Below are 144,179 nucleotides of genomic sequence, written 5' to 3'. Positions count from 1 at the left end.
TCGGAACCACCCCCCCCGGAAGTGGCCTCTGCAATACCTCACACCACCTCCGGGGGTTATTTCACTTATTGAGGTCCTCCCTGTTTTCCACCATTTAAGAATTATACTCTTTTTCCTTGAGTGACACTACGCCAATAGGTACTGGTCTCACATTACCTCGCTGGGGACTGCGAGTCACGTTTCCCCGTTCTAATCCCTGGGCACTGCCATTACCGGTTTTGTAGTTCTAACATTCTATGATTCTTACGGTTAACTACAATTCCCATCCACACACTCGAGTGGCCCCTGATTGGCTACCCAGGCAATCACGTCATGGTAGTCACGCCCCCACTGCACCCACACGCCCTGTTCATAATGGCGGCCGTGCTCCAGGACTCCACCGGCTGTTCCGCGTGCAGTGACACGCCGTATGTGTGGGGGTAGGTTGTACCGGCGCTGTCTCCACGCCGCTAAGGTAAGCCCTCTTTACCGAGCTACCGCTCGCCGCCGGTCCCAGGTACGGCCTGCTTGCAGGGGCCCACGTGGGGCGCCCTGCACCGCCGGGCTGTCATTTGTGTGGACTCCGCTTGCTCGGAGCTGGCACTTGATCCACCGCTCCGGTGACCCCTAACACCGATGATCCTACCCTCGATCACCTGTGTACTCCCGGTGCTCACATGCGGGCTCGGTTATTCTATCGGGTGCTTTTTACAGACTTGCGGGACAGCCTGGCGGGGTGGAGCCACACGTGGTCCACTGACTTACATCGCTAACGTCCTGGTTCCAACCCCGTGTGTTGACCTTGTCTTATTGTGCTTTCTTCCCTTGTTAATTCCCCTCACAGGGTTAGGTCCCTAGCGCAGTCCCCACAGGAATTAGCCGCGAAGACTGACAGTGGGCTCGCAATGGTAAGTCCCATGAATCTAATAGCAACCATCCCTCAGAGTCCCTTACGTCTACCTTGGGGCTTAGTGGCTGTCCGAATTAAACGATTAACTTTTTATTCTAGTGGTTTTATTGTTAGTAAACAACATACCTCCATTTAAAGAGTAGTACTCACACATGTCCCAATTGCCCTCTGGGTCATGTCATGATGCATGTAATAATGGTCTCTCTCCCTTCACTATGTCACACACCAATATGCTCTCGGCACCTAGCAGATCATGTATGACTGGGTGCGTTATTGACTTTTGGGATAAATACGACGCACAATATGTAAGCGTTTGGACTAATAACGATAATGCTGATATTGTTATGTGTACTTGATCCCTAGGTCTGACGGTGATGCAGTACTCCTCGCCCGCTATAGACCTAGACCCATCAGGTTGTATTACTAATACCCTGTAGCTCACTTTTGGGCACCCAACGAGTATATGAGCACTTTCTGGTCCTGAAGAATTGCCCCTTTGGGCATGAAACATGTTGACCATGTTTGAGGGTTGAAATGAGGCCATACTAATGGTTACTTTGGTCCTCAATACCCCTCTCTGCACTTTTTAACAAAGTGGCTAGCCACATGAATAAAGGTTACCTCGTGGACTATCCAACTTTTTTTAAACTCACTTTCTGCTCACTACCTCACTTTCTCTAGCCTCACACATTTCAGCATATCACGGCAAGGAACAAAAGATCTCCGTAAAAGAGTGACACTTGTTGTTACCCGTCAGGCATTGCAGCGCCGGCCTGACGTAGGAGCAGGAAGCCGATGATTTAAACAACATCCCAAGTAGGCTGAATGAGACATGTCATCCAGCTCATCAGTTGTGTGAGGCTTCCTAAGTTCCGTCAAGGAACTTGCTGACTTTGTAGCAAATATCACCCTCTTGTTTTCTCCTAGCAGCCTGGGAGAGAGACCTTATTACTTGTCCACCCTTAGGGGAACTGTGTACAACTTTGTTTCCTGAAGACAAAAGTGCCAGAAATTTTTGGCGATCTCCGCCAGAATCTGGGACCTCGTCCCCCCCAGTTTGTTCACATACTGCACCGCCGACATGTTGTCCATGCAAAGCAGGATGCAACAGTCTGTCTTCCGAGGAGAAAGACAGCGGATCGCAAAAGAGCCTGCAAGAAGCTCCATACAATTGATATGCAATAAAAGTTCCTCCTGCGACCAGCTGCCTTCAGTTCAAATCTGACCGCAACGGGCTCCCCAACCCCACCGGCTGGCACCGGATTCTTTCATCTCTTCTGGATTGGATCCAAAGATGGCACTCCCGTTCCAAGCCTCCATGTGGTCTAAACACCATTGCATCTCTAACCTCACCTCTTCTGAGAGAGGAATCTGTTCCGCATACCCGAGGCCTTTCCGGAGATGCTGAATCTTTAGTCGTTGAAGTGCTCGGTAGTGGAGGGGGCCTGGAAAGATCGCCTGATTTGAGGAGGCAAGCAGCCCGACGATCCGGGCTAGAGATTTCAATTACACAATTTGCCTGTTCAAAATCAACATCAACTCTCTCTTGATTGACCTGACTATCTGAGAAGGAAGGAGGATCTGGCAACTCCGGGAGTCGATCTGAAAACCCCAAAACTTGATCGATTGGGCTGAAAGTAGGGTCGATTTTTGTGGATTCACAAGAAAACCCAGACTCTGCAGTAGGTTGATCGTCCATTCGAGATGGTTCACCACTGATTGAGGGCAACAAGCCATGATGATGATGTTATCTAAGTATATGATTAGATAAACATTCTGTGCTCTCAAAGATTCCACCACTGACAAAAGGAGTTTCGTGAAGCACCATGGTGCTGACGAAAGGCCGAACGGGAGGACTCTGTATTCGTAACAAACTGCAGAAAACGGCGATGTGGAGCGTAGATGGGAACGGACAGATATGCATCTTTCAGGTCCAGACTGACCAACCAGTCCTCCTCTTGAAGGAGGCTGCGCAGAATATGGATGCCCTCCATCTTGAAGTGACCATATACTACCCATCCACTGAAATCGTTTAGATTTAAAACTAGCCTGGATCCTCCCCTTTTCTCCTCTACTAGGAAAATGCTGCTGATAAAGCAGCGGGGATGAGGGTCTGTAACCACTATAGCCCCTTTCTTTAGGAGAGAATCTACCTCCTTGGAGATAAGCAGGCACATGCATCAAAGCATTTTGCGATCGCAAACGGTGCGAATCGCAAAAATCGGCCATTTGCGATCACAAAAATTGCTTTTGGAATGCATGAAACAAGTAGCCCCTCGCAATTTAATAAATCGCAAAATTTGCGATTTCTTAAATTGTGATTGCATTTAAGGAATCGCAATTTACGATTCCTTAAATGCAATGCAGGAAAGTAAAAAGATTTGCGATTTCGCAATTAAGAATCGCAATTTACCATCACATGTAAGGTGATGGTAAATTGCGATTTTTTTAAAAAAAGCATCAAAGTCCATTTTTTAAAGTCCCATGTTAAGCACTCACATGCCTCTGGGACATGTGTGTGCGTAACATGGGTGCACATATCAATTTCAGGGGTGCAACAGGGTGTCCTTTGGACACCCCTGCACCCTTGAATTCGCATTCTCCGTTTGCGAATCGCTAATTGCGATTCGCAGATTGGAAATGTCTTCCCATTCATTCCTATGGCCCTTTAGGCCCATAGGAATGAATGTGGAGGGATTACTTAATTGCGACTCGCAATTTGCGAGTCGCAATTAAGGAATGTTTAGAAATCGCACATTTTTCTGAGATTTCTACATGCATAGGCATTTGCGAATTCTTAATTGCGATTCCTTAAAAATCGCAATTAAGGAATCGCAAATGACTACAATGATGCAAAGTCCTTATCTTGTTGGGAAAAATACATTTGCGGTGAGGGGGACCCTGACTTGTGGAGCTGTAAAGATCTATCTTGAACCCCTGCACTGTCTCTAGGATCCATGCATCTTGCGAGATTGTTCGCCAAGTGGGCAAAAAAACTGTATCCTGCCACCCAACATTACCACCATACAAGGAATTAGTCTCATCTGAATTTCCAGACTCCTGTTGTCCCCCCTGATTACCTCCGTATCTGCCCTTCGTGAATCTGTTTTTGGCATGCCGTGTTGGGTAGAAAGGGTAGTTATTGTAATTGGGGTCCTGGTAGCGCCTTTATTATACCCTTGGCCGAACGACCTCCCTCTGTATCGTCCTTCCCTGCCGAAAACCGACCAGAAAGTTCATTTGATATCCCTGAGCCTTATCAAACCCACTAAAGGTGGCAACAAACTTTGTAAGTTATTTGAGGAAGGGCTGGCCGAAGAGCAGGCCCTGGGCTAGGGGAGGAGTTCTGCTAATTTGGGGTCCAGCTTTAGTAATATTGAGTAACGTTTCTCACTGGACCTTGCACAGTTCGCATTACCTAGTTGACAGACAGCCCTTTGCGCCCAGCCAATCAATTCCTCCCAATCAATAGCCATTGCAGACTCTTTGGCTCGAAAGCCTAACTCTAGTATCTTTGTCAGGGGTCCTGTCATGTCCAAAAGCTTGTCCTGGCATGATTTCCATGCCCGGTCTATGCCCTTTTTAGGGTCTTTGGAGTACTTCGTAAGGTACGTGAGCATAGAAGGATCTACCTCCGGCATCTCTGCCACTTTACCTGCCAGGTCAGTCCTTGGGCACTCTGATCATAGCTGTGCCCTGATGTCTTTGTCAAAAGCCTGCTGTATTTGAGATTGGACGTAGTTGGCCACTTCTTGAGGTGGAAGCCAGGCGGTGGAATTGGGATGCACTATCTCAGCCGGCTCAAAAGTAAGGTACTTAGGTTGGGAAGGTGTGTCTTCGTGATGCTCCTTCTTCGATTTCTTGGAGGGTCTAGGGGCCTCCTCCTGGTCAGACGCATGTTCAGAGGAGGTATCATCGTCATCCACCTCAGGTATCTCAGTGATAGTTGCCTCCTTATTGGGGGTGCCATAATCATGGCCATTAACCATTGCCTTGGCCAGCCTCGCGAAGTCCGCCGTGTGAGGGTTCCTTGTGCCTTTCCCACTGGCTCTGGCGTGACTGCCTGAGCTGGGGAGCCATCCTTGCTGCTGGACATAGCTGCATAAATGACACTTCAGTGGCTCTATGGCCCTCACTAGGGCCTTATTCACAGAGAGCTGCACTCCTGCGTCCAGTGCTTCAATGAGGTGCTGCTCCATGGACCCAGAGGATTCCTCCTCAAAGTATTCCTCCTCTTAATAGTTCTCTGACATAATGGCACACAGTATTGTGGTAATGTACCCACAGGAAGATTGCCTGTCTCCCACACAAGGGGTTAATCACACTGACAAGACCTAAATCAGTGTAAGGTTATCAAAGTTCAGGGGGAGTGGAGCAACCCCAGGCAAGCAAAGTAAAGTATTACTTAGTAATGATCAACTTTGAAAGTGGAGGGAGGGCTTGCCAGAACCCTCTCTATGCACAGCCTATGCGTTGTTGTACAGCCCCACACACACCATTAATGTGAGGCGTCACCAAGAGCCAGGATCGAGCCAAATGAGATTAAGAGCAGTAAAGCCTGCTCGCGTTCGTCGAAGCCCGTAGGATTAGTTCAAATCGGGCAAAATGGCCACCACGCATGTGCGATGCAGGCCACTTGTCTCCACTGAAAGAGGACTGCGCATCAGTCTGACATGCGTCCCGCTCCCTTTCCTCCCACTCTACTGAAATTCAATGCAGGCGCTAGGCGCCCAGTCGGGGATGCAGAGCGTTCCCAACACGCGCGCTCAGTAAGGCTCAACGTTTGGACAATACACTCACGCTAGCAAATATCAAGCAAAGTTAGCCCAAGGCTACAGTATTGAAAGGAAAAGCAGTTCCCAATCGCAATGCTAGAGAGAAATCACATGATCGCAGGATACAGTGACAATATCAGTAGCTACAATCTCTTAATCGAGGACCCTACTCAGGTGCCTTGGTCTGATCACTTTCTGACCTTTTTTTCCTGGGCTATATCAGAGGCTAACTCCTTGCCGCATCCCAAGCATGTCCCTATCTTTGCTAGAATTGATCCATTGGCTTTTAGCCAGGCCTTGGATGCATCGAGACCTAAACCTTTTGAGAATCTCGAGGGAGGGTTAACTCAAATTACTAACTGGAGTGCTAGTTTCGTGGGTCATATCTCCCCTGCCTCTTCCAACAGGTACTCCCGAGAGTTCCCCTCTAAACCATGGTTTACACACGCTTTGAGGGAACTCAAACAGGAGTGCAAAAAATTTGAACGGGTGTGGAGGAAGGACTACTGCCCAGAGGCTAAACTTAGGCTGAGATATGAACAAAAAATGTATTACACTGCAACAACTCATGCCAAAGGGGCCTACTATGCCACCCGCATTCATGCCGCCAGGAATAACTCTAAGGAGAATTTCTCCATAGCTCAGAGTTTTCTGACTCCTGAGGCACAAGCAAGTATTCTTCCCTCTTCCAATTCCTGGTGTGGACAACTGTCCAGCTTCTTTCTGGTGAAAATTCGCTCTATTCAGGCGTCTTTTCCCTCCTGCGGTGTGGATTCAGGTTTCTAGCAGAAAGGGTTTGTCTTCCTCCCACTCAAGCCCTAGTCATGTTTGTCCCTATTGATCTATCTAGTTCCCATAGAATTGTTAAAAGCCTGAAGCCTGGCTCACCATTAAATCCATCTGCTGCTAGACTTTTGGCCGCCGTCGCGGAAACGGTTAACCCTGAAGTCTGCAGGCTTATTAACATGCCCCTTCAGGAGGAGTGTGTCCCGCTAACCTGGAAGCAAGCTAAGATCCTGCCTCTTTTGAAAAATCCCTCTATTGATCCTATGTGCCCTGGGAGCTATCGCCCTATTTCCCTCTTGCTTAGTATGGCCAAAGTGTGTGAAAAAGTAGTGACCAGTAGTTGACGGAGCTTATAGAGGGTGCAGGCCTGATCCATCCGGCCCAGTCAGGATTTAGGGCAAACCATAGTACAGAACTCGCCTTGGTGGAAGTTTCGAGGCTATCCATGAATGCTTGGATGCTGGTGGGAGGGTAGCCTTGATTTTGCTTGACCTCTCAGCAGCATTCAATACAGTTCCCCATTAACTGTTGTTGACCCGATTGGCTGAGACAGGCATCACTGGCGCAGCTTGGGGCGGACTTAAATCTTTTCTGGAGGACCGCATGCATCAGGCCTGGCTTCTTCCAGCCTCGTCCTTGCCCCAGAAAGTGGCCACGGTGGTCCCACAGGGATCCTCCCTGAGCCCTCTCCTCTTTAATATTTATGTCACTCCCTTAGTTCAATTGGCAGAGGACCTGGGTGAAAAAATCATCACTTGCGCTGATGACACACAGCTTCTGTTCACTTGGAGAAAAAATGAGGACTCTGTTGATGCTGCCCAAAAATGCGTGACTTCAATCTTTCACTGGTTGTTTTCTCTGGTTGTGTTCGGTAGGTTTCCCTCCAATTTTATAGAAACACTCTGGCCGCCTGGCTCAGCCTCACCAGTGTCGACTGGCCACCCCGTAAAAAATCTAGGGATTTGGTTTGAGGAGAACCTCACCTTCTCAACGCACATTAAGAAGCTGGACGGTACATGTTTTGGGCTTTTAAAAACTCTCAGAAAATGTCTTCCCCTCCTGCCTAGGGCGGCAAGGTAAACGGTCACCCGGGCCCTTGTTCTATCTCGAATATATTACACTAACACGCTCTATTCTGGCATTCCAGGCTATCTGTTAAACAGGCTGCAGGTAGTCCAGAATGCGGCTGCCAGTCTCGTTTTCGACATTCCTGCCAGAAATAGTGTGAGACAACATTTGAGAGCACTACACTGGTTGCCTGTTGCTGAGTGGGTGAAATTCAAATCCCTTGTTATAGCCCACCATGCTCTCCACGCCTTAGGTCCAAGCTATCTCCAAAACCGCTTTTCCTTTTATGTTCTTTCAAGACTACTCTGTTCTACGTACCTACTTTTGTCCACGGTTCTCCGGTTTCAGCTACAGAGGATGGGGCAGGTCACTTAGCCTGAAACCCACTCTGGCCTGGAATGCGCTTCCGCTTGTCCTTCGTAGCATCCAGGACCTCGCCCCTTTAGAAACCTTTTTTAAAAACCCTCCTTTTTAACTAAGTTGAATATGTACCTCCTCTCAAGGTTCGCGCCGGGACACTCTTGTCGTATCCGAGGGCGGTATAAGTGGAAATAACATAACATAACATAACATAACATAATGAGGTAATAACCCATAAACCTAAGTCAGTGATAATCACACAAAATAGCAGAAGTAATGGCAAGCACTTAACTGGCTGCGGAGCAGCAAAGAAACAGGACACTGTCACCTTGGGCAGAGCTTCTATAGGGGTATACTCTATAGTTGGTCATGTGATATTAAGGTGTTCATGGGTATTGTAGTGATTTGTTACTTTTTCTCTATTGGCTGCTGTGAATAAAGTAAAGAAAAAAGAAGCATAATCGGAGCCTCAAGTCTTGACATAGAATCAAAACCAGCATTCCTACTAGCTGTGCTTGTGAGGCACTACCCCCAGCGCTCAGAAACCCCTGCTCCCTTTATCAATTTCCGGCAATCAGTAGAGAAGTGCTCCTGGAACTTCTGATTAAAGTCACATCTGGATCCCCTACTGACAGTTGTCCACCCTATATTTTAAAAGAAGTTTTCACACCTAGCCCTGAGCCTGCCCTTTCTCTACTCTTCTAAATGAATCATTAACACCGGCTGTGTCCCGACAGCCTTTAAAAGAGCAATCATAGTCCCTCTCCTAAAAAAAACGGGGGCAGACCCCATGATCCTAATTATCTACGGTCCTATATCCTTGCTTCCCTTCCTGGCCAAGGTATTGGAATCTCATGTGACAAATTGCCTCTGCTCATTTATCTAACCATCTCATTACCTTGACCCTCACCAAGCAGGGTTTCGACCCTCACACTCAACGGAGGCAGTAATATTGACTGTGTTGGACAAATTACGGTAATCTGCCGACAAGGGTATCCATCAGGCTCTGGTGCCATTGGACCTGTCAGCGGCATTCGACACGGTCGACCATGGTATCTTGGTTTACCGTGTCAGGGACATAGGGCTTCAGGGCTCAGCTCTGAGCTGGATTACGTCCTTCCTGGAAGATCGTTCCCAGGCTGTACATCTCTCCCAGTTTACTGCACCTCACATGAACCCAATGTGCAGAGTGCCACAGGGATCTTCACTGTCCCCACATTTGTTCAACTTATCTCTACGCCCTTTGATCCTGCCCTTAAGAGAAAGAAATGTGTGCACATTCAACTAGGCAGACGATCAGCAACTAATATTTCCCATCAACAACACATCTGACTCTAGGTCTGAATTCCAAGCTACTATGCTGCACATCCGCAACAGGATGAATTGCAATCATTTAAAGTTAAACGCAGTCAAAATCAAGCTGGTCCTAATAGGAGGTGCTCGAAAAACTGGGAGCTCTGTGTTTTGGCCTGCTGAGCTGGGCTCTCCCCCCCCCTCCCCACCCCATCTTCTTCAGCTAAGAGCGTCGGAGTCACAATCAACTGCGACTTATCCATGAAGTCCCAGATCAGTACGGTAGTCTTTACATGTTTCTTTGTTACGTAAGATAAGGAAAATCAGTAGACTTCTTACTAGGGAAGCACTGGTGCAGGCAGTTATTGCCCTAGTTATCTCTCACATAGTCTACGCCAACTCACTGTATTTCGGTCTGCTGCTATATTTAGTCAAAAGACTGCAACTTGTGCAGAACTACGCTGCAAGACTGATTTTTCATCAGCCCAGATGGCAACATGCTGGTCTCCGCTCAACGCTAAACATCCAAATAGGTTTTGGTTTCCGCATTAAACTTGTATGTGGCCAACGTTGTGTAATGAATTTCAGTTGAGATTTATTTGCATGCTTGCTGATAATTAAGTAGGCTGGATAGCTCAGCGAGTTACACATTCCTAGGGGTGCTATAGAGTTTCTCCTAGATGGGCCATCTGTTTTGCTGTTGCTGCTTGCAAGTAGGTCAGTAGTGAATTTGTACCACGTTGCTATCTGATTTAAGTTTAGCCTTTTTCACCATTCTATAATGGCCTTAGCACTGTTGGCAATCTTCGCTATGGATGTTTCTGACCATTTTAGATTCTTGCAATTTATGGTAAAATGGATACCAAAAGTGGAGGGCCTGCTCTCAACAACCTTCCTTCTCAGGTCTAGGACAAATATTTGTGGGAGGTGGTCACTCTTGTAGGGTTCCGCAATTCGAAAGAAGCAGAAGACAGAGAAAAGAGAGAGTGGTACAAAGGTATAGCCAATAATGGACTGTGAGCTGAGGTAGCTGAGATTTGCCAGGCATTCGTCAGATAATCTACCATTAAGTGCTCTCATCCCGGGATTTTCGATGTCTAGCACAAAGTTTTCCCAGCGTTTGTCCTTTTGTTTCCTTAAGTTTGTTACTGTCATGTCTTTTAGGATAGTCCCATCATGTACAAACCAAATTACATACGTTTTGTTCCATCCACACGACATAACGGGTCTACACAGGTGACCTTTTACCCAGTAGCTTACTTCTGTCTTCTTGACAACAGGCTCTTGGTACCCTCTCTTAATCCCTGTACCTGATGTACATAAACATGTCCTCAGGCACAGCAAATTTATTCTGTAAAAGGGTCACCATTCTTTTTTTCATCCATGGCCAACAGACAGCTATGCAGGAGTGTTTTTGTGTAGAAAAGGATTAGCAAGGGATTAGTGAATGTTTTCAAAACATATTGATTCTAGAAGAAACCCTGGAGTGACCGCTTTAGTATAAAAGACACTCACTCCCCTTACAGATAGAGAGGAGAATTTATTCCAGGCTGGACTGAAGCTCTGCAGGCTGATCCTTCGACAGGCAGAGATCTGACATCCCTTGCGGGGTGCCATCCTCGACGCAGAGACGAGGTTCTTCGTTTAGAACCATCAGGTGAGGGGTTAGCACTTCCCCGGGGGTTCTTGGCTCCATTAGGATCTATCCTGACATTTACATACACATTCCTCACCTAGATATCTGGGCTAGGTACATTTAGGTAGGCTACGCATCGTAGGTGTAAGCCAATGCTATTGTTTTATACAATCTGTTTATAGTTATCTCATTAGCACTATGGTAGAAATGTATCTACTTTTTACGATATTGGTGCTAGCGATCACATTTGTCTGGTCCCGTCTGTTGATTGTCCCAGCTAATATGTTTCACACTAAACTGACCATTGACCAATAAATAAATATTGCAACCGTGCTTCTCCCCTTATGAGGAAGTTACATTGGCTCCCCACATCATACCGCTGTGCCTTCAAAATCGGGTGCCTCATTTTCCAATCTTTGCACAGCACCTACCCTAAATTTGTCTCTAATCTAATACAGAAACACATTCCTATACGTAATTTGCGATCAGCTCACATGAAACTTCTGTTCACTCCACTTTATAAATCAAAGTGGTTAGGTGGCAGCAGATTTGCAGTGCAGGCCCCCCGCTTCTGGAACGCTCTACCCCACGATATTAGATCGTGTTCAGACCCCTTGATATTTCGAAAACTCCTTAAGACATAGCTGTTCTCTCAGGCTTATGAATAGCTCATCAGGAATCAGGCTACTAATAAATAGCGCAAAGAAACCAACCGGTGTACGTGTGCTGTACAAATAATTTTAACATAACATAACAGCGTTCAATGACTGGTCAGTGGCACAGCTGGTCATTTTTGAGAACACTATTTTTGCCATAAACCTATGGCAACGTTGAATCTGCCTTGTGAAATTTCCTAATGTTGAGATTTTCTCAACAGATCTCTTGAGGAGTGATGTGAAGACACTGGTCTCCGCTCAACACTAAACGCTAAAAATCCAAATAGGTTTTGGTTTCCGCATTAAACTTTATGTGGCCAACGTTATGTAATGAATTTCAGTTGAGATTTATTAGAATGCTTGCTGATAATTAAGTAGGCTGGATAGCTCAGTGAGTTACACATCCGCCTTGAAATAAGTCACAACTAGCAGTCTGCAAGTTTGAATCCTGGCAAGACCAAATCCGCCTTTCAAGGTCAGGACGTTGATACCACGTGCCATTTACAACAAGCTCAATATATTAACAAGGTGTAGATTTCTGAAAACCATACCGGATACAACTTTTCATGGGCTGAGTTGTAACTAGAATTAACAAGTTTTTCCTTTCCACAGCTATGAAAATTCTTAAATGTCAAGCAAAAAAATCTAGACTAGGAAGAAGTGAAGGACAATGAATAATGTATTTCAAAAAGCTCAGACGCGCAGCGAGCTATCAAAAGTAGGGGGAAACGTGTCAGACACCAGCCTGTACCTCAATCTATGGCTATCGAATTTTAATTTATTGTATTGCTTTTATGTGAAGAGAGAGTCCCTCGAATCGAATTGTTAAAAATCCTCGCAAAATAATCTCCATTCCTGTTATGGGATTCCCCATTTGTGATGGCAATGTAAACCTGTCAAGTGCAGGGAAAAGAACGGCCATGAAGAGATTAAAGAGACATGGAGCCAGCACACACCCCTGTTTTAAGCCTTGGTATGTGTTGATTTTTATTGACAAAAGTGAGCCATTTTTACCTGTACCCATGTACGGCTATGGAGTGACTCAATGATTTTGAGGTGGTGTGAAGAAATGTTCCAAACCCTGCGCTACCTCCAGAGCTTCACTCGGTTTATGCAATCAAAAGCAGAATTATAATCGACAAAGCAAAGGTAGGTCGTGCAATGCTGCTTTTCCATTTAGTCAAGTAGAATGGACAAGGCCAGGATATTTGTGATTCTGGCAGAAACTTTCCTAAAGCCAGTTTTGTTTATTGTGATTATTCGGTTTGATTCCGCACAAGCAACCAAATCGTATAAAACGAGGGGAGCAAAATATTTTGCTTCATTGTTTAGGAGAGTGATAAGACAATTGTTCTCTTGTAGGGTTTTGTTTCCCCCTTTGTGAATTGGGGAATGATTGAACCTCGCCGTGAGTTAGATATGTCTCCTGTAGAGATTGTGTTGGAACTGAGAGGGGCCAACTTTCCTGCCCAGTACTGTGGGCAGGGCCGAACTGGGAATACAAACGAGCCATGGCAATTCAGTTGGACCTGCCTGGAGAGGGGGGTGCTTTTGAGAAGCACTGCTGCTGCTTTTGTTATAGAGGGCCTATATTGCACTGGCCCCCAGTAAACAAAACGGCCCCACCACCCAAAAACCAGCCCCCACCCTTCCGGCCCACCGGGAAAACACCCGTTACCCTCTACGGACAGTTCGGCACTGACTGTGGGTCTAGTTTGTAAAAAGCCTGAGGTAAGCCTTTTGCAATGGCCTTTCCAATTTCTTGTTCAGGCAGTTTTACTTCTGGTTTAGAGGTGGTATAAAAACTGTGTCTGAAGAGGATTGATCCTGTGGTCAGTGAACTCCATTATGGAGCTGGGCAAGCTGTGTGCCCGTGCTGACTAACAGTACGTCAGCAGAAGTATCTGCTTGGGGATGTCTAAGCTAGTGCAGTCCCTTTACTGGGAGGGTTTACAATCCATTTTAGGATTTCTACATTTCGGCAGAACATACATTCAAGACTATGCAGAAAGAGTCAAACCTTTCTGCGACCTAATCAGACCAGATTTCACATCAAACAAGTGGACTTAAAAACATACAGACACTCTACGTTCAGTTCAAACTGACATGATAGCTTCAAAACACTTGCACACACCAGTAAACGTCCATAACATGGCAATACGGGTCGTCCCCGGGTTATCAGGGTACATTTACATCACGTTCAATGAAGGTGAGACAGTTCCAATCATTTACAAATCTAATTTGTACACGAATGCTGAAAATCGATTTGCAGCAACAGAAAAATACTGACGGCAGTACAGACTGCTGTAGGGAGAGAAAGAGCACTAGCACAGGGGAAAACATCATTGTTGTAATCCCAATACCCACTTTAGAAGCAGTAACAAAAGACAGCTTCCTGAATGCGAAGGCACTGCATCCACGTTGGATACAATGGGCTAATTCTCTCACTGCAACAGGTGTAAAATACAGATATGAGAACAATGAGAACTCAAGCATTCCTGCAGTACGAACAAAAATATAATCTGCCGGATGAAACCTTTCCTCTTGATCAGTATGAATATATAATTTACACTGATGGTTCTGTCTAACTGGCTATTGTAAGTAAACAGCAATATAGCGCCGCATGTGCTATAGTGAAAGGTCATATGCAGGATGGCAAGTTCCATCCCAGCAATACGACTGTACAATCTTTAGGAGATTGTACAGCACAGCTGGCAGAACTGAAGGCCCTGATACTAGCACTTCTGTATACAAATCCAGAATTCCCCACACTGATTGTCTGCAATTCATTTTACTGTGAGTAATCTTACAATGAATATCTTCACTACTGGGGCCAGCATGGGGGGTAAAGACACCAAGGGTGGCACGATAAAACATAAATTGTTATGGGAACAAGTGGCAAAGCTGAAAGCATGCCTGCCACGGGCTCAAGTTATTCACACCTTCAGTCATCAGCGTGTTGGCATACACATTGTAGGGAACTCACTGGCTGATAAAACTGCCATGGCGACAGAGCGAACTGCTGCCGTTGCCTCAATCACTCGTTCACACACGAGAATAGACGGAGATATACTAGTAGCTATCAATGCCACGAAGAACGGCTCTGCCGTCCTACCAAAAGGCTTTCCACTCAAATACTCCTACAAGTTAGATGTACACAACACACTGTATGCTCAAATTCCAGGAGTGGGGCTAGAGTAATACCGAACAAAGACCGTAGATTAGGTTTAATACTAGCTGCACATGAGAGTCTGGGCTCACCACACACAGGAGTCACTGCAACAATTTCATTATTGAAGCAGCGTTACCGGTGGTCGGGGCTGACAAAATAAATGAATGACTATGTCCTGAAGTTCAAAAGTTCAAGTTCAAGTTCAGTAATTTGTATAGCGCACTACTCACCCAGAGGGTTTCAAGGCGCTTGAGTGAGGGTGGGTGCATTATTTATCGAATAGCCAGGTTTTTAGCTGTTTTCTGAAGGAGAGGTGGTTCTGTGTGAGGCGGAGGTGAGTGGGGAGAGAAAGTGCGATATTTGCCAGCAGTTGAAGGGTTCCACCGTTCACAGGCCACCACAAACACCACTACTGATTTCAGACAGACCTCTCGCATGTGTCTATTTGGACCACTGTGGACCCTTAAATTCAGACGAGGCGTACAAGTACATCTTGGTGGCAGTGGATTCATGCTCTAGATTCCTATGGGTTTGGCCCAGCGCTCGGCTGACGCTCAAACTTTTATAAAGGTTTTGCGAATCTTCATTGGGACATGCGCAATTGGCATGTTACAATCCGACCGTGGCCTTGCGTTTAGCTCTCCGGCTTACAAGGAAGCCATTGAAAGTATGGGCGTGGCCTTGCGGTACTCCTCCCTCTACCATCCCAAGGAAAATTCGGTGGTGGAGACGAAAAACCGGGACCTAAAGCAATCCTTAAAAGCAAGGGTATTAGGCGCTGGTGGTAGTTGGGTCAATCAGCTATGCAGGGTCCAGAGGGCACTTAATATGCCAAGAAAATCCTTAGGAGGCCGTACTCCCTATAAAATCCTGTTTGGGACAAGAATGTGGGTACCTGATCTCGATTGTGCCAGCACCGTGGCTGATGCAAAACCATTTGAACTGAATGACCATTTGGCTATTTTACTGGAACTTAATGAATTCCGGGTGTTACAAAGCAACGTGCAAGTCAAACACACCACCACTAGGGAAGTGAAACCAGTTTCGGCAAGACCTGCCTGGGTCCCAAAGATTGGCGACCTGGTCAGGGAAAATATCATGGACAGAAGAGAGTTTGAGCCATCTTACAGATCTTCTGTACCTGTCCTGGCGGTAGTGGGAACAAGAACAGTACTTCTTCCACCTCTTGCCAGCAAAAAAAGAAAAAAGATTTGTGTCCATTGATCTGATCAAACAAGATCATGTGGCCGATTCTCAACAGTAGACCGCGTGAGGTCCTGATTAGTCGCAGACCCCCTCTTGCTACTCTACAGGAAGTTCAGATCGAAATACTAATAACCTTTCAAGACTCCACTACACAATGTGAAGGAGGAACGAATAATGGAGTACAAATCACATCAGTTGAAATTGAAAAACATCAAGAAGAAACGACAATGCAAGTTGCTATTCAGCTCAAAAATGATGTCTACATTAACGTGCCTTCAAATGACACAGCTGCCAGTTCTATAAAACCTGCGGAGCTACCAAAGATAGATCAAACTGCGTCTGAGTATTTCATCAATTTCGATGATTTCTCTTCAGATACAAGTGAACCTGATCAAACGCCACCGATTTCAAAGAAATAGAAATTCCAACAATTCTATCTTTTACTCAAAAAGACTTACTTAGTGTCACCTTGGTTGCATATTTGGTTTGCAATAGGGGTAGTATACCTGTTAATTTGGATTGGCACAGTGATTGTCTTTTTTCTGCCTCTGAATGGACATTATCTCCCAGAATGCTCTGCAGTAGAATCTGTGAACTTGGTCCTGAAACCACATACGTCATCACAGAGTGAACAAATAGACTTGTCGCTGGTGAACATTACAGCAATTCCAATACCTGATGGTATGGTTTGGGATAAAGTTTCATATGATGTATTTGGTCCTACTGAAAATTTAAAGATTCCACATTTAATCAAAATATCTTTAAAATGCTTTCATTACCCCCAGTAGTCTGTTGATTGGGACATTGAGACTGTAAATACTATGCTTACAGATTTAGAACAGTCCGCTGCATTTTCCTACAGGGAATTGTATAAGGATATAACTAACTATGATACCATGTTTTGCTGCCAGCATTCATTTTTTGCATAGAGCAAGTGTACCACGCACTGCTAACACAATGGAAACATTGGCCAACAGCACCAAAAGGTAGTTCTGCCACATTCGCACGGAAATTCGCATACTTTTCAGGATTCAATACATCTGACCCGGAATCATTTTACCACAAACTTGCACAGACTAATGCAACAACGAAGAAAATTATGCTAGCAAACACAAAGCTGATATATTCAGCACCTTTTATCTCCCAACTGTCTAAATAGGGTTTCGACTACTGGAGAGACACCATAGACACAAAATCTATCTGGGGGTCAAGAGAGTGGCAGGTTCAGGGAACTGAGGCTTTAATTAGAGCTTGCCTCATACCATTACAGATGATTTTCCAGAACAGTGTAACAGACTACCTGTTATGGGTTTGCAAAAATCAAAGACCTGAAAACATCCCTTCACCCACACCTATTGAGGGTATTTCCAATAACATACTAACACATGAAGGAACACACAGTACATACAATTCATCATCTCCTGATTGGAAGGGTTGGTTGGTTTGGCCTGTAGACACAAATATGTGTAATGCAAGATTCAAGGGTACTACCGGAGGGTTTAGTATCCATAGTCCCAACCCACGTTATGTACACGCAGACTACCCAGGGGTAGTGACTTCCTATAGTGGTGGGAAGTTGTGCCTAGATTGGCTAAAGACCTCGACACTATCACAGGTGAAACAACACTTGACTCTTCTGTCAGACAACATGGATCTTAGGGGTTTCTTGTTAGATCCGAAGAAACCACGTAGGAAACGCTTCTTATACATCATCTATAATGAGGTTTGGAAAGTCTCCCAATAGGAAGCTGCAGAGAGACTACGTGAAATCAATAGGATTAACCTAGAAAAGGCTTTAGCTGTGGTAGACAATGGAATGATCACACTCTCCACTCTGATTTATTCACCGGGCAACATGATGTCCTCGGCTATCGATATAAAGGAACAAGATTTGTCTCTTCCACAACATGGGCAAACTCAGCTATGCGGTATTATGCTTCTAAGCTGGACGTTTCAATCATTGCGTTCTGGCCACGTTCCATGGCGATACATTAAAGACACAAATCTGTTTTGGCTTACAATCTGACCGAAAGACAATTGACCATGGCACGCAGAGATGCGAAGTACACCATGCTGCTCATTGAAAAACTGGAGAAGTTACCTTTTACTGTAGCAGAATCACCATCTACGGAATGGTTAATCCATGGATATATCACACTGCCAATCACGACATTCCAATTCCAGTACTGCCTGAAGTATTACAGAGTAGGTCGGGTAAGAAGCGTTGGGCGAAGGGTACATACGGGCAACCTGGGAGTTGCCTTACACATATTGGTGCAGGAATAAGGACAAGTACGTTTTCTTGAGGGGTTTGAACTGCAAAAAGGCCTTAAGTGGGTCTTTAGTATGTAAAGAAATATAGCTTCACAGAGCTTGTAATGTGTCAATAGCAAACTTGTCCTGCTACCTGAAAAGTTCAACCAGCTGCTGTAATTCATCCAGTTTTTTAATTACTTTCCAAAGAGAGTTACTGGATGCTGAATGACCAAGGCTGTTGTGGTATGACGCCTGGCATTGCTTATCTAGTGACCGTCAACCCCAGGGTCATTTATTGTAAGCAAGTATGGTTTCCCCCAGCTCGCACAGTTAGGGAGGCACCACTGTGGCCTTCACTGAATGTCTCCATCATAGGGTTTGATTCTCTGAACAGACTGAAAGCCATGCTGTTTCATCAAAATGTGGCGAAAACTTCAGCACAAGAGATCTTTGATCTCCAAGTTGCAAGGTCCTCGGCAGAGATCCAGGCTCTGGTCCGTACGAACTTCCCGCTCCATTTCGCAGAAATGGTTTATCGTATCTTTAACATGTCTGATACGTGGGGGAAAGTACACTTATTTAAGAGCATTGGGTCAGGTCTGTTAACCACCTTTCAAACCATTTTCGGAGTGATTCCATCATTCAAACACTGTACTTGGAAGTGTTTTTGGAGGGCTTCCTTTGGTCCTGCTTTCAGTGGCAGGCATCCTGATTTAATCCTATTGCTTTGCAATGGATGTCAACATCACTCAAGACATGGAGAGAACTCTACTGGAGTGACGTTGTCGTGAGCAACTGATGTTCTTCCTGGGTATACCTTGGCTTCGAGAGCTGAGTGAGCATTGGTTCCTGTCTTTCAGACCGGCCTGGCTTGACTACATTTTGCCGGTATTCCGCTGCTTCTTTTGCGTATTTGGACGCATGTTGGACCTCTGTCTGACATTTTGATTGGTTGCACCGCCGGACATAGACATGCTCCTGGAGATTTTACGGGCCCATGTGCACAGTTGTCCACAGCGTATTCCCATGTTGATGATGTTGTTCCTAGAGCCTCCCCGGGATGCTTCAGCTCTGCTACGGATGTGCTTGCATCAGTCTCAGGCACACAGGCATCTAATTCTTCCCCGACTACTGCTGTATGAACTGGTGATGACCACCTCTGCTCACTTGACGTCATAGTGGAGGTGCTAGAAGGACTGTCTCCTGTGGATGACATGTTCAGTGACGTTGAGTCTTCAGCACAGGACTCTTAAACAATCTGTGCTGGGAACCGTTTGGACAATTTTTAAACATGTACCAAATTAAAGGTCAAACTCACTTTGTTTTTCTTCTCTGCTCTATCTGAACATAGCATCTTGAATAACGCCTGTTTGTGAAGCATACAGACGGTTATCTTCTGATCGTGTGCGTGGAGGAATTGTTATTTTAATAACTTTAGTTGCTTCTAGTAAGGTGAACGATTGAGGGATTTTAGGATCTATTTCACTTGCCTCAAGAAGTTCATTTGGCCTAGTGGTCTCGAATTGTGAGTTTGATCACAAAAGATCTGGGATCCTTCCCCCCTTTTAAAATTTTGTGAGGCTTCTGAAGAAGGCGTTCCTTAAACGCCGAAACGCGCGTTGATTACATTAATTGCCACTTTTTGATATTAATTGTGTGTTTTAATTGATTCCTTTACATTTTTCTTATTTAAGAACAATGGTTCTATTTTCACTGTGTATTTATTTATGTATGTATTGTGTTTAATAAGATTTATGACCTTATACGGATTTTAATATAATTGTTTATTAAAAAGAATATGGTTTAATAATAGAGTGTGTACTTTAATGTTCTTCCTTCATATTAGTACCCTATGCTGTTGCTGTGATTGCCTAGGAATTGATACACATACTTTGTTTTCCCTGTCCTAGGAATTGTACCATTTCCTATCCAGGAGGTTCTTGTTTTTCACATACTAACAGCTGACTCATCCTGTGGGGGTGTCCAGAGTCTGTCTGCACACCAGGCTCTCGGTTTAGTTCATCCAAAACACGCAGGTCCTGGGGGGTCCTAGGAACTAAACGACATTACTGGAGGCTCTATGTTCCAGAAGGTGTTCGGTTGACTAAGGAAGTCGTCTTAGACTCCAGCACAGATAAGATTCATGCCTGCGATGAGCAATTCAGGTTACGGTGCACAGTTCATTTGGTTTAAAATGATTCATTTGATTTTCTTTGTAACATTTTTTTAAACTTGGGGTTGATTGAATATAGACTTTTACAATAATAAGGGACCATTTATGTTGGTCAGTCAAATTGCTTTATTTCGATGACAAGTGTCATAAAAGCATCAGACAATCCATCAGTACAAAAAGGAGAAAAATAAAGTCTATTAAAATTAATAAAATAGAGCAGTACAAAATTTAAAACAATCACGATATAAAGCTATTTCCTCATGAATTGAGCATTTCATTTTCTAATTAGTGAGATAAAACCAATAAAAACATGGTTAAAAATAGGGTATTTGATGTTCCGTATGCGAGACAGAGTATAACATTTCATATTGCATTTGTTCTCCACTTTAGTTCCGCTGTACATGCTCACAAGGGTTTTGGATCAAGATCAGGTCGCCCTTCGTATAGCTCTGTGCCTGTTTATCCAGACTCCGCAAACAAAGAGGGTTCTCGGATCAGATTTTAATATGCATAAAGCAACTCGATGGTCGAGAGTACCTAGTTGTTTGCAGATTGGATCAAGCCACCTAGACCTAGTGTTTGCATACTCTGGGCAAGCGAGCATAAGATGTGCAACACTCTCTTTAGAAGCCCCACAAGAAGGGCATTCTTCTGTAGTCTGATTTGGGGGGCGCCACTTTGTGGTGAATTCATGAACTGCAAGTGAGCCGAATCTGAATTGGGTATATAATGCCCTGTCTTTTGGGATCTGAATTATATCCAAGTATGGGTCATGGCCTCTAGTTTGTTTGTGCTGGAAGATTTCTTCCGTGAGCCTTCCCATATTTAGATTATTGAGGTCTCTGGCGTCTATCGAGTCCCAATAGATGCGTTTGAGTTCTGCCTTACTTGGTGCATTTGAGTGTCCCAGGATTCCTTAAGACCAAGAGTTATCATTAGTGCCTTAACAATTGGAAATCAAATTGACCCCCTTGTTGGTGTCCAAACTCATTACTTCTGCAAATGCCTCTGTATAGTTAGCGAGTTCCGGGTTACTTGCAAGGCAAGCCCAAAAAAGCAATGAGCGAAGTTTTGCCAGATCTTTGAGATGGCGCCTAGCTGTGGAAAATAATTGGGGGGCACTACCAACCAGAATATAAGATCCTCAAGTATTTGCCCGGCGGTGTCGCCTCTTGAACCCACAAAGTAGTTAGACTATTGAAGAGGCAGGCGCTGGAGACTGGAAGGCAGGAAACAAGGTTTTTATTCTCTCCGGAGGAGAACACAACGAAACGGACAGAAGGTATCGTTCTGAGGTGCTCTAACTGCATCCCTGAGGCCTGGCCTCTTATACACACGTTTATCTGTTTATTGCATGTAACACATTCTCGTCGATACTTTGATGTACGGAAAGACATCCTCAGAATTCCCCCCTTCCCAGCCCGTTCCCACGCAAGGTTATAGTGGAAGTCCCCGCCCCGTTCACAACAGGTGATGATCATCGCGCAGCTGGATATTCCGCCGATTCACGGAGTGTGTGGGGTTCGATCGGATCTCGTGGGATGGGGGGGGGCTTTGATCATCTCGGGGGTCCTTTGAGGAGGGAAGCTTTCTATTGTACGGGGAGGGGCAAGGGATTGGTATCGGCAGAGCTGGGTGCCGGCCTGGGAACGGGGAAGACAAACGGGCACACAGGGAAAAGGGGTTTGCATCAAAGGGCCAGAGATCATGAGAGGGAAGCAGGGAGGTGTCGCGCTGGGAACAGGATGAGGGCCTGGGGCAGAGCAGCGCCGAAGAGGGGTTTATGACTCAAGGCAGGTGCAAGCAGGGGGTTGCCAGCGAAGCTAGGAGGGAGAGAGAGGCGCGCTGGCTCTCGGCGAGAGCAGGAAAGCCATGGTGCCCAAAATGGCGGCTGTTTTACGCGCACAAAAGGTTTAAGGAGAGCAAGAGGGCGCCGATAATGTTGACGGTCTCAGTCCAACTTTCAACAGTCCCCCCTTTTCAACATATCTAGCCACCTTGCTTTACTCAATGTCAATTCTCATCAAATTCCTAACTTCGGTATCATACAATGCTCTCATATGTTCGCTTCCAATGTCCACAGTTTTGGAAAAAATACAACTCGCACATAAAGAACACATAGGTGGCAAACATTGAATTCCTAAGCATAGGCCACATATTACAACTACGGGAATCAGGATAATGGTGAGCAGTCTCCAGCCCCAGCTTTTGACGGTGTCCCAGAACCAACCACCAAGCGACCATTCTTCTTGCTCTTGGTGAACTTCCGAAGAGAGTCTGTGAAGATGTTCGATGGCTTTGTACACTGAGGGTGAGTTGTCCGGTATGTATGTACAACAGCTGGACCCAATAATGCGGCATGCTCCTCCACGGTCCGCCAGAACCACATCTAGAACGAGGCGGTTCTGCAGAGCCACCAAACGGACCGCTTGGAGCTCGGCAGTGTTGTTGGCAAAGATGCCCGCTGTGATGTTCATGGTTGTCTCGACTGCCTGAGTCAAATGTCGGATGGCACGGCTGTTTGCCATCGGGCCCCAGAGGGGGACGAGTCCTTTCATAGCATCGAGGAACTGTGCCCCTGTTGAGTCGGCTTGTTCAGTGTCTTTGGCTCGTTTTTGCCGGTGGTGATTCGCTGGGGCTACATAAGTAGGAGGAAGGACGAAGGAGATGTAGCAAGTGCCCCCCCAGCCTTTGGGGAGCCAGGTGTAGGCCTTCGTGCCGCAGATGAAGTACATGTTTGGGGATGACACAAAGGAAGGTGGATCCGTGGAGTCCAAAGTTCTGGTAAAGCGGCAAGCGCTGCGACCCACCAGCTGTGTCCCAAGTCCTTCTACACACATGTGGCCTGTGACGTTGATGACCGTCAGGGCCACAGTCAGAGTGGCAGCCGTTCGTTTCCGCAGATAGGAGAAGGTGGGTCTGGTTGGATTGTTGAACACCTGCATTTCGATTCGTTCTTTAGCCGGGATGTCCATTTGGTTCGAGTCGCTGGGGGTCAGCGGGCAGAAGTGTGTCTTTGTCTTGTTTCGCCCGGCCCCGTGAGAAGAATGTGCTGCAGTTCTGCTGGAGGTGGCATTGCCCGTATAGCTCTCTTGCAGGAGGATCAGCCAGGCAAGGCAGGAGCCGTGGACAGAGAAGGGTGAAGGGATGAATGGTATTGAATGTCCAGTGGCATGGGGTAGCAACCCACAGATCCAGCAGTTGGTGGTATTGGTGGCAAGATTGTGCTGGTGAAGTAGCTGCACGAAAGAGTTGTTCCAAAACTCCTTTCGCCTCTCTCTTAGTTGAGGAGAGAGCGAAATTAGATAATGTTCCTTCATGGTGGTAGGCTGAGCAGTGGTTAGGAATGTTTCGTGAGCAGGTGCATGTTCTTCCATAATCCGGAGCGTAGTCATGAGGAGAAAACAGAGGAGGATTACGATGAAGAGTGCAATTGTCTTTGAGCTATGGAGTCTGTCTATTCTCGGATTTCTGTAGTGGGTATTTCCTGCTGTCTCCGTCGGCTTCTTATTTGGCGCTTCCATCATCTTCTTATCTGGCGCTTCCATCATCTTCGTCTTCAAGGTGCTCGGTAGTGGGCAGGACCACAGACTTAGTTTTAGCTTCTCTCCAGGTAACCCTTGGTAGTTTGGGTCACCGTTCTGAGATCCCTTAACCCAGTCCGTGGCCTACTTAGCCGAAGCTCCCTCCTTTCGACGCAGGAAATACCCTTCTCGAGATGGCACAGTGGGGTCAGGATGTTTTGAAAGTTCAAGTGTCTCAGTATCAGGGTAGCAGTTCAACGATGGTCGGTCCTGGTTCAGGAGCTCTTCTTGGGTGTTGACGGTGTCTGTCGTGGCCAGGGTTGGAGAGACCTTTTTGCAGTGGTGAGCGTGCAGCCAGTGTTTCTTCCCCTCCACTCGAAGTGCGGTCCGAGTGGTGATCAGCACTTGCCAGGGGCCCGTCCACCGGGGTTCCAAACTCTTTGATCGCTGAAAATTTCGGATCAGCACGAAGTCCCCCGGCTGGATGGCGTGACCCGGACCCCTGGAAGCATCGGGGATGGCCTGCTGCACCTGCTGATGAAGGACAGACAAAGTTTCAGTCAATTTGTACAGATAATCAGACATTAGGACATCCGGAACGTCATGAATGGAAGTTGGTTTCGGGGCAGACCAGACGCTCATGGGTCGACCGAAAACAACTTCATAAGGGGTTAAGTGATGTCGGGTGGGGGTAGAGCGCATCGATAGCAATGCCAATGGGAGGGCGTCTGGCCATTTCAGGCCCGTCGTAGCCACTATTTTGGCCAGTTTAAGCTTTAGTGTGGCATTGTGTCGTTCGACAAGCCCAGCAGATTGAGGGTGGAAGACTGCGTGGAATTTCTGTTTGATACCCAGCCCATTTAAGATGAGCTGGATAACTTGGGCTACAAAGTGGGGGCCATTATCACTCCATAAAACACGACAGAGGCCATAACGGGGGAAAAACTCCTTTAACAGAACCTTTGCAGTGGCCATAGCGGTGTTGTCACGGGTTGGATATGCTTCCACCCACTTGCTAAATGCGCACACCACGACGAGTACATATTTCAGGCCTTGGCATCTGTCTAACTGGATGTAGTCCATCTGCAGGACTTCAAATGGGTGGTTTGGGACCCCAAATCCCCCCCGGGGTACTACAGTTCCTTTCCCGGGGTTGTGTTGCAGGCATATTAAGCATTGTTGGACCAGGCGTTTGGCGGAATCTGGGATCTTGTCATTGTGCCAAACCCTGGAGACAAGTTCGATCATGGGGGCTGATCCTATGTGGGCAGGGGAGTGTGCCATGGTTAATATGGGAATCAAGTACGAATCAGGTAGCAACCATCTGTTCGTGTCCTTTGTCCGCCAGCAGCCTTCATCGTCTTTCAATCCCACCCGTGTCCATTCAGTCAATTCGTGTTGTGTGCTAGTCGTTTGTATGTCTCTAATTGTGTCCTTGGCGTCAGTCCAGTTTTCTGCTTGTGACCTGGTCACGTACATATGTGTTGTCGTTCTATTTTCAGCTGTCGTTCGGGCGGTGATGTCGGCTAGTGCATTTCCCTGTCCGATAATGTCTGTCACTTTCTTGTGTGCCTGGCATTTGATAACGGCAAGTTTGCTGGGGAGGAGGACAGCTTCGATTAAGGCGGAGACTAAATCCCCGTGCAAAATGGGTGTGCCGTGTGAGGTCAAGTATCCTCTCTCCCTCCAGAGGAGCCCAAAATGGTGAACCACCCCGAAGGCATACTGGCTGTCGGTGTAAATGTTCGCTGTGGTTCCTGTTGCCAGGATGCAGGCTCGCGTCAAAGCAATCAGTTCCGCTGCCTGGGCAGATCGCTGGGTGATGCGGGCTGTTTCTACTACAGTTCGAGCCGTGGTGACTGCATAGGCAGCGGAAGTGGTACCATCGGAGAGTTTGATGCAAGAACCGTCCACCCACAACTCCCCGTCGGGGTCAGGGAAAGCTGTGTCTCTGAGATCGACCCTACTCCTGGTCTGTTCGTCCGTAAGAGTCACGCAGTCATGTACGGGGTGCACATTGGGATCGTTCTCTGGCAAGGGTAACAGAGTTGCTGGGTTCAGTGTGGTGCATCTTTTCAGGGTGATATGGGGGGCAAGCAAGGTCAGTTCGTATCCAGTCAGTCGTGCACTCGTCAGATGTTGCGTCTTGGTTTGGTTCAGGAGGGTGTCGACTGCATGGGGTACCAGTACCGTGAGGGAATTCGAGAGTACAATCCCCTCACTCTGTCGGATAGAGACTGCAGCAGCAGCTACAGCTCGAAGGCAGGCAGGTAAGGCTCTGGCGACAGGGTCAAGGGTGGCAGAGAAGTAAGCGCACGGTCGTTGCTTAGGGCCGATGGCCTGGGTCAGGACAGATAAAGCGCACCCCTCCCTTTCGTGAGTGTAAAGGGAGAAGGGCTTTCTGTAATCAGGGGTACCCAGGACAGGGGCTGAGCAAAGGGCATCTCGCAGTTCTGTGAAGGAAGTTTGACACTCAGGAGTCCAAGGGAGTGGGAAAGGGACGTCTTTGTTTAGCAGAGAAAGCAGTGGTTTTACAACGAGGCTGAAGTTTGGTAACCATTGTCGGCAGAAGGAGGTGAGGCCTAATAGGGAGCGAACCTGCTTCTGGGTTTTAGGGACAGGGGTATCTAGAATGGTTTGGATTCGATCAGGGGTGAGTTTTCTTCCATCTTTGGACAAAAGGTGGCCTAGGTAAGTGACCTGGGGTAGGCAGAATTGCAACTTCTTCTTGGAGACCTTGTGGCCATTTTCCGCAAGGAAGTGCAAGAGTTGAATGGTGGCGGTAACCGCTAGAGGGGTGGTGTCGGCTGCCAAAAGGATGTCATCGACATATTGTACCAACACCACCCCGTCGGGTAACTGGACTTGGTCTAGTTGTCTTTTTAGGGCCTGGCTGTAGATGCTAGGGCTTTCCGTGTAGCCTTGAGGCGCTCGGCAAAACCTATAGGAGCGGGCTTTTAGGGTAAAGCCGAAGAGATATCGGCTGTCTGGGTGGATGGGGATGGAGAAGAATGCGTTCTTGAGGTCGATGACGGAAAAGGTGGTGGCAGTGGATGGAATCAAGGTCAGGATGGTGGTGATGTCTGAGACCACAGGGTACTGGGGTACCACCACTTTGTTGATCTCTCGGAGGTCGATGATGAAACGGTATGCTTTCTCATCTCCCTCTCCCTGCTTCTTGATAATGGGCAAGATAGGGCTGTTGCAAACGTTGCTAACCACTTCCTCTACCACTCCTGCGTCTATCAGTGACTGGATAATCATTACCAATGCCTTCTCGCCCTCTGGCGATATCCGATATTGTGGGAGTTTTGGGAGTGTTGCGTCTGGTCGGACAGTAATGTGCACTGGGTCAATTAACATACGCCCTACGTCCGAATCCGCTTTGGCCCACAGATACGGAGGTAGAGTGTCAAGCAGGGACGCGTCAACGTCGGTGATGGAAAACATGTGTCGGGGGGAACAATGTCTAAGCAGAACGGGGTTGTCGTAAAGAAACACTCGAACTCCATCTTGAGAACACCTAATCGTCGCTCGGAAGTGTTTCAGTAAGTCAAGTCCCATAATGGCGTCAGGGCTATTGGAGGAAAGCAAGAACGTGGTGTCGGTGGTGTTGTTTTCTACGTCAAAGAGAATCGGGGCAGACAAAGGGTTGGTGGAGGGCGTTCCATCGAAACCTGTCGATGTTATGAGTGAGCCAGACAAGGGTGCCCTTGGAATCAGTCGTTTAGATAACGCACTACGTGTTGCGCCAGTGTCTACCAGAAATGGAGACTTGGTACCCAGGACCTTAGCAGTGACATAAGGGCCCTGCTGGTCAACATAGAGCTCGACTGGATCCCTCCCTCGCCCTTGGCTGTCCTATGCGAAGGTGTGAGTGTCGTCATAGTCAGATTGTTGATATTGGTTCTGCCTGGGTCGATCGAACGTATTTGGTCTGCTTGATCTGTCATTAGTCGCGTCATTTGGGGGCCCTCGTTGTTGTCCCTTAGGTCTCGGTCCGTTTGCTACATCCCTGGGGTCTCTGTTTCTGATCATTTCCAGAAGAACTGGGCACTGGGATTTCCAATGGCCAGTCCCTTTACAGAAAGCGCACTGGTCTTCTCTAAGGTCTGTGCGTCCACTGTAGGAAGTCAGAGTGCGGTCCTGGGGGAATGTAGTCTTAGGGACGTTTGTCTGGTAGTTTCCCCGGTATTGGTCTCGTCCTATAGTCACCCCTTGCAGTTTGGCAATCATCACCCTCTCTTTTAAGTCCTTCTTCTTTTTCTCTGTCGCCCTATCGTTTTCATTTTTCTGATGCTCATAATATTGGGCCATTTGGAGAATCGCCGTAGGTTTGGAGGCTGCCCAACTACTCTCGCTGGCCTGTAGTTTCTGGGAGATTTCCGATGATAGGCCCTTAACATAATTCTGGACAAACAGATGGTGTCCGGTTGCAGTGGTCATGTCCTGGCCGCTGTAATCGGAGAACACCGTTTCAAACCGGGAGAAGTATTCCGATACATCCTCCTGGGGTTTTTGGCGACAGGCTGTTACTATCGACCAGTCCACTTTCTTTTCTGGGATTAGGGTTTTGAATTTCTCTACGATTTTATCCGGGAGGTCTAGAATGGATTTCAACGGCTTTTGTCCTGGTCCCCGTTGTTTGTCCAGGTCATCGAGTTGTGACCAGGTATGTCCAAACAGCTCAAGGTGGTCGACTTTCCGGATTTGCTTCCACACATCAGCTGGTAGACATAACCCGAAGAACAAGTCGATGTCAGCCAGGGTCATGATCGTTGAACCCAGGGCTGTACCCAATTCAGTATAGAAGGCAGTGGGGTTTTTACGTAGGTCGGGTAGAGATTTCCGGAATGTCAGTATCTCTTGCCGGTCCCATGGCTGGTAGACCCAGTTGTATACTACCCTTCCCTTCGCATCTTGGTTGTTAGCATCATCGTGAGTCCCTGTACCCCGAGGAGGAACCCAGTAAGGGGCAGCCTCACGTATCGGCATCATGGTGTTAGATTGCTCGGTTGGTGGTTCGGTCACTACGGGGGCTGCGGATTTAGCTCCCGGCTTTCGTTCAGTGAGGTGGCGGAAAACCTCAAGCGTACGCGTAAGGAGGTCCGACACATCACACTCGCCCTCATCCCCGATATCGACCTTCCGGTACAGAGTCCTTAGGCTCTCGGGACCTTTGTCTCGATATCGGTCCTCGTATGCATTCAAGACATGATAACACAGTCGTACGGTAAAATGTCGTCTGTGACTCCCTGTATACGAGCTGAACATATCTGTGATGTACTCTTCATCATCCTTCCTTTCTACCAGTGTCCTTGCTATTTTGTCGATCCCCGCTCGCTCATCTTTGTCTAGTCTGTTTGTTCTTGCAGGGCCAGCCCCTCGAGTCTCATGGTCGTCTAACGTTGTTGTTGATGCGGGTTTTAATACAAGGGGTTCGGCTGGCACAGAGGCCATTGGGGCCGACGCTGTGGCGGTACCTTCGTTTGTACCTGGGGGTGGCGCGTGCTGCGCCACGGGTTGAGAAGGGGCATATGGAGGGGGCATGTAGATGATAGGAGGACCTAACAGCAGGTCCTCATTGGCTTGTCGTTTCGAGGGTAAATCAGGGTAGAGCATGGAGGGGGTTCTAACCGGACACTGGCTTGGCGTTTCCATTTCTAGTTTCTGTTTAGCTTTCTCTCTTTCCTTTATCTCTTTTTCTAGTTTCTGAGCAGCTAGGTGGGCTGCTTTTCGCAGCTCTTTTTCCAACCTACTCTCAGTTTTCTTTTTACGTTGTTCAGTTTCTTTTCGCCACATGCCGAAGCTGTCAAGCATAGTAGGTATTGTCTTGTTTTTACCCAGGGCAGTTTCTAGCGTTTTTATTTTATCATCATCGAAGGATCCTATCAGGGGCCATTGACTTTCTTGACCCTTTTTTGTATATTTATGCCATAGTTTACTATAGGCTATAGCGGTCAATCCGTGCTTCATGAACATGTCCTTATTAGGGGTGCCTTCCAGTGGGGCTGGATGGTCCATCTCTAATAGGCGGTCCGGGCTAAACAGGCTACTAATCAGTGGGGAGAAGACAGACATGACGGCTCGTAACGAGGGACTAAAAAGTCAGCACTGCCTATCTTATCACTAGGTGCAAAGACTGGACAGAATATTTCTATTCTACGTTGTTTGCAGGCAGTGAATACCTCATGGATCAAAAAATAACAAAAGACCAATAAATAACAATGGGGAGAATGAGCAGGTCCGCAAAGATCTGCGTTACCTACCCTTTTCACTATCTGCAAAGAGGGTGGTCTCTTCCCTATCTGCAGACAGGGAATCTCCAGGAAACAATAGTTTTGCGAACAACAGTTCAGTTTCAAGTGATTATTGAGTGGGGGAGAAAAAAATAAGCACGGCTGCTGCCCTACCTATCCTCCACTGCTTGCAAAGAGAGAGCCCGTTGTTTCTCCGTTTGCAGACAGTGAATCTCCAAATAAATAAAAAGAGCAATACTAGTATTTATAAACAAACAAGCAATCAAGCAATTATTTCGCTACTTGTCGTGGTTACACGACCTTACCCGGACCGCATGGACAGTTTCCTGTCTTCCGAATCCAGCGCCCGATCGTCCTCTCTTCTTCGTTATCCTCGCGGCACTCCTGATGGTTCCCAGTCAGGACCGTAGATCACTCGAGAGAGGTCTGTTCGGAACCAGTGAAGTTCGGATGATCGGCTGTCAGACGAGGGTCTATCGGACAGACGCGTTCCCGATCGTTGCAGTCGTTCACTTTGTCGTCAGGACCTCTCCCACTGGATCCATGGGTCGCTGATGGGCCCCACGCTTGGGACGCCAATTGTGGAAAATAATTGGGGGGCACTACCAACCAGAATATAAGATCCTCAAGTATTTGCCCGGCGCTGTCGCCTCTTGAACCCACAAAGTAGTTAGACTATTGAAGAGGCAGGCGCTGGAGACTGGAAGGCAGGAAACAAGGTTTTTATTCTCTCCGGAGGAGAACACAACGAAACGGACAGAAGGTATCGTTCTGAGGTGCTCTAACTGCATCCCTGAGGCCTGGCCTCTTATACACACGTTTATCTGTTTATTGCATGTAACACATTCTCGTCGATACTTTGATGTACGGAAAGACATCCTCAGAATTCCCCCCTTCCCAGCCCGTTCCCACGCAAGGTTATAGTGGAAGTCCCCGCCCCGTTCACAACAGGTGATGATCATCGCGCAGCTGGATATTCCGCCGATTCACGGAGTGTGTGGGGTTCGATCGGATCTCGTGGGATGGGGGGGGGCTTTGATCATCTCGGGGGTCCTTTGAGGAGGGAAGCTTTCTATTGTACGGGGAGGGGCAAGGGATTGGTATCGGCAGAGCTGGGTGCCGGCCTGGGAACGGGGAAGACAAACGGGCACACAGGGAAAAGGGGTTTGCATCAAAGGGCCGGAGATCATGAGAGGGAAGCAGGGAGGTGTCGCGCTGGGAACAGGATGAGGGCCTGGGGCAGAGCAGCGCCGAAGAGGGGTTTATGACTCAAGGCAGGTGCAAGCAGGGGGTTGCCAGCGAAGCTAGGAGGGAGAGAGAGGCGCGCTGGCTCTCGGCGAGAGCAGGAAAGCCATGGTGCCCAAAATGGCGGCTGTTTTACGCGCACAAAAGGTTTAAGGAGAGCAAGAGGGCGCCAATAATGTTGACGGTCTCAGTCCAACTTTCAACATAGCCATGTCATAGATCAGAGGAGTTAGAGGGGCGCCCTGAGGTAACATGATCAGATCCCTAAAGAACTTGTATTCTGACCTCCTGATCTCTTCTAGATTATCAAAGACCCATAGCTCGGCTCCATACAGAGCCGAGCTGACTGCCTTAGCTCCATACACAGCGAGTGCCGGGGCAACAGGTCTATTAAATGATGAGCGATGTTCTTTGCTCAGAGCCCCGGCAGTGCGCTTGTGGTTCAGGAGCATTTTATTGGAATGGGGTCTCAACTGCACTTTTTGTGAGACGTATCCCAAGGTAATCAAAGGTGGTGACTCACTCTAGGTGTGTCCCATCTAAAGTGATGTTATTTCTGAACGATTTGTGGGGATTGAATGTCATGAATTTTGTCTTAGATGTATTTATGACCAGCCCCCAGGTCTTACTAAAAAGTTGAAATCTGTTCCCCAGCTGTGGTCTTGGAGATCAGCAATGTGTTATCAGCAAACAGGAGAGTTGGTACCTTGTTACCTGCCAGGGCCAGGGCATCAGCTGGTGTTTCTTGCAAAAAGCTGACCAACCCGTTCACGTATAAGGAGAACAGGGTGGGTGCCATCACACAGCCCTGCCGAACTCCCCTGTTTACTGGGATCTTTTCCGTAAGCTGTCCTTGGGACTCCCATCTTACCTGAGCATGGTTATCCTCGTGAAGCCTTACTAAAAGGTTGAGGATTAATGAAAGGACGCCCATGTCTCGCAAAGTTTTCCATAACCTATTCCTAGGGACCAGGTCAAACGCAGTCTTAGTTTAAATCGATAAAAGCGAGATAAAGACTACCCTTGCCAATCGCTACAACTTTCCAATAGATCAAGAGGAGCCTGAAGACCTGGTCCACTGTTCCCGTGTTGGCCCGAAATCCCGCCTGGTATTTGTAGAGGATATCCTCCTCCTCAGCCCACGATTGGATTCTCTGCAATATGACCCTGCCAACTATCTCCTGCATTGCATCTATCAGGCTGATTGGCCTATAGTTGGAAGGGTCCTCTCTAACTCCCTTCTTGTAGATTGGGACTAACGCCGCACCTTTCAAAGATTATGGAACTGGACATCCTCTAGAAATGGAGTTGATAAGAAGGAGGACATACTCAGCCCATTTTTTCCGGTCTGCAAGGAACAAGTCTCCGGGGAGGCCATCTGGTCCAGGGGCCTTAGCAGGCACTATCCTGCTTATAGCAGACTCAACTTCTTTCAGAGTGAAGGGGTCACTGTTGCCATTTCCAAGATTGGTCTGGGTGGTCGCATTGCCCATCCACACTTACATCGTTAGACCCGGAGTAGAAGTCTCCAAAGTGGTCGTGCCAAACCTGGGATGGAATGTGGTTGGAGATTTGATCTACTTCCCCCTTGTTTGCCCGTCTAACCAGCGTCCAGAAGAGGTTGGTGTCCCTTGCAAAACTGGCACTTGTAAGATCTTGTCAACGGTTTTCATCCCAATCTAACTTTGCTTGGTGCTGGGCCTCTCTGTATTCTTTCCTTGTGGCTTTGATAGCTGGACCGTTCTTAACTCAAATAGCTGTTACCAAGGCCTTCCTCTTGAGTCTACAGTCCTTGGTATACCATGATAGCCCTCTCCTTGGATGTGCTACAGGCTTAGTAGGCTTATTAGGCGCTTGGAAATAAGTGCTAATCTGTTCAATAGTACGTGTATGTATGATGAGAGCATTAGTGGGCCCTACTACTATTCCTTCCCGTAACTCAATGGTGTTTTTATACAATACTTGTTTAATGGCCTCTAGTTTTGCATCTTGTAGGGCAACCTTGTGCCATTTTAGGGCTCTTCTAGAGTTTCAGGGGATGACCTCTTTAGCCACCGAATGCATGTGGATGGTCGATGGAGGGCAAGAAAGTGCCCATGGAGACCTCATGGACATACAGAGAGGATTGTGATCACTGTCAGTTGTGGTCCCCGCCACCATATCTAGAGCATGCCGCCAAAGCCTAACGTCTAGATAGAGGGTGGTCAATACGAGACGGGCAGGTTGCTCTATCATAAGTGAAGGCTCCCTGGGCATCTGACTTGGTTCTGCCATTCGCTGCCCTCATACCATATTCCACGGTAAGTGCAATAAGTTGGATAGCCCCCCCTCCCCCCCTTAATTGTAAGCCTCGTAATATCTGGGCTCAAAATTTGATGGTCCGAGATTCTACAATTCAGGGCAATATTAACCCATGCAATCAGCCCTCCTAAAGGACGACCCTTCCCTATGGTGGTGGCTGGTATATGATAGCAGCTATAGCCCGATTTGTATAAAGGAACTAAGCTCCACGTTTCCTGTAAAGCTCACATGTCATAGCCCTCTACTAAATCATTCCAATGGGCTAATGATAATTTGCTACTAAGGCCAGCGACATTCCAGGAGATGATTTTTAGCTGATGGGGAAGGGATAGATCATGAGTTTTATCTGTAATGGAAGTATGGACCGGGGCTGATGGCAAGGAAAAGGAAACAAAAGAATCAGGTGCTGCTGGAGAGGTAACCATCTGAGCCCTAGTAATATCTGTTCGGTGGGGGATTGTATAGCAAAATTCGGGCTAACTAGCAATGGTTCGGGATCAAGAGGAGGGATTGGATCATTTATAGAGATGTGATCAATGGCTGAGGGAAGGACTTGTGGCGGCTGCACTAACCGGGTCTCATTTTGTAGTCAATCTTTAGATTCTAGTGAAGACGAGACCCTTATATTCCCTGGAAAGTGCTTATCCCTTAATCTTTCTGAACGTGGTGCGGTTTGTAATCGTCGAAACTGTATTGTTGAGGGATCAGGGTTTTCTGCCAGGTCTGCATTAGTCAGGGTAAGCTCAATGTGGTCCAATGAATGTGTGTGTGACATGCATCTCCTGGCCCTGACAATGTCCTCCCGAATAAGTGTGCGACATCCCCTGACATGATGAATCCAGTTTATCGACTTATTAATTAGTGAGTCCTCGTTTTCATAGCCACCCACAGTATCTAGTTTGGCAACGTTGACCATGAAAACTCTTTTTGCTTGTGGAGAAGAGGTATTCGGTGGGTGATTCCTCCTTGGAGGATTTGCCACCATTGGACACGTAGTTGTTGGTGCGCTTAAGTGGCTGGTGTAGTGTACAGGGGCTTGTGAAGAAACTGGATTCTGGGGATGAAGTTTTAAGGTAACAGCCTGCCCTGTGATGGAAGATGAAGATACTTGTTTATGCGTTATTGGGGGGAGTGCAAGTGATCTGTTGCCTATTTGATTTCTTGCTTCCAGAATGAAGGGGTAGATTCGCTGGGCCTGTAGGCACTGTTCAACCAAAGGACATAGGGGCTGCTTGTACTTGTGTGGGGTATTACTCGGGGTTAAAAGTTTGACCGTGTTAACGAGCTCCTCGATCTTAGTTTTCATGACTCCAATATCCAGCCTGAGAGAAATAACGAGCTGGTGGAGGTCTTGCAATGATTGAATCACCTCTTTGCTGCTCTCAATTTGGATTGGCGGGTGATAGGAGCGTGATAGGAGCGTGATCTGAGCCACCGAGGTGTCAGTAATGTCTGCCAAAACTGCAAACCTATTCGTGCAGAGAACAGGAAAGCCAGGATGACTACCGCTAGTTTTAAGTAGAGAGGTTGGGGGTTGGGAAATTGTTTAGCGAGGAGAGGGACATGCCATCTGCATCTCGGTGAATTCCAGTGGTGTCTCATTACTGTGTTTCGATACTTCATTCCTAGACTGCTTGCAAAACAATAAGGGGATGGTGGGTGTGTGTAATGCGCTGGGACTTTGGGATGATGGTTGGGTGTGTGGCGCCGCGGCCAGGGCGACTGACGCTGGAATCTGGGGACCACGGTTCGATTCCCGGCTCCGGCGGCAGGTTAGCCCAGCACCATGTGACTCTGGGCAATAGCTCGCTTAATCTTCCCAACGGCCCCCCAGCGCCTAGAGACCCTTACGGGTGATTGTGCGCTTTACAAATGTGGACTTTACTTTACTTTGTTAGTGATTCTGTAACCAGGATGTCTTCACACTTGTGAATAAGGGTGTCTATCCTATCCATCACACAGTTATTAGTGGCGTGTTTGTGTGTCCTTTCTGCTTTTGTATCCTTCCTTACCTCAACGGGCCATTACTCACCCCCACTCGATCCATTGATTTCCTTTTGCCCATTTTGTTGCCCCAGTTGGATTAGTTCGTCACCGAAATGCGATACAGTGGGCCCTTAGAATGTTTTGTTCACAACGTACAAGGTTAAGTGTTCGATTAGCCAACTTTTTTCTGCTAAGCCCTATACAAATATTGCAATGTTAGGTTCCAGATATGACCTGCATCAAAAAAAGGTAAATGTGGACCCAGGTAGAGACAATGTCCCGTAAGACAGTACCTTTTTGGATTGTAGGCGGTATGCGGACCAGTCCGGCAGTTGGATGAAAGGGAGGTGGCCCTGCCATGCCTCTTCCTGGCAACAACAGGCCGCGGTGAGGGAGGCTGCTCTTTGTAGAGTGATGGAGATTCCCCCCCCTCACCTGTGGCAGCAAGGGCGGAGATGGTGTTGTCTCGAGTTGCACTCTGGGACTTGTGGTCCCACCAGGGTGGACGGCGGACCCAGTAGCTGCTGCGGGGAGAGTTTTGATGAGGATGATGTGGTGCCCTGGGCTTAGGCACCCGCCGGGGTGTGTTTATGCAGGGGAACAGCAAGTCCCCTTCTCTTTCAGCGCATATGTGTTAGGCTTGTGATTGATATGATCAGTATGCTTGGATCCGATTCGGGCCGAGTCTCAATTTGTTCTGCCAAGGACAATACGATGTAAGTGGCTACCCCTCAGGTGGGGCAGCCAAATACAACCACTGTTTTGTGTCAGTAGAAGTGGAGTCAAGAATATAAATTCATACTTACCTATATATATATATATGTACCTCAATAAAATAATATTAGTCGATATTCTGCTGTCGATATTCATGTAAGTTGATATGAGGAACTCAATATTGTGGCCCAAAAAAAATGATTTAAGAGTGACAGTGACATACCATTCCATAACCTAGTTTCATCTTTAGAATTCAGAGCTAGGAAGGTACAAACTAATTCGTTAAGCCCTAAAACAGCTGTGAGGAGCTGTCATCGTTAAGGGTAGCATTACACAGACCAATTTACCAATTATCTTCGTGAAGGGGGCTTATCTGCTGCCAGTTTCTGTAGAATACTGAAGACTTCCCTAAATCATTCTCACTCTATTCAGAGAAATGCTGCATTGTTAGCTGAACTACGTGTACAAATAGAAGCTCTGAATGGGAATGAATTCTTCATGGTAAACTACTATGAACTTTGGATGTGCATCTTCGATTAATGCAACAGAAAACCTTTTTGTAAGGAAATGTGGAACCCATTGTCACATGCTTGCGTGGAGAATTTCTGACATACAAATGGAAGCCTCTGAATGGACATGTATTCTTCGTGGTAAACTACTACACCCTTTGGATTTCCAATCTTCGATTAAGGCAACAGAGAACCCTTTTTAAGGAAATACTGAACCCATTGTCACATACTTGCGTGGCAAATTTTTGGCGATTCTTGCAGGAGATTAAGTACATTCTGTGACTCAATTTATTACAGTTTGTTCTTCTGTGAAAGAGTATCTGATCTTTTGAGTGTTGCCCTTGCTTGCATTAACTATCGGCCACATGCATCAAACGATTTTGGAGTCGCAAACGGTGCGAATCGGAAAATGCGTCCGTTTGCGATTCCAAAATCACTTTTTGGTATGCATGAAACATTTTTTCTAAAAACGCAATTTTTTGCATTTCCTAAAAATGCAATTGCATTTAAGGAATAGCATTTGTGCGATTCCTTAAATGCAATGCATAAACGTTTTCAAAATTGCGAATTCTGAAATATGAGGTGCAAATTAACACGAGGTTGACCCTCGTGTTAATTTGCGAAATCTTTCAAAAATGCTCAAATAAGCATTTTTCAAAGTGTCATGTTACACACACACATGTCCTTTGGACATGTGTGTGTAACTTGCACTTAAAAAAACATTTCAAGGGTGCAGGGGGGGGTCCTTTGGACCCCCCTCAGCACCTTTGAAATGCATCAACAAAGTGCGATTCGCAAAAAACTAAATTGAAAAAAGGCATTGATTCCTATGGGCCTCTAGGCCCATAGGAATCAATGTAATGCCATTCCTTAATTGCGATTCGCAATTAAGGAATCGCAAATACCGAAAAATAAGAAATCCCAAAAAATTGTAGGATTTGTTGATGCATAGGATTTTGCAATTCCTAAATTGCGATTCCTTAATTTTCGCAATTTAGGAATCGCAAAATCATACAATGATGCATGTGGCCGTAAATTTCTTACCCGGACTTTAGGGAATTGGCTTCACTAATAATTTTCCATTAACAACTGTGATTTTTACCTCTACATCAAAATGTAATTTCATTTTCAGGACACTAATTATAGTCAAAAAATGTATACCTAAAGTAGAATCCTAGTTAAAGGGTGACTTCCCTCATGGTCATGCCACTTCTCCATTTAGATATAATCTATAAATAAATCTATAAATATTGTAACAATAAAATATTTAAACATGATGCCATTTGGAGTGGATTTGAAAAATAAGTTGGATAGTTTTCCACTCTTTTATTGTCTATAGCACAAATTCTCCCATCTGTCTATATAGTTTTACAATTTGGATTGGGGAGTGTTTTTATTATAGAGTAATGTCAAAATTATAAATCTATATTTTTCTTTCTCTTAGAAAGTGTCTATTAGTGGCTTCTGGTGATTCAGAAATAAAGTTGTATGCTTTCCTCATATCGTTCACTACTTTTTGAATTCGCTTCTGCATCTGTTTTGCTGAATTGCACTTTAATTTATTAAAAACAATACATTCAAAGACAAAACCTGTGTTTTCAGCCGTCTCATTTATGTTCTGGATTTTTACTGTCACCGAGTTGCATTCATGTTGTTGTATTGTAGGAGGGTCAGCTTCTGACTTTCCGTGCACTGCGGGTACTGTGGCCAGTTTAAGCCACAGTGGTTTGTCCATTTATCCACATCCATTCACAAAAAGAGGGTGCGAACCCTTGAGGTGGCTTGATCACACACCTTTTATCTAGCCAAACCCAGAGTGAATGACCCCAGAGAAAGGCAATTGGCAATCTCCTGGTCATGTGCAAACTCACCCAAAACTGTACCAGTCAACTGATAGACCTCAAACATGGGCACCTTCATGCTGTGAACCCTTCATTTAGGTGCAAAATGAGACGCCCCAACCTTGCATTTTTGATTTTGTGTCAAAAGAAAACCAATTAGTGAGGAAATGGTGAGTTATGCAAGATTTGTTCCTCTCAAAAACTGTTATGCTTATGGCAGAGCGAGGGACATGATTAAGATGCCAGAGCCTGAGAGGATATTGCGTAACGGAACACCATTTGCACACCTCCGGGAAAATGGTTGCCACATAAACCATGACAGATGAGCTTGTGACCTTAAATTTGAAACCAGGCTGATGTAGTCCTGTTCTTGTAAGCAGGGCCAAGCGTGAGAGAAGAGTGGTGCAGGATGTCAAGCAGAAAACCTCACGAGGCAGAGCATGCAAAATATTGATTAGACACAAACATTAGTGTCTATAAAGCTACTCTGTAGTGCACCACTGGCCACAACATGGATGCTAAAGTCACTGAAACAGAAATCGGTAACCTGGAAAACCATACCTTTTCTGGGCCTTGAATAAGTAATACTTAGACTTTCGAATTTCTCCCTCATTCCGAAACACAAAACAGAAGATTTGTGATTAATAAAATCGACTTTTATTAAAAAAAGATATAAAAACAGATCAAGATACAGTAAAACAATGTAGCAAACATTTCAAACAGGCAATAAACAAAAAATAAAGGAGCACATTTAAAATTAAGTGATAACATCTTCATACTTGTTCCAAAATACTCTGCGAGTGATTCCTGTTAAAATAAAATTCTGTCCACTGCTCCTCTTAGTCCTTTCAACAAGCAATTCATTTTATAAGGACATTCCTATTACAAGAACTTCTATTCATATCCTCCTCCAAACCTCTATATTGAACTGCATCGTTGTATAAGAACATGTTAAGAGCATCTCCAGAGGAAATAACATCTTGCAGTTCATACTTTCTCAGTGAGCACATTTCCTTAAGTACACACAATTAATATCCTTGCATGAGAGAGAGCACTAGGTGCTGGAAGACTACCCAGTTGTTCGGCCTGCACTAAGAACTGATCATATATTTATCACCCAGTCTTCCTTACATATAGCCAGTTTGTTTCCATGCACCAGGCCACAGCAGCCAAGTTAAATTTCCCCCCAAATCCCTGGTAGCACACTGGGCGATATCTACGGAAGATATATTATGGGGAACATATGGCATGCGGATAGCATTGGGAAATATTCATAGCAGATATCTTATAGGGAATGCATCTGCATGTGGAATAACACTGGACCAAATATACAGAAGCAATCTCCTAAGGAATGTAAATGTGGGTGGAATACCATTTATGGCATATCTACAGAAGATCTGTGAACTTACATACAAGTGAAATAACAATGAGGGCAAAACCAAGTTGAGTTTCCCACATGGGACAAGTTTAACAGACAATATATGGCAATGATGTAGCCCCATGTGAAAGCACTGCCAATACCAGGGTGAGACACGCTTCCACCAGCTAAATTCAAACTAGGATACAGTCTGGCTTTGACTGATTTAGCTCTAGTCCTCCCAGCCATTGTAAGAGTCAGACACCAGTCATAAATTCTCCTAAATTACACCGAGACAACAGGCATGATCCTGGGTTGCATAGGCTTTCCCAACTCTATAAGGACAAACTGAAATTCCAGGGAAACATTAGCATAATATTTTTCTAAACTAGCTGGCTAAATATGAATACAATTTTGCCTATTTCACTAGGATTTAAGATCTGTCTAGCAGGTGTGGTACATATTTTCAAAAATACACGTAAGAATTGCTGTAGAAAGTCCAGTGAACTTTGAGCAGACATACACAAGACAGCAGAGGCTAGGCAGTCGATATCATGAAGTCAAAAATAATGTTTGTTCCTATAAAACTAAGAATCTAGTAGATCAGCTCAGATGCAATCTATTATATCAAAAATGAGAAAAACACTTTGCGACTCATTTGTTAAACTCTGCTTCTTTTTCTGGATCACTTCTAATCAATTTAGCAGGAGATTCAATATAATTGAACATTAATTTGTTGTCTGGAGTGAATATGCAAATCTACTAACTATTTCACTTAGATGGGACCCTATCTTCAGCAAGAACTTTATGAGGCAACCATGCTGGAAAGATTATGTCCCTCTCCTTTCCATACACCATGGGCTTACCTGACTGTCACTGTTGTGTTAATGATAGAAGGGGAGAGCCAAATCTATTCAGGGGGTAATCCAGATTAGTGCATTGCTGTATCACCAACAAGTTACAATTTAGCAAACCAATTCAGTGTACAGTGAGATGAGTCCACCCAAGCTGCAGGTGTGCAGGTGTGGCCACCATGATCTTGAGGGTACACTAACATTTACAAAATTAAAAACAGCAATCACAACTCTACTTCAACAGCAAGTGATGGGATGAGACACGATTCAACATTTCTTGCCAGTGGTAGATTCTTCTTAGGAGAAATATATATTTTTTACACAACGTGGGATGTTGGCATTTCTTGATGAAGCGTCTGGCAGAAATGTGAACTTTTTTTTAAATAACTTATTCACATAATTATATATTTCACTTGTAATACTGTTAACAAAATATGTTTGGCTGGCCTACTTCCAGTCATTTATTTCCATTTACATAGTTGATGTAGTTATCCTGCTCAGGATTTAGGAATTAAGCTGTTTTCTGAATATTAAATCTCCCAAACCCACCCAGTCCTTCATCTTCCACTGTTAGTCATTAGTTGAAGTAATACATTACAACAAGATACAAATATTTTCCTCCCTCACACAAAAAATGGCATACGGTCACTTCCAGGTTGAGAGTAGCATCAAATTCCAGTCTGTGTGCTGTATGAGCACCACTTGCATCTGCTAACCAGTTCGAAACTGGAGGAGAAAATGATCTCTACTTCACTGACACATTTATAGTTACTAGTTTTGTTATAAATAATACACAGGCATTTGATGTTAACTGTGCAGCACTTAAAGTGCATGCTGCAAGCAGACAGAATGCGTCCCTGCTAGCGAATGTTCTAGTTGGCCGTGCACATTGCTGGCAAACAGTATGTGTGCCAGGCAATAATAGAGAGAAGCTACTGTGTACAATAATAATGGCAGACTGAATTTGTAGATGGTACATAATGTTCAGGAGTAGCAGCACAAAGTCTGGCAATGCTGCCTTCACTCTGGCAATGCCCGTGGTTAACAGACAAAGTATAGAACTGGCAGCAAGGAAGGCTGTCTTTTGGATTGGTGGTGCACAGAGCATGAGTGTGGAAGGCTGTCAGTTAGCATGGCAGTTAGTACACATTGCCAGGTCAGAATGACAGGGCCATTTCATTGCTGGCAGTGCTCTAGAGTGGCAGTGTGTAGGGTTACCTACATGCAACAATGTATTTACGTCTGATAGTACTCAAAACCTGGTATGCAGACCTACCGCAGGTTGGGTATACAGTGTGCACTGCTGCTTTTCATAGGGCTACCAGAACACAAGGTTGCCTTCAGGGCTGGCAGAAGGCATAATTATTAGGCAGTGAGCTGGATCAGCTGTTATTTCACATGCCTCCATATGCACTGGTAGCCAAGGATACCCTTGCACTCTGCTGCCTATAGTGCAGCCTGTGTGCAACCTGTCCTGAGACAGTAGATGGCAGTCTGCACCCAACTACTAGAATGCATGACTGTTTGGGTGTGGGCCTGCTGTTGTAGAGGGCAGCTCTGCAAATGGCTTCCTATGTAAAAGGCTGCATGTTCCTCTCCACTGGGTGTCAATGTACAGAGCAGTCACAGCAGAGGGTTACATGAAAGTCTGTTTGTGCCGGGCAGTGAAGTGCACATGCCTATGCGCATGACTGCCAGTGCAGAACTGCCAGTGCACATTGCAGTTAAGAACACATTCATCTAGGAATGTAGCTATAGAGGAAGAGCAAAGACAGAGTTCAACTGTGAATGTTAGGGTTCACAGAGATAGACATAATACGGAGAAAGAGGGGCATACATAGTTTGGGACAAGACAATCTAGGGACGTAAAGACTTGCAATGACAAAAATTAAACTAATAGGCCGAAAAAGCCAGCACAAATGCGATGTGTCACAGATGATCTGGGTTAGCTGGCAACACTGCTTGTGGCAATCAAAGATTGTGAGTAATAAGATTTAACAAAAGGAGAGGGTCAGGCTACTCTTTGGAATAGCCAGTACCGCTGAATTGATGAGATTCTACGGTGTTTGCCACATTACTGTGGGTTCATCGCACTTATGATTTAATCTAGCACATTATGGCTAAGATTTCTTAAAAAGAGCAACATGTGGTACTGTGCAGGTGCAGACGTTAGCCTGTGCCTTACAATTGCTAATCAGCTAATTCACCTTTACAATGGTAATACTGAGGTGAACTTTTTGCCCAGGCACCAATATGTATTAATATTACAAAATAGCGAATACTGCCAGAAAATACTGCAATATGCCACATCATTTTCATTTCATACTGCATTATTTAGTCACCTATGTCACATAATTTAGCCCTCCATTGCTTCATAATTCCCGTGGCCATGCCTAAAGTCCAAACACAAAAGGAAAAAGAACACCCACTCACTGGTGACTGAATCACCCTCACAGAAAAGAATCAAACTACAGCATGAACAGAGAATAAGTGCTATAGAAATTTTAATAAATAAGAGACAGTGATCACAGAAAGTAAGGAAGCCCAGTAAAGCTCTATTCAACTGAAAGATCTGCAAAGAATCTGTCCGACTGCACTAAGGAGAGGCTCTGCCTGAAAGACAAATGCCCTATGTGTGGACCTGTGAGAAGGAAACCACTCCCAAAAAGTGGCCAAGGGCGAGAAACCTATGAGTTGAGAAGAAGAGGATGTGAAAATCTACTAAACTAGAAGATCCATGTGAAGGTCTAGAAGGTAGCGAACCCTTCTCTGGGAAAGCAAGGAAAATAAATACACTGTAAATTAAAGGGAAACTGATAAATTTATAGAGGATATGCTTCAAGGTGAGGGAAACTGGATTAGAAGGCTCAAATCTGCCATTGAGAAGCAGTGACTGTTCCAGTATGGCACCAATCCCAGAAAAGCCTAAAGATTGAAGAGATGAACAGGACAAGAAACCCAAAATGTAACAGAAGCAGTGCACCTCTTCATGCAACAGCACACTGTGGAGAAACACCCACAGAAAGGCGGTGATGGAATGAAGTCTAAAAACACACCAACATCCCTAAGTAGATGTTCAAATCTTGGACTATGATTACGTTTCTCTCCAAAAATTGAAAAAAACTGTTCTTGCACTCCATGTTTTGCCAGAGGATTTCTTCTAGTCTGCAGATGGGATTACAATTAATATCTTCAGAAAAGAAACCTTAGTCAAAATAGAAATTGTCAGTCCAGCTAGATCAATTCAAGAATATTTCTTCAGGGAACCAGAAACATCACAAACGTTCCATATTGTTAGTTCAGGCACATTTAGGGCAATTATTGGATGTTGACTGCTATTTTACCTCTCATCGCCCTTGCCTTAAAAGTGACAGATACTTGGCTTATATACACAGGTAGGAAATGCTACTGGCAAGCTATCTAAGCATCATGTACACCTGACAACGAGCAGTGTGTTGCATCCTGAAAGTCACAGGCTTCAGCTCTCAAAGGGCCAGCTCAGCCATACGATCTGCAGAGGTTGACAAAAGCAACTACGTTTGATATTTACACTCATTTTATAAGCCCCAAGAGACAATGTATTTTATACCTTAGAATATAAATAGTCAATATTAAAACAGAAACAAAAATACGTGAGTATCTTTTTATAATTAAAACATTACATCAAGAATGCCTTCATAATGCATGGCTTTCTGCAAGAAAATATGCAGTTAATCTAATCCATAACATAAAAGGCCTGCAGAATATCCTATGAACAGAACTCGAAAACTGAATGGCATTCCACACTACTTGTGACAGAAATGTGCATGAAGTGTTTCCTATAAATAATACGAGCGCACATGGTGTTGTTTCTAAAACTATGTTACCAAAACTTAAATTAAAGGAGAACTCAAACTAATAAAAAATGTTCTTCTGTATTATGCACGGAGGTAAACTGCATTATTTAGTCACCTATAACATATAATTCAGTCCTCCGTTGCTTCACAATTCCTGTGGCCATGCCTTTCGCGCCCAATCACAAAAGACAAACAAGCTCACTCACTGGTCATGGAATCGCCCTCAAAGAAAGAATCAACCTACAGCATGAACAGAGAAGAAGTGCTATAGAAATTAATAAAAACAAGACACAGTGTTCACAGGAAGCAAGGAAGCCCAGTAAGGCTCTATTCAACTGAGAGATCTGCAAAGAATCTGTCCACCTAACCTAAGGAGAGACCCTGCCTGATAGACAATGCCCTGCGGGTTGACCCGTGAGAAGGAAACCATTCATGAAAAGTGGTCAAGGGTGAGGAACCTGTGAGTTGGGAAGCAGAGGATGTGAAAATCTACTAAATTAGAAGGACCACATGGAAATCAAGAATGTGGCTGACCCTTCTTTGGGGAAAACAAGCAGAATAAATCCACTGAAAATTAATAGGAAACTGAAAACTTAATAGAGGTTATACCTCAAGGTGAGGAAAACTGGAGAAGACTCAAAACTGCCATTGAGAAGCAGCGACTGTTCCAATAAGGCACCACTCTAAGAGTACCCTACAGATTGAAGAAAGAAACAACAGGACAAGAAACCCAAAACATAATAGAAGCAATGTACCTCTTCATGCAACAGCGCACCGAGGAGAGACAACCACAGAAAGGCTGTGATGGATTGAAGTCCAAAAACATAGCAACATCCCTAAGTAATGTTTAAATCTTGGACTACGATTACGCTTCTCTCCAAAAATTGGAAAAAAATTGTTTCTGACGTCCATGCTTTGCCAGATTAATTCTTCTAGCCTGAAGATGTGATTAAATGAATATCTTCAGAGAAGAAACACTAGTCAAAACAGAACTTGTCAGTCCAGCAAGATCAATAGAAGAATATTACTTGAGAAAACCAGAAACATCACCAACGTTCAATAATTTTAGCCCCAGGCACATTTAGGTCTATTATTGGATGTTGATTGTTGACTGGCTATTTTACCTCTCAATGCCGTTGGCTTAAAAAGCAAAGTCAAGCGACAGATGCATTGCATATATACAAGCTACCCAAGCATGTTCTGCGCCTGGCACTGAACTGTGCGTTGCATCGTGCAAGTCACAGGCGTCAGCATTTAAAGGGCCAGCTCAGGCATACAGTCTGCAGAGGTTGATAAATGCGACTTTGTTTGACATTTACACTTATTTTTTAAGCTGCACGAGGAATTGTAGTTTATGCTTTCAGTACATAAGTAGTCAATATTAAAACCGTAACAATAATCCATTCCATAACAAAAAAGGCCTGCAGTGTATCCTGTGAGCAGAACTTGAACACTGAAGGGAATTCCACACTACTTGTGATAGAAATGTGTATGAAGCATTTCCTATGAATAATACGAACGCACAAGGTGATAAATTATGGATTTTAACCATAGGCGTAATTGAAAATTAGGTACTTTTCTGAATTCCTGCTCACCAAGCAATTCCTCTGAATAATGAAAGAAAAACGATGCTATGGTAAATTATTCTTAATTAGCAAAATGACATCCTTAATTTGCAAGTTTTTCCAGACTCTTAAGGTGGCTGCTCAGTACATGTGATCCAACACATACATAAACATTGTAGGCAGCATTTCTGATGACTAGTTCAACTCTATCGTTGAACCAAGATACATGTTACCCGATAAACATGTTTTATTTACATGGAAAAAAAATTGGGTAAGGCATCTGACTGGTTGAAAAGAGGAAGGCCATTCAAAGTAATAGTACCAATAATTTATGAATGGGACCTAAATCCTCACCAAGCCTGATAAAAATAATGCCTTGGGTCGGGTTTAGTGCATATCAGGAAAAATGGCTAAAGTAATGGCTTGAGGTTTAGATGAAACAAAGTTGCCTCAGATGTTGTCATGGGCCCCAGTAACAGAAAGAAAGCTCCCACATGACTACCTCTTAGGCACCCAGCCCTCCCACATCTTTCTTCAACTTATCTTGGAAGGAACATACTTTCCAGTTTTCCAACCCTCCACAACCTAATGAGAGATTCAAATGTAATAGATTCTCATGTATTGTATGAATTAAAAAGGCACATTCTAGGGCACCAGGAATTAAAATACATTCTAGTCAGAGAAGACAACACATTGCTCCCACGAAAGACAAATCAACAGGAACCAATTAAATCACTGCAAATAAAAACAATACCCGGACAATCTAATTATAACAAACCAATTAAAGTATTTTCAAGAGAAAAAGGTGAGGTTTGCAAGAAGATAAACAGGCATTCTGTGACTTTTCATTTTGAAACAATATTGTTTTCACCTTATTTTTTCACAGATTGTACTTTGTTAAATATGGTCATACTGCCATAGCGTTAAAGCAAGTTAGAAAACCTCATAGGTGTGAAAGGTGTTAAGCTTCAGCGAGCTGGCCTTTTAAGTGCTTTGGCTGTACTAATATGTTCCTCTATAATCACATAATAGCTCCTGGCTATATTAATGAACCACTTGGATAGTTCATTGTTTGGCTACCTATATAAATACTTCTTAATACATTTGAGGGCAAACACTTTCGCTTTAAAGAAACAAAATGAACGTGCCATCACAAGATGACTGCGGTGCCTTTCTTTGAAAAAGCGGACGGCAAATCCCAGCTTGCCTTGATTAACCAGTTTGTCTTTCTTTTGCTTTTTTTTAAATTTTTCCCCAAACAAGTTTTTGCTTTCACTTAAGGGTGTCTGTTGCTTTCCACACCTCCCTACTACGGCCAGATGGATGTCAAGTAATTGCGTGACATCACATCACTTGCCATTAAGTGGCAGTGATACCTGTAACATCAGGACACAACTTGGGAAATCAGTGGGAAGGAGGAAAGTATGACTAGTCAAAATCACAACACAAGTTTGGCTGAACAAAGAAGAAGGAGGTGTGCGTTATCATGGCAAAAGATAAGACCTACTTTACGTATCCAGAAATAAAGTTTACAGATAAAGGGGGCTAAAATGGCATTTCAAAAGCGTCATGTATAAGAAATGCGATCTCTCGCAAAAGAGGTACGATGAAATTAATTGACGATATTGGAACTGGCAAACAATTTTTTGCAAGCCTAATACCTAGTACAATACTTGCATCGGCGGAACAACGGTTTTAATACTGAATAAATGTAACCCCATAGTAAGGAAATCTCACCTTTTAAAAGATGCTGTGCAACTGACAAAGTCTTGGTACTTTCGAAGGTGGTGCACCCTGTTCATGGAGGCGTGGCAAGGAAAAAGGTTGATCGACCCTTGTTAACCTTGTGCCTTGACTATTGGGAACATCCAACTTCCATTTTTGGAAAACAGATCTCAGGGTGTCTGTAGTACACAAGAGTTGCTAATTAAAGTAGTTTTCATATCTGAAATGGCGTTTTCGTTTCTTTACACCTTACTAGATCTAAAGGAAATTTGTAACAATTTACATGACGATTTGATGCAATTTCATTGCATTTTAAGAGAATCTGCCAAGAAAGTCAGATTTGAGGAGAGAGGGCTGGACAACGATGAAGATGCTCTGACATTTAGACTAGGATAGCCTCTCTGAAAAGCAAAGGCTTTTGAAGAAGCCAGGGTCAACTGCTCCTTCTTTTACAAAAAATGTAAAAAGGCAATTTTAGTTCTACCTTATCGATAACACACACATACGCACCAATGTCTCAAAACAATAAAAAATAAAATTTGCTCCTATTATAAACAAAACAAAATTAAATATTCCAGTTTTACAACCTAAAGTTGATTTTCATCCAATGCAAATGGGAAAATGAATGCTCTGTCATGGCAGCTGCCTCTCACTTTGGTCCAAAATGGCTGCCACCTCACCCGTTGCTCCTCATTCAGTTCAAAGATACTGGAGTAGCCAGTTATTTTCAAGTTTCCTCAGCTGGAGAATAGGATGGCTGGCTGGACAGAAAGAGGTGGCATCTCTGCAGTGCAAAGTTTTGTCTCATGTTACAAGAGAGCTTTGAAGAGGAAAGAGAGACCAGCTCCAGTGGACAGACCGAGCGCTAGGAAAAAGGTCATGAGAGCTCCTGCCATCTCACACTCGTGCGTGTCCACTTTCCTGATTATGGGAACAAAGAGAGAAGAGAAAATAGTCTTTGTTAGAACATCACTCTCGCTTATGCACCTCTTTCAATTAAAAAAAGGATACAATTACATTTTTTAACTTTGTCTGACCTGCAAAAAATCATGACTATATACTTAGATACGTCTTGTGATTACGTGTATTTTTATTTACACAATTCTGGCGGGTAAACCTCATCTAAACATTAAAAAAATTCTAAGGCTGGGCATTTTGGCTCAGCTGCTACACGTGAAACATGAAAAGAAACACTGACATTGCTAGTGGCCTGCAGAAGGTTTTTATCCTTCCACACTGCAGTTCCAAAATGTGCCATGAAAATGGCACCTGCAAACATAACAATGATGGACAGAATGTGGATCAATGTCACACATTCACCCCAGTCCAAAGATCTGGGCCCAAATCCATCGTTTTTCCACTCCACACCACCCTGGGTTAGACAATGGCGATATGCAAATCAGCGCTGACCCAGTGCCCCATGGGAACAGTCCAGTCCGAACTACAAAAGCCATGTCCTTCCCAGAACGGAAACAAGCATCCGAGGACCGTCCCGGTTTCGAGGTAACACCTCTCATCGGCTAGCTTGATTCCAGTGGTGTGGAGTGCCTGGGACTCACGTTTGAGCATCCCCAGTACACTTAGAGCGGTACCTGCAAACACAACAATGATGGACAGAATGTGGATCAATGTCACACATTCACCCCAGTCCAAAGATCTGGGCCCAAATCCATCGTTTTTCCACTCCACACCACCCTGGGTTAGACAATGGCGATATGCAAATCAGCGCTGACCCTGTGCCCCATGGGAACAGTCCAGTCCGAACTACAAAAGCCATGTCCTTCCCAGAACGGAAACAAGCATCCGAGGACCGGCCCGGTTTCGAGGTAACACCTCTCATCAGCCCGGCTAGCTTGATTCCAGTGGTGTGGAGTGCCTGGGACTCACGTCTGAGCATCCCCAGTACACTTAGAGCGGTACCTGCAAACACAACAATGATGGACAGAATGTGGATCAATGTCACACATTCACCCCAGTCCAAAGATCTGGGCCCAAATCCATCGTTTTTCCACTCCACACCACCCTGGGTTAGACAATGGCGATATGCAAATCGGCGCTGACCCTGTGCCCCATGGGAACAGTCCAGTCCGAACTACAAAAGCCATGTCCTTCCCAGAACGGAAACAAGCATCCGAGGACCGGCCCGGTTTCGAGGTAACACCTCTCATCAGCCCGGCTAGCTTGATTCCAGTGGTGTGGAGTGCCTGGGACTCACGTCTGAGCATCCCCAGTACACTTAGAGCGGTACCTGCAAACACAACAATGATGGACAGAATGTGGATCAATGTCACACATTCACCCCAGTCCAAAGATCTGGGCCCAAATCCATCGTTTTTCCACTCCACACCACCCTGGGTTAGACAATGGCGATATGCAAATCAGCGCTGACCCTGTGCCCCATGGGAACAGTCCAGTCCGAACTACAAAAGCCATGTCCTTCCCAGAACGGAAACAAGCATCCGAGGACCGGCCCGGTTTCGAGGTAACACCTCTCATCAGCCCGGCTAGCTTGATTCCAGTGGTGTGGAGTGCCTGGGACTCACGTCTGAGCATTCCCAGTACACTTAGAGCGGTACCTGCAAACACAACAATGATGGACAGAATGTGGATCAATGTCACACATTCACCCCAGTCCAAAGATCTGGGCCCAAATCCATCGTTTTTCCACTCCACACCACCCTGGGTTAGACAATGGCGATATGCAAATCAGCGCTGACCCTGTGCCCCATGGGAACAGTCCAGTCTGAACTACAAAAGCCATGCCTTCCCAGAACGGAAACAAGCATCCGAGGACCGGCCCGGTTTCGAGGTAACACCTCTCATCAGCCCGGCTAGCTTGATTCCAGTGGTGTGGAGTGCCTGGGACTCACGTCTGAGCATCCCCAGTACACTTAGAGCGGTACCTGCAAACACAACAATGATGGACAGAATGTGGATCAATGTCACACATTCACCCCAGTCCAAAGATCTGGGCCCAAATCCATCGTTTTTCCACTCCACACCACCCTGGGTTAGACAATGGCGGTATGCAAATCAGCGCTGACCCTGTGCCCCATGGGAACAGTCCAGTCCGAACTACAAAAGCCATGTCCTTCCCAGAACGGAAACAAGCATCCGAGGACCGGCCCGGTTTCGAGGTAACACCTCTCATCAGCCCGGCTAGCTTGATTCCAGTGGTGTGGAGTGCCTGGGACTCACGTCTGAGCATCCCCAGTACACTTAGAGCGGTACCTGCAAACACAACAATGATGGACAGAATGTGGATCAATGTCACACATTCACCCCAGTCCAAAGATCTGGGCCCAAATCCATCGTTTTTCCACTCCACACCACCCTGGGTTAGACAATGGCGGTATGCAAATCAGCGCTGACCCTGTGCCCCATGGGAACAGTCCAGTCCGAACTACAAAAGCCATGTCCTTCCCAGAACGGAAACAAGCATCCGAGGACCGGCCCGGTTTCGAGGTAACACCTCTCATCAGCCCGGCTAGCTTGATTCCAGTGGTGTGGAGTGCCTGGGACTCACGTCTGAGCATCCCCAGTACACTTAGAGCGGTACCTGCAAACACAACAATGATGGACAGAATGTGGATCAATGTCACACATTCACCCCAGTCCAAAGATCTGGGCCCAAATCCATCGTTTTTCCACTCCACACCACCCTGGGTTAGACAATGGCGGTATGCAAATCAGCGCTGACCCTGTGCCCCATGGGAACAGTCCAGTCCGAACTACAAAAGCCATGTCCTTCCCAGAACGGAAACAAGCATCCGAGGACCGGCCCGGTTTCGAGGTAACACCTCTCATCAGCCCGGCTAGCTTGATTCCAGTGGTGTGGAGTGCCTGGGACTCACGTCTGAGCATCCCCAGTACACTTAGAGCGGTACCTGCAAACACAACAATGATGGACAGAATGTGGATCAATGTCACACATTGCTAGTGGCCTGCAGAAGGTTTTTATCCTTCCACACTGCAGTTCCAAAATGTGCCATGAAAATGGCACAGCTCTTAAAACGCTCTTGCACTTTGACCCTTGAGGGTATACGAGAACAGTTTTCAATCGGTGTAGAAAGTTTACAGCACACTAGTATTTGCACACAAAAATGTTTACTAACTCTAAGATATCAACTAGAGACACGTAGGGTCTCTGGGAAGCTAGAGTTTATGTCAACCTCATCACTCTCTTTTCAGATATGGCATTGTATGTTGGACAGCGGAACACACCACCTCTTTTGATACAGGGTATTTAGCTGAATTACATCAGTGAGAAGATCGTTTATGAGCTACACACAAATGTTGGTGTTGACGCTCAACAATAGCCCTCACTTCCCCTTACTTTGCATATGCACTAAAAAAGCTACTTAGGCCTTGTAAGAGGTATGGAAAGCGCTATATATATATATATATATATATATAGCAATGCAATAAATTATCCAGCCTAGATAAAACTACCCAAAAACAAACCCCCTGAGGACAAAGCCTACCCACCATACAGTTGTGTCTGGAGCTTTTCAGCCCCAGCACCCATGCCATATTTGACTTGCCGTCTCCCTGCATGTCCAATACTACCCGCTACTCCCGCCCAATGCTTGACCTGCAGCAGATTCTACCTCAGCACTTCCTAATGAAAAAACCTGCCTGGAAATCTGTTCTGTCCACAAATAACAGTCTGCATCCCCAGGTTAGGCCTGCTACACAGAAAAGCTGTAAATAATGGTGTGGGTGACTCCACCAGGTCTAAGAAAAACGAGAGGCACTCACCTGGGTGCAAGGCACATGGTGAGGGAGACGAAGTAGCCATTGGAGAAGGCGAAGAGAACCATGAAGACGATGAAACAGGCATCATGGCCGAAGACGACCCTCAGGTAGTAGTGATCTGGGACGTTGCAGAGCATGAAGAGCGGCACGAAGGCAAAGCGCAGGCACACGAGGAGCGGGAGTAGCTTACTGTCCTTACCCGGCTGCAGGAGAACAAGAAGCAGCTGTCAGAGTATGCAACGTCTCACGTGCACGGCTGAAGGGTTCGGGATCAGCACGGTGAAACAACATGTCACATCTAGATCTGGATGGGGTCAGAGGAATGTCTCAGGGATGCAGAACCAGTCATCACCTGTGCTGGATGGGCTAATAGAACTGGCACAGGAAAGCAGAGCTTGTCCCTTCTAGGAGTGAACGGAGTCATGGGTTTGTGACATATATGGAAGCCCTATCACACCTGCAGTGATATTAGTCAGCTGATTAATACAGCGATTCATAGTCTGTCACTTCTAGGGGTGAAGAGTTTTATTACAGAGTTGGAGGACAGTCGATTAGCAAAGGAGGTCTCTTCTAAAGCTGGATGGGCTTTGAGTTGGCACTGAAATATATATCTCCAGTCACCTCTGCAGGGGAACTGGTCAGTAGATTAGTAGAGGGTTGCACAGTCTATCACTTCTAGCACAGGATGGGTTTAAAAGATTGGCACAGCGATGCAAAGCGTGTCACTTCTAGGGTTGGGTGAGGTCGCGGACCGGGCACATGATTAGAGCTGTCAATTCACGAGATGGGTTGACTCATGGACTAGGCCCACAGTTACAGGGCCTGTCACTTCTTGGGATGCATGTACTCATGGGATTTGTGAAGGAATGTAGCTCCCATGACTTCTAGCAGTGGTTGAGCTCATGAAGCTGGTGCACGGAGGACACTTGCAGCGCTGGGTGGGCTAATGTGATTGACACAGGGATATCTTACTTGTTTCCTTTAAATTGCATGTCTTTGATGATAAAACGATAGACTGGCACACAGAGAGCTGAGACAGGCACATTGACATCCATGACAGTACTCACCCATAGGACGAAGGAGGTAGCACTGCGCCCAAGCCAGTCCATGATATTGAAAAGCAGGAAGCAGCAGACCGGAATGAAGAAGACACCTAAGAAGAAAGAGTGCAAAGTTAAATTACTTCATGGCCCATTGAGCCCCAAAAATACTAGTCAAAGGTAGATTACAATGGGGATTTGGGGGGCAGCTTATCAAAGGTAGGTCTGCCCCCCCGGGGTCTTTGGGGAAGTGGTGCAGTCCAGAGGACTGCACGGTGGGTTGGGCTGCTTTTGTGCTACTATGTAGCCCAGCATATATTGCCTTCATTTTGTGTGCCAGCCACCATTTTAACGTGGTGACCCGGTGGCTGGCACACCATTCTGTCTTTGTGACCCTTGTGGTGTAGTGCGCAGAGGATCGGCGTTAGAGTAAGTTAGGGATATAGTCATTTTCAATCATACTCACCATGGAGGACGATCGAGTCGAGCATGCTGTTCGCCTGCTGGAGGCCGACGGCAGGCTTGACCTGCTGAAGGAGGTGCCCTGTAAGACGGGCTGCCCCCACGGAAGTCTGCTGGGGGGGTGGCTGCTTCAGAGCTGGCCGGAGTGCAGGCCTTCAGCATTGTCTGAGGTAAGGGGAGGCGCCGCTCACATGTGCGGAGAGCGGCCCCTCATGTCAGAAGGGAGACAGTTGGCTCTAGCGGGGTGATGTGGCCCGCGAGCCCGCGTCAGCGCTGTGAGCCCGGGGAAAGTGCGTAACAGCTGCAGGCGAGGCCTCGCCGGCGGCTTTTGTAATTGAGGCAGGTGGGGCCCCCCTTGATGCAGTGGAAGCTCTGCAGTTGTTGGCAGGGGGTGTACCTCTGCAGCAAGAGACCTCAAAGGGGCCTAGTGAGGTCTCTGGTGGTGGGAATAAGGGCGGGACCGTGGTCATGGAGTCCATAGGCCGCCAGTGGGTCGTGAAGCCCCCGGGCAGGGTCTATGGTGCATTGAGGGGTAGGGGAATGTCATTGGCCCCGCGGAGTGGGACAAGGGTTGGGGAGACGGGTGGGTTTGGAAGGCAAACCCTTTCCCGGTGCGCTAGCGCCCCCCCAGGTAATGTGGCTTGGCAGGGGTCGGCGGCAGAGCTGAATAGGAGTTTTATCTGGACCAGCACACCGGACCATGTTTCTTTTGTGCAGGATGACACCAGTTCGGGGGGGCCCGAGTCGGGTGGGCCACGTGTGGCCGAGGTGAAGAGTCAGCCACGTCCCATGCGGCTAGCTGGCATGCGACGTTGGACCACAAGATCACTGCCACAAGTCTGTACAATACAACCCGGTGCAATGGGTGGAAGGATTTTGAGCATACTCCACCCCCCTGGAACAAGGTCATACATTTGCTGCATTGGCAGTGGGTTGGGGGGCAGGGTAGGACAGAACAGGATTGTGGGGATGGTGATGTAGAGGCTCACACAAGGCTGGATTACGATGAAGACAGCTTGGAAGAAGGGGAATTGAGGGAAGAGGGAGAAGCTCAATGGAGGGAGGAGGGAGCAGTGGGGGGCTCCGCTATCGTGTATCCTAGTTTCTTCCAGGAGGAGACAGGCAGCGGCGCAAGGCGGTGCCCAAGGGCCAGGACTCACAGCTGGCGGCAAAGCGGCGGCCCACGGAGCGGGCACTGAGATTGGCACCAGGTAAGAAGGTGAAGCAGGTGCACGCAGTTACGAGAGAAGCAGGGGGTAACGGGGGGCACCTTCAGCCATGTGTGGAAGGTTTCGGTTGAGGCCAAGGAACCTGCAGCAAGTGGGGAGGCCCACGTGACTATGGTATCCATCGGGCAGGGGCTGGTGAGACCCACGCCTGCGGGGAGGCCTGCCTATTGAAAGAGCGTTACGAGCGGGACACCGAGTGGGGACAGAGGATCCACCGGTGCACACGACACAAGAGATAGCACCTCCAGCAGGAGGGGTGGAATGCCAGGGGCAGGCGGGTGGGACAAGGGTGACCAACAGGACTCTGGGGTTAAAAAAGAGAGCGTAGAGGTCAATTCAAGAAATTACCTTACATGGGGACAGAGAAACCATCTAATGCTAGCAACAAGGAGAACATCTAGAAAGGGTAGTGTGCAGAGATCTTAAAGCTCATACATAGAGACCTTTGGTCTAAGGAGGGGTCCAAGGAGGAGGTCTTAGAACTGTCCAAAAGCCCACGATTACCAGTCACACTCGAGAACTGGACCGCAGCTTTCCTCATTTATGCCAGCGTCTACTGTGAACAATTCCCTAAGAGGGTGGTCACCATATTCATGTACATGGATGTCATTAGAAAGGCGCATCTAAATTTGGGGGGCAATGCTTGGGCTGAGTACGATGAGGAATTCCGGGCCCGTCTAGTGGTGGACCCAGACGCACAATGGGATGAGTTAGATACAGATCTATGGCAGCACACCATGGGGCCAGCGAAATTTGGCAAGACTATCTTTACCTCAAGTGGTTTGCCAATAGTCTACAAGCCCTTTCAGAGTCCTCCCACCCGTGGCAGGTTGGGATGGGGCATCAGAAACCAAGGGACCCAAATAGGAGCATGCTGGAACTACAACAAAGGCCTATGCACAAGAGAGCTCTGCAAATTCCAGCACCAATGCTCGAAATGCTCAGGCAGACACCCTTTGGTTGCTTGCTTCTCGGTCGGTACCCCCACAGGCTACGGGCACCAGCAAGGAAAGACAGGGAATCAGGCAGGGGCACCGCAGGGGACCCAATACGGACAGGGAGGGGGGTCCTGGCCTGGTAGAGAAGTGCAGGGACCTGGGGGAAAGGCTCATACATCCATTAACATTGAGAAATTGGCTTTCTGGCTCTCCTTTTAAGACAGGACTGATGACGCGGTGGTATTGCTACAGGGGTTTAAAGAAGGTTTCAGGCTGGGTTACAATGGTCCAAGAGTTCGCCGTTGGGCGGCCAATCTAAAATCAGCGGCTGAGCATCCTCAAATTGTTCACGAGAAATTGGTTAAAGAAATACAGGAAGGGAGAATGGCAGGCCCGTTTGACACATGGCCCATAGACCAGTTAGTGGTGCCACCTATCTGGGTAGTGCCTAAGAAGGAAGCAGGGCAATATCGATTGATTCAATACTTGTCCTGGACAGAGGGTGAGTTAGCAAATGAGTTTATCCTCACAGAGCAAGTGACGGTGATGTATTAGTCGGAGGATGTAGCCCTAGCCTTGGTAGAGAAGTTTGGACAGGGGCGCTGATGGCAAAAAGCGACATTGTCGACTTTCCGTCTGTTCCCAGTACACCCTGACGACTTTGAACTGTTGGGGATACAATTCGAAGGACAATGGTTTGTTGACAAGGCACTCTCCATGGATTGTTTCATTTCATGTACCCACTTCAAGTGTTTCAGTACCTTTCTGCAATGGTTATTCACATGGCACACAGGGGTGGAACACATAACACACTACCTGGATGATTTTTTTTCTTAGTGAGGGCAGCGGGTCAGGAGAATGCCAAGACTCGCTTGACAGATTCGAAGGTTTGATGGAGGACTTAGGGGTGCCCTTGGTCCCGGAAAAAACTGTGGGGTCCACAACAGTGTTAAATTTTCTGGCCATCGAAATTGACTCTGCAGCAGGGGAGGCCCGGTTGCCGGAGGACAAGAAAATTAAAATGGTGGCTTTACTTGACACAATGCTGGCGAAAAAGAAAGTAACAGTCAAGGAGGTTCAGACGCTCTTGGGGCATTTGAACTTTGCATGCAGTGTGGTAAGGGCAGGTAGGACGTTTTGCAGGTGCATAAGTTTGTCCCTTTCGGGCCTTACCTTACCTCACCATCATGTCCGTTTGAAAGCGGGGATGTGGGAGGACCTGCATATGTGGAAGGCCTTTTTACACAAATGTAATGGCATTCCCATGTCATCCAGGGTCGACATGGACTGGGACGCGCAGGTTTTCTCTGATGCTGCGGGGGCCTGTGGTTTTGGCCTGTACTGGCAGGGAAACTGGTGCGCCGAGAATTGGCCTGTAGAATGGACAGAGGGCAGACGCAGCATCACCTTCTTGGAACTTTTTCCATTGGTCATGTTATGGGGCCCTCAGCTGTCCAATAAAAGAGTACTTTTCTGGGTAGACAACATGTCAGTAGTGCAGGTGGTCAACAGGCAGTCGGCCAGAGAGCCACAGCTGTGGCAGCTGCTGCAAGTGTTTGTTTTGCATTGCTTGAGATTTGATATTGCCTTCAGAGCCCTGCACATTCCCAGTGTGGACAATGACATTGCTGATGCTTTGTCTCGTTTGCAGCGGGAGAGGTTCCATGGACTGACAACGCAGGTGGATCAGGAGAAGGCTCATGTACCACCAGAGTTATGGTCTGTAGGAGAGAGAGAGGCTGTTACACCTGGTAGTTAGATCATTAGCCCCGTCAACAAGGAGGTCTTACCTCACTGCCTGGAAGGAATTCCTGAAGACTGGAGCACAGAGGAGACAGCAGGAACGACATAGAGTAGAAGAAGTTGGTCTTATTGAGAGATGACAGTCCAAGGTGACGATTTCTGGGAAGCTGACGGGCATCGCCTTTATGGGCAAGCTTTGGTGGGGTACCCCTCATATGCGGGTAAGTTGAGGAAGAGAATCCTGGAGGGTGTGCAAGGGAGTTAGGCCCTGCGGGCCCTAAGCGGAGGCCTATGACATTGGATATTTTAATGCACGTGATCTTCTCTGTTACAAGGGTGTGCATTGGGGCAGGGAGACATAATTGTCCTGGCTATTTTTCGGTGCCTTTCATGTTTCAGAACTTCTGAGGGGGAGAAGAGTAGCAGGGGGCTCCTTAAATCAGAGGGGTAAGGGATGAAGGTTTGTAATGGGCAAGTTGTCATCTTTATTTCTTTTGCAGGTGTGGTCGCCGGTCCATCGGAGGCGGGAATGACAGTCCGGATTGTGGGCCACTCGTTTGGAAAATGGGCCGAGAGGCATGCAAGGGCCAGCTTTCATGGTCACAACCTGGATTTCAATAAAGACTATGGAAAGGAAAAGGGAGAATGCGATGGAAGGAACTGGTACCATACTTGAACAAGTTAAAAGTGGGTGGGAACTGTCCGCATGTGCTAATTATTCATTTGGGGGTGAAATGATTTGGTGTCACAGAAAGGTTTGGCCTTAAACAAGGAGATGAAATGGGACCTTCGGCAGATAGGTAAGTTGTGGGTAGGCTGCCACACCATGTGGTCGGAGTTTATTCCCAGGAGAGTGTGGAGGGGAACTCTGAAGCCGTTAGCCTTTGACAAAGCCAGGAGGAAACTGAACAAGGAGATAAGGGCCTTTTGCAGGGATAATGGTGTGGGCAGGAGCACCAGGGGGCGGCTGAGAAGTGGATGGGATTTACACAAGTTTATTGTTTGTCAGCAGCAATTCAGGCTGAAGGGGAACGGGTAGGAAGTTCACGCCTGAACGACATAGGAAGTTAAAATGTTAGGTAGGAAGTTCAGTGAAGTTAAAAGGGTAGTTGAGGTAGGAAAACGGGAATGGTTTTTAGAGGTCCCACTTTCAGTTGAGCTGCCCTGTTGCACGTATGTTATTCAAGTTTGAATAGGTCATCGCGTAAGGGATCTGTTAGGGATGGGGGAGTTGATATTAGGAGGTATGATGTATAGTGAGGATATAGTTTTGTAAGGCAAAGGCCCAGGTTATATTGTAATGTGCACCTGTCTCAATAACGCAGCCTTTTTCACACAACCTGGTGTTCACCTTCCCCAATTGTCACAGCAAACATCTGACCTCGTAATCCAATTAACTATACCATGACTCTGTCCAAAAATTATTTTCACAGTATTAGATTCCATGATTACATGACGTGAAATGCGTGTAAACTGTTTCAAGGCAATTTTTGAGCCGGACTGTGACAAATGCAATGTATCAACATAAAGAGCAGGATAATGGTGGGGAAACCCACAGTTGCTTCCGGTAGATATCGCTGAACAAAACGCATGAATAACAATATAAAAAAAGACTTGCAACCAAGAACAAATGCCTATATGAGCCAGCATCATTTTTCCAGGGTAAAGTCACAATTAGCTGAAACATGTTGACAATGCCAACAAGAGCCAACACATAAATTTAACTTCACAAACAACACAGCTGGTTGACTAAGTTTCCATGTTGACTGTTTATATTGGCAAGAAAGTTATAAAATGGAAAGATACAAGAACGTACTAGAGACAGAGCAATATAAGAGACTACTTTTGGCGAACTATACAGGGTTGTAGATGGGTGCGACTTTCAAGCATGACATTAGGGCCGGTACTTGTTGTGTATTTTTCTAGCCAACACATGGATTAAAATAATCAATAGAGATGGCGTGTCGTCAGTGAGGCGCTGGGATTCAAACTCACAATCAACTGTTCTCTCCCTTCTCCAACCAATTGATGTGGGAATAAATAATCTGTGGCGGCTTGCTGGTGTATGGTGAATGGAACAAGCAAGCAGTCCTGAGTCATTGTTATGCATTGTATCAAGCTGGCTTTTACTCACTCCATTTCCCCTCAGTGTTGGAGCTCTGGACGCTCGCTGTGATGGCAGGAAATACTGCTATGGTAGCACCGAAAGCAAGCACGATGCACAAAGCCAACATCCAGATCTGTGGATGAGAAAAACGAAATAAATCACTAATTAAATGGAAGATGACAAAACCATTGGTACTTGTACGTTTTGACCAGCAATGCTCCACGTTTCTTGTATGAGACACAGACGCACATATGACTCTGCAAACACCCATCATTCTTGGTAAGCACGCCCTTCCAGTATCACTCATGTAGCCTTATCAGCTTCTATTCTGAGCACACCACCTAATCTCTGGGCTCTAGAGCTCTCCAGAACTGCACCTTTCTAAGCACCACGAAGACGGACGCCTTTTCGGGCTCCTTGACCGTTCCATAGGGTGTACCATTCTCCACCATGACCGTCGCTTTTTTGGGTTCATTCAGATCTCCGTTCTTCTCTGTAGAAAAAGAGAAATTTGTGAGTTACAGTGTATCTAGTGAGTTGTGGGGGAGAGAGAGAGAAGGGAAGGGTTCATGTTTCTTTACCAAAGTATAGAGCCATATGAATAAGAGTGCATCCTGCCTCCCTTTGCATGGTATGGACACATTACCCTGACCCACCAAAGGATCCCTAAACACTATCCAGCCGAGGAGAAGGAACGCCAACTCACATAGAGACCCCATAAAATTAGACAGCCTGAGAAAAAGCCGAAGACAGCATTGCTGTCCCTCTGTATGTGAAATGCCAATAGAGCAGTCTCAACTTCAAGCACAAAGGAAACAAAATCTAGTCCCAACACACCATGTGAGATACAGTATGTTGTACAGGGCACACAGGCTTCCCAATCATAATCCAAACACCACCGTACCTTTAGGTGACAAGATGAGGTTCACACACTGGGGAGGGAGAGTGGAGAACCAACAGGGTCAAACAGATAACAGTACACAGGGTAGGGCTGCAAGGTTCTTCACAGTCATACACAGGACTCTCCGTTACAACTGTATTGCAGTAGTACAGTTGTAGGCAAACTATGTAAGCTGCACCCTTTCCCGCCTAAATATCAGTCCCCCACATCATAGTATTTTCCTCTTGATGCATTGCATGTCAACAGTCAAATAATTTCCCAGGCTTCACCAACTGTCAATAATAGCTTCTAACGATACATCAAATGGCCAAGAGCTAAATGTGGAACAGCTGAAGTGATGCAGAAAAGAAAGATGGAAGGGACAAGAGTTAGCCTCGTTCTCTGATCATCTGATTTCACCTAGGACCACAAGCCTTTTCATCCCTAAAATTACAAGCTTGAACCAGTGATATCTGTGATGTGATTAAACTGTGTTAGGGTATTGTGTGAAAGTATTGAAGGAATATTTTTTTTTCAAAATAATGAACGTGTATAAACTGTTATTTACAACAAAGTTACATTAATTAGAAAGGGTTATCAACCGAAATTAAGGATCGAGGAATGTTATAGATAAGGACAGGCTAGATTTAGAAATTAGCATCGGGGTTACGATTACAGGTGTTACCATGGTCGTTTCACCATTATGGAATTCTTTGGTTTTGGATTCCTCATTACAAAAAGCCCACTACTTTTAATGTCAAATGTATGATTTAGAATTCTTCAGTATTGTATTTCGCTATCATGACATTCTTCTTGTTCACACAGATAGTTTTGCAAGTCGACCCGGGTGGTTTTTTAGAGTATGTGCACAAAATATTGTCAAGACAGCACACTCTCCATTATGTGGCATATGGGTCTCTTTTTAACTTCCCTTATGCTCCATTTATAGACTTAAACAGTAAACACACATCTCCTGAAGGTACATATTGACACTGTGCATGTTTGTATGGAATCCCGGAAAATACTGAAAGATGGATGTTGATTTTCGTGTGACCCAACCCAATCCGGCTCTCAGCTGACTTCCGTACTTCTTTGACGACAAGTCGAACAGAAGCTGCATTGGAAGGGAGTTTCAGTTCTTTAGAAACAGCAGGTGTGCCAATGTGGGCTCTGACATAACATATGGAAATTACCTAAAGCAACTCATCAGGGGTAGAGGGTGGGACGCTAATCTGACCTCCCCAAGAACAAGATGTTTTGACGACATATGTTACCTCACTCCCTCCCCTGCGGGGCCTTAAACTAACAAGAAGATACAATGGGTGGACAAGGATGTAGCAGAAACATTTTCTAGATCAGCGACAAGGAAAGGTGAATGATCTAAGTAGGGTGGGGGAGCAGTTCAAGTGTTTACACCTTAGACTTGGCTCAAGTGACGAGGTGGCTTGTCAGAATATAACGGACGTTAATATTGTCCTACATCATTATGGTAGCCACAATCTTGACTATCAAATATATTTATTCGAGGTACTCAGATATTAAGGATAGTAAACCTATATTTACCCACACACAGTTGCCTGGACAATATTTTGGCAACTGATATTGTGTAGGATGATATTAAATTAATAATATTCTGGTACTATACCACTGTAGGTATTGAGTTGAAAGCTGCTATCGCTAGCGGTAGGAGTGACTGGTGGATTTTCATTGGGTGGTGGCACTTAGTCAGTGCGTTTTGCTATTGTCAAGTGCGTTTCTACAGATGCTTAGTTGTTCTAGGGGTGGTTAATTTATACTGGTGATGGCCAGTATGCTAACGGGGCACAGTGAAGCCAATGTGGTTCTAGCAGTGGGAAGGGTACTTTGTGGAAAGCAGCGGGAACTGTGTTTATTGAAGCGATCAGTGTTTTTTTATGTTGGCTCTGTGTGTGAAGTGGTAGATGATGTGTTTTATCTTTCAATGGGCAATGTGTTTTTGGAGGTGGGGCAATCTTTTTTTGGGGGTGTGGTATGTATTTTGCGGTTATGTTGATTAGGAGTGAACAGTATGTTTTTGGAAGTGAGAAGGGTTTTTAGCGGCTTGGCACGAAGGTTTTAACATTAGTATAATTGTAGAGGGAGCAGTTGGTTTTCGATTTGGGCTTAATATTTTGCGGGTGGATAGCTTGTTTAAGGGTGTAGAATTGCTCTTTGAGTGAGCAATAATTTATTAGTGGTAGTTTGGGTGTTGAATGTGTTATGTAATGGACCTTGCTTTTAGTACAAGCATTGTGGTGGAAAGTGTTTTTGTGTAAGCGCAAAATATTTTGTCCACATACAGTAGAGTAGGTATGGGGCGGCCACCTACTCTGGGGACATCAACACATGCAACAGTCAACACCTGCCCTAAACTGTTGATATAAAATGTAAATAAAAAAGGAGCTAAAATGCAACCCTGCAGTACTCCTCGCTGAAGTTTAAAGTGCTCAGTGCATTACCCATTGGGACCAAACCTAACGCTGGTGGACAGGCCGTTGTGCATATCCTGCAGGAAATTAATTCAAACTATATCAACATCCAACTGAAGAGTTTATTTGGGGCTGAGTAATATGTTTTCAAGGCAGAGGTTGGAACAGAGCAGCACATTTGGGTAGTACGATTCTTGGGAGTCCACAGTGTTTCTGCCAATAGACAGAAGGTCTTAAGATATGGTAGTATGTTTCTTGTATGGGCAACCTCTTTGGGAAAGGCAATGAGAGGGATTTCTCGTCAGGGAACTATGTTTAGGACTGATCTATCTGTCTTTAGTAGTGGTTGTGCTCACTGTATTGTATCTCTAGTGGTGATCTGTGTGTTTTGTGTAGCGCGTTATCAATTTTGGGAGTTTTTTCATCATGAGTTGTGTATTTTTGAGTGCGGTCTGTGGGTTTGGATATTAAAGCTTGGTTTCTGAAGAGGGAAATAGTGCAGCGGCCTGGAAAGGCACCCACCTTTCTGCAGCAACTCGGCCTTGGTCTCCAGTTCATAGCTCTGCTCCGGTTTCTTGGTAATATAGTACTGGGCGAATTCCTAGAGTGAGGTTCAAATGAGAGAGTTCAGAAACCACATTTATCAACTACTTAAATTCTGCTGCCAATCTTCTACCATCCTAATTACCGCCTTCTCATCATGTTATGGTAGTGGAGTTTTCTCATCTCCATACAAGCCCAATCAGATTAAAACTTAATTCATTCTCCTACTTCATGTGAGTGTGGATTAAGTGCTTCAAAACATATCCCTAATAATGTACACCGCTGGTCTATATGGGAAAGTAGGGCATCTCTCATAGTAGCTGTTATGTTAAAAATACTTATACAGCGCACGGACACCAAACGGTTTCATGGCGCTAACAACGAAAGGGCGATGAAGGACGCGTTATTACTCATAGGCTTGTCGAAAACAGATGGGTTTTCAAAAGTTTCCTGAATAAAGCATAGCTGGGGGTTAGTCTGAGATCGCTCGGAAGAGAGTTCCATAACCTGGGTGCCAAGAATGAGAATCGAAGGCCACCGTGTTTTTTCCGCTTAAATGCTGGAATAATAAGCAGGTTATGGTAAGAGGAGCGAAGGTCACGGGAGGGGGTATACCGAAGGATCCTAGAGGCAATGAAGACAGGGCCCTGATCAGAAAGTGCCTTAAAGATGGTGCAACCCAGTTTAAAAATGCAGCGTTTGGCCACCGGGAGCCAGTGAAGGTTCCTCAGTAGCGGGGGAACATGTTGGTGTTTGGGCTGACGAAAGACAAGCCTAGCTGCTTGATTTTGCACCAGTTGTAGACGGTGGAGCTGGTAGGCTGGAATGCCAACATAGGGAGCGTTGGCATAGTCGATACGAGAGATGACCAGGGCCATGATGACAAGGGTAAGAGCCTCCGTAGTCAGAAACCTACAGATTTTGCGAATTCTGCGAAGATGGAAAAAGCAAGAAGAAGTAATTGCGTTGATCTGAGGTTTCATTGATAGATCTTTACAAATGATAACCCCGAGACTCTTCACAGAGTCTGCAGGTTGGGGGGGGGGGTGTACCCAAAGAGGATGGCCAAAAGCTAGAATTTCAAGGGTTGGCAGGCCCTCCAGTTAAGACAGGATTGAGTTTCAGCTGGCTATAATACATCCATTCACTAATAGAGAGCATGGTAGATTGAAAATTTGTGCAGGATGTAGTGGTGGAATCAAGATTGAAGACCAGCTGAAGGTCATCAGCGTAGTTAAAGATGGTAACTGGGCTGTTGTGAAGAGAAACAACTAAGAGCCTTGGCCTAAGTAGCCTTTAAAATACTAGGCCAGTCATACATCAATCGAGTATTTTGTGTTTCTTACTTCCTCTTTGCCACCTATGTGTGCTCAGTGGTAATGAGAGACACTTTATTCTCAGGTTTTCCCACTATCTAAACTAGCCAGTAACTGATAGCGGTACATAACAGGACAAGGGTGGGATTTTGGAAGGGAGATTTGCAGCACTGCCCGGCACTGGAACCGTCTGAATTCTGTTTGATGGCTGAGTCCAAGGGAAGAGTTACAGTGACCCCCATGTATCAACCTCCATTCATGTGACCTTGAGAACAGAAAGGCTTTTTATGAGAAGGGACCTTTTAACAAAAAGACCTCTCAGAAAGTTTCCCTTTCTCTAGTTTTTTGCCTCACTGATTCCTTTAAGCTCCTCCTTGTTGGCTTCATATTTAAGGCTTTATTCTGGTCATACCGAGGAGATAAACAATGGGAAATCTCACGTTTTTGGGGGAATAATGTACAAGAATGGGTGTGCCCATGCCGTTTTCTGCTCGCTTTCCCTCAGTGTCCGACACTTTCGGAATCTGAAATCTCTGTGTGAAATACCATAACCTGAAAGTGGTTGGTAACTCTCAATATCGCCTCCATCGGGATCCCCAAGGCCACTCGAAATGATGCCCCAAGTGGGTGCGCCACTGATTACCATGCATTTCGGACCTCACAAAAAGTAAAGCCTTCCCGATTGTGTTCTTTATTTTATGTTATTCCAATCATTGTAAACACTAAAGCTATGATTAAGAGTTGCACAGTGCAAGGATGCAGAAATGACTGGGTTCGGAATTAGCATACATGGCTGCCAATGGTACCTCTGCCCCATTTAATAACACGTTTCCCCACAAATGAGGAATAACACGCAGATCCGGTTTGGAGAGTCCTTGCCTGTATGTGGATTCCACACTCTGGAAACAATTAGGTCTCATTTACCACCTGCTTTAAGCATTCACTGGCCCCTGTGCCTGAGGAGCGGATCCAAGGGGGCTTTTGGGCCAGCAGCCTCAACCTGAACCTCACTTAATGTTACTGGATGGCTTTTCCTGCTGGTAAAATAGGACTAGTGTTCCAGCTCCCCTTTAATAAGGGTGTGGGACCACTGGAAATTTGTGATCTGGAGGAGTGGCATTTACCCATGATGCACTGCTCCTCCTGACTGATGTTTGTTAAACCAACTGAAAGTGCTCTTCATTCTGCTCACAAGCCCCTTCGGGAGCAGGGTTGATTTGTCTTGTCCAGGCTCCCAAATCACTCAACCATCAGAACAAGGGGCCGGAAAAAGATCTCCTCTTCCCACCTCTTCAGCTCGCTCAGTGGCCATTCAGTTTGCCCAACTCGGGAGGCAGAAGTGGGGACTACGCAAGTGAAACTGGATTGACTACATAGGCATTACATGCACATAATACGGGGCAGGGTTTTTAGTTTTTAATGATTTTACACAGCAACAACAATGAAAAACAACGTATTCAGTGCCTATTTCAAAAAATGGGAAAAAATGCAAATGCTATTTTGTTAGGGCATCTCCAGGCTCTCTATCCTGACTCCAAGGCTAGTCTCTATGTGAACACTGACACAATGAGGAGTTTAAAAAGAATGAGATGTCCTTAAATAACTGCAGCTCTAAAATGTTTGTTCAATAATGCTAATGTTTTCATGAGTGTTGGTATATAATACGAGGCCTATTATGGAGCTAAAATGTCACTGGTATCCGAATGCACACCTAGCAACGAAATCAACGTGGAAATCTATTCGTTTCAACTTCGTTTGTTAGCAGAACTCAAAATGAACATGAATAAATACACGGTTAGCCAAAAAGAAATATGGGTAAAAATAGATGGGAATGTTAAAAAAATTGCCATTTTCATTCAATAACTTTACAACAAACCATTGATTTCCCACAACAATTCCTCCAAGACTCACCAGGTGTGGCAGGATGAGGTAGAAGACGATGGAGATGAAGGTTCCAATACAGGGAGTGACGAAGTAACTTAGAGCTGAGGTCTGGGGGTCCACACCACCTGGAATCACAAATGTGATTGTGAGCACGGCGGAGTAGCGTGTGTGTGAAAATCTGAGCATGAAGTGGAACTGAATGGATTTTCTAGTGATGAGCAAGACGATAAAGATTTGAAAATGAATGGAGTGAGCACGGGAAATTGTTGTATAAGTGGATGAGAAAGGTTGTGTAAGTGTGAGAAAACGTGTGGGGTGTGTGAAATCCTGGGCATGAAGATCAGTGCAGGTATGTGTTTCTGCCGGAGCAAAATGGAGTATGGCAAGTGTGAGAATAAGTGTGTTCGTTCGTTCAGAGTGAGAGTCAAAGTTCTAGGTAGCACAGATTCAGAGATCACAGACACACAGTGTCAGGGACATCACCCCAAGTCACAACCTGGAGTCTAGGGCAGTGCCAAAGGCCACTCATAGAGTCGTGGGTGCACCCGAGGCCGCACTAAGTCAGTATTAAAGCCTAATGCCCCATATAATGTCTCAAGTAGAGAGCACCCAGGAGTGGAAGAGATTGGGTGAGTGAGTCAGGCACAGAGCTCAAGGTCATAGAGAGTCTGGAAAAGATACTAAGGTCAGACTTGGGGTCAGAGGTAGAGCAGAAGGGAGGAGAGTGAGGGAGAGTGACCCATAGAGTCAGTGTGGGAGATCAAGGTCATGCAGTTTCAGTTCGGGAGAACCTGAGGTCATAGAGAGCCAGGGCCAACGCTTAAGGTCACACAGACACGCTAGCAATAAATGAGGTGTCAGAGAGAGAGAGGGGCAGCGACTGATGTCACAGTGAACACTTAGCAAAGCCAGAGATCACAGAAAGTCAGTGTCGGTGGGTGGTATCTCGCTCAGTGTAAAAGTTCGAGTTCACACAGAGCAAAGGTCGGAGCCCAAAGTTATAGGTTATGAAAGCCACAAAGAATGAGCTGCAGAGCCCGAAATCACACAAAGGACGATGTGCAGAGCTTGTGTTTGGAGTCTCTTGTCCGCTGTAATGGACGTGCAGATAGCTCCTTCAAACAACAAATTGGTTCAGCTTCGAGATAGTTGTGAACATTTTCTATATTTTTTTTTTACCAAAAGTAACATAGCCAACAACTTTAAGCTGAAAGGGTTAACGGGTCAGGCATTATTAACTATTGATAACATTCTACAGAGTTGCATCTTTAGCATCCTGCAGGCACACTCTGTCAATCACAATTGGTGGGTGTGGCAGTGGACTAAAGACAGGGCAGGGGATGGCTTTCTGAAGGGTGTAAAGAATTCTGAACGAGACGCGCTTGAGTGGGACAAAGCGCTAAGCTAATCAGAGTGTTTAGAGACCTGTACTTAAACTAAGTCGAGGTGAAGGACATCACAAGCTGGTCCTTTTCTGTGCAAAGGCAGGCTTTAGCTATAGATACCTTGGTACTTTCTGAAATATCACCCCATACCCAAAGTTGGGAAATGGGGTACACAGCTTTTTCCCCCACCAGGCACAAGTGAAGTGCTCCACAGTGATACCTAGCACCGGGAAGCCGTACAATCCTGGCTAATAGGATTACCCCAGGGCTGAGCTACTACGTAGAAGAACCTCTTCTTTGGAAGTGGCCAGGAGATGTCCATGGGCTAGGAGTTGATGTGCTCCATTTGTACAGCTGCAAAAAGAACAGTTGATGGACGGAATGCTGAACCAATCAAACAATCACCCCCAGTCACAGATATGGGTTAAATCCATTGTTTTTTAACACGCCACGCCATTCCAGATTGGACCCAGCCATATGCAAATCAGTCTTGACCCTCCTCCCCATGGGAACAGTCCAGCCCCGACTGCCAGGCCCTCCCTGGACCAGAAACAAGCATCCTGGGCCTGGTTTCCCAAGTTCACACACAAAGTCCAAGGCGAAAACAACACACAAAGTTAGAGGAGCAGCCTGGTGTCACACTCAATGAAGTTGTTTGACCACATACCGAGCGCGTGAAGTGAGGGTCACAGTCTAAAATCACAGAGGCCAAGACAGAGCCAGGAGTTCGGTTGACCTGAAAAAAACGTGTCCTCGCGGTCTCCCTGCTCTCAGGGGAAGCACGTGAACAAAATGTAAATAACACCGCCCCACACCCTCTCTTGAGGGCGCGCCTGTTTATGTACACTGGCTGAACTCGTTTCCCCGGGGTGAGGCAGCTGCTGCGCCATCACAGCCTCTGTTCTATTCCAGAGAACTCGCCCCGAGCCAGGAAACGCGGAAACACATTCTCACCTTCAGAAAGACAAACAGTGCTGCCTTCGGTACACAAGGACTTTTGTGAGGTGCTGGGCCAGACAAACACTTTTTGTAACTTCTGGCGGCATCGAGCTCAAAAAGCACACTTCATGAGTGCAGGATAGCCTAGAATTGCACTTGCCAAATAGATGAAGGGGTGGGAGAGGGTGAGAGCTGTGCTCTCATGAGTGAGGGTGTTTGTGTTTATTACACTGTCCGCTTGGGGCATCCATGGGGACTGACTCTTCAATTCCTGCAGCCTCTTTCTGGTCTTTACTTTCAGTAGTTCACGGAGATCAGTATTTTTCTTTGGAGTCCTGAGTTTCTAATGGGACAAACAACTTTAAATTCCAGAATGGAAAGAAAACAAAATAGACTGGACGAGTTACTCCATAGCTGCCAAGTTTCCCAGCTTCTCCAGTCCAGGGTTTTTTATTTTGAATTCTGGGACTTGTAGTCACGGTTTCATAATGAAACAAACATGACTACACGTCCCAGAATTCTAAGGAAAAAAGCAGGCCTGGGGGAGCTAGTCACGCCTGGGATCTTGACAGGGCTGGAGTTACTCACACATGGGGCAGGATATCTTGAGAACTCTGTGTCCTTCACCGCCCTCCTTTCTGGCCTGCACCTTTTACCAACACAGTATCCAGCCCTCCATACTCACTGGCCATGGAGAGCAGCATGGCGATGGCAGCTAACATCCCGGCCATGCCCTGGCCACTCAGGAAGAGAGAGCTGTACTTCTGGGGCATACCCCCTAGTAGCCCGAACAAGCTGCCTTGTAGAATGGCACAGAAAGCTGTGAAGGAAGGCGAAAAAAAGGGGTTAGAGCATACCTTACTTGTAGTTTTTTTGCATTTCACTTTTTCCTTACCTTCCACCCCAACTCCCATTTTTATCATCAGCCACTTTTTACCTCTCTGCCTTTCTATACACTACCTCCAGAGCATTCACCCTTCCAGGTCCGTGCACGAGTAGCTCAACCAGTGCATGTTTGTTTTCCTTTACATTCCGGTATGTGTAGTTCTATCATTATAATGGAACAGCCAGTACTACACGGTGCAAAAATCAAAGAAAAAAATCCAGGCTGGAAGAACTTCTAATTAATGTATCAAAAAAGTTAAAACTCCAAAAACATCTTTTCACTGCTTTCAAGTCTCCTAGTTCCATGTGTGAGTAGCGCAACCAATAAAGACATTTCTTCACATTCTGAGACTTGTGGTCCCGATTTTCGAATGGGATAATAAAGGACTACAAACTCATAATGCAAGTCAAAAACCCTGGACTGGATGAGTTGCTCACGCATGGAACTGGGAAACACGGATGCTCTGTTAGCCTTTTTGTTCAATAGGAATTTTACAATGGGAATTTCAAAGAAAGGCCTATTATTGAATAACCAACTTTCAAAAAGGAGGTGTGCTACACTCAGACATTTATTGCACGCTGGTGTTTGTTGACACTGTTGGCGAGGCCCCGTTGCATTCTGGTACTTGCAGTACTTTACATCACATATTTCCTATTGTTCTCTATTTTAAAGCTACAACCTTAAGGCCTATAGGCAATCTCCTTACATACGCCTGACAGTACAATTGATTACAATTTAAAACACTGTAAGTAGTAGAATGTACTCCGGTGTTACTGGGGTCTCCCAACTGAATGACTGTTAAACATGACGGTTGCCTAAATACAATGCTGATGCGAACAAACTGCAAGTACCAGAATGCACTGGGCCCTAAGAACTGACAACTACAAATGTCATAAATGCTAAAGCCAGCTAGTCTGAGAGCACCCCCCCTCTTCAAACCCAGACAAGATGGATGCGTAGGGGCATAGCTGGGTGACCTGATTTTCAAAACCAAAACACTGACAGCCTACAGACATAGACGTAGGTCTACATCCTGTCAATTTCTGCATAAGGCTACATTAATACCGCTCACTGGTGTAGGGGTGAGGTAACAGGCACATCCAGGGACGTTACTCTATACACTTCACTTTAACCTTACAATGACATACCACCTCAAAAGAAACCAACATTGGCATTTTTTGTGATTATCACACAATAGAAACATGATGACATATTTTGTGATGCATTATATACATGTGTGCATTTCGGCAAAGACATATAGAAAGGAGTTGCTGGGGAAGACAGGGTTAGGGTAATGATCATTGATCATGAAGAAATGCTGAGCCCACCCTTTTTTTTTACCTGCCCAATTCACACTACCAGCCTTGATTTCCCCGGAGTGTGCCACTACCTTCCTACCATGAGATGGTCGTGTAGAGATGTAAGCAGGAGCAACATTTACTTCCATTGCTTATTCTCACCTGGACCTTCCTGAAAACAGGGACTTGTATTTAATTTTAAGAAGTGTCGAGACAGGCATTAAAAAGTAGGACAGTCCTGGGATTTCCACGACGTCCTGTCAGTCTAGACATAGCATGAAATATAGCCTTCAGCAGTGCACAATTAGAACTGGAAATACTTATGAGAAAGGTAACGCTTTAATAAATGTTGAAGATGGCCATTACCTCCTCGTCCTGTCTTCCTCGCCACAGTAATTACCCATGAGCCTCCGGCTCCACACAGAACTCCAAGTATAAAACAAAAAAACGCTCTAGTCTCCCTCTCCCTCCTCCAAGTTGGCCCCCAGTGGTTCCAGAAAAATCCCATAAAGGGATACAGAAATACCAACACGACCTGTTCTTTTTTTCTGCACTACTCCGAGTGCTGTGTTCCCTGCTGGTCAGGTGAGTGGGGGCTGGGGTACTGCTGGAGCAGCCCCGCTTGTCCTCTGGTATTGGGAATGGGGAAGTTAGTGTGTTTGTTCCTTCGTGGTTCGATGTACTGCTCCATTTTTGGTTATTTTGTCTGATCATGTGGTCTTACGCCCTCATCCTACGTTTATTCCTACGGTGGATTCTTATTTTCACCGTTCTGCTGCAGTGGTTCTTCCGATTCTTTGTCCTGCTCCTTCCTCGGCTGAGGATTGCCTTCTCCACCTGTTGGATGTGCGTCGTGCATTGCTGGTTTCTTTATCACGCACTTCTTCCTTTTGTAAGGTTGACGATTTGTTTGTCAATTTTGGTTTGTCTCGTCAGGGCCTGTAGCCCTCCCTGTCCACTATCAGTCGTTGGTTTGAGGAGGCCGTACTGTTGGCTTATGGTTCTGTTTCTGAACTTCCCCCTCTTCCTGTTCAGGGTCGGTCCACCAGGTCTGTTTCTGTATCGTGGGCCGCTTTTAAGGGGGAGTCCGTGGAGGATGTTTGCCGGGCTGCCACTTGGTCGCCCCGCATACTTTCAGGGCCCATTATCGCCTTCAGTTTGGGGGTGGGGGTTCTGTTTCCTTTGCCTCTTCTGTACTGTCGGCTGGGATTACTTGAGGTGTATGTTTCTGTGGAATTTTTGTAACTCTTGTGTTTGAAATATGTTTCTCTGCATGATTTCTGTGGAGTGTTTTCCTTGCATGAAGCTGATTGCTTTGGTATCGGCTCATGGGTAATTACTGTGGCGAGGAAGACAGGACGAGGAGGTAATGCCCCGGTTACTTACCGGTAATCTTCATTACTCCGAGTCCATGTCTTCCTCGCCACAGTATAGTTTCCCTTCCCTCCTGGCCCTGTTGGTGGCTTCATGACTGCGGCTTGGTTCTTCAGGTCGTGTTGGTATTTCTGTATCCCTTTATGGGATTGGCTGGAGCCACTGGGGGCCATCTTGGAGGAGGGAGAGGGAGACTAGAGCGTTTTTTTGTTTTATACATGGAGTTCTGTTTGGAGCCGGAGGCTCATGGGTAATTACTGTGGCGAGGAAGACATGGACTCGGAGTAATGAAGATTACCGGTAAGTAACCGGGGCATTAACTGATCTGTAGATGTACATTTTCAGAACTGCATGTTGGTAAATTCTTATCCAGCAAGTACGTCTTTCAGGGCTTCATGTGAAGATTGGAAATTGCTGGGGCTGGCATCGAGCCGTGAGGGGAGTCTCATGTCAGAAGTATGGACGGCAGGGCTCGAGTCGGGGTACCACGCGGGTGGACGGCGTCCCCCACTTTTTTTACCGGGAGCTCGATAACTATAAACTGCAACTGAGTGCAAGCCACCTTTCGTGACGTCACTTCTTGTTGTGACGCCAGCGTCCCCCCACTTCTGTTTTTTAGGACTTGTGCCCTGATAGACGGGGATCTGGAGAACTCCATTTTCACAAACTGGCATCTGCCAGTAGGGACAAAACTAGTCCTGAGAGTACCTTGACATCGACTGTCATGTAAAGCGTGTTCCGACGGTTAAATGACTGACTGTGTTGTTTGCTACGAAGGAATTTAAAAGTATATGCAGACAGGGCAGTTTAGAATGAACCACCCAACACATGGAGGGATGATGTTATGTGTCCTTTGACATTAACGAAATCCTGATCGAAAGGAAACTCAAAGGTTGTGAGGAGAGATATCCGCAGTAGGTTTAAGATACATTTCTCTAATAGTTTTCACAGCAAGGGAAATTTCCTGACAAGTGTAAAACTTAAACGTTGCTATAAACACTTGAATAAATAATTAATGCTCTTAAAAGAAACCTCGCCATATAAAATGCAAATAGCGTTAAAATATTGGGTATGAGGGCCTGTAGGGGTGAAGAAATGTTAAACTATAAATCTCTCACAAGGCTTCTGCAGAAGGGTGTATGGATTTTTTTTGGGGTTTCTCACTCTGTAGTATTCTTCCATCACATCTACAACATCATTTGAAAATGACAAGATGACTATCAAAGATGGATGTCATGGACAAGCTGCGAAGACGAAATGGAGCCCATGGGATTGATTCGTATGGAAGTCTGTGAACGACTGGTCTTTGGAGAATTGTGCATTCAGGGTTTGTGGCAGGCCACTGCCACTGTGAATGTAGAAAAAGTGCCTTAACAGTGTTTATAAAGGTGCAATCGTCCACAGGCCTCACTACAATGCTCCTTTGGATGAATCTGAAAATCAAGGAAGCTATAATGAAGAAATAAACAATGACTAATACAAAATTAAGAACTCTTAATGGTGACTATTAAATTTATAGTAGGATACTGATGGGCCCATGAACATGAAACCTCCAAAGATGCCTATCCCTACACCTAGCACTAAACCATCCCCTACACATTACCTCAGATCTAACCTAAACCCTACTGCAATGCATGACTCTTACCATACTCGGAATATCAGCTCTCACCTAATTTTTAAATACTGCATAGCTGTTTTAAAAATGTCAACTATTTTCATTGTTTCAATACTTTTTTTGTCTTTCATTCTAATTTTTAAAAAAACATCAGTTTGGATTCATCATGATACTTCCATGAGTTTTTAAATTATGCATAATGCCTCGCTTCTCTTATAAATATAATAATTTAGAAATAACCAAACAGCCTGTGACACCATGTCCACCAACAGAGAACTGATGGGTAAGTTAGTTTCAAAACTGGATTTCCCAGCTTGATCCGAAATCCCTTTCAGATTTTAAACTTCCCACTGCCCAGTGCTATGAGGCTCCTCTGTGCTGCATAAAGCGCTTAGCAGACTTCCAAAATAACACAGAATAACATATAACCAGTGCTTAATTTGTGAAAGACGCACTAGCAAGTGCTTAGCGTTTGCTAGCGTTGCTGTGTACCAGGGCTGTCTAGTCCACCCCATGCTTCTTTCTTACACCACTCCCACTTCTGTCTCCTCGTCTTTCTCTACTAGGATACTTTTCATCATTATTTTCACCTTTTGTCCTTGTCTTCTAATCCTACTTTCTTCTCCCTATCCTGCCCTTCCCCCTCTTGTTCCGGCTCAAAGTCTCATTATGAAAAGTAAGTCTCTCTGTCCCCAAAAACGGTGCTGTCTAATGCACAAATTAAACACCGCGTGTAAGATTTTCACTTTCCTAACCTGCTTTCCCCATCGACGAGACAATCACTAAACAAAATGGCAAAGAAAACGCATTTCCACCGCGTATCAAGTCACAGAGCAGCAGGTGATTCCCAAGGGAGGACGATCATTTGTTGATATGAGCTTGCAACTGGTCTGGTTTTACGGTAAATATTTTATATATATTCGCAGGCCTGCACCTGCTGCTTTGTTCTCATGTTCATGGAGGAACCTCCAGATGGAAAGCTGCAAGGAGGGCGTGGGGCCAATGTGCATTACTACGACTAGAAATCTATTTTCTCACTGGTGCTCCCTTAAAAAGGTTCATTATGGGCTGACAAAGTAAAATGGTGAGTGGTACTCGGGCAATATTTGTACCTAGACTATTGGGTGAAAACCCCCAATAAACAAATTAAAGTATCAATAGGAACATATCATTTTCATTAGAGCCAGAGGACAGAATTTAAATATTTACTTCCCATTTGAGACTAGGGGAGGGTGGAACTCCTGGAGTTACATGAAAACTCTGTGAGATTCCGCGAAATGGCGGAAATCGGCAGGCCACACTGAATTTTGGCGCCGGGAGCTTGTTCAGCGATGCAAAATCAGCACGGATGACACCATGTGGCGTGCCAGAGGGTTCTGCCTCATTGCCAGAGGGTTCTGCCTCATTGCTGCTACTTAAGTAGATTTTCAACTCAGGCAACAGTTTTCTCACTGCGAACAGTCACAACCGCCTTCTTTGAGAAACTCTCGTTAAGTGCCCTCCTAGCGCCTGAAAATCTTGCTAGGGGAAGCCAATTCTCGCTCACCAACTTATCGTTGGCCACGCATTGGTTGGCTGAGTTTTCTGGAACTCCACGTTACAAGCATAGCCAAAAATCTGTGAACTCCGCCCAGAATTTATCGCCCATCCCTATTTGAGACCATCTCTGGAATTTCCATCGGAGAGCAGCCCTATGATGAAAACATAGTAATGTTGGGTCTTGGCTCAGATGGACAGAGGCCAACTTTCAAGAAGGTTATCTTTGGAAAAACTAGGGGTTTCAAGTGCTAGTCCGGGGACAATGTTCTAGGGACCTGTTCCGAATAAATTTCAATGCCAAAGTTAGGAAGTGAATTAGTTGTTTTGGTGAAAGGTGCATTTATTTACCTTCTGGATGATAGCAATACATTTCTTTTCCTTACATCCCACAGACTTAATCTGCATAATTTTTAGATTTTTTCTTTTTACCACAGATACTAACTTTTCCGTGCATTGACTGCACTGGAATATATAAAGTGTGCTGAGTTTTAATGTCAGATACACTGGGCCTGTGAAGACTCAGAGGACGTTTTTTAGAATCTGTTCTGAATCCTTTTATAACCTCCCTTTCACTTTATATCCTCATTCCTTCCTATCCATTAGGTAAACAATTTTTCATTGGATGGTAAGAACTGGTAAAAATACAAGGCATGAAGTTAGGAAGGTTACAGGGAGGGATAGATATTGAAAGGCAGGAAATAGAAACAGGAAGGAAATGGTTAGAGCAGGGGTCTTCAAACTGGGGGGGCGGGGTGGTCTCCTAGGGGGGCCTCAAGTGATCTGGGGTTGGGGGGGGGGGGCAGGCTCTTGACAGTAGAAACGTTATGCTGATAACAGTGCTTTGTTTCAAGTGAAACAAAATGAGCTGCAGTAATGGGCCAATCACTTGTCATTTATATTGTGACTGGGAGTATGTGTCAAAAGGGAAGGGACTCCAAATATCAAATATTCTTCAAACCACTCATGCCCTATTCTAATAATCAAACTGTGAATACTTTTACATGTTAATAAGGCTTGCCTGACCAGAATAGTATGTTTGTCAATCATGTATTTAATTGGATTTTTATAACAGTAACAGAACTTAGGGTTTGGGAGACAGAAAGGTATAAGGTGTGGAAAGGTGAGAGGAATAGTGTAAAGAAAAGTAAGTAGGTAAGTGGATGTGATACAACTTGAAGTAGAGCAGGAGAGTGAGTGGGGTTTGAAAGGAAGAAAGATAGTGACAAAACACAGTAGGATAGTGGAAAGAAGACAGGGAAGGAGGGTGTGGGGACTAGGAGGAGAGGGTCCGTGGGTTGATATTAGCGACCGGAGATGGACCGAGGTCTTCAAAGGAGATGGAGGACTGGGAGAGGAGAGGGATAGACAAGAGCGTGAGACACAAGTGGGGTTTCCAGGTGGGGCTATGTCAGCAGGGCAGGTATAGGTCCTGTATTTTAATCTAATTAATCTTTTTATTTACCAGACAGACAGAACTTTACTGCCTGCCCTTACCCGTCAATGTCATCTTCAAAACGTGATGTATCATATGCTAGACAGTATTAAAGGATATACAACCATACCTGGCTGAATAACTCTCCATCTAAGGAGGTCAATGTCACAAACGAAGTCCTGACATCACCAGCCTGGAAATCGAGAGGTACAAATAGGAAACCAACAGAAAAAAAAATTCTCAATCTATGCACCCAGATTCTGGAAAACATCCCGCCGCATATCAGACTGTCTCCCTCCCTTACCGTATCAGAAAGAAACTGAAAACTCATTCCTTTGAAACCCATCCAGCCCTTCACTGTTAAGGAACCCTTAGGTTCCACCTGTCTCGAACACTAAAAACCTGCCCCTTCCACTATGTACACGATCTCCAATCACCCTCGACCCTCAAATGTATGCCGGCTTTGTTACTGCCACGCTCCTGCAATAAAAAATTACAATAAATACCCAATGCAATATGGGAGTAATATTTTTAGACCACTTCAGTTGAATTGTGTCTAAGCTGGTAGTAAATGCATAACTGACTAGGTGGCATGGTAGCACATGTGTTTGGGAGGCATCTGCCATGCGACCTAACTATTGGCTTGGCTCTCCCAGATGAGTTAACCTGGCAGAGCGCAGAGGCTGTTCCCACACATCCCTATGCATCCGGTTTCATATATCTTCATGAAGCAGGTGGGAAAGCGAGCAGCGGTCCGAAGAACAGCTGTATGTTCCTTCCAATTCCAACAGCTGCCACATTGACGAAGGAAGCTGGCCCTCAAGGAGATCTTCCGCTATGCTAATAGTTACTAAATGCCATGGCTGGCATGGATTGCATGGATGTTTACCAAATGCCATTGTCAAGCAGTAACCAATTAGGGCTGTGCAACAGCAGAACTAATCACAAATCACTGATATAGTTCCTGCGAGTTGTATTATTGACATTTTGAGTCACAAAGGCATTTGCAATTCGCGATGTCATTTTAGTACATTGTAGTTTGTTTCTCTACCATATTCGGAACTAATGGTTTGTTAATTTGTTGACAAAGACATATGCAAATGGAAATGTCCCTTTGGTACTGTACATTTATATTTCTTTACCTCAGTCATAACTACCGCTTTGCTAGTTTGTTGACATTACCAGTTTCTTTTACATACACAAATTGAAATGTAACTATGTTACACTGTATTGTTGCTTCTCTATGCATGGCCTGCAGCAGACTTAGGGCCAGATGTAGGAAGGCAAATACCGGTCGGTAACAGCTGATTTCGGCCGTTACCGACCGGTATTTGGAGTTTGTGATGTAGGGGCATGTTAAAATACAGATTAGGTAATTTTACTGAATCGGTAAAATACCGAATCGGTATAATTACTGAATCTGTATTTTGACATGTAGGTAGCACTGTAATCAGTGCTACAGGGGTTTAAGAATTCTTAATTTACCACCAAATAGAAGTTGGTGGTAAATAATGAAAACCCCTTAAAAAGCATTTCTTTTGCTTTTTAAACAGTGCCATGTTGCAGACATACATGCCCTAAGGGCATGTATGTCTGCAACATGTGCATCCATGCACAATTGAGGGGTGCAACAGGGTGTCAAAGTGATACCCTGCCACCCTTCAATGTTTCCCCCAATTACCGAAAATTGACATTCATTCCTATGGGCCTCCAGGCCCATAGGAATAAATGGCAATTACCGAATGATACCGATTCGGTAATTAAATCGGTAAAATTAACTACATCCCGATTGCCAGTTCTTAAATACCGAATTGGTATGATTCGGTATTTAAGAATCGGTAATCTGGGATTACCTACATCTGGCCCGTAGCGAGGAACAAAAACTGTTAATTAATTGGGCCACACATGAAAATGTCCTAACAACTTGAAGCCATTTTAAAAGTGTAAAGAGAAGATGGTGTTAGTGAGCAGAAGGTGACTGGGAGCAGTACTACAGAGAGGAAGGAAACTGCGGCAATATGGAGATGGACAGAAAAGAATGAAAGGGAGAGGGTGGTGAGGAGATGAGGCTCATACTGGACCTTACTAATGAAATCTAGAGACATGGAGAGAAGGGGAATAAAGAAAGATTGAGAAAGAAAGCTAACAACAGAAACAGAGCTAGAGAAAGGCAGAAAGGGAGAGCTCAAGAAAGAGAGAGTGCCAAGTTGCTACATTATCTCTGGAACATGCCTGGCTTTAAAATGGCGGCTGCACCCCTGCGCTGGATCTGCGCACTTGAAGCCTCCCCCTCCCAGAAGCAATTCACGCGGTTATTATCTAAAACTGCAGGGATCGGAGGGGGAAGAGCATCGGCCACCCCCTTGTTAACCTTTGCAGACTCTGCTTACGTGGTTCGGCCTAGCACAACCTGTAACCAGCATGCTGCTTCCCTCACCAAAAATCCTGAGAAAATCTATTTGTGTATATATATATACATATATATATATATATATATATATATATATGTAATTAGAGATAACTCTAACCACTAGTATATGTAGTAGACCCTTGTACTCACTACCATTCCTATGTGATTCTTAGAGTTTATCCATTTGTATCTCTTCCTTGAGTGACTTTACAACTTATACATTTGCAATTTTCTCTGTTTGTATCTCTTCCTTGTGTGACTTTACAACTTGTACATTTGCAATTTTTTCTGTTTGTATCTTTTATGTAACTCATGTAATCCTAAATCCTTATGTATCACAACTGGTTCTTTTGTAAAGCGCTCCGACACCTTCGGGTAATGGTCGCGCTATATAAAATCGCATTAAATAAATAAATAAAAGTGGACGAGAGTGTGCAAAGGATGTAAGGGGTACAAGCATCTGGTGTCCTGGTGGCTGAAGAGGGCATAAAAGGGTAGACACGCATGACACAAACAGACTGAAAGAAACAGCGAGGAGGGCAGGGGGGGAGGCTACGAAGGGGGTGGGGAGGAAACATAATACATCATGCGGTGAGGTGCTGAAAGGGCGTTGTGACCTTCTGACCCCAGAGCACTTACAGTTAATGAACCAAATAGTCGCCATGGTGACCGAGAAGAAGTTTTGCGGAGTCATGTCCAGCTTCACGAGGACGGTGGTGAGGATGAAGAGAAGGAGGATCCCCAGCATGCTGCCCACGATGCGCACCCTGTCCGGGATCCTGGGAAGAAAACGGGAGGATGAGTTGTGGCGCGTCAGACACAGGAACAGAGGGAGACACGCGTGCGAGGGAAAGAAAGACATAGGGAAAGAGGAGGGAGAAAGAGGAGGGAACAAGAGAAGGTTAAAGAAAGAAAGAGAGAGCGAGAGAAAAAAGACAAAGAAGCATTGGCAAAACCAATAACTATCGATGTTGGGTCCTATTGTCAGCCGCTTTTAGCAGCGCTGTACAGAGAAAGAGACGCTGGGCATCATCGATAAAAACATAAAACATAAAACAATAATACAAAAGGAGGCAATGGTGGTCGCGTCATTCTACTGACATGAAGAATGTGCAGCCAGTGGAATGGTGTGGACACCATTTGTTTTAATGTTTTATTTACTTATCCAAGATGTCGCCTGTATCAGTAAATAAAAAATAAAAAAAATAAAATTATAGTTAAAGTGTCAATTTCACCACAGAACCACAGGGACGAGAGCGAGAGAAACAGATAATTCCGGGTGGTGGTGAGAGGCGCACAGTCAAGAGAGAGCAGCGCAGGGGAGAGAAGCACACGAAAGAGAGAGCAGCATGGACAGGGGGACATAATTGCACAATTGCACATTGTGCTGAAACATAGAGCGGAAGCTCGTTTTAATAACTGTCTGTACTGTTGTTGTGTATACTGTGATTTTAGAAGCACTCTGATTGAAAGAGCACACACTTGCACTCACCAGTCTGCAGCACTTGCTAGCCGGGGACTGTCTTCCGCCTAGTTTCTCAGGCAACCGGCATTCCAGCCAATCGCGGGTTGTCGAGGGCGGGACAGGGGCAGTCACCTGACGGAGTGTCGAGCGGTTAGCGCTCTAGACCTCCGCTTCCTGGCGACTATTTAGCCACTCGGTGGCCTCAGCGCGCAGCGATGGCGCGCAGGGTAGGCGCCTCTGACTGCGCCGAAGACGAGCCCAAGACCAGCCCGTCTGTGCCCGTCCGGGCCTGGTCGGGACCAGGGGCACGAAACGCTGATATAGTTAAGATCACAGCGGATCAGATACGGGCGTTGCGCCCAAACATCAACAGCAACTGTGCCATTCTAAAGCCCTCTTTAAAAGGTATACATGTTTGCCCTCACTGTGCTTTTGCACTAACTAATATTCAACCTTACCCAGAGGTCCTACACAAGCTTAGCCCACCCATTCAAACCTCTGTTTCAAACTCTCGTACTTTTACTTTTTATACAGTTAATTGTAGATCACTGCCCCAACACAAAGCAGATATCCACCACCTCCTAATGGAAGAAAAACCCTGTGCGGTATTTCTAACAGAGACCTGGTTGCATGAGGGCTCAGGTCCTGATATCGCCGCCGCCCTGCCCGCCAACTACGCTATCGTTCGGGTTGATAGAGATAGACAGGTTGGAGGGGGCATTGCTGTGATCTTCGATCGTGATTTTAACTGTGATTTTGTTACGGTTAATATCCCTGGATGCGAAGCTGCATTTTTTAAAATATCTTTGAATCCAAATTTTATGTTTTCAGGCTTCTTAATTTATCGCCCCCCGGGTAGTGCCAGTGCATGGGCTACAAATCTGGTTAATTATATCTTTCCCTATTTTTTGAATGCCCAAAATTTGACGATACTGGGGGACCTAAATCTCCATTTTGAGGACAAATCTAATAGTATTGCCTCTAACCTCTTGGAGGATTTTAATGCCTTAAATCTGTCCCTGAGAAATGAGGGCCCAACGCACAAGGCTGGACACCTGCTGGACCCTATTGTTTCTAACATACAGGAGCTAAAATGGTTAAAAACCTACCCTATTTGTTGGTCGGACCATTTTTTAACGCTCTTTTGTATCACCCTCACACAATCTAAGTTGCCAGGGTCTGCCCGGCCTCCAGTTTTTATGAGAAACTGGAAAAAGATTGATTTGATTGAGTTGCAGAATGCACTACAGGTATCCCCCCCAGTTTTGGGTGATGATATGGAGGTAAATGCATTGGAAGCCCACACTTGGTTAGAGAGAGCAGTGGACATCTGCCTGCCCGTTACCAGGTGTACAGGGAATGTCCATCGGCCTCCGGCTCCCTGGTACACGGAAGAACTAAAACTTGAAAAAACTAAGTGTAAGGGACTTGAGAGAAAGTGGCGCAAGCATTATGATTCTCAATCAAAGGAACTGTACCGTAAGGCCAGAAACCTCTATCACGGGGCCTGCTCTAGAGCTAAGGCTCTTTATGTAACCAAGACCATTAACATGGCTGCTAACAAAGCTCGGACCCTCTTCAGCACAGTGAAAAACTTAGCCGGAGCAAATTCCTCGGCGGATGCACGCCCCCTCACCTCGCAAAAATGCCAAGATCTTGCCACGTATTTTGTGGAAAAGATCGACACTATTATGGCAAATATTAATTCCCCGGTGGGGGTAGATAGGGAAGTTCTTCCCTTAGAAAGCCCACCAGGAAACCGGCTGGATGCCTGGCCATACATTTCTGGGGGCATTTTAAAATCTCTGGCCACTTCTATTAAATCAGGTTCTCCGTGTGATCCCCTTCCCATCAATATCATGTGCCAATTGGATGACGGTGCTCTAGGAACCATTGCCGAGACACTTAATGCCTCCATTCGTTTGGCAACTGTTCTGGCGTCCTGGAAGCACGCTATGGTCAGCCCTCTGTTGAAAAAGCCATCTGCTGATCCAGAGGTCCTTGCAAATTATCGACCGATATCTTTGCTGCCTGCCTTCTCGAAAATTTTGGAGAAGCATATCCATGGTGCACTATCATCGCACGCGGAGAATAACAACCTGCTCCATTTCTCCCAATCGGGTTTTAGGGCAGGCCATTCAACCGAATCTGCCCTCCTGGGAGTTACGGAGAAAATTAGGGCACTTTTGGACGACGGGCAAACGATGGCTCTCGTCCTGCTTGATTTGAGCGCGGCCTTCGACACCATCTCGCACAACAGACTGCTTGCCAGGCTGAGCGTGGATGGTGTCGGAGGGACCGCATTGGGCTGGATTCGATCCTATCTGAGCGACCGGACTTTCCAGATTTCGTCCTCACACGCACAGTCGGACACTTTTCGGTCACCTCACGGCGTGCCCCAGGGCTCAATTTTAAGTCCACTATTTTTCAACCTTTATCTCCGCCCCCTCGCTGATCTAGCAGAGCGAGTAGGTCTGGAACTCATGACCTACGCGGATGACTCACAGATTATTTTTTCCCTTACTAACTCAGAGTCTTCATCCCCTTCAGTCCTGAAACTTGGTCTCCAGGAGGTCTTCAGCTGGATGTCAGCTAACCAGCTGAAGCTTAATGGGGAAAAGACAGAGATTCTTCTCTTGGGAAAAAATCGTGAGTTGTGGCAAGATAGACATTGGCCGCCATCTATGGGTGTTTTCCCCAGTCCGGCTTCCCAGGTTAGAAACCTTGGGGTGTGTATCGATGATTCTCTGTCGATGAAGCAGCAGGCCAATAAAGTGGCTGGTACTTGTCTCACCATCATCAAATGGCTGCGGAAGATTATCTGGATGTTACCTGTGGATACCCAGAAGACCGTAGTCAATGCGCTAATAACATCTAGGCTTGACTACGGTAACATTCTCTATCTGGGCTCCAATTTAGCCGTAGTCAGACGACTACAATTGGTCCAGAACTCCACAGCCAGGCTGTTATGTAAGATCCCTAGGACAGCAAGGATCTCGAAGCACCTTAGAGATCTACACTGGTTGAAAGTTGAAAACCGGGTCCGGTTTAAGGCCTTGACCATTATGTTCAAGATCAGGGCAGGAACCGCACCACGGTACCTGCAGAACTTGGTCAGGCCCCATGTTCCTGTACGGAATCTCCGTTCCTTAAATGGAGCAACTTTCGTGGTTCCTAGATTCAAACTGGCCCGAATGGGAGGTAAATCTTTCTCCCACCTGGGACCAGTTCTCTGGAACTCCCTCCCTTTAGCTTTGCGCAAAGAGGAAAATTTTGCCAGTTTCAAGAAAAAAGTCAAAACCTGGCTGTTTAATAAATAATTGTTTATACTAATGGTTGTTGTTCTGTGATAGTACTTGCTTTCCAGTATTTCTTTCTCTTAGCCATGGCGCCGGGAAACCCTTTGTGGGTATCTGTGCGCATTACAAGTGTAAAAATAAATAAATAAATAAATAAATAAATGTAGCCGGCTAGAAAACACATGAACTTGTGGACTGCTAATGCAAAAAGAAACAAGAGAGAAGAGGGGGGACAAAAGCAAACAGGCAGAAGAGAACAACACAAAGCAGGAGGCGGAAACAGAAGCACAAGAGGGAGATCGCTGGAAAACACATGCACTCTTGTAGCGTGCTTAAGCAAAAAGAAGAAAGTAGTTCACTAAAAGTGAGCATTGGAAGAACACAAGTAAAGAGGGTTTTGCTTCAGGGGATGGACAAACACAAGATGGACAAGGCGATCCATCTAATAATTAGCAAATTAAGAGTGACAATAAAGCAAACCAACTGTACACAATTGGCATGTTTTAAGTCCACTTAAAGTTCTTGGAAAACTAAAAAAAAAGGTATTTTGCAACCACACACTTTGTGATGTCTAGCAGACTCGACCAAAAATAGGGAAAGAGACTGAATGAAACAGCAAAAAATAGAGAGGAAAAGGAGGGTGCGAAAAGAATAGGGGAAAGACAAAAGTGAGAGGGCAAAGAAAAAAAGGAAGGTGGGGAAAAGATATATGGGAAACAAAAAGCATGATGGCAAGAATAAGAGAGCTCAGAGAGAAAGAAAAGAGCAGAAAGTGAACAAGGGAGTAGACAGATTGTGAAATTATAAAAAGCAATATAGGAGCAAAAGTAGAGATAGAAAGAGAGGCATGAAAGAATGCGAGGGAAAGGGCTAGGAGAGAGAGGAAACAATAGAAAAGCAAGAAAGACTGAAAATGGAAGAAGTTAAGATAGAGATAAAGAAATCCTGAGGGAAACAGACATATTGAGGCAGAGAGAAAAAGATAGAGAGACTCTGGTGAATTGAAGCAGGTAGGGTGGAGAGAACGCATGAAAAAAGAAAGATAGAATGTGCACTTGGAACAGGTACTATAAAGAGGAGAGATTTATGAATGGCACTTTGATGCCAGTAGACCAAATAGTCTTCCTGCTGCTAGGGTACTAGAGCATCCAGTCACTCACCACTGGTACAGGAAGGAGTTGAGGAGCGTGAAGAGCAGCAGGGGCAGCTGGGACAGGAGAGTCATCCAGTTGCTGAAGTTGAACTCATCCCGGGCTACAGGGCCAACGGTGGCGTTCCCACTCGCGCTGCGGGACTCCAGCATCGTGACATTTTCAGCTTCTTCAACAACACTGCTGCTGTCGGTCAGGCGAGTTAGGAAATACTGAGTGAATAAGCCCAACACAGAGGTTACCGGTTAGTTTAGGTGATGAGGCACTATACAAGCTCACTCTCACTTCAACAGGTTTATATATGCACTTGTTGTTTTAATGCATCACTTGCATGGCACTCACAATGGAGGAGGGAAGAAGGCTCAAAGGTGCAGGAGGCAGACTTGAAGAGGGGTGAGCAGTGCATACATTAAAAAAATGCTAAATTGCAGGGGATCAAAGTTTTTCGTAAGATTCCGCAGTAGGCGCTGCCGAATGCTGGGATAACCAAATACCAAGCTGTATTGTCTCAACCCCACACTGTGCATCTTTCTTTCACACCCTACACTATCAGTCTCTTTTTTACACCCTTGCAGGTTTTTTTCATCACTGGTTTTCTTCCTCTTGCTCTAAGTCACAGTCTGATGATCGCGGTCTGCAAAAATAAGTACCGACAAGTTGCAAAACACCGGCACAAATTAAGCACTGTCGAAGAGACGGTTTACCAAGCTCTAAAATGAAACAGATGTGATTCATTTCTTTGCAATATTTGTTAGTTTAGTATTGACTTGAAAAGCGACCAGCAAGTTGTTCCACTAGGAAGAACGTTAAACTTGCAGAGTCCTCCCGCCAAATTGTTTGTATCATGCATGTATTTGTGGGGGGCGGGGCAGATTTACCTTAAGCGCTCCTTTGGGGAATATGGGAGCAATAGGGCCGCTTTGTACAAGGCAAGAGTGTAAATAAGAGTAATCCGGAATACATGGTTCCTATCGGACACTTAGAACTTGCCAGCTACCTTAAAGAAGTGAAAGCCTCCTGCCAGCACTTTTTCTTGTTAATCTCTTGGGCTTTCCTTCTTTCCTACATATTTGCCTTCTAGACGAATTCAGCCACCCACTGATGTCTTTCATTCAATTTAAAAAGAAGCCGAATGGAATAGGTTTAATTGTTGCATTCTCCTTAGTTTCGCAGATTTTAAAGCTAAGCTATTACAGTTTGAATATTTCCATGGTCTCGACTTTCTAATGATCTCTTAGATATAGGCAAAATAATGACGCTGATGCATAATCGGCGCAGTCTTTTCTTGACACTTTACAAGATCCAAAAATCAAATCTTAAGTTTCTCGCAGAGCAGTTTATGTAGAGTTTGAGGTGAATCCGAAGAAACAATAACGGATGCGCTTTTACAAAGTCATGCACAACCGCCGTTTGAATGAAACCTTTAAATCGCTGTCTGCATCAAGTTCATTATTATGGTGTACTCTTAATTCCTTTACAGTTTTTTCTAAAGAGATTTGAGACTGTATGTAGCATGTCGTGGACTTATTTTGTCTGCCCTCTTTACATCGTGCATGGATTTGTGCCCTTTACAGTATTGTTTAGTTTATAACTGTTTCATTATTTTCTTATGTTTCTTTGTCCCCAGAAATTCCTTTAGAGATAGGTGGCATATGAGACCTCATGTCCACATAAATCATACCTGGCGAGGTGCATCCTTTTAAGTAGCATGTTTTTTTGCATCAGATCACACCCCTGATATCCCCACATAAAAAATATAGCACCAAACTGTGTTACATTTATTGTAGAGTTTCCATTAGTTTCACCCTCTAACTTTGTAATACTGTTTTCTCACCAAGTCACAACAGTGCTGAATGCAATAAGAAACAAAGAGTCTACAGAAGTTCCTTGAACTAGATGAAGGTTGCTCTTGGGGAGGGACATTACGCACCCACCAGTTGTCAAACTACAAGATGATGATTGCCAGGAATAGCAGTGTCCAGGGCAAAACCAGTAACAGCACTATACCAGGGAGCTCGCTAAGGTAAAAGATCACGTTTTAGTTGCATTGTTGTTTCATGGTACAATCCACAGCTTTCTCAAAAGAATCATTGAAGCTGTGACTTGATGACAGTCACGCGGTGGGGTGTCCACAAAGGTGAGGGGTTGAAAGGGAATCTAGTGACGGTTTTCAACCTTCTACCAGGAAATCTGCTTTGGCTGCATCCAGGCAGAGTTTTATGTCACATCTTTTGCTGAATGTGGGTATAAGAGTCCATGACACAGCACTCCTTCCCTGGTTCCTTAGAGATACAAACAAGGATCCAGATAGCTGCTGCATACATTAAACAGCATATGCCATGATTCTCAGGGTATAGCGTAAGCAAAACAAATTGGGACATAGATATGATACTAGGAGTGGTGTCTGGGTGCCATATGGGACATTAACTGTCTCTGGAGTTCCACTGTTTTATTTAATGCGTGAGGTCGAAGCAGAATGGATTGAACTTGCTCAAGGCCGGTCCCAAGACTGCATGGACATACTCAAGACAGGAGAGGAGAATGATAGGATTGGCTGAGTCTAATGCCACAGAGACATTTACGATTAAGGTACATGTTCCCCTGGTTGTAAACAATTCTTCCCCATATCCATTGGGATGGATTTCATTCTCCTCCATAGATAGAAACCAGTTTGGAAATCACTCATGGTATGGTTGAGCTGGAGGTGATCGGAGAGTTTTAGAGTCACTGTATTTTTCTACATCTTACTCATGCTTCTGACTCATTAAACTGGCCAGTGGTTATTCAAAGATTTCGGGTCAGTAGTGCGTTCCTTCAGCAAATGCGTACCAATGACATGGTTCCGCTTCGGATGGATTTCTCCAGACAACAGAGGTGCGGTGACGAATGTAATGATGACAGTATATTCAGTTTTATGTGATTTAGATTTGCAGATGTCAGCAGGTGATGTACAGGGTTTGAGCTTCCAAAAGATCTTACCATATATTCCAGTGACGTAACCCAGGCCCCCACAGTCCTGGCTGTGCGCGGGGCAAGCTGCAGGGAGCCCCCAAAGCACAGTACTCTGGCCCAAGCTCCTGATTAAATCTGGAGCTGGGGCCCCTCCATGAGCCTTGCAGGGGTTGGGGGGGGGGCTCAAGTTTCATTACGCCACTGATATATTCCTCAGATACTTCTACAAATTCACAAAAAAATTGAGAAATGTTAATGTCCATTGAGAATTATAGTTTGGTCCAGGGATCCTCTGATGCAATGCTGCCTTGAACTAAGATATTTTTTCAGGGAAGAATGCCATGAAGTCACCGCAGAGGAATCGGGAAGGGGCTGCAATTAAGGAGGCTGGAGTCGTGCCCCGCTGTTTCAAGATTACCCAGATGAAAAGCTCAGTAGACAATTGTTTGGCTTTGGGGTACACGCCAGGAAGCAGGCCATCATCGAGCAGGTGGCAGAATGTTTAATATCACATAGATATGGCAATACGACAGATGGTCTGCAGGAAGGCATTACTTTAACCAGACGGATATGAGTCATGCCCCTTCTTTTAAGATGGAAAGATCATCAAAGAACCATTTGTTGGTGGATGTCTTAGCTTATTTGACTGTTCTTCATTCATCGGGCCACTATCTCAACAGCAGTAGCTGTTGCTACTCTTATCTGGATCAGTATTCCTGTGGGACAGCAAGGCGCTGATGGGCCAACCTTTGAAGAGCCTTGAGTTACGGTGCTGATGTGGATATTTTCAGATTTTAGTACCAAAAGATTTGACCGCCGATGGTCATGAGGGTGAGCATTTCGAAGAGTGAAGGCACAGTTTTGATCCTAAGACTAAAACGTTGCCATTTTTAATACATTAACCTTTCCTGAAACTGTTCTGCAGAACGCCTCTTAATGTGTCCTTTCCCATTTGTCATGAGCCTTGTCATATATTAGTCTTTCACCGCTAGACAACCTTATCAAAGAAATAAGCAGCACATCACATGAAACAGAAGTCCATAGTATTACTCACCGGGATGGCAGTGATGAAGAAGTTCCATGGTAGCAGCGTTCCCAGTCCAAGGATGAAGAAGATGATGCTGACCATGTGATATCTGAAAAGGAGCAGCAGAAACTGTGAACTAATTATCTATGTGTTAGGGGCAACAATATCCACCGCTCTACTGCCCATGTAAAATTTGGGACAATGGTACTTGTTGATGTGTGTGTAGACCTTGCAACACTGGTTTAGGGTGCACTAAGGGCCTGTTTAAGAGTTTGGCAGTGCGGACCGCCAGACCAGCAGCCTGCTCCCGCACTGCCAAACCTGCGAGTTTCCTCATCTCGGGCGAGCTTTCTTGGGCAGCCCCACGGCGGTGCCTCTGAAAATGGCCTGCGCAATGGGAACACCAAACAACTTCTTGCATGGCATGGCCTGTAAAGCCCATGCCGTGCAGGAACTGAGGTGAATGCCCATAGGGGAGCACATGTTGTGCCCCCCCCTCTGCATGAATTTCCATGTTTCAGGACCGCCAGCGCTTTCATGGAGGAAAGACCACCATGACACCGCTGGCGGTCCTGAAACTCGTAATATGCATGGCGGTGCCACAGCAGCACTTAGGCCCGGACCGCCGCGCCGGCCCCCAACTTGTAATGCGGTGAGTCGGACAGCCAATGGCTGGACTGCCACCACCAAGCCCCTGCAAGTGGACCGCCAGACTTGTAATGAGGTCCTAAGTCTAGTAAGAGTTATATAAAAGAAACTATTACACATATAGAAATACAGGTTAGGATCACATCAAAAAAAACGAATAAATAAAATCTACAAATTATAATTTTCTAATCTCCCTACAACCACAGAAACCAGACTACATAATGTTAACAGTGAGAAACATACCATCTGCTGCCTAAATGAAATGGGAATTCTCAGATATTCAGGCCAGTGACAGCTGAAATAGAAACATTTTTAGCTTTTTTCAAAGTCAAAGACAAAGTATTGACAGAGGTATGTATAGGGCAGAAGGCAATATATAAAAAAAATGTAAAGTCAGCAACATAAAATTCTCGAGAAGACGCCAAACCATGGCCCTACCTATATCCGCCCTTTGCATGTGTATGGTGCCAGAATATAGTGGTCTAAATATGATCTGACATACATTTGCTGATCTCAAGCCTCCAGTTAGGCAGTTTGTAAGCAAGCTATGGATGTTGTTTCATGTTTTATTCCTCACGAATAAGGCAGGCCTGTTTAAACTGCATGTGATACTCCAAGAATACCAGAGAAGCAAAATTAAAACAGGTGTGACCTGCACATGCTTTCTGACTCCTAATTATATTTTCTTCACTAATAAGGGTTTGCGAAGTAAGGCGTTGACATCTACCGGCTAGGGTGGCGAGTGATGCACTTGTAATGACACTTGCTGGCCTTGGCTTGTAGTGCTGCTCTACAGTGGCACCTGATGGAGAGGGCTACCTGACCTACTTTTGCAGCAACATCTACTAACAATCAATGGCATCTCTGCCCTTCAAGTGACTCACTTGTGGTAAGGAATTTGGAGCTCTGCTACTGCTGTCAGGAGGGCTCCTGAGGCAATGGCTGGCAAAGACTAGGAGTATGGCCTTTACACATTGACACCTGCTGGCCAGAGCAGGAGCTGTTGCCTTTCCAGCAGCAGCATCAGCAGCATCAGTGGCTAGTAGTGCTGCACTGCAGAGGCACCTGGGGACGAGAGAAGGGGCTCTCTCTTATACTCATATCATCGGTGCAAGTCTGGAAGTGCTGCTCAGCCAGTGACACCCAACAGGTAGCGCGTGCTTTTACTGCTATACCTGCAGCTCGGGACTAGGAGTGCTGCTTTTATGGTGACCCATTTGGCTGGAGCTGGAATTTTGGCTCTCACAGTGAAGTCTGCTGGCATGCAGTGTTGTTTTTACAGTGGCACCTGTTGACCGGTCATTGAACAGCTACACCTGCTGGCCGGGGATGGAACTGTCGTGTCTGCTGCTGTCTGGTATGGGGTGGTACTGGCCCACGATGGAACCTTGAGCACATTTATCAGAGTTCTGGCCTGAGTGTGCAACCCAGTGATATTACATTCAGTAAAAATGTCTGACTCACTTAACATGCACCTGCCTTTCTTTAAGAAATGCGCACATAAGATCGGTATGGTAAAAATGTAGATCGGTATGGTAAATATGTAAACAATTTTTTTTTTAAAAACAGTCACGTATCGGGGACAAACAAAAAAGTGCCAAGAGAAAGAAAGGGAAGTTAGAAGGTGGGAAAACGTATGATGGAGTGGTATCGCCGGAAAGAAAATGGTCAGAGAAGGGAAAGGAGCAGTAGAAGAGTGTAAGGGAAAGTCAAATTAGGAAGGGACAACACAGAGAGACGGACGGACAAACCCTAAAGAGACAATGTGAGAGAAAAAGAAGAGACAAACAGTGCACCAGAGACAGAACAGTGAGATATAGACAAAAAACGAGTGAAGAATAACGTAGACAGAGAGCGAGATACAGGTCAAGACAGATGGGCATAAAAAGTGAGACAGACAATAAACCGGGAAACGAGATGAAGACCAGGAGAGCAAAATAGAGGGGGGGGGAGAAAGAAATGGAAAACAGAGACGGAACGGTATATACATATACATATATATATATATATATATATATATATATATATATATATATATATATATATACATACACACACATATATACATATATATATTATATATATATATATATTATATATATATTATTTTTTTGGGGAGGGAATGTGTTGGGTGGGCTCATAAAAACCGAGGCGAAGAGCTACGAAGAGAAAGAGTAACAACAGAACAGAGAGACACAAAGCACTAGCAGTGACGACAAGATGGAGCTCCGGTACGTACAGGTCCTTGGGGGCGTCCTTCTGGCCCATCCTGCTTGCCGTTGGAGGCTGCGCGTGCACCTGCTCCGCAGCCGCTCTGCGTCTTCCCCGGTCCCTGATGCTGTGACGTCTTCTCCCTCGTCGCGTGCTCTTTTACCTGCAACGAGACACAGGGTGTAACCGGCCGCCCTGTTTGTTAATTTGTGTCGCAGCGCCGCCACTTGGCCTCAGCCAGAAGGGTGGGGGGTCGGACTGAGGCACGTGGCCTCTATTTTGGGACAGAAGGGAAGGGAAGTGCATCCCCGCGCACGCCCGAGGCAGCTGAATCATCGATCCTTGCCGAACCGGAATTACAAAATGCGTGGACGGCCTGAGTCTGAGCGGGGAATCATAGCAGCTAGATAATCTGGGACGTGCGTATATGGCAGCAAACGTGCTGGTACTGTGGAGAGAGGTTACTCTGATGCTGGAGATGGAAATAATTCGCTTTTGAAACCCAGTAACTGCAGAAACCCAGTAACTGCAGGCTGGGCTTTGGAAACAGGAGGGGGGCGGGGTGGGGGTGGTTGAACTGTGAAGGGGGGGAGTCAATGACTTGGCCTATATTTTATACATTTTGTAAACCCTGCCATCAAATTAATTGGTAGAAGGTAATATATAGAAAAACAGTTCCGGCATATTAAAAGGGTCATCAAATGTAGAAGGGGCAACATAACAATTCCCTTTGTTATGTATCGTTTGTTTGATGCTTTCAGATGGAGTTTTGAGCTCTTTTGCGACATCATTCACCCATTAACCACTTTAGTTTGTCATGCTGCATTTTAGGTTAGCTGTGGGAATTAAACCCAAGTTGCAAAGAGCTACGAGGATCTCACATTTCAGTCTCCTGACCTGCCCAACTTCTACATTTGTGTCCACTGTGTGAAGGGAGGCATGAACTTGGTGGGTTCCAGTGCATTGTGCCAAGCACTGGCTGTGAGGCACGTCCACCCTCCCTTGCCAAAAAGAAAACAAAAAAGCTTTTCAGACTGTTGCCAATGTCCTGGGGCAATTAAAAAGCCTGTAATGAACATCGGCTGCACAGATACTCGAGACAAAAGCAGGAAAACCTCTCTAAGCATACATGGGTGTTTGCAGCTAAACTTGTCTTCCACCGTAAGCAAATATAATGGGACATACAGCGGCATCGTGTTTGTGTTGGAAGTCCTGTAATACTGTTGAGATAACTCAGGTGGTAAATGCACTTGCCAAAGAGATCTGTACATACTCTCTGGGCACATATGTGATTCATGGAAATAGCTCAGACGGTTCATGTGCCTGCTGCAGAGCACTGCTTGCGACATGGAAGTCCTAGATTTGTGTTCTCTTTTAAATAGCTCAGTGGAGTAAAGCTAGTGTTGTGGAGATCATTGTGTACTCTTCAGGCAATCCATTATGTGGGATGAAAAAGATGAGGATGGGTTTGCTAAAAGAGGAATGGTCAGTTACGCTTAGCTAGGAATCCTTTCTAGGAGGGTCGCCTGTGTAAATGGGGGTGTGGCTTAAAACATGTAAATTATATCCAGTGCTTCACACAGTTTGCCACTTGACCAGCACTCCGGTGCCTCTTTGGGAGACTTCACCTACTGTATCATGACATATCACGCTACAACAAACACAAGAAAATACAATCAGGATCTACAGGCTTTGTCAATGCTTGTTAGCTGTATCTGATGAATGAATAATAATGATTTTGTTATGAATAATTAGAATTGAAAATGGTTCAATTCAGAAAATACAAGACAAACTTTTAAATTAAATATTACTAAGGTCTGTGCGAGGGGTAGTGGTCTTCGGAAGGTTTCATTCTCCCCTTTACATTTCTTTATTATACATCCTTGGCTCAGTTTGGCATCCAACTCCTACCGGTCAGGACAAAACTTGGACAAGAGGAATTACTGATTGTCCATGAAGTGAGGTATGTGGAGATACAAGGGACAGTATGAACTCTCCACCTCTCCTGCACAGCATAAAACAAGTGCACTGCACACGCGCGAGCCATTCCGCACGTGTCCTGCTGTGGAAACTCTGCAAACAAGACACAATACCGACAATCCGATGGGGTCACCTTGGAATGTGATTCCAGCTCACGAATAGCCAGTGAAACTGGAATCCAACTGGTTACCACTCAATGACAGCACTGTTTAGTAGCAACAGAATACCTACTAGTGGAATGTTTAGTCTCTGCGGCAAGGGTCTTTGCTGTCCTAGTGTCCATCGCTCCACCCTAAAACATGCCTATTCCCATAATGTACAGGAGATGTAAGCATGAAGCTCCCAGACAGCAAATCCAAGTCAGGCATGGCTCTGATACTGTCCTGCGCATGAACCCAAAATTCTCTCTTTCATGGATACAGTGACCTTAAGATACCCTGAGAGCTACAGTGACTAACAGATCTCACTTAACTTGACCCACAGATCTCACTGAAATAACAAAATGTGGTCCACATCTCTCAACCTTGAGCTATAGGCACAGTCAAACTGTGAGGTATGTAAGAGGTAGATAAATAAGTCACTGGCCCAACACCTTCTCAGTGTGACACTTGCAGGTCAATATACCTCTGACAAACTCGCTCCCTGCTTTAAAAAACCCTGAAGGAACAAACTTGAATTCTGCTGAATTCACTGGTATGCATCATATACTCGCTCGTCAACTTGCACCGCGCCATGTTTGGTACTACAAGAAAATAAGGAGATCCTTGGTATACAAATAAAAAATGAACAATGGTCACCTCGGATTAGTTAGACAAGACCTTGTTGTTAACAGATAGTTGAGTGTTAGCAAATGGGTTTGGACAAAAAATCATTTAGTTCTCTATTATAACAATAACAGCGCTCTCATCCTAAAATACAAAAAAATAACAAAGGTTCCGTAGCGCGGCTGCTAAAGCTGACCGCGCTGACAAATAAAATAAATAAAGAAGCATGTCTGCTATAGTTAAAGCGGTCTGCGCTGGCAAATTAAATAAATAAAGAATCACGTCCACTATACTTAAAGCTGAGCGTGCTGGCAAATTAAATAAATAAAGAAGCTTTGTAGGAAAGCACGCTGTGGGTGGAATAGGGAAAAACCATTAAAGAAAATAGTGCTCACAGACTAGATAAAGCAGACCATGTAACAACACAAGTAAAAAGTCCAGTCCTTATGGGAGGTTACAAATGCAGACCAAGGCTACCAAAGAGTGACAACTAAGCCTATTCATGAATCAAAAAGCAACAATTTAGAAAGGACAGTAACAGGAGCCAATTGAAAAGATAGATGGGAAATGGGCGGAGCTTCAAATCCAAACCTGAATGCAGCATGCTTTGCAGAGCATGTGCTGCCCAGGCTCAACCTAAAAAATAATGAGCATGTGGTGTCTCTCTGATACCACCCACTTCGACCTCTGTCTGTTGCACACGTGAATGCACCTACATAGCTCCACTGGTGAAGTAACTAGGGGCGCAGAAAGTTAAGTGGCATCAGGTCCGAGGGGTCAGTTGAGCCATTTCCTGCACAGTTCATATTATCAAAAGTATCATGGTGGGGAAGTTACTTGCTGCATTAGGTCCCGCCACCTGTGAATCCACTAGAGGTTAAAGCGCTTTAGGGCCACCCAGTTAGTAACAATGTGTTACAGAAATACAATAGGATTACTGAGCTTTTTACGGGAGTTACAGCGAGAAAATTCCATACATTTCCAGGTGCATTAGGCGAGACGAAAAAAGTGTTGATAGGGGAGGAAAGGTCTGCAAGACAGAGCTGCTGACTGGGATTTTCCCAAATGATTTTCATTGGAAACAAATGAGCTTTTTACTGGATGACGCGGCGCATGCGCGTGGACTAGTTAGGCCGCAGAACCTGTGGACAAGGTGACCTGTGTTGAAGTGTGTTTTGTTATCATCCCCGTGGCTACACGTACGACGGATTATCCCACCACAAGCTCTGAACGCTGTGCCCCTGAGAACAAAGAGGCCAGTGTGATGGAGGACGCCAGAGCGGGCATGCCCTCCTCCCCTCCCCCCTGAAGGCCCCTGCTGACAAGGATGGCCACAGCTCCTGGCTGGCACAGAGCATCGCCGGGTCTGGGGGAGCAAATACAGGCCAGGCGCGGTGCGTCCATTGGGGCGTAGGGGCGAAGCCCCACTAAGCCCAATGGAATGGACCCACCACGTCCTCACTAGAAGCCAAACACAATTATTTTTAAAAATCGCGCTATCTGCAGGCCGGGAAACCGGGAGACACCCGACCTTCCCGGAGTGCGCAAGGGGGGGTGGGGGAAGGATCGGGCTGCTGCAGCTGCGCAAGTGTATTTTTGGGCACAAACATGCCCGCGCATGCGCAGATCGTTTTCTTGTGAATTCCCCCTTAGAGAGAGGACCAGGGGGCGGGCCGCAGCCCCCGGGGTTACACAGGGCGACTGGGCGAGGAGTCATGGTGCCCCCCCAGCCAATCCTGGCGCAGGATTGGCTGGTCACTACATAGCCCGGTTACATAACCCCTGACGGATAGCACGGCCGACTTTGGTGCTGGGAAACCAGGTTCGAGCCTCTTATCGAACCATAAAAATGTATACATGACTTACTTTGGTGTTAAATAAATAGATATTTAAAAAAAAACAAATAAAAATGATGTTCCGACTAAGGTGTGAAATTGGTGTCGAATAAATACATGTTTTTAAAAACAATTAATATTAATCATGTATCATTGGTGCTGGAGTACAAGGTTCGAGACTGGTATTAAACACTGACAAGCTGTGTGCAAGTTATATGGTCATAAAAATACATGAATGATGGATGCAGGATGGGTGGATGCATGAATGGATGCAGGATGAATGATGGGTGGATGAATGGATGGGTGGATGCATGAATGAATGATGGATGCAGGATGGATGCAGGATGGGTGGATGGGTAGATGAATGAATGATGGATGCAGGATGGATGCAGGGTGGATGGATGGGTGCATGAATGAATGATGGATGCAGATGGGTGGATGGATGGATGATGGATGAATGATGGGTGGATGCATGAATGAATGATGGATGCAGGATGGGTGGATGAATGATGGATGCAGGATGGATGCAGGGTGGATGGATGGGTGCATGAATGAATGATGGATGGATGGGTGGATGCAGGAATGGATGCAGGATGGATGATGGATGGGTGGGTGGATGGATGGATGCATGAATGAATGAATGATGGATGCTGGATGGGTGGATGGATGGGTGGATGAATGAATGATGGATGCAGGATGGATGGGTGCATGAATGAATGATGCAGGATGGATGGATGGGTGCATGAATGAATGATGGGTGCATGAATGAATGATGGATGCAGGATGGGTGGATGGATGGGTGGATGGGTGGATGCAGGAATGGATGCAGGATTGATGATGGATAGGTGGGTGGATGGATGGATGCATGAATGAATGATGGATGCAGAATGGGTGGATGAATGAATGATGGATGCAGGGTGGATGGATGGGTGCATGAATGAATGATGGATGCAGGATGGATGGATGGGTGCATGAATGAATGATGGGTGCATGAATGAATGATGGATGCAGGATGGGTGGATGGATGGGTGGATGGGTGGACACATGAATGGATGCAGGATGAATGATGGGTGGATGAATGGATGGGTGGATGCATGAATGAATGATGGATGCAGGATGGGTGGATGAATGAATGATGGATGCAGGATGGATGCAGGGTGGATGGATGGGTGCATGAATGAATGATGGATGCAGGATGGATGGATGGGTGGATGCATGAATGGATGCAGGAATGGATGATGGATGGGTGGATGGATGGGTGGGTGGATGGATGGATGCATGCATGAATGATGGATGGATGGGTGGATGAATGAATGATGGATGCAGGATGGATGGGTGGATGGGTGCATGAATGAATGATGAATGCAGGATGGGTGGATGGATGGGTGGACACATGAATGGATGCAGGAATGGATGCAGGATGGATGATGGATGGGTGGGTGGATGGGTGGATGCATGAATGAATGATGGATGGATGCAGGATGGATGGGTGGATGGATGGATGGGTGGATGCATGAATGAATGATGGATGGATGCAGGGTGGATGCATGAATGAATGATGGATGCAGGATGGATGGATGGGTGAATGCATGAATGAATGATGGATGCTGGATGGATGGGTGGATGCATGAATGATGGATGCAGGATGGATGCAGAATTGGTGGATGGGTGGGTGGGTGGGTGGATGGATGGATGGATGGGTGGATGCATGAATGATGTATGGATGGATGCAAGGTGGTTCGGGCTCGTTCGCTCGCTGCGGTGCAATATGCAAATTAGTTTACGCCTCACCACTTTCAAATGTCACCAGCCGCCCCTGATACAGGCACCGAAGAAGCCACGCCCTCTGAAGCGCCCAGACAGCCGCTTCTGCTCAACTTGGCACACTCTATTGTAGGACATCAGTGGGAGACAGGCAGATGTGCTGTCAGTGAACCGGAAGCTGTCACTCTGTACTTCAGCCGGGCATGAGACTCCGCAGTGGTTCCGATGCCAGCCTGCAACACTCTGGAAGGCCTCACCAAGCGATAAAGAGGAAGGCTGCATCTTGTCAATGAGTGTCTCACGAGTGCGATTCAGTGAGTCAAAGAGCTGCAGCCAGTAAGCCATGGTTACTACGAGCCAGTGACGTAGCCAGTGTGTCATGAGACCTAGAGCAAGGTCCCGGTGTCACTGCACCTGCTGCCCCAATGGAAGCTATGAAGTCATGCGAGCTGACGCTGCACGGCAGAGATGCCCTTTTCCCACAGTCACAATGTATTCACTCACATGAGTCACTGACTCAGAGTCAGAGAAAACGGATGTCATGCCTGTTTGCACGGTTCGTTCTCTAGATTAATGTTCCCCGCCTGCCTCACAGCCCTTGAAATGACTGATGTCTTTAGCAATAAGAAAACACGCGCGGCAGGGAGGAGGCTGCAGGGGTTGCTCTGTAGACTAATGACGTTGAAAACATATTTCAAAGTTCCCATGATCTAGAGGCACACATCTTAAACGCGCGTTAGATTTTCCAAAGTTCATGAACCCAGCCCTCAGGCAGCACAGCTATCCCTCGCGTTAGAGAGACAGTGAGTGCATGGTACGGCTCAGATCTTTTCTACCTCCTTACACAGTTTTCATTCTCTGGCAGCTGAATATTCCCCTCTGAAAACAAACCTTACAAACTCAGCTTTTGACAGCCTCTGGTTATCCACATCCACAGGACAGCGTTATCCCCGCGGATATATTTAGCATACAGCTGAACGATTCATAAAGCCGAGCTACCCCTCAATTTACACAGATCGTGGGGGCTCCAACAGACCACCTATGCCACAATATATGCAGTGCTACTGAGTTGTACTGGGAATGGACAGCCCAGATTTATTTTTCCATGTAAGGCGGGTGACACAGACAGGCAGCAGCAGAACTACTCCCCAGGTTACTTTAATCTTAAAGGTCACGGGCAGCGTCCGACCTTTTGACCGTAGAGGTGTTTCTCGAGTACCTACCTTTTTTCGCAGCTTGCCTGGCCCTGCTCCAAATATCACGTCCCCGGATCCGATCGGCTCCTAGCGGGCTGCCGCCCTCTCACAGTGTCTCGGAACCGATGCTAGGCGCCTTCTTGCTCTGTGGTATGCAGTCTCGAGGTTGACTGAGCAGGTTGTCTCGGGAAACACCACCCACGTCACTGACCTCGTGCTTTCTAACTTTCCCGTGACTACCCCCCTCCCCATTCCAACAATATTCGTGAAGTGTGTAAAACACCCCCGGGCATCAGCACCAGCTACAGCAGGCTTTTATTTTTAAGGCAGGGGATGGTGGGTGGAGGGAGCAGACGTGCCTCTCAGGAAGTTCTTTGAAAGAACCCCACACCCACAAATTCCTCGCCTCCTTACTCGTCATTTTTCTCTCTAAAATTGGCAGGTCAGGTGCTGGCATACGCATGCGATACCGGTGTATACCTGTGTAAAACTTAAAGGGGGGACTTGTAAATATGGAATAGAGGGGTGAAGACTGTTTTTAGGGGGTGGCACCTGGTTTTCACCCGTTTCTCACATTTTCTATTTTACACTTCCTGTTTTGTTCCAGTTTCCTGATTACTTTGCTTTTGCCACATTTTTCATCACCTAGAGAAGATCAGTTGACCTCAAACAAAGCTACTAAAGGACAATGTGATCCCGTATTATGTGGCGTTTGCTGTTATTTCCCCACTTGGAACATTTGCATTGCCTCAAGTCAGCCCGAGTCTAAGACAATAATATATTCGCATTAAATTCAGGCAAAATAGGTCAGCTGTGGAAAAGATAAGGGGTTCGTTTTTCGATCTTGGTTATTCCCCCAGTGAGATGTGCTTGTTCTTGAATGTCAGATAACATATAGATAGATAGCTCCTTCTAAACCCAGTGGCCCCACAAACACCCTTAATGCCCACAGATTACAAACAGGGACGTAGCTTCAGGGCCGCAATGAGGGGAGGGGGGGAGGGGGGGGGGGGGGAGGGGAGCATGTAGTTGGGGTATTTGGAGTATGACCCCCACCCAAAAAAAAAAACATGCACTCTTGGCTTCAGAGTTAAGTCCGGGGGCATTTATAGATTCTGCAATGTCTTTGTTAGTTTTTCTCGCTTTCAGTGTTTAAGAGGATTTAACTTCTTTATTTTTTTGATCAGGGGCTATATATGTATAGTTTTATGTGATCAAGGACACTGGATGCCCGAAACGCGTCATGGAGATTGAGGAGTGAGAAATAAACAACATTGCCATTGAATTTTCCTGTTGGTTCGTTTACTTGCAGTTCGCCGAAAGGAAGTGCTGGGAGCAGTGTATATATATATATATATATATATATATATATATATATGCCTGCTCCACTTACTCCAAATAATCCCCGCGGGGATTGAAGAAACCACCTATTGCATAGAGGGTCATTTAATACGCATTTAGGCGTTTAGAAAATGTTCGCAACTATGATGTGCGAATTACCAGTAAGCCTCATGGCCATAAATATTGAATAAAATTTAATATAATGAACAATAATTTTCATTTAGGCAATGGCTGGATGGAATCAGAAACACCCATTGTTTGCAAAAGGTGGCACTAGACACTACAAGATGGCGCGCATGATTGGACTCGTAGTTTGTCCTATGTTTTTGTCTATGCCCGCAAACCGGAAATGAAATGTTATAATATGCTGCCACTGCGCGCGTTTTTTGTGAAACACTGACGAAGGGAGCGTTCTCCCGAAACGCGTCTGCTAAATAAATACTGCTGCTGAGATATTTGAACCCCGTGAGTGCCTTACTTTTTCTTCAATCCCGGCGGGGATTATTTGGAGTAAGTGGAGCAGGCATTTTCGATCGCGGTGCACCACCGCGAAAAAAGGCACCCGCTGCAGGAGTGACTCGTAATTGGTGTACAGGAGCGAGAATATATATATATATATATGTATATATATATATATCAGTCAAAACAGGTTGCCCCAGGTGAGGAGGCCACTCCGAGTTCTCATCATCCAACGAGGGCCCCAGCAGAGACTGCTTGCACATGTCCATTAAAAAACGCGGCTCAACACGTTTCGGGCCACCGCCCTTGTTCACAAGCCTACTGAAATGAGTGAACAGCAACATGTTCTGTTTTTGACCATCTGCTTTTAATAACAAAGCCCGCCCCCCTCGGCGTGTCTTCAAGCCACACTCGGCCTCGGCACCGAGTGCCTTCTGGTAATTGCAGTCATCAACATCTTTGTTACCCAAGTGGGTTGTGCTGTTCGAAATTTACAGTTTATAAAATCCCAAGTGGGTCAATGGAGAGTGAAAGGTGGGCCCGCTGGATTATGTCCCCCACTCGTTTTTGACGAACTCAGCTCCATCGTGACACTGGGAGTTCCCAGTGCCTGGATCCGCCCCGCTGCGGCGGGCCTGCCTCGCGACCGAGCATGGCCGCAAAATATCAGTCAAAACAGGTTGCCCCAGGTGAGGAGGCCACTCCGAGTTCTCATCATCCAACGAGGGTCCCAGCAGAGACTGCTTGCACATGTCCATTAAAAAACGCGGCTCAACGCGTTACGGGCCACCGCCCTTGTTCACGAGCCTACTGAAATGAGTGAACAGCAACATGTTCTGTTTTTGACCATCTGCTTTTAATAACAAAGCCCGCCCCCCTGGGCGTGTCTTCAAGCCACACTCGGCCTCGGCACCGAGTGCCTTCTGGTAATTGCAGTCATCAACATCTTTGTTACCCAAGTGGGTTGTGCTGTTCGATATTTACAGTTTATAAAATCCCAAGTGGGTCAATGGAGAGTGAAAGGTGGGTCCGCTGGATTATGTTCCCCACTCGTTTTTGACGAACTCAGCTCCATCGTGACACTGGGAGTTCCCAGTGCCTGGATCCGCACCGCTGCGGCGGGCCTGCCTCGCGACCGAGCATGGCTGCATAATCCAGCGGACCCACCTTTCACTCTCCATTGACCCACTTAGAATTTTATAAACTGTAAATATCGAACAGCACAACCCACTTGGGTAACAAAGATGTTGATGACTGCAATTACCAGAAGGCACTCGGTGCCTAGGCCGAGTGTGGCTTGAAGACACGCCCAGGGGGGCGGGCTTTGTTATTAAAAGCAGATGGTCAAAAACAGAACATGTTGCTGTTCACTCATTTCAGTAGGCTCGTGAACAAGAGCGGTGGCCCGAAACGCGTTGAGCCGCGTTTTTTAATGGACATGTGCAAGCAGTCTCTACTGGGGCCCTCGTTGGATGATGAGAACTCGGAGTGGCCTCCTCACCTGGGGCAACCTGTTTTGACTGATATTTTGCGGCCATGCTCGGTCGCGAGGCAGGCCCGCCGCAGCGGTGCGGATCCAGGCACTGGGAACTCCCAGTGTCACGATGGAGCTGAGTTCGTCAAAAACGAGTGGGGGACATAATCCATCGGACCCACCTTTCACTCTCCATTGACCCACTTGGGATTTTATAAACTGTAAACATCGAACAGCACAACCCACTTGGGTAACAAAGATGTTGATGACTGCAATTACCAGAAGGCACTCGGTGCAGAGGCCGAGTGTGGCTTGAAGACACGCCCAGGGGGGCGGGCTTTGTTATTAAAAGCAGATGGTCAAAAACAGAACATGTTGCTGTTCACTCATTTCAGTAGGCTCGTGAACAAGGCGGTGGCCCGAAACGCGTTGAGCCGCGTTTTTTAATGGACATGTGCAAGCAGTCTCTGCTGGGGCCCTCGTTGGATGATGAGAACTCGGAGTGGCCTCCTCACCTGGGGCAACCTGTTTTGACTGATATTTTGCGGCCATGCCCGGTCGCGAGGCAGGCCCCCCGCAGCGGTGCGGATCCAGGCACTGGGAACTCCCAGTGTCACGATGGAGCTGAGTTCGTCAAAAACGAGTGGGGGACATAATCCAGCAGACCCACCTTTCACTCTCCATTGACCCACTTGGGGTTTTATAAACAGTAAATATCGAACAGCACAACCCACTTGGGTAACAAAGATGTTGATGACTGCAATTACCAGAAGGCATTCGGTGCCGAGGCCGAGTGTGGCTTGAAGACACGCCCAGGGGGGCGGGCTTTGTTATTAAAAGCAGATGGTCAAAAACAGAACATGTTGCTGTTCACTCATTTCAGTAGGCTCGTGAACAAGGGCGGTGGCCCGAAACGTGTTGAGCCGCGTTTTTTAATGGACATGTGCAAGCAGTCTCTGCTGGGGCCCTCGTTGGATGATGAGAACTCGGAGTGGCCTCGCCTGGGGCAACCTGTTTTGAGTGATATATATATATATATATATATATGTATCCAAAATCGCCGCTTTTGAACTGCCGTTAGCCTGGCAAGAACAAGAAGTGAACCCACAAATCCGTGCCAATCAAGTTTATTTTTTCATATAGTCGACCAGCCTGTTCGCCATGACACGTTTCGACCCCCACTGGGTCTTGATTACATATATGTCTTTATATATATAAATATATGTATATGTAGTAATTGAAAAGGATGTTCTAGTTCAAAATGTCACTTAAAAGATAAACAAACAAAACCACTGAAATATCAGCTATAGTTATCTGAAATAACTATACCTCGCACAGAGTTGTCCCCTGCCATGCACAGTGTTGTCATCACTAATGCCACTTCAAATGTTGCAGTCATGTTATAAAAGATGTTACAGAACTTGCCATGCATGGTGTACTATGGGCGGTAATTAGCAGTGCATGGCAAGGACATAAAATGTTATGAAAGGACATAAAATTTGTGGACCGATTCACAAAAAGTAGTAAGTCTGAATTTATTAAAGCACCTCTGATCAGGCATAGGTTCACTATTGTTTGCAATTGACAAACATTGCCAGTGGTACATCTGGAAAACTACAGCAGCCACAGGTTTCTAGGCTTACAGCTGGCAATGTCATGTAAAATTTTTAGGAATGGTGTTAGCCAGGGCATGTTTTCAACAAAAATATATATACTATGCATACTTACTTAAAGGGGTTTTCAGCCAGCCCTTTTTAGGTCAAGCAAAGGGCCTCATGGAATTTCTCCCATCTTTCATAAAACTCATGTACACATACTATTGGCCTTTGCGTGTGGCTTTCAAAAATTGAAAACACGCAATTGGCCCAAGGGGGGTGCATGTGCCGCCTTCTCTCTAAACGTTGACTCCCATGGCCCAGGGGTGTCGGGAGCGAGCAGCAGTGCAGCCGTGTGCCAGCTGCATTCCTTATATTCCTGGAAGTGGGCGCGCGTACCACTGAAGGTCTTGTCTTCACACAAGCGTGCTTTATCTTCCATTTGCAATCTGCTCTTTTACTGCTGAGGAATTGTGACTGTGTGCACCTTAATTGCAGCTTATCGGTCTCTTGACAGCAACAAGCTACATTGCTCAAGCCTGAGGCGGCCTTTGTTAGAGCCCTCTGGGCACAGCCACACAGAAAATACACATTGTCATTATCAATGCGTTGCAAAGAACAGGCGTGTGTACGAGGGTAGAAACATGCAGCCTTTCCGTTCTTCCCAGTCTAAACATTTTAGAAAGCTTCTTGCCACTGTTCGTTCTCACTAACCATCATCGTTTGAATGGTTGTCGGTCATCAGCGTCTCGTGGCGGCCTCTAGAAAGCGGTTCTCCCAGTCACCTTCGCACAGTTGCTTATAACATTGACACATCCACACAAGGTTGAAGTTTACGTTGCAGCCAGCTGTGGTGGGGTTGTTCCTCAGCCCTGGTGTAAGGACGTGCCTCAGCATAGCAATGGGTTTATTTTTACGTGCAAGTGTCTTGCAGGTGTAAATCACAAGATCGCACGGGGTACACACTGGTCAGACTTATCTGGGGCTTGCAAGCCGTTGTATTAATAGAACCTGCTGCATTATCTTTTTATAAAAACATGAAGAGCAGTTTGGTGGTAAAATGTCCTGGGTCTTTCTCTCTTGTCAGTTGGGCAGCCTCATTATGGGGCTGAAGTCACTCACTTCTTACTCCTCTATTTTAAAACTCTTTTAGCAGATGCATGTGCGCGTGAAGTATGCATCTGGGACCCTGTTTACTCACTTAACCATTTAAACATGCCTTTATTAAATAAATGGGCGGGTTCTTTTATATGTCCATACCAAGACAACACAACAGGCCTTCTCTTGCTTAGTCACCAGACTACTGAAGAAGATCACCGAATGCATAAGAACTTGTCCATCTCTTCCTGGCATACTGAAAAAATCTAGAAGCACAACTTTTCAGGTTTTTTCTGTTTCTACAGTTGTTTCCCTACCAGGAGGAGCCAGGTACTAATTATGCAAGTGGCACGAATATGCAGTTTGAAAAGTTCATGTTAATTGTCCTATATAATTGAAATGGTCGATATAACACGCATGGTTCTTCAGCGGCTAGGGCTTCGTTCAATAAATAAAGGAAATTGTTTTCGACCTTGATCCAGAACTTGCATGATGCTTGTTTCTATAATCGGTGGTTATCGTGAAAATGGGTACGGATCCTGACCGAAGTTGTGTTCGCAAAGTGCTGTGCACCAGGACGAGCAGGCCCATCTTTAATGCTGTTGGTGCCCGGAGTTACAGTCTTTTTGCTGCCCCATCTACCCCCCATGACCTCCTTCTCAACTGATTCCCTCACTACCACCCTCCAACAGTGCCCCTCATCTCTTCCTAGCCCCTCTCTCAAATTCATGTATTTTTTAGCACTACTCATAAAAGTATTGGGTGTCAGAGCACATTAAATCACACATATTATATAGAGACAATCAATCATACCTTCCTAAATCAGTCTATGGGAAATGTTACATAAAACAATTTATAACCTTCTACAAGAACAAAAAAACTAGAATACATTTGTTCTGTTAATTCTTTTTTTAATAGGTTCGCAAGAACGCTTTTGCTGAGGTTGACCAACGACATAATTTGCATGGAAGTGGGATACATTTTGTCCACTTTTCACTGGGTTTAGAAACAAATACGGCTCAATATAACAACCACACTTGTAATATATTTGTAGGATTAACTTTTTTTAAACCTTTTATTCTATAGTATTTGACCCTTCGGCCCTTTTTATATTTTGTACGCATCTGAGCCTAACTATAACGTCCAGGACACAAGTCCTAAAAAATGAAGTGGGGGGACTAACCAGGTTAGGCAGGATGCAAGGGAAATCATGACACGTGCCATTGTAGCACATGATGTCACGACGCGTGACATTGCATGTGACATCACAGGAAGTGACCTCACTGGAAGTGACATCAGATATTAAGAACTCACACATGATTAGCAGGTATATCATGAGTACATTTAAGAGCCTTATGAGATTTAACAAATTAGATTTGGTGTCAGGTTATGATAAAAAAGTAATGCAATCCTGACGCAAAATCTGGGCCTCTACTAATACATTTATTTGTTTTAAGGCCTTCCACAAAGAAATTGGCAACAAGGAGAAGCATGGCAGTAGGTCTGTTATGCTTAAGTGGTTGCAAAGTCTACATTTTAAAATATTTGATTGGGTTAAGGTATCTGCTGTAAAGCTGCAAGTAAATCTCAGGGAATAGTAATAATGGTAAGATAACTCTCGAGTTTAACGCATTTGTTGGAGAGATCTGTGTTTTGTGAAGCCGCAGATTTGTTTCAATATAGTATAGGATGAATGTGTCTCCTGCAAAGCACATCACGTAACATGCAGATAACACATTTTTATTTTATGTAAATAGTAAAATGGGTTACTGCTTTTAGCACAGAGGTCCTTTTGTTTCCATATATTGTAATCCTTGTAATATAGCACAGTGACAATGAGCTATGTAGGACGTGCATCTCCTACACCTTGTAACCCTGTCTCATGTAACTCATCTTGAACATTGATTTACACATGTACATGATTTATTGTCAATGTATAATGTGCATTTTACGTAAAGAGCTCTGACACCCTGCATTGGGTTGGGTAGCGCTATACAATAAATACAATAGTGCTATTTAAATTGTTATTTGTTTAAAAACTGGGACAGACCAACACATCTGACATTCTTACGGTGCATGCTTGCATCTCTTATATGCAGGGACTGAACAAAGGCAAAAGCATGCCTCTCTTAAGTATCTGTGAAGAGATAACAAGCTGTATACCTTTGTTTCCCCTCTGTGGCATTTACATATAAGTATGAGGTTGCAGGCCCTCCTCCAGTCAGAATATTCAAACAAAAGGGCCTGATGGCCCCTTAACTTCGGCCCAGCTGGAGGTGAAATAAAAGCTCCCCCGGTGCCTGCACGTTGCTACTGGGAATTGAAAGCAGACAACGGACAGGCGCTGCAGAACATGTCCTGGTGTTTTATACTGGAACTCGTTCAGCATATTTCTGTGGGGCCCAACTTCTTGGCAAGGGGGACAGTATCCATCCTGTAAAAAAAAAGTGGATGGACGCTGTGTACCTGCGTGTACCCCCGACTTGTGCCCTGATAACGTCCCTATAACCTTTGTTTTTTCAGTGAATATATATATGAATATATCCTGTCCCCGTTTTCAGATGACACCAGACGCATGGAGGTTGAGACGGTAGGAGACAGGAGGGAGCAGTTTGTTCTGTGGCGGCAGAGAGGGGAGTCCATTCCATACCATCACAGCATTTTTTCCTATCCCCACGCAACCATCACCAGAAATGAACATATGAAATGCATTCTGGGACTGGTAGTCGCGGTACATGATGCGACCTACCAATGGACATTTGCGATTGGTATTTGGACCAGAAGGGGCGGAGCAATGCAGGACAAATAAGGTGGGGCGTGGTATTTGTATCAGGGAAATGTGCCACCACCTGTAACAGTTCACTCGCGGCGCTGAAGAAGGCTGATCTTAAGCCGAAATGCATTCGCTTGTAAGCGGGTGACAAGGAAGCCTCCTACCTGTTGTTATGGAATAAATGCTGTTTCCACAGGTTCTCCGTTGTTGGTCTCTGCACTCTCACCGTTGGAGGGGGTGTTGGAATTATATATATATATATATATATATATATATATATATATATATATATATATATATATATATATATATACACACACACACACACTTACACAAGGATACACCCTTGCCACCCGAAAACCCATACTACCCTAAAAAACCCTTACCGCCCAAAAACCCATACTCGCCCTAAACCTTAAATCCTAAAAATACTCTTGCCATCTTGAAACCCATGCCCACCCTAAACCATAAAAAACCTTAGCACCCAAAATCCCATACCCACCCTAAACCCTTAAAATTACCTACCACCCAAAAACCCAAACCCACCCTAAGCCCTAAAATGCCCTTACCACCAATGCTCCCTCTAATGTCTTTTCCACTGTGTGCAGCAGTGTAAGGCCTCTGTGCACTGTTGCCATGGGTATATGCAGCACGGAAAAATCTGTTTAGGTGAATGAAGCGCGAAGCTACCAAAATCAGTGGCATTTGCCACTCTAAACTTCTGTTTTGAGTAGCATATACAGTAAAACAATAAGATAATAACAAATCCATAGAGATACAATTTTAGCCAGATCAGAAGAGTTCAATCAATCACAAATTTATATTAAACAAAGTAAAGTAAATACATTTACAGCCTTCACAATCGTTTAAACCTTAACATTCATTAAGCGCAAACATTTTTTAAAATATGATTGAAATTATAAAAAAGTTCCCCAGATTTTATCCAGTATCATCATTGATCGCACTCCCCTTATTTTAGCTAATGCTAACTCCATGGTGTAAATTTCATTAACCAAAGTCTACCATTCCATGATATGCGGTGGTTTAGAAGAAATCCAAGCCCTAGCAATGGTCAATCTGTCACACGAAAATAGAATAGTGATTAGATCTTCATGTGTACAATTTAATGATTGTATATCTAATAAAACCGTGATTACTGAGAAGGGAGAAAAAATGATCTGATTAAGAATGTTTTCCAATCCAGACCAGAACTCAGACAATGCCAGGCATAAAAGAAACATATGTTCTAAGTCTGCCGCCACTAGGTCGCATTTGAACGATCATTTGATGGGCTGTTTTGAGACCATTTTGATATTCTTTGCGGGGTATAATATAAGAGACATATAGTTTTATATAGTTGGAGCCTTAAACTAGAGGACTGAACCACACGGTTAATGCTACAAAGTGAAGCAGAAATCTGATTAGAAGTTATATTAGTACCTAATCTTGTAGTCCACTTCGTAGCAAGTTTCATACAGTCATCAGCCTTGTAATGATTACGGCATTTATAGCCCTCACTTATTAATGATTTCGTCTTTTCAGAGTACAGACAAGTTCAAATGTCCGAATCAGAGACTTCAATCAACTTCATCTTGCGGATAAAGAAATCCCGAATTTGCATGTGTTTAAACCGCATAGAATCCGTCAAATGGTAGAGGAGTTTAAGTGTTGCAAAGTCTAAGAATCCATCAGATTAAACTTCTGTTTTACAACTAAAGCAAAAACATTGTATTTTTACAAACATTTCTCCATGTAATAAAGATTTAAGCCAGTTTTGTAACATAGTGGCACACTCCTAAAACATGACCTCCTAAGTAGCACCTACATCCCAGTTAAAGAAAACAGGATTCAGAAGGTTGAACCATTACAAATATTACTGTAGTAATGCATCCAGAGAGCCATTCTCAAGGAGGTAAGACTGGTGGACATTACGAGAGGTGCCACATCTTACAAATATGCCTGACTCTGTAACGGAGACCTAGATGGCCTAGAGAACTTAAATAATGGAAGCTGGTCTGGAGCATGGAGTTAGAAAAGAGGGACCGGAGAAGTAAAGTGATAATTACAAGACACAGCATGAATTAAGTTCTTGGGGGGGGTCCATAGACTGGGTCACTCAGTTAAAAAAAAAACTTAAGTAAGAAAAGTATGCCTAACATAACTGTGCAACATAAAAGAAAAAAATAGCTCAAAAATAAAGTATTGCATTTCTCAGAGCACTTAAATGCACAAGTGTATTTTGTGGTTGACTAGATATTTGTTATAAGGGAATTGGGATAAGCCTGGATTATCTACCTCCCAAGTTTCTTGTAGCTACTAACAAAATAAAGTTATGTGATCAGAAAGGCATGCGTCAAAATAGCCCTGCACAGTAAACGTGGCACAAAACAGAACTGTATTTGAACAGAAATTATGCAAAACTTCAAATGCGTTGCCCTAGAATCAGCCTGACGGTTCTCTCTACCCAACAATGGAGACTACCATTTGCTGCAGCATCAAACACTCACCCCTTGGGACTGCCCTTTGCTGCTCCTGCAATCAGATTCCCTCTGTGCTCTTCAGTGCAGTGCCCTCAGCCTGTCTCTAAACATTTGAAGCATGAGCTTTCCGACTGTGTTTACTTTATTAGTCAAGAATCACGAAGGCAGCCCTTGAACAATGTGAGAAGAAATATAAGGGGAAAGCACATTTAAATATGTTCTAGAGCTGCATTAATAACCCCTGGCTAATAGATAAAGTCAACAAAGACGGAAAAGTAATGTGAAACAACTCGAGAAAAACATAGGACATTTCAATTTCAAGGCTCGGACGCAATATGGGGCGGTATATACAAAACTCTCTGTTCCTAAGTAAAATGTTCCTGAGCCTGTAAAACAGCTGATACAGCAAGTATTTGCTGATAGGCTGTGATTGACAGTAAAACACACTCTCCTACAGAATGCCATTGAATGCCACCCCGCAAACCTCGGTAAAAACAGAACAATGTCCATGACCCTTCTAGCACCCAAAGTGCCATGGAAGAAGAAAACTAATCTTTGCAATTGCATAGTGGAACCATCCACTATGATCTGTGCCTCTCCACGGGCAACCTAGTGAACTGCTGCTACTCATCCTGCTCTGCTGAAAAGAGAGTGGCCGAAGAACATTTTTGGGTACTTGCGTGATGCAGGCAGTGACCTGGCAATGACGTGAGTGTGCAACCCTTGTGTTTGAGCGCTGGGGAAAGGTAGGGTGAGCGCGTGCCAGCGCTCACCCAACACGGAACACTCCATACCACCCATACCCCGCTAAACCCTAAACACTCCGTAGCACCCAAAAACCCATACCCACCCTAAACCCTAAAAATACCCTTGCCACCCAAAAATCCATACCTACCCTAAACCTTAAAAATTCCCTTACCACCCAATAACCCATACTCACTCTTAACCCTAAAAATTCCCCTACCACCCAAAAACCCATACCCACCATAAACCGTAAAAATACCCCTCCCACCCAAAATCCCAAACCCTAGAAACTCCCTTGCCACCCAAAAACCCAGACCCACCCTAAATCCTAAAAATTCCCTTAACACCCCAAAACCCATAACCACTGTAAACCCTAAAAATGTATTTGCCGCCCAAAAACCCATACCCACCCTAAACCCTAAAATTACCCATGCCACTCAAAAACCCATACCCACTCTAAACCCTAAAAATTCCCTTGCCACACAAAATCCCAAACTCAACCTAAAAAAATCCCTTGCCACCCTAAACCCTAAAAATTCCTACAACCCAAAAAACCATATACTCTTACCCACTCTAAACCCTAAAAAAAATATTTTCCAAATATATATATATATATACAACCTTGGAGCGTGAATCTATATGCGGCAGTCCAGCCGCAGAGTATGCACCACCCCGTTAACGTGGGGGTCACGGCAGTGAAGTAGCAGCCGTACATGGGATCGAGGACGGGCCCACTCGTGGAGTCCATACAGGACTTGATTGTGTGCTTTCCGCACTACACTTCCCAGAAGTCTCATTGGAGCCTCCCATTGGCGGGTGAGTTATATGAAATTGGAGAAGTGTAACGGGTGCGCACACCGCTTCCGTTAAAGCCCCTGAAGAGAAGCAGATGGAGCTTCGAAACGCGTCGGGCAGATCCATTACGGAGCGGCGTCTACGAGCGGATCCCCGTCCTCACCTACACATAAATAAAGCTGCTGCTCGCGTGCTACTCATAAGGTGGACAACCTTGGAGCGTGAATATATATATATATATATATATATATATTCACAACAAATGTAAAAAACTCAATACTTAAAACACTTATACTTACATGTATTTACCTTTAAAACTTTAACAACAAATATGCCTTTACCATGCACGCCTTTACAACAAAATTAGTTGTAATGGCATGCGTGGTAAAGGCATATGCATGGTAAAATTTTGACAGCTAGTGTCACATGTGTGATAAAGCCTGCATGGTAAAGACATTTGGGGTTCCGGCTTCGTTGTTAAGGCCGTTTCCCAACAGGAAGGCAGTCAAACACCCCAAAAACTTTTGATTTGTCCATGTCACTGATATATCTGTGATGCCCAATATGGTTGTCTCCTTCTATTCAAACCACCACCCAGAGGAGTTGATTGGGATCATGTAACTAAAAAAATGTATGCATATAATATTACTACATTTCTAATGCGTTCATAGCGATCTGATTTTCTCCCCCAAATGGTGAGTGTTTTAGGAAAATATATGACTTATGATATGATATTATATATGAGATTATAATATCTTACATAATTTATGTTTTTCTAAGATATATATCAACATGTATATATCATATGCTGCACAGTAACTTCCAACTACATTTCTTCGAAAGCACAGCTGAGGGTGTGCATGCACAAACCAGCTCTTCAACCTGGAAAAACTTGAAGATCTGCCTTTGCAGTCTTTCCTTACGCATAAGAACGTTGGAATACATACTTAAGCTATGATCACAACCTTAACTTCGGTAAGTATCTTGACCTTTCTCATTCTATTTCGCTCTGTACTGATCTGTTCATGATGTAACCCCTGGCTTCTCTCTTTACCTTGCTTGGACACATGGGCGTCCGCAGGGGAGATCAAGGAGGGGCGCTTGCCCCCCCTGGAGTGCCCCATCGTGCCCCCCCCCCGTGGACGCCCATGCTCAGTGTCTGTCAGTCACTGCCTTAGTTTGCTGCTCATCTTTTTATTCACTCTCAGGTGTGCATTGATGGGAGATTTATATATTTATGGTGTTCTAACGTGTGGTGCTTGCATCAGGAATTGCCTTTTATTAAAGGTGTAAGTTGTACTTCCAGGTTTCGGCAGCAGTCGTCTGTCTCTGTCCTTTGTTGTTTTCATGACACCGCTGGTTTCTCCGGTGGCTGCTGTTTGTTCGCGATGGGTCTGGTATTGGCTCTAGTGAAAGGCGCCCTTCGGCTGCTTTGTTGAGCTAAGTGTGCTTTACTTCATTTTGCAACACCAGGCTCCCCGCGGAGCGCCTGCCTCTTGCTCTGGTGTTGTTTTTGTCCTCAGGCTGGTCCCCGCCCCTTCTCACCTCTCTGAGAGCCAGTGCCCCCTTTGACCCTCTACCTGCCTCCCATCCCCCCCCCTCCTCTTTTACCGGTTCACACCTTGGTGCTTTCACACTTAACGTCACCTCCAGCTCGCATTTTCAGAGAAAGTCCCGGGCTTCCTATCACCGACATGAGGAGGAGGAAGAGAGAGGGGGTACAGAGAAAGATTGGTGGGATTGGGGAGACGGATATGGGTGGGGGGTGAGAGTGAACGAAGAGGGGGGGAGAGAAAGAGAGAGAAGCAGTGGGGAAAGAGAGATCGAGAAGTAGGGAGGAAGGAAGGTGAGAGAGCAAGTGGAGGGGGGTGGGGGGTCTGGGTGAGGGAGAGCAGCTTCAGAGAAGTGAGACCTGTGTCATAACTCCGCCAGTGAAGACAGTGGGACCAAAGGAGAAATAACGAGGCCAGACAGAGTAGGTCCAGGCAGTGTGCACCAAAGCAGGCTTGGTGGGTCCGGAAGAGGGACAGGGCAGGCAGAACAGCTCCAGAGAAGGGCGAACAGAACCGGACCAGGGCGAGCAGATCCTGACCAGCAGATCCTTCTTAGCAGGGAGACGGCACGATATACAATCAGAATGTAGTGTTCAGCTTTTGGGGTGCCAGGGGGTAACTCTAGGGTTCAGGGTGGGTGTGGGTTTTAGGGTGCCAGGGAGTAATTTTAAGGTTCAGGGTGAGTTAGGGATTGGGGTGCCAGGAAGGATAATTTTAGGGTTCAGCCCGGGTATGGGTTTAAGGGCACCAGGGGAGTAATTTTAGGGTTCAGGGTGGGTATGGGTTTTGGGGTGCAAGGGGGGTTTATTTAAGGGTTCAGGGCGGTTATGGGGTGCCACGGGGGACAATTTTAGGGGGCAGGAAAGGTATGGTTTTGGGGTGCCAGGGGTGTAGTTTTAGGGTTCAGGGCGGGTATGGGTTATGGGTGCCAGGGGGTAATTTTAGGGTTCAGGGTGGGTATGAGTTTTGGGGGGGCAGGGGTAATTTTAGGGTTCAGGTTGGGTATGGGTTTTAGGGTGCTAGGGGTGTAATTTTAGGGTTCAGGGTGTGTATGGGTTATGGTGTGCTAGGGGGTAAATTTAGGGACCAGGCGGGTATGGATTTTGGGCTGCCACAAAAGAAAGAGATGGCTGTGGCACAACAACCCTATGGTGTATGAGATCATATGCGGCCTGCTTCCTGGCCCCCATTGCTCCTCCTGCACCCCAATGTTTCTTGTGCCCCACCTGGCACAGCTTGTGCCCCACCTGGCACACATCCTGTCGGAGGATGGTGATGACGTTAACATTTTGCCCCCCCCCCCCCCAAAAAAAAATGTATGCGGACGCCCGTGCTTGGACAATCTTGAATTCATTGTATTCCCAAGTGTATTGTTGGTGACAAGGTGACCACTCTATAAGCCTTTCATAGTGACTACATTTTCCTTCTAGGGTTCCCTAGCAAGAACATTGATGACTTTACTGTTTACTAGGACTGTTGTGCTTGAGGAGTGTTATTTGAAGAGTCTTTATGTGGGGGCGCTGATGGAGCTAAACCCAGCTCTTGCCTACTTCTGATGAATTCATAAGCCTGTCTGCCCTATTTGCCAGGTCATTAAGATATCGAATCATTCCCTACCATTTTCTCCACAATCAGAATCTAATGTATCTCTCTGTTAGAGTTATGGGTCAAAGGTGATTGGACATAGGCTCCATACATGGTTAGGTTGTCACATAGTAAACCAGATGTCCAAGTAATGTGTAAATGAAGATACCATTAACAGTCCATTAGACATGTTAGCAGTTATGCATTTTTCATTACATATAAAGGAGGCTGTTATTTTTCTGTTTCTACTGAGTTGTGTTCATAAAAACAAAAGAAAACAACCTGCTTTACTATGTGTATTTATTTTTAAAAATTAATAATAGTGCCATGTGATATTTTGCTGTCTCACCATGCTGTTAGTCATGTGAATATTGACAGTATTGGGAGTAAAAGAAATTAAACATAATTCCCAATAAAGTTCAAATATCTGCAGATGTGCCCATGTGCTGTTAGTTCTATACTAATGTTTTCAGTAGCCATATACAATTTCCATGTGGCTTGCTTGGCACACTAAATCCTACAGACATAGACTAAGTGTCCTTTCAGCTTTTAAATCAACGTGGCGTGGCAATATACTAATTATAATTTCGTTTTTATCACAGACCAAAAAGTGGGTGGAAATATTGATAAAATACACAAAGGAATATCAAACACTAAATACCATAGAACCCAGTAACCAACATATAAAACACATATTGGCTTCACAGCTTACTAAATCTGTAATTGACAGGAACTACTGCTTAACCATGAACATTACTACCCACCTGTCAGTGCGCTTATATTCCAAAAGTGACAGTAAAAGTCATGTCTTGTTGGGTGCTTCTACAGCAATTATGTCATACTAAAGTCTCATCCAGCCACTGAAGGGTGACAGAACAATGAAAGAGGTAAGTGAGAAAGTTGGAATAAGATACATACCTATCAACTCAGCTGCATTTGTCCCAGTGGTTAATAGCATTTTTTTAATGTATAGTGTATTCCTAAACAACTGTTGTTTTCCTCATCTCTAAAGTTGCTGAGCAGCGCCACCATGTGTTTGAGTTTCATAAGTGTGGTGATGACCATTAAGTGCCGGCACTGGCAACCAATTAAGTGCCAGCGTAGAGCTCGGGAAAAGCGGCTCAAGTTAAGCACTGCTCCCAGGGCACAAGTCCTAAAAAAAAAAGTGGGGGGTTCTGACGTCATGACAGGAAGTGACGTCACGAAAGGTGGCTTGCACCATCTGACTCATTGCCTCCCCTCGCTCACCCATTAGATGCGATTGCATCAGGAAGTCAGCGCGTGAGCAGTGTTCGTAATGAGCTCCGATCCAGCCCCAGAGAGGTCGAAGAGTTAATGTGTGGCTCCATTTGCCCCAGTTATCGAGCTCCCGGTAAAATAAGTGGGGGGACGCCGTCCACCTCTGTGGTACCCCGACTCGAGCCCTGACTGCGCCAATGTCACCCTCTTTTTACATATATCCACACACATAAAAATCTAAATGCCTCCATAGTATTCAATGGCCTCACTCGCTTTTCAAACCTCTTTAAAATAGTGTTCATTCTCCATTTACCATAATAATAGACTTCTCCCGCAGATTTGAGTCAAGAGGTTGACAGGTATGAAGATGTTCTGTCATTTTGTTTGTTTTCGTTTCACTTATGTCTCTCAAATACTCCATTAAAACAATGCAAAACAAAGAAAGTGCAGCAATGGGTGAAGGGAATAGAAGACTGGGAAGTATGGAAGTTATGTCTTGTTGGTAACTCATAATACTTAAGTGGAGTCACTTATCAGGAAGCTGTTATTGCTGACCAGTTAGAAAGCGATACATGCACGTGTCTGGCATAAGGGGATGGATTTTTCATAAAGGTAACAAATTCAGCAATATTTATATAAAGAGAGAAATTGCAACAGAGTAACTACAGGGCGGGAGAATTGAGAAGAAACAAAATTGCGTTTTCATTTTTCCGAAGAAATCTAGTTCTTTATTAAACATCCGTTGGCATAAAACGCCCCACGCTGGTGCTGGAAACCAGGGTTCGAGCCTCAAGGTCGCGTCCACATCCTGTGATTCGAGACAAATCGCTTAATTTCCCCGTGCCTGAATATGTAATGTAAATACGGTGCTCATGTAAAGCGCTCCAATACCTTCGGGTCGAGTTCGCGCTATATAAAATATGAAACAAACAAAAAAAAACATTCACCCTGCATTGTAGTCCCCATCGTTTACAAATGGCCGCCATACCCGCAGCGCGCGGGCTGAAGGCTGCGCCTGCGCACACGATCGACGCTCGCGCTACCCGCTTTTTTGGCCCACTTTCTTTTATTTATACTGAGTGCAGAAGAAGGAGGTGCTTAAATTGTGAAGAGGCTAGCAGTTCGAGCTCTGCTATCTCTAATCCATTTGTCCGGTTACCAAGCGGTCAGCACAGGATAGGACTCTAGGAGAGGAGCGCTACACTTTAATATCGCGACCCGACGATCCGAGGGAATGGGGCGGAGCATCTATAGCGCCAAACATTTAAAGATACAACGAAGTGGTGATGAGAACACAACGGACGAGAAATATTCTTGCTTTATTTCATACGAAAACGGGTCCACAGGAAGAAGGAACAAAGCGAAGGAAACGCGATGACAGCCCTGTCAGCTATGCAATGCAACATTCCACATCTGGTTTTACACCGTACTCATTCTATTCTGGAACATCACCTAAAGTGCTGTTCCATTAAGATTACCTACCGCATTGGTACAACATACATGTTTTTGCATTTTCCTTACGTCGGATTTTATCTGAAAATGAAATAGTATTTCTAAAAAACGTTATAACCTCGGCTTGATTGTGGAGGTGTGTGCGCGCGCGCTGGGTAATAGGGGCGCTTTACATTGAATATTGAACCGGCAGCTCTTAGCGCTGTTTGACGGTTGCTAAACTTAACGTCTTAACTAGTCTGTGTTATTACCCCTATTTCGGCTGCCTGTCTTTCAGGGATATAATTTCGCTCTTCCTTCATAACAAGTTCGGTCTCCGAGCAAGCTTTCCACTCAACATACACGTTCCGATACGGGGCTAATCATAAACTACGACATGTTAATAACGCATCCAAACAATTACCCCCTATGTCTCATATTATGATGTTTTCCATTTGTGCTCTCAGGGTGCCCAGTGCTGTAGGACTGCGTGCGCAATCCTCTTCCATGCGAAGGCTCTTTTGGGGAATTTAATCTACATGCTGCCTGGAAGCATAATCATTTAAGACGTTTTTCGCACCTTGGATGTGACTTGCATTATATTAAGCGGAGAGGGGAGATGTCACACCGACTGAATCATAAAAGTTTCTAGCGCTTAGAAGTCTCGAATATCTAAGCCCTTTGTGGTCAACAGAAATAGATCAGAATCCATCACATGTTCACAGTGTTCGATGCGAATGCACGCATTGTAAGACTGCCAGTCCCCGAACACCCTAACTCCATCCTTGTATCACTTCAGAAACACGACTAGTGCACATCACAATTAAGAGCTCAAAATAATTAGATGTATGTTGACCCTTACCTGTGCCCTTGGACCGCGACCCGACACCAGTGACCTCTTTCTTCGCCCCTTAAAACTACACAGTTGGCTCTAGAGAAATAAGGCTGCCCGCGCTGAGAGAGGGAAGCGCTTTGAATACCCCGCCAAAACACGTTTATTTAGTGCGAGGAAGAGGTGTGACGCTATAAGTGACACATCCGAGGGAAAGGATTGGGTGTTCGGCGCACACACCCTCTATTGTACCACCAGGCGGGAAAAAGATGCCACCCACTCACTTATTTTCTGTTCATGTGACTCACCCCCCCCCCCCATTCCAACTGTCACTTCGGTTACCTGGAGGAGTTTCCCACACGCACAATCTGCATGCGAATGTAAGCACCGTCGGGGCCTCACAGGCAGATGTTTGAGACGTAAGCCCAAGAAAGAGGTTTTGGCAACCCTAATAGTACAGCACGTAGCTGCTGTCATCGGAGTCACACGCACCGACTCTCCTAGGGTGAGGCACATTTCCTGGGACAGCCGTGAACGGCCGTTGTATGCAGTGCTTGAACCCTCGACCTTGGCTTTCGTTTTTGCGTTTTTTCTTTCCATGGAATCGGTCTTGTCGAAGCCTTTCCCAGGGTCTAGACTAGAGTGTGCCTATGAAGCATTGAGAGGCGAGGGAAGTGACTGTACAGCAGAAGTCGGAAAGCCCCTCGTCTCTGCGCAAATGACTGAGGATGACTGGACTGCATTGGCTGCAGATACAACACGCATTTGCAATTCAGTAGCATGGGCGTAGGAAGTGTGGGGGACGCGGGGAATTTTTGAGTCGGGGGGACGAGAGGACAAAAGGATTTCCCCTCTCCCTTCTGTTATTCGCAGGGGCCATTAGCGCGCGAAAGCGCTACCTAATGGCCCTGCACTTGTCCTGCCTGGAGTCAAAGAGGCCACCCGCCCTCTGCTCTTTGTTATGCTGCATGAAGGCTCGGTGTTCTTGGAAGGGCAGAGAAGGAAAAAAAACTGTCTCTTTTCCTTCATGCCCAGAGAAGGCAAGGGCAGTGTCCACTTCTCCCGATTTGCCTCTGGCAGCTGCCCTCCTCTCCCCTCTCTCTCTTTATTCCTCCATCTCTTTCTGTCTGTCTCGCTCGCTCCTCCTTACCTGCTGATTTCAAGACACAGCTCCTGTACTCTCTCTTGCCTCTCCTTTTCTTTAAGTGTTCCCCTGTGAAATGGATCCAAAAAAGGTGGATCACTTTAGCTGGAAATGTCCTAATTTTTTCACCGTTTTCATTTCAAAATAAAAACCGCAGGACGTAGAGGAAAATAAATAAATACCTAAATAAAGCAATACAGAGTGGTCAGCAGACAGTGAAAGCGCTACTTTCTTTGAACAACATTATTTTCCCAGGGTGGGGAAGTGCACCATTCCTAAAGGGACTGCAATACCTGGTTGATGGGTGGCGTGGAAACGTTTAATATGATCGTTTTCAATTATTTTAGCTTATAAAATGCGTCTCTGTGTTAGTGGATGTGGTCTTTTTTTAAACCAAACTGCTTACATTTTGAAACTATATTAGCAATGAACATTGAAACTGGTCCCTACCTGGTCCTGTAGCCATGTCCTGAACTTTTCAGGCAAAATTACTTCCTGATTTCTGAATAATGAGTTTAAAACCGTTAAGGTAACCATGTTGTTACTGATTACAGTTCACATGCTTTGCTTATTATTGCATTCCCTATGAGTGTTTGTTTTTTCCAGGGTATTATTCATTTTTTTTCAGGAAGCATTTTACTGTTGTCTGGTGCATAATTTGAATTTAGTCACAGCACAATTGAGTTGTAGCTGAAGGCAGTGTGAGTTTCTCTCAGGGGGCAGTATGGTGTTCAGTGTGGGAGAGGATGTGGCACCCTGGCCAGAGCTGCTGAATTTGGAACTGTGGAACTTGGTTCAACCTTCATGACCAGTCCACCAGACCACACTCCTGACAGAGCTCATTGCGATACTACACCTTAGAAGGCCAGATAGACCTGAGAAGCCCTGGTGTCTTAGCACCCGCAGGTAGATCCTAACGGTGGCAAGTGTGAGTTAACCTTGAAGGCCTGTCCACCACAATCCATACTGAGGTTCACTTGCAGTCTTGTGAGCAGGCATACGAAGAAGCACACATTAGAGCGATAGTGACTCTGTCACTGAGGTTACAAGACCCTTGAAGCCAGTCCACCTAACCCATTGGTACCTGCCAGCCTATCCATGGCAGTTCACCCGCCATGGAAAAGCTGGCAAAAAGGGACATTGGGGGCCCGTAGTAGGCTCCTTTCCACCCAGACATGGGACCTGGGGGGCATCTATGATGCCCCCTACATATCACTGCACCATGTGGCAGGCACCACATTGTGCCTGCCACGTAGTGCAGTGATATATGTAACATGTCCCTATTTTACATTGCGGCGGATGATGCAGCCAGCAGCACCTGCTGCAATGTAAAAGATAGGCACTGCGAACGCCGTAGTGGCAGTTGTACTGTAATGACTATCGTGGGGCCGCCACCTTGAAGGCCAGCGGTCCTATTCCCCGATTCGATGGCGGACAGACTGAAGTCCATCTGCCATCGTAATCAACCCCTAAGCTTGCAAACTTCTTGGTCTCTGCTTCATTCACAAATACTTTTAACATGTGCAGCCTGCTTTCGGGCCACTGGAGTTATGCAGCAATGGAGGCCAAAATTATGTTGCAGTGTTGACTAAATTATGCAACAATAAAAAGGCTGCAGCATAATTCTGTACATTTTATGATTCTTTATTATTTTGAAATATTTATACATACTAACAGCCTCTGCAAAGCTTTTGCCTCATTAGTACCTGTGTAACATACATATGCAGCAGTGGCAAAGGTGACCAGTTAACCTTTGCAAAGGGCCCTACACTTCACAGCAACATAAGTCACATTTCTTTTAGTAATGTTTGATCCGTTTGAGCTACAAAATTGTTTTGAGTGAAATCATTAGATTATGCAGCAGATGATGTATTATGTGGCAAATATGATACAGCCATAGTTAAGTGAAAAACATTTTTCCACTTAACTTAATTTTGCCCCAACATTGTTCCCTAGCAGTCCTGCAACACAGGGATGATTTTAATCTGACCTCAGGCTTCAGCAGTGCACACATGCAAGCACAGAAAGGGCTGCTGGCCTCTAAACTGCCATGCCCTATTGTATTCTAGGGACTTAAATGTAGTTATAATCCCCCTGCCCTATTATGTACTAGGGCCTTATAGGAGAGGTCATGCCAATCATAGGGGTACCCTAACCCACAGTGCACCCTAGTGTAATTTTCCAACATTAGGATAAAGAAAGACTGGGGAAAATCATAACGTTCTAATCTATACTTTGAAGTTTTCATGCAGTTCTTTGATGACGGTTAATAGCTCATTATTCGATGTTAGAATTTTTACTTATAAACTGCAAATACCGAAATAATCTCTCAGACAAAAGCATTAACTCACTGACCTATTTACATGATATGCATTTTGTGATCTACGTGGTACACGTTCTTTGCAGCAGGCATATTACCGCACTGTGGCTACCTTACCATGAGTCAATACTTCCACTAGACAAACCTCCGATCTCTCTCAATAAAGACCATTAATCACCAAAGTTATCTTCACATTTTTATTGTTGCCTGAAAATTGCGGGAGAACAGGAATGCAGCAGCAGGTACTTTTCAAACCATAATGCACTTGCAAACACAACGTCTCCACCCTAAGTCAGCGACCTTTGTTTGCTTGGTGCATGAAGATGCAAGATTCATACACATGTTTTTTTAACATTTAGTCTGATTACTATATGAATGTAAATAACAATAAAGCATAATGCAAACTGTAACTACATGCCTGCTTTTCTCAATATTTCTCTTCAAAAGTATGCAATTGTATTTGTTTAATGGGCAGTGATTTGTATAGGGTCACTGGAAAGCACAAGGTTGTCTCTGTCCCCCCCAGAATTTTAGTGTCTCCTACGCCCCTGTTCAGTAGGTCTCACATTTACGAGAGTTTGAGCTAGTGACATTGTAAATGACAATGCCTTTTATTTATGTGTTGGTTTTAAAACAGACAAATAAAAGGCATTGTCATTTACAATGGCTTACACTCTCAAATACGAGACCTATTGCATTGCAAATGCGTTCGGAGCCGTGCTATCAAAATACAAAAAAAAATGCGTTAGGAGAGTGTGTCCTGCCTGCAATAGCAAGCAGGACAAAGCTGTTTGAGAAAATAGTGCTTGGAGGCTGTAATTAAAGCCTACAGAGTAACAACACACGTAACAGGGGGTGTCCTCATGGAAGGTTACAAAATAAGACAAGGCGGTACTAACAAGGGAGTACTAAGCCTATTGACCAATGAAAAGCCACAGTTTTGCACTAGACAGTGACACAAGCCAATAAAAAATATGGGTGGCAAGTGAGCGGAGCTTCAAGTCCGTACCTAAACACAGCATGCCTCGGAGAGCAGTGCATGCGCTGCCCAGGCTCGACCTAAATACGGTAGCCTTAGGTACAATGGCCTGCTCTCATAGAGGAATGGACCGCTGGGCTGTTACTATCCTTAGTATACAGCTAGGATAGTGGCATCGGGGCCCTGAAGAGCTCCTGGACCCCAATTATGGCTGCATTTTACTATTAAACTGGTGATAGAGGGCTCATAATTGATTACATTAGGGCCTTTAGACTACTTGCCATTCTACTGATGGACTGAGGTGATGTCAGCTTGCCTCAGGGCTGGCTTTAGCATTGGTGGTGTCCAATGCAACAGTATTTGTAGCCCTCCCACACGAATTACTTCATTCTCCATGGATGCCATCTCTTCCGCCTCATCTACCCGTAGCTTCCTTTTACATTTAATTTGTTTTATAGCGCTACTCACCGCAATGTAGGGTGTCCCAGCACTTAACATCATACACACATATTAGACAACGACAATGAATGGCACAGCTGTGGGAATTTCCAAACCCGATCCTTATTCTCTTTGATTTAACAAATGTACAGAAGGAAGTCTTGGAAAGTACTCTACTCAGAATTTGCGTTCAGCAAACAGTACAAGTACGTGTGTACACACATTAAACTGTAGTGGAAATCAACTACTCACTGAAGCATTCACACCAACAGGCTTGCCTAGAACCTGCTTTCACATTCAAGTGTACAGTGTTAAAAAACCAGGCCCGAACTCGTGCACTGGTACAGTCTTGGTACATATATCACAATTAGTCATAAGCATATGTAGTGCAGAAGGCTCAAAGAGCTTCCAAGCACTGCAGATTAAAGTAGGCTGGTAAATTTAATCAGGAGAGATTCTCTTTCAGTGTTCTCGTAAACTCCATCAACTTACGTTGAGGTTTCTAAGACATCTGAGCAAATGTACAGGTACACACCGATTTACAAGCAGACATACAGTGCACTCATAGTCTCCTCAAGCAGAGATACAGACGTATGTCTCACAATCACAGATACCGATTTACATAACCACAGAGTCACACAAACACAACGAAAGATGTGATACCTGGACATGCGGCCACATCGTAACACACTCAACCACACATTTACCAACATGCATAATTCCACGTCTACAAAGAAGCATACTTACACACATGCATACTTACACACCAACAAACATACACAGATAAATCTGAGAGCTTTACATGAAAAAGACAAGATTTCCCTTCGTCTAATTAAACGCAGGTATGACAACACAGATAAACAGATGTTGAGCTGAAGCTAGGCATTGCAACAACGCCCCACACCCCCACACCAGGGGGTTGCAGCACGCCACTCAAATTAAGCAGCAGAAGAGGAGGACAATATGTGGTGGGTATAACTAGATTATGTGGCAAGAAGAGGCAAATTATCTGGCATAATGCAGCACCTGTTGTGAGATCGCTATTTAATTATTTTGAGCATTTTTTTCAACATGTAAATACAGCCTGAGCAAAGGTTTCAACTCACTAGTGGCAGTTAAAACCTCAAAAACTAAATCAGTAAATTAAAGGTGACCAGTGAACCTTTGCAGTGGTCCTACCACTGCATAGCTACGCATGTGACAGTGTTTCTAATAACGATTGATCTGTTTGGGTTAGAAAGTATTTTTGTTTATAAAAAACTAACAAAATACAGCAGATGAAGCATTATTTGGCAAGAGCGCCAAATTCATAATTATGCGTGACGAGTTGAAGCCGCTTAATCATATAAATCCAGTGTCCCTGGTAATGATGACGTTTTTCATTTTTGTTTTAGCTGGTCATTGGTATATTGTGTCATGTTTTAGTCGGCAAACTGATGTAGGAGTCCTACAATTTGTTATGTTTGGTTGACCCTCAGTAAACAATGGCTTGGCATACATTTTGTATCAAAGCTTCACTAAGATAAGACAAAGTGACACAATATAAACTCACTGACTAGCCATTCCTTCTCACTAACTGGTAGTTGTGTAGAGGGTCATAACAATCACCGACCGAGCCAATCAGTCTGTCTTTCTAATTAAGAAGAGCTTTTGCATGTTATCGAACTATGTATCCTTCGAATTCACTAATGGAAGTATATTTTTAGAGCTAATATTTAATGCTCATGTAATGCTCTTAAAGGAAAGGTATACAAACATAATAAATCTAATAAATCAGAATATACTTAAATTATGTGTATAATTAGATTGACAATTTTCAGCAGCACTGGTATACCTGATAGGACTATACTGTCATTACTAGTAAATAATGTTAGAAGCAGTTCTCTCAGTGCAGTCTGCTGGCCCACCCCAGGCTCAACTAATTACAGAACAGTGGCCATGACTGCACAGTGTTGAAGTGATATCATTCAGTGCATAGGAGCAACATCATACAGTGCGGGTCCATTATCTCTCAGCACTAGTTCAATATACCTCCCTATGAGCAGGACACTAGCCACAACCCTAGCCGCAGGCTCAGTTTGGTGAGTGCCTAAACTTCTTGTTTCCCATTTAAAGCACTGTTTAAAGTCTTCCAGTTTCTTTGAATGTACCCTGGCTTTAATGAAAGAAACCCCCCGCAGCAGCAGCAGCTTACAAACGGTGCTAGAGAAATGCTTCCAGGAAGTAGGAAAATGTTTTTGCAGAAGGTAAAACAAACAGGAGAAAGAATGCAAAACATTCAATTTGCATGCGCCATTTACAGAGAAAACATACTAAAACACTGCTATTAATAAAACACCTCACACAAGTCAAATATATTCTTAAACTAATGCAAATTGCAGAAGTACATCATGCTTTTGAACAACTTAGAAAAAAAGGACGATGCTCCTGAATAACCAATTTTTTTTTTCCAATTTCAAAGCTTTATTCGACTTTTAGTCATAAAAGCATACCTCCTAACCATCATACAATAAATACTAAGCATAAGAATAATTCATTAAAAAACATATTAAACAGCGACAGTCGAAATGCTATTGATTCTAAAAGATGTATACATACAATTTTATAAAAATTCATTTAAAATGATAAAAAGGGACAAGCAGATTTATGCAGACGATTAATAATTCATATTAATCAATAGACTTTAGAGCACGTGATCTTATTGCCCACGCCCAGGCAAGGAATTTTGCTACGGCTATTACCAATGGTGTTGAAGAATCAGATGTTAAAATTCTTAGAGCCTGTGAGCAACAGCGGGTGCCCATGTTCTTACAAATTGGTTTTAGCCAATTTCGACGGGGAATGACATACAAGGGGCAGGAAAAGAACAGGTGTGCAATGTCCTCTGTTTGGTTTTTACAATGGTCACAATGAGCGTCCTGTGATAGGGACCAGTGTTGTGTAAAAGCATTCACCGGAAGTGTTCCCACGCGAAATTGGAAATATAGTTTCCTGTCAAATGGACGTTCAACTATATCCCAATATTTTTCATATAATGGTAGTTGTTTAGTGTCCAAAAAACGTGATGACAGGAAAGATTGTAGACCTTTACGATACCGTGTTGCGTATACTGACTCCCAGTAGATATCCTTCAGTTGTTTTTTTGAAGGAAATAGGGCAACATCCTTATTACCCCACAGATGGTCCAGGCCCAATTTCACCAATGTTGTCCGGAGTTCCTTTAACCATGCAATGCAGTGGAAACAATCAAAATTCGCAACATCAAATAGAGCCGATGCATAATGACTTAACTCTGGGGTTACCATTAGCCGCCTCCAATACAACAAAGGACGTAGGCGGGCAATATCTTCAATATTTTTCCTACCTAGGTCCATCTTAAGTGGGATTATAGGGGTACTTTGTGGGGCCCTAACAAGCCCTCGCAGAAATCTATTTTCCGCCCGCCCTAAATCTCCTAGGTTTGAAAAACCCCAGAGCTCAGACCCATATAAACATGCGCTTACTACTTTCATACTATAAACTTCAAGTGCACAATTTATAGGTCTTGTCAGAGATGTATTATGTTTAATGGTAACTGCACCCGCTAGCTGGCTAAATTTTAGAGATGCCATATTGATGTGTGATTTCCATTTCATATCATGTTGTAGGGTGATTCCTAGATAAGTAAAGGCATCTACTTTTTCCAATGGTTCACCCTTATATTTTATCACCCCCTTAAAACCTGTTTGTGAACTTAGACACATAAATTTGGTTTTGCTGGTATTTAATTCCAGGCCCCGGCTATCACAAAAAACCCCAAAGGCATCAACCGCTTTCTGCAGTCCACTGGGCGTACGCGATAATAAAAGCGTATCGTCCGCGAACATTAGTACGGGGACGTGTACACCTGCCATGATTGGAGCATCATTTGGAGATTTGTTTAAATGCTCCACAATTCCATTTATATAGATTGAAAAAAGCGTAGGAGCCAGGACGCACCCTTGCCTCACCCCTCGTTCTACTGGGAAAGGGGCCGTCACTTCCCCCTGTTTGCCCCACCTTATTTTTGCAAAATTATTTTCGTGAAGGCGCACCAGCAAGGTAAGAAGTTCGGGGCTTAGTCCCACCTCAACCAGGGTTTCCCACAATTTCTCTCTCGGGACCAGGTCAAACGCAGCTTTCAAATCCACAAAAACTGCGTACAGTGTGCCAGTTCGCAGCGTGACATTTCTCCAATAAATGGCTAAAAAATAAAAAACTTGGTCAACACTGCTAGTCAAGGGGCGGAATCCCGCTTGATATGGCGACAATATATTTTGGTCTTCGATCCACTGCTGCAGTTTATTCTGGACTAATCGACCCATTATTTTCTGCGCTGTTTCAATTAGACTAATGGGTCTGTAGTTTTTTGCCTGTGTTTTGTCCCCCTTTTTATATATAGGGATAATTTCAGCCCCTTTCCATGAGTCTGGGACTTCTCCACCCATGGCTATTGCATTTGACAACATTTTAAAATATGTGCACCACGAGATCCGGTCAGATAGAAAAACTTCTGCTGGGATGCCATCCATACCCGGCGCCTTTCCACCCGACACACAGTCCAGTGCCAAACTAACATCTTTTTCCGTGAATATCTGATCACTGTAAAAGACAGCTTGGGGGGGAGATATGGATGCATATATCAGACATCTGGCATACTGGGGCTGGAAAAAGTCATTCCAGCCATCTTTTGGGACATGGTTTTGTGGTTGGGCAGCTAGCCCACCCCTATTCCATTTAACCAGGGCCCAAAACCGCTTGGAATCTTTGTTGGTACATGCCTGCTTTAATTCACTCCAGCCCTCTTCATCCCAGCGTCTCTTCGATTGCTTTTGTGTCAACCTATAAAAATCCCTTGCCCTTTTAACAGTTGTTGGGTTTCCAATTTTTAATTCTTGACTTAAGTTTTGCCTTGCCAATCTACAGCTTTTGTCATACCAGCCTTTAACGGCTTGAGGTTTTTTGGCTGCTGTTGGGTCTACTGTTTTGATAAAAAAACTTTGCAGTGTATAAAATAGATTTTTATGAGCCTCCATCATATATTCCTGGAATTTAAGATTTCCAGAATACGCTTTGATATTGGTCACTTCCTCTTTTACCTGTTTTTTCAGATGTTCTAATTTTCTTGCATCTCCTAACAGCATTCCCCATTTCAAATGTCTTTCATTGTTTGAGCACACGACGTCTCGTGTTACCATCAGCTTTTTATGTGAGTACTCTAGACTCTTGATATGGATAAAATGTCATGTACAGGGGGTGGTGATCGCTCTCTAACCGTGATACAACTGCCATGTCTAATAGTTTGGACCATACTCTTACATCAATTAAGAAATAGTCGATCCTGCTTGTAGCACGACCATTATCAAAGGTGAAATTCCCATTTAAGTCGGATTGTGTTCTCCCATTCGTGGCTCTCAGACCTCTGGAGAGGCAGAGGCTCTTTATTCTAATGGCCGTAGCACTCCATCTTTTTATGGGAGGGATCTCCAGTTGCGGTATTCCCCATCTACTATCCTCCTCTTCCATTAGATTCCTATCCTCTTCTCCTAGGGGCTCAAAAGTTGAATTAAAATCGCCACCCACTATGATATGATAATTAGGGAGAAGAGTTTCAACATCTTGATCTAGGATGGAAAAGACATCAGACGGAACACCTGCACCAACCCCCCTAGCGTAGATGTTATACAAAGCTACTTCTTGTCCATTTGGCCATCTGATGTTTAGTGCTAGAATGTCATTAGATGTTATTTGCCTTTGTGATATAGTGCAAGTCAATGCTTGGCGAACCCATATCAACAATCCTCCAGAGGGACGTCCTTTTCCACCTCTAGATGCCGGTTTGAAAAAATTTAGATACCCCATTCGAAAAACTGGGTTGACTGACCAGGTTTCTTGCATCATGATTATATCATGCCTATCAATATAATCAAGCCATTCTGGGTTATCTAACTTACTAGCTATAGCTGCTATATTCCAAGATATAAAAGTTAATGGTCGTTCTCCTGGGGTTAGGCCTAATGTACATGGCACCCCCATATTTCTCCTAGCATTCACACTTGGCATTCCCCCCTGCTCAGGGCTTAAGTCATCCCCCGCTGCTAGTCTGATATTAATAGAATCCTCTGGTCCTAATATAGGTACATTGCTATTTGGACTTAGGGGGACCTTATCATCGGGATCCCAAATTTTTTTGTGATGGTCCATTAATCTGTCTAGTTGACATGTGGAATGACTCACCTCAAGTTTCACTGTTAATCCTTTATCTATTGGGAGTCAATCACACTCGTTTAGAATAGACAATGCTGTGAATCTATTATCTAGATTTAGCCCCCAGACATTAGATGGACCCTCCCTTGCGCGTCTACTGGCCACTGTCGACCATTTGGTTCTCAGGATGCTCGAGTTTGACACTAGGCCTTTCCTCTTATAAAAAAAGTCCAGGGTGAGTGGAATTAAGTCCGCTGTTCTGCGTTGAGGAGGAAGTAGATTATTCAAAATTTCAGGTAAAACTTCGGGGCCTTTAAGACTCAGGACCACACAATCCCCAGAGAATTTTTTAATACTGCTCCCTATCCATTTCACCCGTCTTGCGGTTAGTAAATCATCTGCCAACTTATGTTTACCACCGGGACACATGTGCATATTGTTATTTAGCCATTGGAGTGCTTTATTTAGTAAAGATTCAGGGTGTTCTATCTGGCCAATATTTAAAGGGGGAACATTGGCAAGTACCAGGATAAGAGGTGAGGCTTCAACAATTAGCTCCATAGGGTTATTTTCTGTGTGGGACCCCTGTAATATACAATTCCCTTCAGGCGGTATAGGTGCAGTAGTAGCAAGATTAACTTGATCTGGGCCACGCTCAGATCGAACCTGCTCGTTCTGTAATAGCTCTATTACGCCTTGAGATGAGCCTTCTGGTCGGGTGTTTTCAGCCAGTTTGTCTACCAGGATGGTCGGCAATTCCTCTATTTTATTATTAGTTGCTTTTATATAGTCCTCCATTTTATTTATTTTAGCTGTGAGATGATCAATTTTTGACAATATGGGTTTTACTAGCTGATTTAACTTAATGTCCAGCATGCCCATAAGTTTTTTTAATATACCATCATCATCCCAGCTTTTATTCAATTCTCCTCTGCCCGCATTCCCATCTACAGTTTTCATGTTGGGCGGAGTAGCTGGTCTTTTCCTGCTAGACCTTAACCCTTCCCTTTTTGTCGAGATCTTAGTAGTCGCTTTTGTTACTCTTGGGGCAGGAACAGGAGCAGGGGGTGAGAGAGAGGTGGGATCTACTATCTCCACGTCTGGGTCTGGATCGTGCAGGGAGACATCTAAGTCTAGGTCTAGATCCTCAGTTATCACTTCAGCATTAATAGTTGAATGTACCGTGGCCGTGACATTTTGTGATAACCCCATATCCAGCCCATGAGAGGCTTGAGATGAGTTATTTGAGGCGCCCTGGCAGAATGGATCCATATTTAAGATCTCATTTTGGGACAACATCGGTGGAGTACCAAGACCCAATGATGACCTCCGATCATGATTAATTTTCTCCACAACTTGCACCAAGTAATTATCCATGGTGTTACTTGGAGCAATAACATTTTTACCCTTCGACATTTCAATACTAGTTAAAATTTGCTAACTCCCTCTGTAGACAATATAGTCAATTGGATTCACCAAATAGTCTTGTTACCTTCCTGCTTAGCTTCCCCAATAGTCCTGGTTCGGAGCAGACGACAGTGGGTACAAGGGGAATACTTTGGTAGGCTGCAAATAGACGTCAATCCTAGCAGTCTTGAGGATGGTGATTCTTTGTTATGCAAGACGAAAGGGGGGTGGCCCGTCCCGTCCCCTTAGGTCCCCTGAGGGCAACAGAGGGCCCGCCCTTTGCCCGGGCTTCGCTCCGGGCGTCCCGCGAGACGGTGGTTACGCCGTTTTTATGCGCCTCCTGGCGCTCCCTTCACACGCAGACCCCAGGAGGCTTCTGGGTGTTGTAGTTCTGCCCTCGCCTGTCTCCGCTCGGCGGCTCCCGCTGAAGATGGCAAAAGCGGGAGAGCGACGGGAGACTGGCGGGCAGGTCCGCGGAGGGCTATGTGGGACAAAGAAAGTCCTATAGAAATGCAGCAGCAAAGAATGGCACAGTCACGAGTCACGAGCAAACAGGAAACCCACTTCCAATGGTGGTTACGCCGTTTTTATGCGCCTCCTGGCGCTCCCTTCACACGCAGACCCCAGGAGGCTTCTGGGTGTTGTAGTTCTGCCCTCGCCTGTCTCCGCTCGGCGGCTCCCGCTGAAGATGGCAAAAGCGGGAGAGCGACGGGAGACTGGCGGGCGGGTCCGCGGAGGGCTATGTGGGACAAAGAAAGTCCTATAGAAATGCAGCAGCAAAGAATGGCACAGTCACGAGTCACGAGCAAACAGGAAACCCCTCCTGAATAACAACACACTATGGAGAGAAATGTGCTTGGAGGGACAGCAGACTGTGGAGGAATGAACTGCAGTGGATGTAAAAGGTGTGTGGATTTGGCCAGGAATGGAGGAAATGGCCGTCATGGATACGATCAAGAAAGGAGTGGGAAAGTTGCAGGCGTGTGTTGGGATGGCAAAGTCCTTAACATGATGATGATATGTACCCATGCCCTGAGTGCCACAGCTGCAATGATATCTGGATCCATGATTCTGATTTTTGTTGTCATGGGGAACACAGATCATGCGTTTTTGCCATGACATACACCTGTCTCATAGATTGTGGTCTTTTGTGAGAGGAGGGGCGCCCACAGCACTACCCTACCCAGGAGCTAAACAACTCGATTGCGGTAGTGGCAGAATACCGTGTAGTGATCAGTGGGAGTGAACAGGCCTTTTTCCCCGTGGCATTCAAGTGGGCCTGCAGGCTCAGGTATTTCAAGTTCCGGTGCTGTGTGCTTAACCCACCCTTGTCCTGCATTGGTTTGGTGTGGAGTGCTGCACAGTGCGTGTGTGGTGTACATGTTCTGGGTGTATGTGTGCCTGTGAATGGTACAATACAGGGACAAGGCGGTGCTGTCCGAGTATGTTATATACAGGTTCTGGGTGCATGTGTGCTTATGAATGGTACAATACATGGGAGATATAGTGCTGTGCAGTGCATGTGTGTTAAATGCATGTGCTGGGTGTATGTGTGCCTGTGAATAGTACAATGCATGGAAGATTTGGGGTTCCATTTTGGTAGGCTCAGGGCTAACATGATGAGCATGAGGTGGTACAGGAATCCCCAAACAGATTTGCAGTTTGGTGCATTACTATGAGCTGGGTGGGCCACACTAGAGGAAGGGAGAGCCAGGCAAAGAGTGCTCTTTGATTAAGAGAGAGGTCATTACGAAGGGGCCTGGGCATATGTCAGGAAGGTGATGGGGCTGAAATGAAAACCATAAAGAGCAGGTGTGAGGCACTGGGGTAACATTTCGATACACATATCACTGTAGCTGACATCCAGGTGTGAACCTCAAGTCACACCCATGGCCTGTGTTGTGGGGCTCTCCGTTTTTGAGTCAGTCCTGCTGTGACATACTGCTTTCTGGAGAAAGGGTAGGGAAGGGGGCACTTCAAAAGTAAGTAGACCCTCAACACAAACTTCAAAGACTCACACTTTACATCACATTTGGTTTCTGGAATTGGACTATAAGAAGAGAAGCTCAAGGCTCCCAAAATTGTCAACTGTCGAACAGCATGTCAGGTTGTGTGAGGAGAAGAAGCTCTGCAAGACTTCTGCCTGTGACCAGGATTTGGGGCCAAGGCCTGATAGTCTCCCAGCTGGGGTTAGGGGACTTCCCCTACGGCATCCAAGACCACCTGCCCCTGGAGGGCCATCGAGCCAATGCTCCTATGCAGGAGTGAAGTCAGTGACCCTGTATGCCAGGTGGTGACACCGTGAAGGTTGCTGCCTTTTCGATCGGGCTATAGTCCATGTGCGAAGTGAAGTCGGTGACCAGGTATGACAGGTGGGGTCACCTTGAAGATTGCTGCTGTCCCAATCAGTGCTTGGCCCATGTACAGAGTGAGGATAATGACCCCATATGGCGGGGTGTCACCGGGACAAGGCAAGGATCGTACAGAGTGAGGATAATGACCCCATATGCCGGTGGGCCACTGGGACAAGGCAAGGATCGCTGTCTGGTCGAGACCATTGTCATGAGGAGGAGGAGGGCACGGTAGTGACCAGACCGGGACCAAGCCCCGACTCAGGACCAGCACCAGGAGCATTGCACTCCCCCACCTACCTAGTATCAGAGGAGCATGGAGAACCTCTCTCTGGCAACTGCCTCCACAGGACAGCATGTAAGCAACTCAAGGACACCCAACCATTACCCCTCCTGGGCTGCATATGAAGAATTTATTGGAGACAACTGCTACAACTTCAGTGCCTGTAAAGGGAGAGTACTTGGAGAATTCATATGTTCAGATTCTGCTGGTGTGGGTAAAAATGATTTTTGAGCAAGACAGACCTGGAAGAACTATCTTGCCTGCCATATAGCGCTTCCCTGGAATACTTCTGATTTTACTTAAAAGTCGGGTGGGGCTCCTGGTACTAGGACCACTAGTGAATGGGGTATAACTACTAGTGCTAGCAAGAGGGGAGTGGGACTCAAGAACTGACCTATAAAACACAAGAGCCCTGACCTCATGGGACTGAGTGTATTGTTTGAGAATGCTGTATTTTACTCTGTTCGGAAATAAATACTCCTTTTTTTGTAAAAGCAGGAATTTGACTAAACAATCATTTATTGCTCCTGCTGAATGTATTTTGAGTTGTGAGCCTGTGTTCACCACCCCGTGTCAACCTCCCCCAAGAAGCCTTGGTCTGCTCAATTCGCAATGCCACTGAGAATCAAGTGCTGCTAGCGGTTCTTGGCCCAGTTGCTTAGGACTTGTAGTATTTTTGGGCACCAGGTCATCCGAAGGAAAAGGCCTCCATTCCCAGGGTTGGGTCCAGTAGCTCCTGTTTGCCCCTTGGGTTCTGACAGTGTGCAAATGGGAAGGGAAGAGAGTAGGTGGAGGCGGAGGAAGGTGGGAAAAAAAGCAGTAAACTTTAGATGTAAAAAGGCGACCAAAGCTGGAAGGGAGCAGAAGTAATGGCGTAGGAGTCAGAATTCGAGAATATGTGGTGATTTGGAAGAGGTACAAGATGACAATGGAAAAACAAAGGAAACGTGATGGTTGAAAGTATGAGAAAAAACCCCACGAAGAATTGTAGAGATCAGACAAGTATAATAGGTGACGTGAGAGGGAAGAATATTATATAGAGGGGTAAAGTCAGAATAGAAATAAGCAATGAAATGGAAGATGAAATGAGAGAGGAGCATTGTTGAGGAGAAAAGACAAGAATCATGGATATTTCTCTTTTACTACCTCCAGGTCGAAACATTTCTAATGTCATCAGTGATGTTATAACTTGATCACCTGTCAGCATGCCTGCCTAAGCAGATTGTGAAGTGTGCTACAACTGATCCATGTGTCCAAAGATAAGTGGAGTTTGTGAGAAACAATACATTAGCATGTCGAACATCACAGACTCAGTAGTACCTGCCCTGCCCTCACGTGTATAGTAAATCATTGAATGTCTTTGGAGGACGTATGCTTGAGAGCCAAGCAGGAAGGCTCTTCAATGCCGCACAAGGTGCAGGGAAAATTACAGAGAAAATTTAAATTTGTGACTGAGGTACATTACCCAACATCAAAACATTTCCTGCCCCATGTAATCCGGATTCCTGGCCCTCATGACAGGAAGACGATTAATCCAGATTTGGGATCAATCAGGAGTTAGAGTAACAATTAGGATTACAAAAGATGAAACAATTCTGAAGGTTTTTCCCTCACAAATGTTCCCAGCTAAAGCATAACATAATTTGTACACGGAAAATACAGCACATTCCCAATATGGAAGCTCAGAAAAGCGAAAACGTGGAAATGTTTTGCCAGTATCCCCAGTTCTGCAGTGTGGAACTTGGTAATAGGGATGTAATACTACATCCAGTAAAATACTGCACCCATTGGTGTCTGTATTTACCATGTGAACTATTACTCCCTAAAATAATAGACAACTCGTAATGAAGCCCTGTACGTTTGGATATAAATTCCCCAAAATTACAAATATTGTAGAATTGTTTTAGTAAAACACAGCATGTATTTCTTTTGTCGCCCTAAGTGGGAAGGGTATGCCCAGATGTGGGTTCTGTCCTCACTGTGCCATTGGATTCAAGCTAGTATGGCTGATGAGGGGTGATGCCCCAAAACTGGCCCCAGAATGCTTGTTTACGGTCCAGGAAAGACCTGGCTTGTCAGTTTGGGCTGGATTGTTCCCATGAGCAACAGGGTCAAGATTGGTTTGCATATGGTTGGATCCAAACTGGGGTGGCGTGGTTAGCAAAGGAACAATAGATTAAACCCAGATCTTTGTGACTGGGGGTGAATGTTTGCATTGTTCTGCATTCCGTCCATCAATTGTTTGTTTTTGCTTTTGTCGCCCTAAGTGGGAAGAGTATACCCAAACATGGGTCCCAGGCTCATTGTGCCACTGGATACAGGCTAGCCTGGCTGATGAGGGGTGATGCCCCGAAACCGATCCCAGGATGCCTTGTTTCTGGTCCAGGGAAGACCTGGCTTGGCAGCTCGGGCTGAACTGTTCCTGTGAGGAACAGGGTCAAGACTGCTTTGCATTTGTTCCTTTTGCATTGTTTTTGTAAAGCACAGAATGTATTTCTATGATGAGTGTTGTGAGACCAAGTGGTTACACCTTGGAATTTGGAGCACCAGGTTCAGGGAAAAGTGTCACATTTCATAAGTGTCACACTGCAAACTCCTGAGAATGTCTCTTCATGTCCCTACTCATTTAATAAATGTGTTGCAGTGAGGTAGCACTTATAGATCACCAAATTGCGTGTTTACAGTGGCAGATAAAGGTTTAGCGATTCTTTAAAAGAGCTAATATAATTAATTTAATGGTGTCCAGGAATGATATCTATATCTGACAGGCTGATGATACTGTTTATATTTGTTTTTAAACTGTAGTTATTTAAAGGAGATTCAGCAACACAGTGTTCATCTGAAAGGAGATAAACATTTTTTTTTAGATGGGAAGCTTTTATTTTCAGGAATACCTGAGAATTCTGTGCTTATTCACCAATTTCAGAATCTTCTTCCTCATCCCTCTTCCACAAAGCAGTGGTTCCATGTGGTGTGTTATGTTATGTTATAGCTTATGTTGTGTTAAATAGAGGTGGGTGGAACTTGCGGAGTTACATGAAAACTCCAGGGGATTCAGCTGAGGTCCGTGAATGTGCCGAATTAAGCACGTCGCCAGTGGCCTAGCCCGGGGGGGGGGGGGGCAGAGGGGGGGGAGGGGCGAGGGGGGATAAATCGGTAGGCGGTCCGCCTCCGGTGGCACTTTTTTGGGGGTGGCGGCCGCACGTTACTCCTTTATAATTTATTTCGACACTCGCTGACACTACTGTCAGTCACTACAGTAGTGTGCCTGTCTCCAAATAAATTATAAAGGCTGCTGCCACGGGTAGCCAATGCCGCGTGGCCCCTGTGTGGTCAGCAAGCACACCTGCTTGTTAAGCGACATACATACCCAGTTTGTGGTTCCCGTCCCAGCAGTTCAGCCTCCCAGGACCGTCAATCTTGTAGCACGGGAAAGCGCTACCAATGACGGCCCTGGGCATAATGTTTGGCCTGCCGTCGCGCTGAAATGTAGCGCAGCACGACAGCTGCGGCCCGCCGTGACTCACGGCTGTGACTGATGACCTGAACCTGCCTGCAGCCAGCCTTGCTTGCACCTTTGCAGCCTCGAAGGTAAATGTTATAACGGCTTAAAGCAAGGCTGCGTATTGGCCCCCTGTCTCTTCAACATCTACACCGCGGACCTAGAAAGTGACTTACGTTCTAACCAGGGAGATCCACCAAAACTGGGTAATCTACCCATAATGAGTCTCCAATACGCAGATGACATTGTGCTCCTGTCGCAAACTCCTCTCGGCCGACAACGCATGATTTCCAAACTTGCGTCGTATCTCTCGAATGCACAATTAACAATAAATCTTAAAAAAACAAACATCCTATGCTTCTTCGGCTCTCGCAAGAAAAGGCAAAAATTTGACTGGACGATAAACTCGACCACACTAACTCAGGTAGACCAATACAAATATTTGGGCATTTTACTAGACTATAAGTTAAAGTATAAACAGCACTTGGAACAAGGGAAATCAAAAGTCAAACAACTCCAATTTGCCTTTAAAACCGTCCAAAAACATCTACGGGGAAATTCCACTGGCCACCTTTTAAAGATTGTAGCTGCCAAATTCCTGCCATCGCTCACATACGGCTCTGAGTTGATGGCAACCCGAGACTCCATAGTCCTAAATCTCGCCCAATCCAGCCTGTTCAAAAACCTTTTTTCAATTCCGCGTCACATTTCCCAAGCCCAAATACGTTTGGAATATGGTCTCACAAATCAGTTTCCGGCAAGACAAGGAGCCCTTGCCAAATACTACTGGTGAATTAGGGACGCAGAAGATCACTCCCTGGCTCATCTGAGCTGGCTAGAAGTCGAAAAACAGGCAGGGCTCCCCAATTCCATATACAAGTCCCTTAGGCAAGCGCTTCATGCGTTAGCATTGGAAGAATTCTGGCTTTTACCCATGACTTACACCGCTTTCAAACAGTTAACTAACAAAGCAATTAAACAAGCGTCACTACTAATGGACAAAGCTGCAGTGGCTGGTAAAAGCCATGCCTGGATCGTCTTGCCATCATACATCTATCTGAAACCCCATCCATATCTGCAAGACTGCTTCAGGGACTACTACAAAAAGAAATTAAGCCTGTTAAGGCTGGGTTGCTTTTCAAGTAAAGACCTCACCCCCAAATGGCTACGGTCGTGGCCAACACACGACTGTCGCCTTTGTGGAAATGGTGCGGAGTCACTACTGCACTTAATATGCATATGTCCGGCACTCCAGGAACTAAGCAAAACGCTCCTGCTACCACTTTTAAGAGACGCTCAGGTGAGAACCTGCAGGGCGGCCGTTATTAAATGCCTTAGTGGGTCTTGGATCCAATTATCCTGTAATACTATAACATTTCTGGAGTACACCGCCCAAGAGCTGGAAAACAAGGTACCAACCAAAGAGGACTCAGGATAACAGGCTTGGCAATAGCCGGGCACGGACCCTCCTTCATTTTGCTCAATGGATACTCTTCCCTCCACTCACTAGTATAATACAAGTATTCTTTTGAGTTAAAAAGTGTAATGTGATCCAACTTACACGACTCTTTTAAGTTTTACTTTCCCTCTTAGATCAATTCTGCAAAGTTTGTGTACTTTTACGTTACTATTTTTAATTCCGACTTGTTGTTTACTTTGTATTGTTTTAAAGATGTAAATGTTGACCGCATGGTGGTAAGTTCCACCCTTTTATGATTTTTTTACAAATCAAATAAAAGTATTATTATTATTATTATTATTATTATTATTACTGGAGGCAGGCCGGCAAACTCAAATTGCTGCGGCCCGCTGTGACTCACGGCCTGAACCTGCCTGCAGCCAGCCTTGCTTGCACCTTTGCAGCCTGGAAGGTAAATGTTATAATGAGGCGGCCGGCAAACTTGAATTGCCACAGCACACAGTAGCAGCCTAACTGAGCCTGCAGCCACTGCCTTGAGAGACGGTGTGTCAAGCAATTCTTGGAGCGCCACCGCCACACTCCTCGGTACTCTGCGACCACTGCCCAAGTAAGTGCCTCCAGCCTCTGTGTGATTTACACAACAAATGGCAGCGCGCGGTCAGGCAGCAAGATCATTATTAGGTAGCACATGTTTGAACTTTCTCAGTCAGGCATGGAGTGTGGAGGGGTGCAGCTTGGGTTGGAAGGCAGAACATGTACTGTTGAGAGTGGGGTAAAAAATCTGAACTAGTGGTATGGGAAGGTGGAGGAAAAGTATCCTGCCTCAAGAGTGGAACTTGTGCAGAGGGCGGGGGAGGTGGGGGTGTGGAGGGAGCTGGGAAGGTTTGGTCCTGGGTGAGGGTCAGACGCCTACAGGAGGGGCAGTCAGTGAGGCAGACACCCACAGTAAGGGGAAAGTCGGGGTACCTGCACAAGCAGTGCTTTAAAAGAGCAGGCACCGAGTGCCCTCTGGGCTTTCTATCGCAAGTGAGAGTACCTGCACTTCAGTGGACAATGATATCTGGCGCCCATCTGTCTTTTTTATGCTCAAAATTTAAAATATCCTGTGGCCAAAATAGAAAGGCTTTTTGAAGTTTTAATAATGCTCATTAGGATACTGATGATCTTATTTGAATTGACCTTTGTACATTACAAGCGCGTAACCACGACGACACAACACACACATCTCTTCTTTCAGCCTTAACCCTCACGCCATATAAGCATCTAGATTTAGACAAAAGAATAGTATGGGTGAGATAGCTCTGTGGGTTAAAGTCTGTGCCTGCCCGCCTGTCTTAGTACTAAGGTGACACTGCAGGATATTTTCAGTTTCAAATATCCTACTGGCTTGGGCCCCAAGTTGCTATTTTCAAATGTGTGCTCTATTTCTTGCAGTACACCAGGCAAAATGCTTGTGAACACTGCAAATCACTTCAGTTTCATAACTACCTATGAAACCACTTTAGCTGTTGTCGGGGGAGATGTGCTACAAATAACATTTTGCTAGACTGGAATACCCACGAAAGAGTCATTGTGTTGGTTTGTTTGTCTGATGTAAAGTGCTCTGGCACCCTTCATTGGTATGAGCAATACTAAAAAACAAATGAAAAATGTGTAAGAGAGGGGCTGAAAGATGTTAGAGTGCTTTGCAAATAAAGATATAAGGCATATAAATGATACCACACAATGGCGTTGGGCATAGACAATGAGCATAAAAATAGAAATTACAGCAGTCACAAATATTGAATAACAGCAAAGCCACAGGTCATTTGCAGCAGTTTTCAGATCTTCTTAGAGTTTCTTGTTGCTCAAATGGGTGCAATTTCCTATATTTATATTGTATTGTATTGTAATTGCATTTATATAGTGCTTACTACCCCTGACGAGGCGTCAAAGAGCTTTTTCGGCGAGTAGCACGCTACTCCGGGACCCATAGAGGATTAGTCTTGAATTAGTATAGTGAAACATGCAAGTAAATTTAAAGTGGTGGATAGGTTAGGCAGTTATTTGGATTCAGAAAGATAGCAGAAGGATACCCCTGATGGGGTGTTAAAGCACGCTACTCCGTGAACCGATAAAGGATTAGTGCTGAATTAGTATGGTGAAATATGAAAGTAATTTGAGTTGTGGATATTAGTCAGTTATTTGGAGTGAAAAGGGTAGCGGAGGGATAAAAGGGAAGAAAGGTTTGCATTGATGTTGCACCTGTTACCCCTGATGGGTGAAGAAGCGCTTGTCTGGCGAGTAGGGCGCTACTCTGGAACCCATAAAGGATTAGTGTTGAAAATTAGTATAGTGAAGTATGAAGTAATTTGAATGGTGGATATGTTATTCAGTTATTTGGATACAGAAGGGTAGGTTGCGGGATGCTAGAGGGAGAGAGGTTTGTATTTATATAGCGCTTGCTATCCCTTGATGGGGTTTGGAAGCGCTTCATTGCTACTCTGGAACCAATAAAGGATTAGTGGTGAATTAGTATAGTGGAATATGGAAATTGAGAAGTGAACATGTTACTCTGTTATTTTGATTGAAAAGGATAGTGGAGGGACAGAAGAGTGAGATTTTTTTTTAGGTCTTTGCAATAGGAGGAGGCTTTTGGATATGTAAAAGGGGTATTTGAGGGGAAGAGTCAGAGGGAAGAGTTTATAAAGGTTTGTTTTGGGGGATGGGTATAGTAAAAAGAGGTGTCAGATGATGCAAGGAGGGGTAGAATAGGAAATAGTCTAGAAAGGGTTATTTTGGGGATCATAGTAGTGGTATGGGGTTTGGGATAAATGAGAGAGTGGATGTAGAATATATATGGATAGATGTATAGGGTGAGAGATAGGGTAGTGCTTTGGAAAGAGTAGTAGAAAGAAATTTGAGATGAGTCAGAAGGTTGGACCAGAGGATATATTGAGAGAAGTATAGGCTGAGAAATAGGGTAGTGCATTTGAAATGGTAAATTAGAAGAAAGTGATAAATATATAGATCCATAAGTACATTGAAAGTATATAGATGCATAGAGGAGGTAAGTACATATAGATTAGGCGGGTTGGCTTATGGAAAGTGGTATCACCGCTAGTTCTTATACTATTTTAGGCGACTTCAATTTCCATTTGGAAGCCTCTTCAGATACAGACACAGCCAAATTGTTAGATTTAATGAAGGGCAATAACTTAGAGCAACTTGTGACTGGTGCGACTCATCAGGCAGGACATATACTTGGTGGTATTTTCTCTAACAATCCACAATTGCAAGTCGTGACTATCCTTCCATTACTCTGGTCTGACCACAAGGCGGTTTTATTTAACCTTACTATCCCCGTGCGCCATCCTCAGAAGCCAATAAATAAAAAACTGGTGAAAAGAGCGTTGAATAAAGTAGCGGCTGAAGATTTCTCTGAGGTCCTCAATATGACCTTAATCACGCCTCCTACCAATCTTGAAGAGGCAACACGTTCCTATTCCAGCTGGCTAGAAGCAGCTGGACTTAAATTAGCTCCCAGTAAAATGTGCCATTTTACAAGACGGGTACCCTCCGCCCCTTCGTATTCTCAGGAACTAAGGGATCAAAAATTGACTTGTAAACATTTCGAAAGAACTTGGAGAAAGAAATATAATGATTGTGATAAGGAGGAATATAAACGTGGACTTGCTAAGTATAAGCAATTGATTCATAATGCAAAGCTATCATTCTTCTCCACTAAGATCAATTATGCAAAAAAATCAGCAAAGGAATTATTTAGCAAAGTCACCAGTGGCTGTTACAATCACGCCGAGTCAGGAAGTCTGTGATAAACTGGCTAAATTCTTCTATGGGAAAGTGAATGCCATCTTCTCCGCTTTCTCTAATGCTAAATCCAAGATGACGTTGGGCTATATGGATGACCGAAATTCAGAAAAGAAAGCGCATCTGGATAAATTTGCTCAGCTCACAGTTACTGACACTTTTAATATTCTTATGATGGTTAAATCTGGCTCCCCTTTTGACCGTTGTCCGATACCTATAGTAAAGTTAGCGACAGAATCGATCTCCCGAGTTTTGACCCCCATTTTTAACACTATGTATTCAGAAGGATACTTCCTGCTAGAATGGAAAAAAAACGCTATCCTGCCTCTTTTAAAAAAACTAATCTAGATATAAAAGACCCCAACAATTTCAGGCCTATATCCAGACTCCTGTTACCT

At 45.2% G+C, this 144,179-nt stretch overlaps 1 protein-coding gene across 3 annotated transcripts; it reads right to left on the bottom strand.

Moving 5' to 3' along the window:
* Positions 1 to 46,329: 46,329 nt before the first annotated feature.
* On the bottom strand, positions 46,330 to 120,295 carry SLC29A2 (solute carrier family 29 member 2). 3 transcript variants are annotated; one of them, XM_078660801.1, is made up of 13 exons: positions 120,245 to 120,295; positions 92,994 to 93,128; positions 90,134 to 90,215; positions 86,137 to 86,339; positions 80,852 to 80,991; positions 70,344 to 70,478; positions 67,362 to 67,459; positions 64,114 to 64,192; positions 60,642 to 60,757; positions 60,292 to 60,397; positions 53,813 to 53,898; positions 52,749 to 52,948; positions 46,330 to 48,908 (listed from the first exon to the last, which is right to left on the bottom strand). In XM_078660801.1, the coding sequence occupies exons 2-13, from the start codon at positions 93,020 to 93,022 to the stop codon at positions 48,797 to 48,799; spliced, it is 1,386 nt and encodes a 461-aa protein (XP_078516927.1). In that variant the 5' UTR covers positions 93,023 to 93,128; positions 120,245 to 120,295; the 3' UTR covers positions 46,330 to 48,796. The 3 variants fall into 3 exon arrangements, with proteins under 3 accessions (XP_078516927.1, XP_078516925.1, XP_078516926.1); XM_078660799.1 differs by lacking the exon at positions 120,245 to 120,295 and adding an exon at positions 119,933 to 120,158; XM_078660800.1 differs by lacking the exon at positions 120,245 to 120,295 and adding an exon at positions 100,532 to 100,658.
* Positions 120,296 to 144,179: the final 23,884 nt, after the last annotated feature.

This window comes from Lissotriton helveticus, chromosome 9, assembly GCF_964261635.1.
Source record: "Lissotriton helveticus chromosome 9, aLisHel1.1, whole genome shotgun sequence".
In the NCBI taxonomy this organism is placed as follows: Eukaryota; Metazoa; Chordata; class Amphibia; order Caudata; family Salamandridae; genus Lissotriton; species Lissotriton helveticus.
The sequence above is the reverse complement of the archived record's forward strand: the minus strand, read 5'-3'. Positions and strand labels throughout refer to the sequence as shown.

Coding starts and splice junctions, on each gene's coding strand:
- SLC29A2 (XM_078660801.1), bottom strand. CDS start 93,022: ATGGGCCAGAAGGACGCCCCCAAGGACCT. Junction 67,460..70,343: donor CATGCTGCTCTCCATGGCCA/GTGAGTATGGAG, acceptor TTGTGATTCCAG/GTGGTGTGGACCCCCAGACC. Junction 60,398..60,641: donor TCTTCGTGGTGCTTAGAAAG/GTGCAGTTCTGG, acceptor TCTCATCCACAG/ATCTGGATGTTGGCTTTGTG.